Consider the following 144,179-nt stretch of genomic DNA (forward strand, 5'->3'; position numbering starts at 1 on the left):
GGAGGACGTTAGGAGCCCCCTGTGATGGAGGATGTTAGGTCCCTCCCTGTTTCAGTCCGTTTGCTTCCATTCGGTTCCTTTTGAAAACACCCAAAGAAACCAGTCGGTCTAATCTCTCTCACTGATGGCAATGTTAGGATCCCCCTGTGATGGTGGACATTAGGAGCCCCCTGTAATGGTGGATGTTAGGAGCCCCTGTGATGGTGGATGTTAGGAGCTCCCTGTGATAGTGGATGTTAGGAGCTCCCTGTGATGGTGTATGTTAGTAGCTCCCTGTGATGGTGGATGTTAGGAGCCCCCTGTGATGGTGGATGTTAGGAGCTCCCTGTGATGGTATATGTTAGGAGCTCCCTCTGATGGTGGATGTTAGGAGCACCCTGTAATGGTGGAGCCCCCTGTGATGGTGGATGTTAGGAGCCCCCTGTGATGGTGGATTTTAGGAGCTCCCTGTGATGGTGTATGTTAGGAGCTCCCTGTGATGGTGGATGTTATGAGCACCCTGTAATGGTGGAGCCCCCTGTGATGGTGGATGTTAGGAGCCCCCTGTGATGGTGGACATTAGGAGCCCCCTGTAATGGTGGATGTTAGGAGCCCCCTGTGATGGTGGATGTTAGGAGCTCCCTGTGATGGTGGATGTTAGGAGCTCCCTGTGATGGTGTATGTTAGTAGCTCCCTGTGATGGTGGATGTTAGGAGCCCCCTGTGATGGTGGATGTTAGGAGCTCCCTGTGATGGTATATGTTAGGAGCTCCCTCTGATGGTGGATGTTAGGAGCACCCTGTAATGGTGGAGCCCCCTGTGATGGTGGATGTTAGGAGCCCCCTGTGATGGTGGATTTTAGGAGCTCCCTGTGATGGTGTATGTTAGGAGCTCCCTGTGATGGTGGATGTTATGAGCACCCTGTAATGGTGGAGCCCCTGTGATGTTGGATGTTAGGAGCTCCCTGTGATGGTGGAGCTCCCTCTGATGGTGGATTTTAGGAGCCCCTGCGATGGTGGATGTTAGGAGCCCCCTGTGATGGTGGATGTTAGGAGCTCCCTGTGATGGTGGATGTTAGGAGCTCCCTGTGATGGTGGACGTTAGGAGCCCCCTGTAATGGTGGATGTTAGGAGCCCCCTGTGATGGTGGATGTTAGGAGCCCCTGTGATGATGGATGTTAGGAGCCCCTGTAATGGTGGATGTTAGGAGCCCCCTGCGATGGTGGACGTTAGGAGCTCCCTGTGATGGTGGACGTTAGGAGCCCCCTGTGATGGTGGATGTTAGGAGCTCCCTGTGATGGTGGATGTTAGGAGCCCCCTGTGATGATCGATGTTAGGAGCCCCCTGTAATGGTGGATGTTAGGAGCCCCCTGCGATGGTGGACGTTAGGAGCCCCCTGTGATGGTGGATGTTAGGAGCTCCCTGTGATGGTGGATGTTAGGAGCCCCCTGTGATGATCGATGTTAGGAGCCCCCTGTAATGGTGGATGGTAGGAGCCCCCTGTGATGGTGGATGTTAGGAGCTCCCTGTGATGGTGGATGTTAGGAGGCCCCTGTGATGATCGATGTTAGGAGCCCCCTGTAATGGTGGATGTTAGGAGCCCCCTGCGATGGTGGACGTTAGGAGCCCCCTGTGATGGCAATGTTAGGATCCCCCTGTGATGGTGGACATTAGGTGTCCCCTGTGATGGTGGATGTTAGGAGCCCCCTGTGATGGTGTATGTTAGGAGCTCCCTGTGATGGTGGACGTTAGGAGCCCCCTATGATGTTGGATGTTAGGAGCTCCCTGTGATGGTGGAGCTCCCTGTGATGGTGGACGTTAGGAGCCCCCTGTGGTGGTGGATGTTAGGAGCCCCCTGTGATGGTGGAGGACGTTAGGAGCCCCCTGTGATGGAGGATGTTAGGTCCCTCCCTGTTTCAGTCCGTTTGCTTCCATTCGGTTCCTTTTGAAAACACCCAAAGAAACCAGTCGGTCTAATCTCTCTCACTGATGGCAATGTTAGGATCCCCCTGTGATGGTGGACATTAGGAGCCCCCTGTAATGGTGGATGTTAGGAGCCCCCTGTGATGGTGGATGTTAGGACCTCCCTGTGATAGTGGATGTTAGGAGCTCCCTGTGATGGTGTATGTTAGTAGCTCCCTGTGATGGTGGATGTTAGGAGCCCCCTGTGATGGTGGATGTTAGGAGCTCCCTGTGATGGTATATGTTAGGAGCTCCCTCTGATGGTGGATGTTAGGAGCACCCTGTAATGGTGGAGCCCCCTGTGATGGTGGATGTTAGGAGCCCCCTGTGATGGTGGATTTTAGGAGCTCCCTGTGATGGTGTATGTTAGGAGCTCCCTGTGATGGTGGATGTTATGAGCACCCTGTAATGGTGGAGCCCCCTGTGATGGTGGATGTTAGGAGCCCCCTGTGATGGTGGATGTTAGGAGCCCCCTGTGATGGTGGATGTTAGGAGCTCCTTGTGATGGTGGATGTTAGGAGCCCCCTGTGATGGTGGATGTTAGGAGCACCCTGTAATGGTGGATGTTAGGAGCTCCCTGTGATGGTGGACGTTAGGAGCTCCCTGTGATGGTAGATGTTAGGAGCCCCCTGTAATTGTGGATGTTAGGAGCCCCCTGCGATGGTGGACGTTAGGAGCCCCCTGTGATGGCAATGTTAGGATCCCCCTGTGATGGTGGACATTAGGTGTCCCCTGTGATGGTGGATGTTAGGAGCCCCCTGTGATGGTGGACTTTAGGAGCCCCCTGTGATGGTGGATGTTAGGAGCCCCCTGTGATGGTGGATGTTAGGAGCCCCCTGTGATGGTGGATGTTAGGAGCCCCCGTGATGGTGGACGTTAGGAGCCCCCTGTGATGGTGGATGTTAGGAGCTCCCTGTGATGATGGATATTAGGTGCTCCCTGTGATGGTGGATGTTAGGAGCCCCTTGTGATGGTGTATGTTAGGAGCTCCCTGTGATGGTGGACGTTAGGAGCCCCCTATGATGTTGGATGTTAGGAGCTCCCTGTGATGGTGGAGCTCCCTCTGATGGTGGATTTTAGGAGCCCCCTGCGATGGAGGATGTTAGGAGCCCCCTGTGATGGTGGATGTTAGGAGCTCCCTGTGATGGTGGATGTTAGGAGCTCCCTGTGATGGTGGATGTTAGGAGCCCCCTGTAATGGTGGATGTTAGGAGCCCCCTGTGATGGTGGATGTTAGGAGCCCCCTGTGATGATGGATGTTAGGAGCCCCCTGTAATGGTGGATGTTAGGAGCCCCCTGCGATGGTGGACGTTAGGAGCTCCCTGTGATGGTGGACGTTAGGAGCCCCCTGTGATGGTGGATGTTAGGAGCTCCCTGTGATGGTGGATGTTAGGAGCCCCCTGTGATGATCGATGTTAGGAGCCCCCTGTAATGGTGGATGTTAGGAGCCCCCTGCGATGGTGGACGTTAGGAGCCCCCTGTGATGGTGGATGTTAGGAGCTCCCTGTGATGGTGGATGTTAGGAGCCCCCTGTGATGATCGATGTTAGGAGCCCCCTGTAATGGTGGATGTTAGGAGCCCCCTGTGATGGTGGATGTTAGGAGCTCCCTATGATGGCAATGTTAGGATCCCCCTGTGATGGTGGACATTAGGTGTCCCCTGTGATGGTCGATGTTAGGAGCCCCCTGTAATGGTGGATGTTAGGAGCCCCCTGCGATGGTGGACGTTAGGAGCCCCCTGTGATGGCAATGTTAGGATCCCCCTGTGATGGTGGACATTAGGTGTCCCCTGTGATGGTGGATGTTAGGAGCCCCCTGTGATGGTGTATGTTAGGAGCTCCCTGTGATGGTGGACGTTAGGAGCCCCCTATGATGTTGGATGTTAGGAGCTCCCTGTGATGGTGGAGCTCCCTGTGATGGTGGACGTTAGGAGCCCCCTGTGGTGGTGGATGTTAGGAGCCCCTGTGATGGTGGAGGACGTTAGGAGCCCCCTGTGATGGAGGATGTTAGGTCCCTCCCTGTTTCAGTCCGTTTGCTTCCATTCGGTTCCTTTTGAAAACACCCAAAGAAACCAGTCGGTCTAATCTCTCTCACTGATGGCAATGTTAGGATCCCCCTGTGATGGTGGACATTAGGAGCCCCCTGTAATGGTGGATGTTAGGAGCCCCTGTGATGGTGGATGTTAGGAGCTCCCTGTGATGGTGGATGTTAGGAGCTCCCTGTGATGGTGTATGTTAGTAGCTCCCTGTGATGGTGGATGTTAGGAGCCCCCTGTGATGGTGGATGTTAGGAGCTCCCTGTGATGGTATATGTTAGGAGCTCCCTCTGATGGTGGATGTTAGGAGCACCCTGTAATGGTGGATGTTAGGAGCCCCCTGTAATGGTGGACGTTAGGAGCCCCCTGTAATGGTGGATGTTAGGAGCTCCCTGTGATGGTGGATGTTAGGAGCCCCCTGTAATGGTGGATGTTAGGAGCCCCCTTTAATGATGGACGATAGGAGCACCCTGTAGTGGTGGATGTTAGTAGCTCCCTGTGATGATGGATGTTAGGAGCCCCCTGCGATGGTGGACGTTAGGAGCCCCCTGTGATGGTGGACGTTAGGAGCCCCCTGTGATGGTGGACGTTAGGAGCCCCCTGTGATGGTGGATGTTAGGAGCCCCCTGTAATGGTGGATGTTAGGAGCCCCCTTTAATGATGGACGATAGGAGCACCCTGTAGTGGTGGATGTTAGTAGCTCCCTGTGATGATGGATGTTAGGAGCCCCCTGCGATGGTGGACGTTAGGAGCCCCCTGTGATGGTGGACGTTAGGAGCCCCCTGTGATGGTGGATGTTAGGAGCCCCCTGTGATGGTTTAGCCCCCTGTGATGGTGGATGCTAGGAGCTCACAGTGATGGTGGACGTTAGGAGCTCCCTGTGATGGTGGATGTTAGGAGCCCCCTGTGATGGTGGATGTTAGGAGCCCCCTGTGATGGTGGATGTTAGGAGCCCCCTGTAATGGTTTAGACCCCTGTGATGTTGGATGCAAGGAGCCCCCTGTGATGGTGGATGTTAGGAGCCCCCTGTGATGGTGGATGTTAGGAGCCCCCTGTGATGGTGGATGTTAGGAGCCCCCTGTAATGGTTTAGACCCCTGTGATGTTGGATGCAAGGAGCCCCCTGTGATGGTGGATGTTAGCAGCCCCCTGTGATGGTGGATGTTAGGAGACCCTGTGATGGTGGACGTTAGGAGCCCCCTGTAATGGTGGATGTTAGGAGCCCCCTGTAATGGTGGACGTTAGGAGCCCCCTGTAATGGTGGATGTTAGGAGCTCCCTGTGATGGTGGATGTTAGGAGCCCCCTGTAATGGTGGATGTTAGGAGCCCCCTTTAATGATGGACGATAGGAGCACCCTGTAGTGGTGGATGTTAGTAGCTCCCTGTGATGATGGATGTTAGGAGCCCCCTGCGATGGTGGACGTTAGGAGCCCCCTGTGATGGTGGACGTTAGGAGCCCCCTGTGATGGTGGACGTTAGGAGCCCCCTGTGATGGTGGATGTTAGGAGCCCCCTGTGATGGTTTAGCCCCCTGTGATGGTGGATGCTAGGAGCTCACAGTGATGGTGGACGTTAGGAGCTCCCTGTGATGGTGGATGTTAGGAGCCCCCTGTGATGGTGGATGTTAGGAGCCCCTGTGATGGTGGATGTTAGGAGCCCCTGTAATGGTTTAGACCCCTGTGATGTTGGATGCAAGGAGCCCCCTGTGATGGTGGATGTTAGGAGCCCCCTGTGATGGTGGATGTTAGGAGCCCCCTGTGATGGTGGATGTTAGGAGCCCCCTGTAATGGTTTAGACCCCTGTGATGTTGGATGCAAGGAGCCCCCTGTGATGGTGGATGTTAGCAGCCCCCTGTGATGGGGGATGTTAGGAGCCCCCTGTGATGTTGGATGCAAGGAGCCCCCTGTGATGTTGGATGCTAGGAGCTCCCTGTGATGGTGGACGTTAGGAGCCCCATGTGATGGTGGACGTTAGGAGCCCCCTGTGATGATGGACATTAGGAGCCCCCAAATGGTGGACGTTAGGAGCCCCCGTGATGGTGGACGTTAGGGGCCCCCGTGATGGTGGACGTTAGGAGCCCCATGTTATGGTGGACGTTAGGAGCCCCCTGTGATGATGGACGTTAGGAGCCCCCTGTGATGGTGGATGTTAGGAGGCCCCTGTGATGATGGACATTAGTAGCCCCATGTGATGGTGGACGTTAGGAGCCCCCTGTGATGGTGGACATTAGGAGCCCCCTATGATGGTGGACGTTAGGAGCCCCATGTGATGATGGATGTTAGGAGCCCCCGTGATGGTGGACGTTAGGAGCCCCATGTTATGGTGGACGTTAGGAGCCCCCTGTGATGGTGGATGTTAGGAGGCCCCTGTGATGATGGACATTAGTAGCCCCATGTGATGGTGGACGTTAGGAGCCCCCTGTGATGGTGGACATTAGGAGCCCCCTATGATGGTGGACATTAGGAGCCCCATGTGATGATGGATGTTAGGAGCCCCATGTGATGGTGGACGTTAGGAGCCCCCTGTGATGTTGGACGTTAGGGGCCCCCGTGATGGTGGACGTTAGGAGCCCCATGTGATTGTGGACGTTAGGAGGCCCCTGTGATGGTGGATGTTAGGAGGCCCCTGTGATGATGGACATTAGGAGCCCCATGTGATGGTGGACGTTAGGAGTCCCCTGTGATGGTGGACATTAGGAGCCCCCTATGATGGTGGACGTTAGGAGCCCCATGTGATGATGGATGTTAGGAGCCCCATGTGATGGTGGACATTAGGAGCCCCCTGTGATGGTGGACGTTAGGAGCCCCCTGTGATGGTGGACGTTAGGAGCCCCCTGTGATGGTGGATGTTAGGAGCCCCCTGTGATGGTGTTTGTTAGTAGCTCCCTGTGATGGTGGACGTTAGGAGCCCCCTGTGATGGTGGACTTTAGGAGCCCCCTGTGATGATGGACGTTAGGAGCCCCCTGTGATGGTGGACGTTAGAGCCCCCTGTGATGGTGGACATTAGGAGCCCCATGTGATGGTGGACGTTAGGAACCCCTGTGATGGTGGACGTTAGGAGCCCCCTGTGATGATGGACGTTAGGAGCCCCATGTGATGGTGGACGTTAGGAGCCCCCTGTGATGGTGTATGTTAGTAGCTCCCTGTGATGGTGGATGTTAGGAGCCCCCTGTGATGCTGGACATTAGGAGCCCCCTGTGATGGTGGACATTAGGAGCCCCCTCTGATGGTGGACGTTAGGAGCCCCCTGTGATGGTGGACGTTAGGAGCCCCCTGTGATGGTGGACATTAGGAGCCCCATGTGATGGTGGACGTTAGGAGCCCCCTGTGACGGTGGACATTAGGAGCCCCCTGTGATGGTGGACGTTAGGAGCCCCCTGCGATGATGGACGTTAGGAGCCCCATGTGATGGTGTACGTTAGGAGCCCCCTGTGATGATTGACGTTAGGAGCCCCATGTGATGGTGGACGTTAGGAGCCCACTGTGATGGTGGATGTTAGGAGCCCCCTGTGATGGTGTATGTTAGTAGCTCCCTGTGATGGTGGACGTTAGGAGCCCCCTGCGATTGTGGACGTTAGGACCCCCCTGTGATGGTGGATGTTAGGAGCCCCCTGTGATGCTGGACGTTAGGAGCCCCCTTGTGATGGTGGAAGTTAGGAGCCCCCGTGATGGTGGATGTTAGGAGCTCCCTGTGATGGTGGATGTTAGGAGCCCCCTGTGATGGTGGATGTTTGGAGCCCCATGTGATGGTGGACATTAGGTGTACCCTGTGATGGTGGATGTTAGTAGCTCCCTGTGATGGTGGACGTTAGGAGCCCCCTGCGTTGGTGGACGTTAGAAGCCCCCTGTGATGGTGGATGTTAGGAGCCCCCTTTGATGGTGGACATTAGGTGTCCCCTGTGATGGTGGATGTTAGGAGCCCTCTGTGATTGTGGATGTTAGGAGCTCCCTGTGATGGTGGATTTTAGGAGCTCCCTGTGATGGTGGATGTTAGGAGCCCCCTTTAATGGTGGACGTTAGGAGCCCCCTGTAATGGTGGATGTTAGGAGCTCCCTGTGATGGTGGATTTTAGGAGCTCCCTGTGATGGTGGATGTTAGGAGCTCCCTGTGATGTTGGAGCCCCCTGTGATGGTGGATGTTAGGAGCCCCCTGTGATGGTGGACGTTAGGAGCCCCCTGTGATGGTGGACGTTAGGAGCCCCCTGTGATGGTGGACGTTAGGAGCTCCCTGTGATGGTGGAGCTCCCTGTGATGGTGGACGTTAGGAGCCCCCTGTGATGGTGGATGTTAGGAGCCCCCTGTGATGGTGGATGTTAGGAGCCCCCTGTGATGGTGGATGTTAGGAGCTCCCTGTGATGTTAGGAGCCCCCTGTGATGGTGGACGTTAGGAGCCCCCTGTGATGGTGGACGTTAGGAGCTCCCTGTGATGTTAGGAGCCCCCTGTGATGGTGGACGTTAGGAGCCCCCTGTGATGGTGGACGTTAGGAGCTCCCTGTGATGTTAGGAGCCCCCTGTGATGGTGGACGTTAGGAGCCCCCTGTGATGGTGGACGTTAGGAGCTCCCTGTGATGTTAGGAGCCCCCTGTGATGGTGGACGTTAGGAGCCCCCTGTGGTGGTGGATGTTAGGAGCCCCCTGTGATGGTGGAGGACGTTAGGAGCCCCCTGTGATGGTGGATGTTAGGTCCCTGCCTGTTTCAGTCCGTTTGCTTCCATTCGGTTCCTTTTGAAAACACCCAAAGAAACCAGTCTGTCTAATCTCTCTCACTACTATTTAGTTGAACACATCACCCTCTGTCAGCTTTCTTTGACATCCCCACGTCCACATCTAACACCCTTAACCCACACACAGCAGAGAGAAACCAGCTCTTCAGGTGAGATCAACACGTTACTTAGCAACACCCCGCCCATAACAAAGTAGTCCACCAGCAGCAGCATCAGGTATCAGTGTAACAATAATATCCTGGTGACGAAACAGGATCTAGAGACATATTAGTAATGATTAAAGTGAAACCTCCAGCATTGCTAGAAGTGTCCTCGTTCCTATCATCCTGTTACAGTAGTTTCAGAGGATATTCAGACCCTCTCCAATATACTGTACATGTGTACGTACACATACCGCTCTCTCTCTGTCTCTCTGTCTCTCTCTCTGTCTCTCTCTCTCTCTCTCTCTCTGTCTCTCTCTCTCGCTCTCTCTCTGTCTCTCTATCTCGCTCTCTCTCTCTCTGTCTCTCTCTCTCGCTCTCTCTCGCTGTCTCTCTCTCTCGCTCTCTCTCTCTCTTTCTCTCTCTGTCTCTCTCTCTCTGTCTCTCTCTCTCTCTCTCTCTCTCTCTTTCTCTCTCTCTCTCTCTCTTTTTCAACCATTCCACACAATTCTTGTGCACAAACTATAATTTTGGAGTTAGGAATTCTCTCTCTCTCTCTCTGTCTCTCTGTCTCTCTCTACTTTGTGCATGACATAAGTCATTTTTCCAACAATTGTTTACATACAAATTATTTCACTTATAATTCATTGTGTCACAAATCCAGTGGGTCAGAAGTTTTATACACTAAGTTGACTGTGCATTTAAACAGCTTGGAAACTTCCAGAAAATTATGTCAATTGACTCAATTGGAGGTGGAGGTGTACCTGTGGATGTATTTCAAGGCCTACCTTCAAACTCAGTGCCTCTTTACTTGACATCATGGGAATATCAAAAGAAATCAGCAAAGACCTCAGAAAAAAATGTAGACCTCCAAACGTCTGGTTCATCCTTGGTAGCAATTTCCAAATGCCTGAATGTACCATGTTCAACTGTACAAACAATAGTACGCAAGTATAAACACCATGGGACCACGCAGCCGTCATATTGCTCAGGAAGGAGACGTGTTCAGTCTCCTAGAGATGAACGTACTTTGGTGCAAAAAGTGCAAATCAATCCCAGAACAACAGCAAAGGACATTGTGAAGATGCTAGAGGAAACAGGTATATAACCTGAAAGGCAGCTCAGCAAGGAAGAAGCTACTGCTCCAAAACCACCATAAAAAGCCAGCCTACGGTTTGCAACTGCACATGGGGACAAAGATTGTACTTTTTGGAGAAATGTCCTCTGGTCTGATGAAACAAAAATAGAACTGTTTGGCCATAATGACCACCATTATGTTTGGAGGAAAAAGGGGGAGGCTTGCAAGCCGAAGAACACCATCCCAACCGTGAAGCACGGGAGTGACAGCATCATGTTGTGGGGGGGATTTGCTGCAGGAGGGACTGGCGAAATTCACAAAATAGATGACATCTTGAGGGAGGGAAAATTGTGTGTCCAGTTCAGTCTCAATCTCAAGAGAGTTTACCTCTGATGCACAGCTCTGCTCTCAGGAGTAGTTCAGGTATTGAGTCTCTTTTCTCTACCCTACTCGACCCCACCCTACTCTACCCTACTCTACTGTACCCCACACTACTGTACTCAACTCTACTGTACCCTATGCTACTCTACTCCACTGTACCCTACTCTACCCTACTGTACCCTACTGTACTCTACTGTACTCTGCCCTACTCTATCCTACTCTACTCCACTGTACTTTACCAAACTTTACTCTACCCTACTTTACTGTACTCAACCCTACCCTACTCTACTGCACCCTACTCTACCTTACTCTACTCTATCCTACTGTACCCAACTCTACTCTACTCTACCCTACTCTACCCTACCCCACTCGACTTCACCCAACTCTACCCTACTCGTTTCAACCCTACCTTACTCAGTTTCTACCCTACCCTACTCTACCTTACCCTACTCGGTTTCAACCCTACCCTACTCTACTCTACTCTACTCTACGCTACTCTACTCTACTCTACTCGGTTTCTACCCTACTCTACTTTTTGCCTTCTCCCATTTGTGTTCTCTTTCAGTTTTAGTTTTAGTGATTGGTATTGATTTAGTATTTAAAAAATGTCTGGGTTTGGACCTGAACACGTAAAGGACATTTCTCCATCAGTTTGCTGCATGGTTGTGAATCTTGTCATTTTCATGTGCTCCTTCCCTGGTCTCGTTTCTTTCCCAGGTGTGGTTGCCTTCCAGGTAAAGCCAGTTGGATTACTTTGTTTTATACACACTCACAAACATACTCCTTCTCTCTCTCTTTCTGTCTCTCTCTTCCTCCTTCTCCCCCCCCCCTCTTTCCCCCCTCTCTCTCTTCATTCATTTCCCTCTATCGCTCTCGCTCTCTCCCTCTCTCCTTCTCTCTGTCTATAGGGGAGTCAAGCAGGGAGCTGGGCCCTCCTCCTTCGGTGGATGAGGCAGCCAACACATTGATGATGCGCCTGGGCTTCCTGTTGGGAGACAAAACTAGTGAGGGGCCAGACAGAGAACATTACAGCATGGACGAACCAGACGACAGACAGGTGTGTGTGTGTTTGGCCATCCCACAATGCTAGCCCCTCTATACTACTGCTATCACTGAGGAAATGGTGCTGGGGAGGAAAAATGTCTCTCCATATTCGTGATATCTTGAGATTCCGTTCAGTGTTCCTCTATTTATGATCCCATTTGGGAAACACACATTTTACATTTGTGTATTTAACCTTTATTTAACTAGGTAAGTTAATTAAGAACAAATTCTTATTTACAATGACAGCCTACCACGGCAAAACTCTTTGTGCACCACCCTATGGAACTCCCAATCACAGCCGGATGTGATCCTGCCTGGATTTGAACCAGGGACTGTAGTGTTCCCTCTTGCACAAAGCTGCAGTGCCTTAGACCATTGCACCACTCAAGAGCCCAGACAAACCTGGGATGTGATGACTTCCCTTTACCTGACAGCTTGATGAGCTTCTTGTTTACAGCCTGTTGCTATACATCTCTGTAAGCCAGGTCCACAAATATAAAGAAACTCACAATTTGTCAGTTTCTCCAAGTATAAACCTTCCTGCCCTAATTAGGCCATTATATAACACAGTTTCTAGATGATTTATTAACAAGTCTATAACACAGTAGAAAAAAAGAGAGTCTATATATACATTGTGTGCAAAAGGCATGAGGAGGTTGGCGAATAACTACAATTTTGCAGATTAACACTGGAGTGATAAATGATCAGATGGTCATGTACAGGTAGAGATACTGGTGTGCAAAAAAGCAGAAAAGTAAATAAATAAAAACAGTATGGGGATGAGGTAGGTAAAATTGGGTGGGCCATTTACCGATAGACTCTGTATCCCCTCATACTGCCACCCTTGAGGGGCTCAATGTCTTTTCATGGATACAAAAACCAACATTAGCTGTTAATATATATATATATATATTATAATATATATATATATATATATATATATTTGGTATGGGAATATGTGACTTTACAGAGGGAACACACATGGCAGGGGTCAATGATGAGTCACAGAATGCATCCAGCATGGCACCCTATTCCCTACATTCCTTAATGAACCTCTCTAACATATCTCTCTATACACCCCACCACTAGAGCATAACACCACTACAGCATACCACCACAACCGCATACCACCACTACAGCATACCACCACGACAGCATAACACCACTACAGCATACCAACACTACAGTATAACACCACTACAGCATACCACCACTACAACATAACACCACTACAGCATAACACCACTACGGCATAACACCACTACAGCATACCACCACTAGAGCATAACACCACTACAGTATAACACCACTACAACATAACACCACTACAGCATAACACCACTACAGCATAACACCACTACAGCATAACAACACTACAGGATAACACCACTACAGCATACCACCACAACAGTTTCACACCACTAAAGCATAACTCCACTACAGTATAACACCACTACAGGAAAACACGACTACAGTATAACACCACTACACTATAAAACCACTACAGTATAACACCACAACAGTATAACACCACTACACTATAACACCACTACAGTATAACACCACTACAGGAAAACACGACTACAGTATAACACCACTTCACTATAACACCACTACACTATAACACATTTAAAGCAAAACAACCCAATAACATAACACCACTTCAGCATAAAACCACTACAGCATAACACCACAACAGCATAACACCACTACAGCATAACACCACGACAGAAAAACACCACAACGGCATGATACCACTACACTATAACACCACTACAGTATAACACCACTACAGGAAAACACCACTACAGTATAACACTAGACTATAACACCACAACAGCATAACACCACAACAGCATAACACCACTACAGCGTAACACAACTACAGCGTAACACAACTACAGGAAAACACGACTACAGTATAACACCACTTCACTATAACACCACTACACTATAACACATCTAAAGCAAAACACCCCAATACCATAACACCACTTCAGCATAAAACCACTACAGCATAACACCACAACAGCATAACACCGCTACAGCATAACACCACGACAGAAAAACACCACAACGGCATGATACCACTACACTATAACACCACTACAGTATAACACCACTACAGGAAAACACCACTACAGTATAACACTAGGCTATAACACCACAACAGCATAACACCACAACAGCATAACACCACTACAGCGTAACACAACTACAGCGTAACACAACTACAGCGTAACAAATCAAATCAAATTTATTTGTCACATACACATGGTTAGCAGATGTTAATGCAAGTGTAGCGAAATGCTTGTGCTTCTAGTTCCGACAATGCAGTAATAACCAACAAGTAATCTAACTAACAATTCCTAAACTACTGTCTTATACACAGTGTAAGGGGATAAAGAATATGTACATAAGGATATATGAATGAGTGATGGTACAGAGCAGCATAGGCAAGATACAGTAGATGGTATCGAGTACAGTATATACATATGAGATGAGTATGTAAACAAAGTGGCATAGTTAAAGTGGCTAGTGATACATGTATTACATAAGGATGCAGTCGATGATATAGAGTACAGTATATACGTATGTATATGAGATGAATAATGTAGGGTAAGTAACATTATATAAGGTAGCATTGTTTAAAGTGGCTAGTGATATATTTACATCATTTCCCATCAATTCCCATTATTAAAGTGGCTGGAGTTGAGTCAGTGTCAGTGTGTTGGCAGCAGCCACTCAATGTTAGTGTTGGCTGTTTAACAGTCTGATGGCCTTGAGATAGAAGCTGTTTTTCAGTCTCTCGGTCCCAGCTTTGATGCACCTGTACTGACCTCGCCTTCTAGATGATAGCGGGGTGAACAGGCAGTGGCCCGCGTGGTTGATATCCTTGATGATCTTTATGGCCTTCCTGTAACATCGGGTGGTGTAGGTGTCCTGGAGGGCAGGTAGTTTGCCCCCGGTGATGCGTTGTGCAGACCTCACTACCCTCTGGAGAGCCTTACGGTTGAGGGCGGAGCAGTTGCCGTACCAGGCGGTTATACAGCCCGCCAGGATGCTCTCGATTGTGCATCTGTAGAAGTTTGTGAGTGCTTTTGGTGACAAGCCGAATTTTATACAGTATAGCACAACTACAGTATAACACCACAACAGCACAACACCACTACTGCATCACACCACTACAGCATAACACCACTAAAGCATAACACCACTACAGCATAATACCACTACAGCACAACACCAAAACTGCATAACACCACTACAGCATAAAACCAAAACAGCATAACACCACTACAGCATAACACCACTACAACATAACACCATTACAACATAACACCACTACATCATAACACCACAACAGCATAACACCAATACAACATACCACCACTACAGCATACCACCACTACAGCATAACACCACTACAGCAAAATACCACTACATCATAACACCACAACAGCATAACACCAATACAACATACCACCACTACAGCATATCACCACTACAGCATAACACCACTACAGCAAAATACAGCAACAGCATAACACCATCACAACATACCACCACAACAGCATAACACCACGACAGCATACCAACACTACAGTATAACACCACTACAGAATACCACCACTACAGCTCACCACCACTACAGTATAACACCACTACAGTATAATACCACTACAGTGTAACACCACTACAGCATAACATCACTACAGCATACCACCACTACAGTATAATATCACTACATTATAACACTGCTACAGCATAACACTACTACAGTGTAACACCACTACAGTAAAACACTACAACAGTTTAACACCACTAAAGCATAACTCCACTACAGTATAACACCACTACAGGAAAACACGACTACAGTATAACACCACTACACTATAACACCACTACAGTATAACACCACAACAGTATAACACCACTGCACTATAACACCACTACAGTATAACACGACTACAGTATAACACCACTTCACTATAACACCACTACACTATAACACATCTAAAGCAAAACACCCAAATAACATAACACCACTTCAGCATAAAACCACTACAGCACAACACCACTACAGCATAACACCACTACAGCATAACACCAAAACAGCATAACACCACTACAGAAAAACACCACAACGGCATGATACCACTACACTATAACACCACAACAGCATAACACCACAACAGCATAACACCACTACAGCGTAACACAACTACAGCGTAACACAACTACAGTATAGCACAACTACAGTATAACACCACAACAGCACAACACCACTACTGCGTAACACCACTACAGCATGACACCACTACAGGGTAACACCACTACAGCATAACACCACAACACTATAACACCACTACACTATAACACCACTACAGCATAACACCACTACAGCATAACACCACTACACTATAACACCACTACAGCATAACACCACTACAGCATAACACAACAACAACCTAACACCACTACAGCATAACACAACAACAACATAACACCACTACAGCATAACACCACTACAGCATAAAACCCTTACAGCATAACACCACTACTGCATAACACCACTACAGCATAACACCACTACAGCATAATACCACTACAGCACAACACCAAAACTGCATAACACCACTACAGCATAAAACCAAAACAGCATAACACCACTAGAGCATAACACTATAACACCACTACAGTATTACACCACAACAACATAACACCACTACAGCATAACACCACTAGAACATAACACCACTACAGCATAACACCACTACAGCATAACACCACTACAGCATAACACCGCTACAGCATAACACCACCACAACATAACACCACTACAACATAACACTAAAACAACATAGCACCACTAGAGCATAACACCACAACAACATAACACCACTACAGCATAACACCACTACAACATAACACCATTACAACATAACACCACTACAGCATAACACAAAACAGCATAACACACCGAGAGCATAACACTATAACACCACAACAGTATTACACCACAACAACATAACACCACTACAGCATAACACCACTAGAACATAACACCACTACAGCATAACACCACTACAGCATAACACCGCTACAACATAACACCACTACAGCATAACACCGCTACAGCATAACACCACCACAACATAACACCACTACAACATAACACCACTACAACATAACACTAAAACAACATTGCACCACTAGAGCATAACACCACTACAACATAACACCACTACAGCATACCACCACTACAACATACCACCACAACAGCATACCACCACAACAGCATACCACCACAACAGCATAACACCACTACAGCATACCACCACAACAGCATAACAACCCTACAACATACCACCACTACAGGATACCACCAATACATCATAACACCACTACAGCAAAACACCGCAACAGCATAACACCACAACAGCATAACACCGCAACAGCATAACACCACTACAACATACCACCACAACAGCATACCACCACAACAGCATACCACCACAACAGCATACCACCACAACAGCATAACACCACAACAGCATAACACCACTACAACATACCACCGCTACAGCATAACACCACTACAGCATAACACCGCAACAGCATAACACCACTACAACATACCAACACAACAGCATAACACCCCTACAGCATAACACCACTACAACATACCACCAGTACAGCATACCACCACTACATCATAACACCACTACAGAATAATACCACTACAGCTGTCACGCCTTGGTCTTAGTATTGTGTGTTTTAGTTTATTAGTTAGTCAGACCAGGGTGTGACATGGGGTTATTATGTATTGTATTTCCGTATTGGGGTTTGTAGTGTTTGGGTTGGTAGTTGATTAGGGGTGTGTGTGTGTGTTAATTAGGTTGGCTGCCTGAGGCGGTTCTCAATCAGAGTCAGGTGCTTCTCGTTGTCGCTGATTGGGAACCGTATTTAGGTAGCCTGTTTTTCACTTTGTATTTCGTGGGTGATTGTTCCTGTCTCTGTGTAGGTAGCACCAGTCAGGCTGTATTAGGTTTCGTTCTGTTTGTTGTTTTTTGTATTTATTCAAGTTATTCGTGTTAGTCCGTTCGTTTTGTCTTCTCTAATAAACATGAGTAACATACACGCTGCATTTCGGTCCGACTCTCCTTCAACAACAAAAGAACGCCGTTACAACAGCACAACACCACTACAGCACAACACCACTACAGCACAACACCACTACAGCATAACACCACTAAACCAAAACATCAAAACAGCATAACACCACTCGAGCATAACACGAAAACACCACTACAGTATAACACCACAACAACATAACACTACTACATCATAACACCACTACAACATAACACCATTACAACATAACACCACTACAGCATAACACAAAAACAGCATAACACACCGAGAGCATAACACTATAACACCACAACAGTATTACACCACAACAACATAACACCACTACAACATACCACCACAACAGCATACCACCACAACAGCATACCACCACAACAGCATAACACCACTACATCATAACACCACTACATCATAACACCACTACAGCATAACACCACTACAGCATAACACCACTACACTATAACACCACTACAGCATAACACCACTACAGCATAACACAACAACAACCTAACACCACTACAGCATAACACCACTACAGCATAACACCACTACAGCATAACACCACTACACTATTACACCACTACAGCATAACACAACAACAACATAACACCACTACATCATAACACCACTACTGCATAACAACACTACAGCATAACACCACTACAGCATAACACCACTACAGCATAATACCACTACAGCACAACACCAAAACTGCATAACACCACTACAGCATAAAACCAAAACAGCATAACACCACTAGAGCATAACACTATAACACCACTACAGTATTACACCACAACAACATAACACCACTACAGCATAACACCACTACAACATAACACCATTACAACATAACACCACCACAGCATAACACAAAAACGCATAACACACCGAGAGCATAACACTATAACACCACAACAGTATTACACCACAACAACATAACACCACTACAACATACCACCACTACAACATACCACCACAACAGCATACCACCACAACAGCATACCACCACAACAGCATAACACCACTACATCATAACACCATTACAACATAACACCACTGCAGCACAACACCATTACAACATAACACCACTACAGCATAACACAAAAAAAACATAGCACCACTACAGCATAACACTACTACAACATAACACCACTACAGCATAACACCACTACAACATAACACCACTACAACATAACACCACTACAACATACCACCACAACAGCATACCACCACAACAGCATACCACCACAACAGCATACCACCACAACAGCATAACACCACTACAGCATACCACCACAACAGCATAACACCACTACAACATACCACCACTACAGCATACCACCAATACAGCATAACACAACAACAGCATACCACCACAACAGCATAACACCACTACAACATACCACCGCTACAGCATAACACCACTACAGCATAACACCGCAACAGCATAACACCACTACAACATACCACCACAACAGCATAACACCCCTACAGCATAAAACCACGATAACATACCACCAGTACAGCATACCACCACTACATCATAACACCACTACAGAATAATACCACTACAGCACAACACCACTACAGCACAACACCACTACAGCACAACACCACTACAGCATAACACCACTAAAGCAAAACATCAAAACAGCATAACACCACTCGAGCATAACACGAAAACACCACTACAGTATTACACCACAACAACATAACACCACTACAGCTTAACACCACTACAACATAACACCACTACAGCATAACACCACTAAAGCATAACACCATTACAGAAAAACACCACAACAGAAAAACACCACTACAGCATAACACCACTAGAGCATAACACCACTACAGCATAACATCACGACAGCATAACACCACTACAGCATAACATCGCGACAGTATAACACCACTACAGCATAACACCACTACAGCATAACACCATTATAGTGTAACATGTTTACTTCCGGCGCCGACAGATGGCCGCCTCGCTTCGCGTTCCTAGGAAACTATGCAGTTTTTATTTTTTTTTACGTGTTATTTCTTACATTAGTACCCCAGGTCATCTTAGGTTTCATTACATACAGTCGAGAAGAACTACTGTATATAAGATCAGCGTCAACTCACCATCAGTACGACCAAGAATATGTTTTTCGCGACGCGGATCCTGTGTTCTGCCTTACAAACAGCACAATGGAATGGATCGCATGCAGCAACCCAAAAAAACGACTCCGAAAAAGAGGGAAACGAGGCGGTCTTCTGGTGAGACTACGGAGATGGGCACATCGTGCCCCACTTCCTAGCATTCTTCTTGCCAATGTCCAGTCTCTTGACAACAAGGTTGATGAAATCCGAGCAAGGGTAGCATTCCAGAGGGACATCAGAGACTGTAACGTTCTGTGCTTCACGGAAACATGGCTCACTGGAGAGACGCTATCCGAAGCGGTGCAGCCAACGGGTTTCTCCACGCATCGCGCCGACAGAAACAAACACCTTTCTGGTAAGAAAAGGGGTGGGGGTGTATGCCTTATGGCTAACGAGGCATGGTGCAATGAAAGAAACATACAGGAACTCAAATCCTTCTGTTCACCTGATTTAGAATTCCTCACAATCAAATGTAGACCGCATTATCTACCAAGAGAATTCTCTTCGATTATAATCACAGCCGTATATATCCCCCCCAAGCAGACACATCGATGGCTCTGAACGAACTTTATTTAACTCTTTGCAAACTGGAAACCATTTATCCGGAGGCTGCATTCATTGTTGCTGGGGATTTTAACAAGGCTAATCTGAAAACAAGACTCCCTAAATTTTATCAGCATATTGATTGCGCAACCAGGGGTGGAAAAACCTTGGATCAATGTTACTCTAACTTCCGCGACGCATATAAGGCCCTGCCCCGCCCCCCTTTCGGAAAAGCTGACCACGACTCCATTTTGCTGATACCTGCCTACAGACAAAAACAAAAAAAAGAAGCTCCCACGCTGAGGTCTGTCCAACGCTGGTCCGACCAAGCTGACTCCACACTCCAAGACTGCTTCCATCACGTGGACTGGGACATGTTTCGTATTGCGTCAGATAACAACATTGACGAATACGCTGATTCGGTGTGCGAGTTCATTAGAACGTGCGTTGAAGATGTTGTTCCCATAGCAACGATTAAAACATTCCCTAACCAGAAACCGTGGATTGATGGCAGCATTCGCGTGAAACTGAAAGCGCGAACCACTGCTTTCAATCAGGGCAAGGTGTCTGGTAACATGACTGAATACAAACAGTGCAACTATTCCCTCCGTAAGGCTGTCAAACAAGCTAATCGTCAGTACAGAGACAAAGTAGAATCTCAATTCAACGGCTCAGACACAAGAGGCATGTGGCAGGGTCTACAGTCAATCATGGACTACAGGAAGAAATCCAGCCCAGTCACGGACCAGGATGTCTTGCTCCCAGGCAGACTAAATAACTTTTTTGCCCGCTTTGAGGACTGCCACTGACACGGCCTGCAATGGAAACATGCGGTCTCTCCTTCACTGCAGCCGAGGTGAGTAAAACATTTAAACGTGTTAACCCTCGCAAGGCTGCAGGCCCAGACGGCATCCCCAGCCGCGCCCTCAGAGCATGCGCAGACCAGCTGGCTGGTGTGTTTACGGACATATTCAATCAATCCCTATACCAGTCTGCTGTTCCCACATGCTTCAAGAGGGCCACCATTGTTCCTGTTCCCAAGAAAGCTAAGGTAACTGAGCTAAACGACTACCGCCCCGTAGCACTCACTTCCGTCATCATGAAGTGCTTTGAGAGACTAGTCAAGGACCATATCACCTCCACCCTACCTGACACCCTAGACCCACTCCCATTTGCTTACCGCCCAAATAGGTCCACAGACGATGCAATCTCAACCACACTGCACACTGCCCTAACCCATCTGGACAAGAGGAATACCTATGTGAGAATGCTGTTCATCGACAACAGCTCGGCATTCAACACCATAGTACCCTCCAAGCTCGTCATCAAGCTCGAGACCCTGGGTCTCGACCCCACCCTGTGCAACTGGGTACTGGACTTCCTGACGGGCCGCCCCCAGGTGGTGAGGGTAGGTAACAACATCTCCTCCCCACTGATCCTCAACACTGGGGCCCCACAAGGGTGCGTTCTGAGCCCTCTCCTGTACTCCCTGTTCACCCACGACTGCGTGGCCACGCACGCCTCCAACTCAATCATCAAGTTTGCGGACGACACAACAGTGGTAGGCTTGATTACCAACAACGACGAGACGGCCTACAGGGAGGAGGTGAGGGCCCTCGGAGTGTGGTGTCAGGAAAATAACCTCACACTCAACGTCAACAAAACTAAGGAGATGATTGTGGACTTCAGGAAACAGCAGAGGGAACACCCCCTATCCACATCGATGGAACAGTAGTGGAGAGAGTAGCAAGTTTTAAGTTCCTCGGCATACACATCACAGACAAACTGAATTGTTCCACTCACACAGACAGCATCGTGAAGAAGGCGCAGCAGCGCCTCTTCAACCTCAGGAGGCTGAAGAAATTCGGCTTGTCACCAAAAGCACTCACAAACTTCTACAGATGCACAATCGAGAGCATTCTGGCGGGCTGTATCACCGCCTGGTACGGCAACTGCTCCGCCCTCAACCGTAAGGCTCTCCAGAGGGTAGTGAGGTCTGCACAACGCATAACCGGGGGCAAACTACCTGCCCTCCAGGACACCTACACCACCCGATGTTACAGGAAGGCCATAAAGATCATCAAGGACATCAACCACCCGAGCCACTGCCTGTTCACCCCGCTATCATCCAGAAGGCGAGGTCAGTACAGGTGCATCAAAGCTGGGACCGAGAGACTGAAAAACAGCTTCTATCTCAAGGCCATCAGACTGTTAAACAGCCACCACTAACATTGAGTGGCTGCTGCCAACACACTGGCACTGACTCAACTCCAGCCACTTTAATAATGGGAATTGATGGGAAATGATGTAAATATATCACTATCCACTTTAAACAATGCTACCTTATATAATGTTACTTACCCTACATTATTCATCTCATATACATATGTATATACTGTACTCTATATCATCGACTGCATCCTTATGTAATACATGTATCACTAGCCACTTTAACTATGCCACTTTGTTTACATACTCATCTCATATGTATATACTGTACTCGATACCATCTACTGTATCTTGCCTATGCTGCTCTGTACCATCACTCATTCATATATCCTTATGTACATATTCTTTATCCCCTTACACTGTGTATAAGACAGTAGTTTAGGAATTGTTAGTTAGATTACTTGTTGGTTATTACTGCATTGTCGGAACTAGAAGCACAAGCATTTCGCTACACTCGCATTAACATCTGCTAACCATGTGTATGTGACAAATAAAATTTGATTTGATTTGATTAACACCACTACAACATAACATTACTACAGTATAACACCACTACAGCATAACACCACCACAGTATAACACCACTACAACATAACATTACTACAGTATAACACCACTACAGCATAACACCACTACAGTATAACATCACTACAACATAACATTACTACAGTATAACACCACTACAGCATAACACCACTAAAGTATAACACCACTACAGTATAACACCACTACAACATAACATTACTACAGCATAACACAACAACAATCTAACACCACTACAGCATAACACAACAACAGCATAACACCACTAAAGTATAACACCACTACAGTATAACACCACTACAACATAACATTACTACAGTATAACACCACTAACAGCTAGCATGCCACACCAGTCTAATTGGTTAGCCACACTGCATCAGTCCATACCTATAAAGTCCATAACATATCTTGCTAAAGCAACATGTAACACCACAACTCTCCACCATTCAGTCCAGGGGGGTCATTTCATCATGATGAAACTCTCTCAATTCAATTCAAATTAAGGGCTTTATTGGCATGGGAAACATATGTTTACATTAACAAAGCAAGTGAAATAGATAATAAACTAAAGTAAAATAAAAAAATATAAAATTAAACAGTAAACATTAAACTCAAACGTTCCAAAAAGAATGAAGACATTTTAAATGTCATATTATGGCTATATACAGTGTTGTAACAATGTGCAAATAGTTCAAGGACAAAAGGGAAAATAAATAAACATAAATATGGATTGTATTTATAATGGTGTTTGTTCAATGGTTTCTCCTCCAGGGCCTGGCTGGTAACCAGAGGATCAGTCCATGCTCCACCCTGACCAGCAGCACAGCCTCCCCCCCGGCCGGCTCCCCCTGCTCCGCCATGCCCAGGGGTAACCAGGATAACAAGGACCACGCCTACGGATCTGTCTCCAGCCCCACCTCCACCCTGGAGAGCCGGGACAGCGGCATCATCGGTGAGGGGGGTGGACTATATACAAACACACATATGCACATCGTAAGAGACGCAGACAAGCATACACACTCAAAACACACACACACACTCAGAACACACGCGCATACACACTCAAAACACACACACACACGCACACGCTCAGAACACAGAACCCTGTTTATTCCTTAGAGAAAACAGGACAGAGAACAGTATATCAGTCTTATAGCCCTTCATGTGTAGTATACTACAGACATTCACATGACTGGTTGTGTCGTTGGGTCATCGAGAATGGTCGTAGCAAAGGCAACCCTAGCTCTTCTTGTGTAGTATACTACAGACATTCACATGACTGGTTGTGTCGTTGGGTCATCGAGAATGGTCGTAGCAAAGGCAACCCTAGCTCTTCATGTGTAGTATACTACAGACATTCACATGACTGGTTGTGTCGTTGGGTCATCGAGAATGGTCGTAGCAAAGGCAACCCTAGCTCTTCATGTGTAGTATACTACAGACATTCACATGACTGGTTGTGTCGTTGGGTCATCGAGAATGGTCGTAGCAAAGGCAACCCTAGCTCTTCATGTGTAGTATACTACAGACATTCACATGACTGGTTGTGTCGTTGGGTCATCGAGAATGGTCGTAGCAAAGGCAACCCTAGCTCTTCATGTGTAGTATACTACAGACATTCACATGACTGGTTGTGTCGTTGGGTCATCGAGAATGGTCGTAGCAAAGGCAACCCTAGCTCTTCATGTGTAGTATACTACAGACATTCACATGACTGGTTGTGTCGTTGGGTCATCGAGAATGGTCGTAGCAAAGGCAACCCTAGCTCTTCATGTGTAGTATACTACAGACATTCACATGACTGGTTGTGTCGTTGGGTCATCGAGAATGGTCGTAGCAAAGGCAACCCTAGCTCTTCTTGTGTAGTATACTACAGACATTCACATGACTGGTTGTGTCGTTGGGTCATCGAGAATGGTCGTAGCAAAGGCAACCCTAGCTCTTCATGTGTAGTATACTACAGACATTCACATGACTGGTTGTGTCGTTGGGTCATCGAGAATGGTCGTAGCAAAGGCAACCCTAGCTCTTCATGTGTAGTATACTACAGACATTCACATGACTGGTTGTGTCGTTGGGTCATCGAGAATGGTCGTAGCAAAGGCAACCCTAGCCCTTGATCATGACTCTTAGTTCCATTACATTACACATAAGAGTCATTTGATGAAGGGGTCTTATGTATGTTTTGTTTTGTAAATAGCCCTGACTCTTGGTCTGAACATTAACATGCAACACTTGTGTTACGGTTTTGGAAGCATAAGGACCTTATCTTTCATGTTCGCGAGTATTACTTTTCTAGAAAACAAAATGTTAAAACACACCTTTAACATACCTTTATGTTACAGTGCATGTTTACTGAAGACAGATGTGAGACAAAGGGACAACCTGTATTAATTAGCCATCTACAGTAGCATGTTCCAAACATCTTTGTGTAATGGAAGAAAGCTGCCAGAAACGTGTTGTCACTGATATATACTATCAGCTAAAATTGTGATAAACCGGTTAAAACGTAGTACAGTAAGTGTGTATTTTGAATTTGTGAAATTATTTGGATGTAATATGAAAGTTAAGGGCTTTATGTTACAGACCTATATCCATCCTACCCTGCCTTTCTAAAGTCTTCAAAAGCCAAGTGAACAAACAGATCACAGACCATCTTGAATCCCACCATACCTTCTCCGCTATGCAATCCAATTTCCGAGCTGGTCACGGGTGCACCTCAGCCACGCTCAAGGTCCTAAACGACATCATAACCACTATCGATAGAAAAGAGTACCCTGCAGCTGTCTTCATCGACCTGGCCAAGGCTTTCCACTCTGACTTACAATATGTGGACAACTGTAAATCGCTAGGTGTCTGGCAAGACTGTAAACTCTCCTTCCAGACTCACATTAAGCATCTTCAATCCAAAATTAAATCTGGAATTGACTTCCTATTTCGCAACAAAGCCTTCTTCACTCATGCTGCCAAACATACCCTCGTAAAACTGACTATCCTGCCGATCCTTGAATTTGGTGATGTCATTTACAAAATAGCCTCCAACACTCTACTCAGCAAATTGGATGCAGTCTATCACAGTGCCATCCATTGTGTCACCAAAGACCCATATACTACTCACTATTGCGACCTGTATGCTCTCGTTGGCTTGTCCTCGCTACATATTCATCTCCAAATCCACTGGCTCCAGGTCATCTAGAAGTCTTTGCTAGGTAAAGCTCCGCCTTTTCTCAGCTCACTGGTCACCATAGCAACACCACCCGTAGCACTCGCTCCAGCAGGTATATTTCACTGGTCATCCCCAAAGCCAACACCTCCTTTGGCCGCCTTTCCTTCCAGTTCTCTGTTGCCAATGACTGGAACAAATTTCAAACATCACTGAAGCTGGAAACGTATATCTCCCTTACTAACTTCAAGCATCGGCTGTTAGAGCAGCTCACCGATCGCTGTAGCTGTACACAGCCCATCTGTTGTTTATTCCATGTGTAACTCTGTGTTGTTGTTTTTGTCATTCTGCTTTGCTTATCTTGGCCAGGTCACAGTTGTAAATGAGAACTTGTTCTCCACTGGTCTACCTGGTTAAATAAAGGTGAAATAAAAAATAAATAAAAAATGTTTCTGGAACCCGAATCGCAATTGAGAATCGATTCACGTTTAGATGGAGTATGTGTCTGTTTGTCTTCCAGAGACAGTCTATGTTAGGCCCCTTAAGAGTACATCTTGGGCTAAGGCAACCCTTCCTTCACTCTTATCCCTGACCCCTCTCCTCTACTCCGGTTGTTCCTTCCTTCCTTCCAGCCACCCTGACTACCTACCCTGAGAACGCTGAGCGTGGGGGTAAATACAGTGAGGGGGGTTTCTCGCGGGGCAGCAACCTGAAGCTGTGGCAGAGCCAGAAGTCTGGTATGGATTCTTTCCTGTACCGTGTGGACGAGAACATGGCTGCCTCCACCTACAGCCTCAACAAGATCCCAGAGAGACACCTGGACAGCATGTCTGCTCACTCCATCCCTCTGTGCCTCATGCCTCGCCCTAACTCTGTCGCAGGTGAGTCAAATTCAAATCAAATCAAACTGTCACAATGAACTTGTCACATGCATCCGAATAAAACTGGTGAAATGCTTACTTGCAACCCCTTGCAACAATGCAGCTTAAAGACAAAAAAGTGTTAAGAAAGTATTTATTAAAATAAACTGAAGTGGACAAAAAAAAGATTTAAAAAAAAGAAAGTGACAATGCATGGATAATAAATAGAGTAGCAGCAGTAAGTGTTGAGTAAAATATAGAACAAATAATTGAACAGCAGCAGTAAAATAACAATAGTGTGGCTATATACAGGGGGTACCAGTACAGAGTCAATGTGCGGGGGCACCGGTTAGTCAAGGTAATATGTACATGTAGGTAGAGTTCATTTGACTATGCATAGATAAAGAACAGAGAGTAGCAGGAGCGTAAAAGAGGGATCTGGGTATCCCTTTGATTAGCTGTTCAGGAGTCTTATGGCTTGGGATTAGAAGCTGTTAAGAAGCCTTCTGGACCTCAACTTGGTGCTCCGGTACAGCTTGCTGTGCGGTAGTAGAGAGAACAGTCTATGTCTAGGGTGGCTAGAGTTTGACCATTTTTAGGGCCTTCCTCTGATACCGCCTGATATAGAGGTCCTGGATTGCAGGAAGCTTGGCCCCAGTGATGTACTGGGCCATATGCACTACCCTCTGTAGTGCCTTGCGGTCGGAGGCCGAGCAGTTGCCATGCCAGGCAGTGATGCAACCAGTCAGGATGCTCTCTATGGTGCAGCTGTAAAACCTTTTGAGAATCTGACGACACATGCCAAATCTTTTCAGTCTCCTGATGTGGAATAGGCATTGTCGTGCCCTCTTTACGACTGTCTTAGTGTGTTTGGACCATGATAGTTTGTTGGTGATATGGACACCAAGGAACTTGATGCTCTCAAACTGCTCCACTGTAGCCCCATCGATGAGAATGCCTTGATCACACGACCAGGTCTCTGACCTCCTCCCTATAGCCTGTCTCATCGTTGTCTGTGATCAGACCTACCACTGTTGTGTCATCGGCAAACTTGATGATGGTGTTGGAGTCGGGCCTGGCCTGGCCGTGCCGTCATGAGTGAACAGGGAGTACAGGAGGGGACTGAGCATGCACCCCTGAGGGGCCCCCTTGTTGAGGATCAGTTTGGTGGATGTGTTGTTACCTACCCTTATCACCTGGGGTCGGCCCGTCAGGAAGTCCAGGATCCAGTTGCGGAGAGAGGTGTTTAGTCCCAGGGTCCTTAGCTTAGTGATGAGCTTTGAGGGCACTATGGTGTTGAATGCTGAGCTGTAGTCAATGAATATTATTCTTACATAGGTGTTCTTTTTGTCCAGCCATAGCCAGCCTTTGAAAGCACTTTGTGGCTACAGACGTAAGTGCTAGGGGTCAGTAATCATTCAGACAGGTTACCTTAGTGTTCTTGTGCACAGGGACTATGGTGGTCTGCTTGAAACATGTTGGTATTACAGACTTGGTCAGGGACAGGTTGAAACTGTCAGCTCATGCTCATGTACATGTCCTAGTAATCCATCTGGCCCTGTGGCCTTGTGAATGTTGCCCTGTTAAAAGGTCAGCTACAGATAGCATTATTACACATTCATCCGGAACAGCTAATGCTCTCATGCATGCTTCGGTGTTGCTTGCCTCGGAGCGAGCATAGAAGGTATTTCAGCTCATCTGCGTAGTTGTTGATGAAGTTCGCTGCACTCACCACAAGTCCTCATGCTTCAGGTGTAACCTGTGCTTGCTTGCTTTCTTTTTGATGGGAGGTATTAGACCATTCTACTTGTATGACTGGTGGAGGTCAGGTGAGTTTTACTGATGCTGAAAGACAAATTCCATATACAAATATTTTGGCATTATTATACAATAGATTGCCATAACCACAGTCAGACAGACCTGGCTAACTTGATGGGTAATGTAATCACCTGGTGAAGTGGAGTCTTTTGTTTAGACATGCTGTCTTAACAATGAGCCATAATCCTAATCCATAGAGTACAGCAAAATACAACAGATTGAATAGGTTCGATGTTTGCTAGTTAGCTATCTAACATTAGGCTTTAACTAGCAATGCAAAATGGCATTCTGAGATAACGTTACGACAGACAGATTATAAACGAAATGTTAACTAGCAAGCCAGCCATCTAACGTCAGCTAGCCGGAATCTGGCACAGTCAGACGAGAGTGCTCTTAAATGAATACTTGCATTGTTGAATCTACACAATACTTTTTTTAAAGCCACGTTAGATAGGATTACCTACACAAACTGACCAGCTGAAATAGATAGAAGTGTGCTATATGGCAGACACATCTCTGCATGTCCAACCCACTGTCACACTGTTATAAATGATTCGGGAAACTGACGCTGGAATGCGTAATGTACAGTGCCTTGCGAAAGTATTCGGCCCCCTTGAACTTTGCGACCTTTTGCCACATTTCAGGCTTCAAACATAAAGATATAAAACTGTATTTTTTGTGAAGAATCAACAACAAGTGGGACACAATCATGAAGTGGAACGACATTTATTGGATATTTCAAACTTTTTTAACAAATCAAAAACGGAAAAATTGGGCATGCAAAATTATTCAGCCCCCTTAAGTTAATACTTTGTAGCGCCACCTTTTACTGCGATTACAGCTGTAAGTCGCTTGGGGTATGTCTCTATCAGATTTGCACATCGAGAGACTGAAATGTTTTCCCATTCCTCCTTCCAAAACAGCTTGAGCTCAGTGAGGTTGGATGGAGAGCATTTGTGAACAGCAGTTTTCAGTTCTTTCCACAGATTCTCGATTGTATTCAGGTCTGGACTTTGACTTGGCCATTCTAACACCTGGATATGTTTATTTTTGAACCATTCCATTGTAGATTTTGCTTTATGTTTTGGATCATTGTCTTGTTGGAAGACAAATCTCTGTCCCAGTCTCAGGTCTTTTGCAGACTCCATCAGGTTTTCTTCCAGAATGGTCCTGTATTTGGCTCCATCCATCTTCCCATCAATTTTAACCATCTTCCCTGTCCCTGCTGAAGAAAAGCAGGCCCAAACCATGATGCTGCCACCACCATGTTTGACAGTGGGGATGGTGTGGTCAGGGTGATGAGCTGTGTTGCTTTTACGCCAAACATAATGTTTTGCATTGTTGCCAAAAAGTTCAATTTTGGTTTCATCTGACCAGAGCACCTTCTACCACATGTTTGGTGTGTCTCCCAGGTGGCTTGTGGCAAACTTTAAACAACACTTTTTATGGATATCTTTAAGAAATGGCTTTCTTCTTGCCACTCTTCCATAAAGGCCAGATTTGTGCAATATACGACTGATTGTTGTCCTATGGACAGAGTCTCCCACCTCAGCTGTAGATCTCTGCAGTTCATCCAGAGTGATCATGGGCCTCTTGGCTGCATCTCTGATCAGCCTTCTCCTTGTATGAGCTGAAAGTTTAGAGGGACGGCCAGGTCTTGGTAGATTTGCAGTGGTCTGATACTCCTTCCATTTCAATATTATCTCTTGCACAGTGCTCCTTGGGATGTTTAAAGCTTGGGAAATCTTTTTGTATCCAAATCCGGCTTTAAACTTCTTCACAACAGTATCTCGGACCTGCCTGGTGTGTTCCTTGTTCTTCATGATGTTCTCTGCGCTTTTAACGGACCTCTGAGACTATCACAGTGCAGGTGCATTTATACGGAGACTTGATTACACACAGGTGGATTGTATTTATCATCATTAGTCATTTAGGTCAACATTGGATCATTCAGAGATCCTCACTGAACTTCTGGAGAGAGTTTGCTGCACTGAAAGTAAAGGGGCTGAATAATTTTGCACGCCCAATTTTTCAGTTTTTGATTTGTTAAAAAAGTTTGAAATATCCAATAAATGTCGTTCCACTTCATGATTGTGTCCCACTTGTTGTTGATTCTTCACAAAAAAATACAGTTTTATATCTTTATGTTTGAAGCCTGAAATGTGGCAAAAGGTCGCAAAGTTCAAGGGGGCCGAATACGTTCGCAAGGCACTGTATGTTTTTTATTGTACCCAAATTACGGCGTGTTGTGTAAAGGCACGGAGACAAAGACCCAACAAACACTATACAAAAACACAGCGTTGAAACCATTACAAAATAGTGAGGAGTACCTCGAATAAATAACACAAGCGCCCAATGATTAGCACACTGGACAACCCCCGTAATCACCTGCGCAATCCACAAGGGCACGAAAGCCCAATACACACAGCACAGGTACTCACACACGCCAACAGGTGCCAGGTCGCAGTTGGCCAGGTCGCAGTTCTAAATGAGAACTTGTTGTCAACTAGCCTACCTGGTTAAATAAAGGGGAAATAAAAATAAAATAAAAAACAGACATTGTAACAATAATCGACACCCCAATGGAAACCGAAGGGCACACTTATACAAGTACTAGTCAATGGGAATAGGGTACAGGTGTGCGAATGAAAGTTCCGGAGGGATGCGTGACACCCACCCATTATCTCAGCCAATCATATGTAGCGGGAAGGTTGCTGGCTTTTCCTGTGGCTTCACCAACTATGCTGGTTATTTAACAATTTTATTCGTATTTACAGATGCCAAAAAAAGGATTTAGATTTTTTTAAACGTTTACGTTCAAACAGCTCTCCTGTAAAGTAGTGACCCGCGACATACGCCTAGCTTCCTGAAACAAGTCACATATAACCTACACATATATCCTAACCTTTGACCTTTGACCTACAGGTTAACCTTGACTGTGACCTTATGAAGTGTCCCTCCTCCCCCTGTTTCTCTAAACAGAGCAAGAGAATGATGACAGTCATTTGTTTGATTCCAGGGAAAACATGTTTATTTTGCACATTCTGTTCTCTTATCTCCATGTTGAGGCTGCAAGTCTAAAATCAAGTGTTCTGAAAAGTCCCTGGCATGTGTGTGTAAATGACAGAGTGCAGAGTTATTTTCTTCAAAGGCTTTTTGCCAAAACACATTGAGAAGAAGGGAACATTACGGAGAAAATGTATATGCGTATCGAATTGTGACAATTATGGCATGCCTCAAATAGCTTATTCTCCAAAATATGGCTAAATGCATCTTAAAAATGTCAGTTACATAACAGGCTGCCATTCCTGACTGATCTTACTGTATCATTGTCTTGCTATTCAGAGCAGAGGCATTCATGGGAGATGAGCTGTATTAACAAGCCTTCCCTTCAGGTTGTCATAACGCTCCTGTGTAGGATCATGTTGGTTCCGGTCCAGATCAGTGGGTGCGCTCTACAGAGTGTTCTCTCTCGTAGAGTTGGAGAGCTGGCTGTTTTATGGGCGGTCATAAAATACGCTGCCTCTATGCTCTGTAGTGTTCCAGTTGGATTGTAAACTGTGGAACACAGAGAGATTCTTGGACTTCAAAAGTTTGAATAATTAAACAATATTTCTATTTTTGAGAATGTAGTAATGGTCCGTGGACACTTAACCTGTTGCGACGAGCAATCCTGTATCCGGGAGCGTAATTATAGCCTCAAGCTCATTACCATAACGCAACGTTAACTATTCATGAAAATCGCAAATGAAATTAAATAAATATATTGGCTCACAAGCTTAGCCTTTTGTTAACAACACTGTAATCTCAGATTTTCAAAATATGCTTTTCAACCATAGCTACACAAGCATTTGTGTAAGAGTATTGATAGCTAGCATAGCATTAAGCCTAGCATTCAGCAGGCAACATTTTCACAAAAACAAGAAAAGCATTCAAATAAAATAATTTACCTTTGAAGAACTTCGGATGTTTTCAATGAGGAGACTCTTAGTTAGATAGCAAATGTACAGTTTTTCCAAAAAGATTATTTGTGTAGGAGAAATCGCTCGCTTTGTTCATCACGTTTGAAAAAAAAACGAAAATTCAGTCATTACAACGCAAACTTTTTTCCAAATTAACTCCATAATATCGACAGAAACATGGCAAACGTTGTTTAGAATCAATCCTCAAGGTGTTTTTCACATATCTATTCGATGATAAATCACTCGTTGCAGTTTGGTTTCTCCTGTCTTCAAAATGGAAAAATGCACGCACCTGGAGATTACGCAATAGTTTCGACGGAGGACACCGAGCTGACACCTGGTAAATGTAGTCTCTTATGGTCAATTTTCCAATGATATGCCTACAAATACGTCACAATGCTGCAAACACCTTGGGGAAACGACAGAAAGTGCAGGCTCATTCCTTGCGCATTCATAGCCATATTAGGAGACATTGGAACACAGCGCCTCCAAAATCTGGCTCACTTCCTGTATGAAATTTCATCTTGGTTGCGCCTGTAGCATTAGTTCTGTGGCACTCACAGGCAATATCTTTGCAGTTTTGGAAACGTGTGTTTTCTTTCCAAAGCTGTCAATTATATGCATAGCCGAGCATCTTTTCGTGACAAAATATCTTTTTTAAAACGGGAACGTTTTTCATCCAAAAATGAAATACTGCCCCCAGAGGTTCAAGAGGTTAAGGGACAGTCATGTCGAGTGTGTTTACGTTGGTGAACTCATGAAGGAACACACATAACTGTATCTCTTTCCCAGCTGTCAGGTTTGCATCTAAATATTGTGAAACGTACACTACCTTTCAAAAGTTTGGGGTCACTTAGACATTTTTAAAGAAAAGCACATGTATTTTTTGTCCATTAAAATAACATAAAATGAACAGAAATACAGTGTAGACATTGTTAATGTTGTAAAAAATATATATATTTAATTTTACCTTCATTTAACTAGGCAAGTCAGTTAAGAACAAATTCTTATTTTCAGTGACGGCGTAGGAGCAGTGGGTTAACTGCCTTGTTCAGGGGCAGAACAGCAGATGTTTTCCTCATCAGCTCGGTATTTGATCTTGCAACCTTTCGGTTACTAGTCCAACGCTCTAACCACTAGGCTACCTGCCTCCCCATGACTGTTGTAGCTGGAAATGGTTGTTTTTTTATGGAATATCTACAGAGGCCCATTATCAGCAACCATCACTCCTGTGTTCCAATGGCACATTGTGTTAGCTACTTTTATCATTTTAAAACGCTAATTGATCATTAGAAAACCCTTTTGAAATTATGTTAGCACAACTGAAAACTGTTGTCCTGAATAAAGAAGCAATAAAACTGGCCTTCTTTAGACTAGTTGAGTATCTGGAGCATCAGCATTTGTGGGTTCGTTTTCAGGCTCAAAACATCCAGAAACAAAGACCTTTCTGCTGAAACTCGTCTGTCTATTCTTGTTCTGAGAAATGAAGGCTATTCCACACAAGAAATTGCCAAGAAAATAAAGATCTCATACAACTCTATGTACTACTCCCTTCACAGAACAGCGCAAACTGTCTCTAACCAGAATAGAAAGAGGAATGGGAGGCCCCGGTGCACAACTGAACAAGAGGACAAGTACATTATAGTGTTCAGTTTGAGAAACAGACGCCTCACAAGTCCTCAAAACACCCGTCTCAACGTCAACAGTGAAGAGGCGACTCCGGGATGCTGGCCTTCTTAGCAGAGTTGCAAAGAAAAAGCCATATCTCAGACTGGCCAATAAAAATAAAATATTAAGATGGGCAAAATAACATAGACTCTGGACAGAGGAACTTTGCCAGGAATGAGAGAAAGGTGAGAGAAGAGGAGGCCATGGATTGGCTGGTCTACCACGGCAGACAAACATCAAAGCTCCAGGCTTTAACAGTTTCTATCGGAGAGAAAAAGAGAAAGAGAGAGAGATAGAAAGGGAGCATGAGAGAGAGATGTGAAGTGCAGGAGGAGAGAACTGTCTGAGAAGATGAAGGGAGAAGAAAGAAAGGAGGAGGTGGAAAAAGAGGAGAGAGGGAGGGGGATACTTTACCTAATGAGAGAGAAGCCTGTTGGGATAGTGTGAGCAGGATGGAGAGAGAGAGACAGAGAGAGAGAGGATGGAGTGAGGGATGGGTGGAGGGAGGGAGGAGAGAGAGTGGGATGGATGGAGGGAGGAGAGAGAGAGAGGGGTGGAGGGAGGGAGGAGAGAAAGAGGGGTGGAGGGAGGAGAGAGAGGAGAGAGAGAGGGATGGAGGGAGAGGAGAGAGAGGGATAGAGGGAGAGGAGAGAGAGAGAGGGATGGAGGGAGAGGAGAGAGAGAGAGGGATGGAGGGAGAGGAGAGAGAGAGAGGGAGGAAATAAAACATCTTAAAGGAGGATACCTCTGTCTATAGTACCTCTGTCTATAGTACCTCTGTCTATAATACCTCTGTCTATAGTACCTCTGTCTATAATACCTCTGTCTATAGTACCTCTGTCTATAGTACCTCTGTCTATAATACCTCTGTCTATAATACCTCTGTCTATAGTACCTCTGTCTATAATACCTCTGTCTATAATACCTCTGTCTATAATACCTCTGTCTATAGTACCTCTGTCTATAGTACCTCTGTCTATAATACCTCTGTCTATAATACCTCTGTCTATAATACCTCTGTCTATAGTACCTCTGTCTATAATACCTCTGTCTATAGTACCTCTGTCTATAGTACCTCTGTCTATAGTACCTCTGTCTATAGTATACTATAATCTGTCTATAGTACCTCTGTCTATAATACCTCTGTCTATAGTACCTCTGTCTATAATACCTCTGTCTATAATACCTCTGTCTATAATACCTCTGTCTATAGTACCTCTGTCTATAATACCTCTGTCTATAATACCTCTGTCTATAATACCTCTGTCTATAGTACCTCTGTCTATAGTACCTCTGTCTATAATACCTCTGTCTATAGTACCTCTGTCTATAATACCTCTGTCTATAATACCTCTGTCTATAGTACCTCTGTCTATAATACCTCTGTCTATAATACCTCTGTCTATAATACCTCTGTCTATAATACCTCTGTCTATAATACCTCTGTCTATAATACCTCTGTCTATAGTACCTCTGTCTATAGTACCTCTGTCTATAGTACCTCTGTCTATAATACCTCTGTCTATAGTACCTCTGTCTATAATACCTCTGTCTATAATACCTCTGTCTATAATACCTCTGTCTATAATACCTCTGTCTATAATACCTCCGTCTATAATACCTCTGTCTATAGTACCTCTGTCTATAATACCTCTGTCTATAGTACCTCTGTCTATAGTACCTCTGTCTATAATACCTCTGTCTATAATTCCTCCGTCTATAATACCTCTGTCTATAATACCTCTGTCTATAATACCTCCGTCTATAATACCTCTGTCTATAATACCTCTGTCTATAATACCTCTGTCTATAATACCTCTGTCTATAATACCTCTGTCTATAATACCTCTGTCAATAATACCTCTGTCTATAATACCTCTGTCTATAATACATCTGTCTATAATACCTCTGTCTATAGTACCTCTGTCTATAATACCTCTGTCTATAATACCTCTGTCTATAGTACCTCTGTCTATAATACCTCTGTCTATAGTACCTCTGTCTATAATACCTCTGTCTATAATACCTCTGTCTATAATACCTCTGTCTATAGTACCTCTGTCTATAGTACCTCTGTCTATAATACCTCTGTCTATAGTACCTCTGTCTATAATACCTCTGTCTATAATACCTCTGTCTATAATACCTCTGTCTATAATACCTCTGTCTATAGTACATGTCTATAATACCTCTGTCTATAATACCTCTGTCTATAATACCTCTGTCTATAATACCTCTGTCTATAGTACCTCTGTCTATAATACCTCTGTCTATAATACCTCTGTCTATAGTACCTCTGTCTATAGTACCTCTGTCTATAGTACCTCTGTCTATAATACCTCTGTCTATAGTACCTGTCTATAAAACCTCTGTCTATAACACCTCTGTCTATAATACCTCTGTCTATAGTACCTCTGTCTGTAATACCTCTGTCTATAATACCTCTGTCTATAGTACCTCTGTCTATAATACCTCTGTCTATAATACCTCTGTCTATAGTACCTCTGTCTATAATACCTCTGTCTATAATACCTCTGTCTATAATACCTCTGTCTATAGTACCTCTGTCTATAATACCTCTGTCTATAGTACCTCTGTCTATAATACCTCTGTCTATAATACCTCTGTCTATAATACCTCTGTCTATAATACCTCTGTCTATAGTACCTCTGTCTATAATACCTCTGTCTATAATACCTCTGTCTATAGTACCTCTGTCTATAGTACCTCTGTCTATAATACCTCTGTCTATAATACCTCTGTCTATAATACCTCTGTCTATAATACCTCTGTCTATAGTACCTCTGTCTATAATACCTCTGTCTATAATACCTCTGTCTATAATACCTCTGTCTATAATACCTCTGTCTATAATACCTCTGTCTATAATACCTCTGTCTATAATACCTCTGTCTATAATACCTCTGTCTATAATACCTCTGTCTATAATACTCCTCATAAAGGGAGCGGGAGATTGGGCGAACATCCCATTTTAGAGGAGACAGTAGCATTCAGTTTATTTCTGAAATGTGTTGTGGGATAGCTGGCTGGACTGTGCATTAGTACATCTACTGTTACCATCACATCCCCGTTGAGGCTGTGGTCTGACGTTGTTGTAGACATCCCTTAAAGTCATGAAGATTTCCTGTTTTGACTGGCTTGGAGGCTGCAGCTCCCACAGCTGGGCCAGAGAAGAAAAACACACGCACACACACACACACACACACACACACACACACACACACACACACACACACACACACACACACACACACACACACACACACACACACACACACACACACACACACACACACACACACACACACACACACACACACACACACACACACACACACACACACACACACACACACACACACACACACACACACACACACACTTCTAATCCCATTGAAGATTGTGGCCGCAGAGCTGTCCTTCAGACACAGCAGTGTCAGTGTGAAGGCTTTCTCTCCTTGAAGAAGATATTTGTCTGCAGAGTTAATTAATCCACAGGGTCTAGGTGGCATCTGGAACACCCCCGCAGAGGGAGGGGAGCAAGTCCATTGAACAGTCATTCAGAGGGGGTTGGAGGACAGTTCCATGGAACAGCCATATTGCATCCCTCCATTCCGCCCTCCTCTCTAACCTTTAGTGTGAACTAACTCACCCTGGCTTGACAGCCAAACCGCCTCAAGATGCTGGCATGAGCTAATATAATGCTGTATGTGATTCAAAGCTAACCGTTTCTTTCTCGCCTCTCCTGCTCTGTCCCCACCTGCCCGCTTCATACACACCCTCAGCCACCAGCTGGGCTCAGCTGGAGGACGTGACCTACCTGGAGGAACAGAGACACACTCCGCTGAGCTTGTCCATGCACATGAACCGACAGAACACACACACTGGGACAGGACGTGCTCAGACCGACCTCAGAGGTAAGACAGCAATGCTATAACCCTTCAGAAGAAAAAAATCATAACCTATACTCTATATACTGTCATGCACACAGGGCTCTGGTCAAAGGGCACAATATAGGGAACTGCCTAATCTGCAGATATAACACACATGGACAGACACCTCTCTCCTCAGTCTAGATATAATACACATGGACAGACACCTCTCTCCTCAGTCTAGATATAATACACATGGACAGACACCTCTCTCCTCAGTCTAGATATAACACACATGGACAGACACCTCTCTCCTCAGTCTAGATATAACACACATGGACAGACACCTCTCTCCTCAATCTAGATATAATACACATGGACAGACACCTCTCTCCTCAGTCTAGATATAATACACATGGACAGACACCTCTCTCCTCAATCTAGATATAATACACATGGACAGACACCTCTCTCCTCAGTCTAGATATAATACACATGGACAGACACCTCTCTCCTCAGTCTAGATATAATACACATGGACAGACACCTCTCTCCTCAGTCTAGATATAATACACATAGACAGACACCTCTCTCCTCAGTCTAGATATAATACACATGGACAGACACCTCTCTCCTCAGTCTAGATATAATACACATGGACAGACACCTCTCTCCTCAGTCTAGATATAATACCCATGGACAGACACCTCTCTCCTCAGTCTAGATATAATACACATGGACAGACACCTCTCTCCTCAGTCTAGATATAATACACATGGACAGACACCTCTCTCCTCAGTCTAGATATAATACACATGGACAGAAACCTCTCTCCTCAGTCTAGATATAATACACATGGACAGACACCTCTCTCCTCAGTCTAGATATAATACACATGGACAGACACCTCTCTCCTCAGTCTAGATATAACACACATGGACAGACACCTCTCTCCTCAGTCTAGATATAATACACATGGACAGACACCTCTCTCCTCAGTCTAGATATAATACACATGGACAGACACCTCTCTCCTCAGTCTAGATATAATACACATGCACAGACACCTCTCTCCTCAGTGAGTCCTCTGTTATCATGACGTGGTCTGCATCCCAAATGTTACCCTACTCCCTATATACCTGGATCAGGTAGCTTGCGCTCCTTACTTCTCACAGAGAGGGAGAGAGACAGAGGGAGAGAGTGGAGGGACAGAGAGAGAGAGTGTGGGGGAGGAGGGCGAGAGAGTATTGGAGAGAGAACAAATTGTCTGCCACAAAAGTAGGAATGGTCACGACTTAACATTTCTTACAGTGGGGAGAACAAGTATTTGATTCACTGCCGATTTTGCAGGTTTTCCTACTGACTTTTTATCATAGGTAGACTTCAACTGTGAGAGACGGGATCTAAAACAAAAATCCAGAAAATCACATTGTATGATTTTCAAGTAATTAATTTGCATTTTATTGCATGACATAAGTATTTGATACATCAGAAAAGCCGAACTTAATATTTGGTACAGAAACCTTTGTTTGCAATGACAGAGATCATACGTTTCCTGTAGTTCTTGACCAGGTTTGTACCCACTGCAGCAGGGGTTTTGGCCCACTCCTCCATACAGACCTTCTCCAGATCCTCCAGGTTTCGGGGCTGTCGCTGGGCAATACGGACTTTCAGCTCCCTCCAAAGAGTTTCTATTGGGTTCAGGTCTGGAGACTGGCGAGGCCACTCCAGGACCTTGAGATGCTTCTTACGGAGCCACTCCTTAGTTGCCCTGGCTGTGTGTTTCGGGTCGTTGTCATGCTGGGAGACCCAGACACGACCCATCTTCAATGCTCTTACTGAGGGGAGGAGGTTGTTGGCCAAGATCTCGCGATACATGGCCCCATCCTCCCTCCCCTCAATACAGTGCAGTCGTCCTGCCCCTTTGCAGAAAAGCTTCCCCAAATAATGATGTTTCCACCTCCATGCTTCACGATTGGGATGTTGTTCTTGGGGCTGTACTCATCCTTCTTCTTCCTCCAAACACGGCGAGTGGAGTTTAGACCAAAAAGCTATATTTTTTTGTCTCATCAGACCACATGACCTTCTCCCATTCCACCTCTGGATCATCCAGATGGTCATTGGCAAACTTCAGACGGACCTGGACATGCGCTGGCTTGAGCAGGGGGACCTTGCGTGCGCTGCAGGATTTTAATCCATGACGGCGTAGTGTGTTACTAATGGTTTTCTTTGAGACTGTGGTCCCAGCTCTCTTCAGGTCATTGACCAGGTCCTGCCTTGTAGTTCTGGGCTGATCCCTTACCTTCCTCATGATCATTGATGCCCCACAAGGTGAGATCTTGCATGGAGCCCCAGACCGAGGGTGATTGACTGTCATTTTGAACTTCTTCCATTTTCTAATAATGGCGCCAACAGTTGTTGCCTTCTCACCAAGCTGCTTGCCTATTGTCCTGTGGCCCATCCCAGCCTTGTGCAGGTCTACAATTTTATCCCTGATGTCCTTACACAGCTCTCTGGTCTTGGCCATTGTGGAGAGGTTGGAGTCTGTTTGATTGAGTGTGTGGACAGCTGTCTTTTATACAGGTAATGAGTTCAAACAGGTGCAGTTAATACAGGTAATGAGTGGAGAACAGGAGGGATTCTTAAAGATAAACTAACAGGTCTGTGAAAGACAGAATTCTTACTGGTTGGTAGGTGATCAAATACTTATGTCATGCAATAAAATGCAAATGAATTACTTAAAAATCATAGAATGTGATTTTCTGGATTTTTGTTTTAGATTCCATCTCTCACAGTTGAAGTGTACCTATGATAAAAAATTACAGACCTCTATGCTTTGTAAGTAGGAAAACCTGCAAAATCGGCAGTGTATCAAATACTTGTTCTCCCCACTGTATATACTATAGAGGGTTGTTGTGCTAGTCAGATGGTAACCAGATGCTGAAGTGTCCTCCTGCACTATAGTATAGAGGGTTGTGTCCTCCTGCACTATAGTATAGAGGGTTGTTGTGTTAGTCAGATGGTAACCAGATGCTGAAGTGTCCTCCTGCACTATAGTATAGAGGGTTGTTGTGTTACTCAGATGGTAACCAGATGCTGAAGTGTCCTCCTGCACTATAGTATAGAGGGTTGTGTCCTCCTGCACTATAGTATAGAGGGATGTTGTGTTACTCAGATGGTAACCAGATGCTGAAGTGTCCTCCTGCACTATAGTATAGAGGGTTGTTGTGTTACTCAGATGGTAACCAGATGCTGAAGTGTCCTCCTGCACTATAGTATAGAGGGTTGTTGTGTTAGTCAGATGGTAACCAGATGCTGAAGAGTTCTCCTGCACTATAGTATAGAGGGTTGTGTCCTCCTGCACTATAGTATAGAGGGATGTTGTGTTACTCAGATGGTAACCAGATGCTGAAGTGTCCTCCTGAAACCCCACCTCTTCAAGGAATACCTAGGATAGGATAAGTAATCCTTCTCACCCCCCCCCCCTTAATGATTTAGATGCACTATTGTAAAGTGGCTGTTCCACTGGATGTCAGAAGGTGAATTCACCAATTTGTAAGTCGCTCTGGATAAGAGCGTCTGCTAAATGACTTAAATGTAAAATGTAAATGTAGTATAGAGGGTTGTTGTGTTAGTCAGATGATAACCAGATGCTGAAAAGTCCTCCTGCAATATACTAGAGGGTTGTTGTTTTAGTCAGATGGTAGCCAGATGCTGAAGTGTCCTCCTGCACTATAGTATAGAGGGTTGTGCCCTCCTGCACTATAGTATAGAGGGTTGTGTCCTCCTGCACTATAGTATAGAGGGATGTTGTGTTACTCAGATGGTAACCAGATGCTGAAGTGTCCTCCTGCACTATAGTATAGAGGGTTGTTGTGTTAGTCAGATGATAACCAGATGCTGAAGAGTCCTCTTGCACTATATTATAGAGGGTTGTTGTGTTAGTCAGATGATAACCAGATGCTGAAGTGTCCTCCTGCAATATACTAGAGGGTTGTTGTTTTAGTCAGATGGTAGCCAGATGCTGAAGTGTCCTCCTGCACTATAGTATAGAGGGTTGTTGTGCTAGTCAAATGGTAACCAGATGCTGAAGTGTCCTCCTGCAATATACTAGAGGGTTGTTGTTTTAGTCAGATGGTAGCCAGATGCTGAAGTGTCCTCCTGCACTATAGTATAGAGGGTTGTTGTGTTAGTCAGATGATAACCAGATGCTGAAGTGTCCTCCTGCACTATAGTATAGAGGGTTGTGTCCTCCTGCACTATAGTATAGAGGGATGTTGTGTTACTCAGATGGTAACCAGATGCTGAAGTGTCCTCCTGCACTATAGTATAGAGGGTTGTTGTGTTAGTCAGATGATAACCAGATGCTGAAGTGTCCTCCTGCACTATAGTATAGAGGGTTGTTGTGTTAGTCAGATGATAACCAGATGCTGAAGTGTCCTCCTGCAATATACTAGAGGGTTGTTGTTTTAGTCAGATGGTAGCCAGATGCTGAAGTGTCCTCCTGCACTATAGTATAGAGGGTTGTTGTGCTAGTCAGATGGTAGCCAGATGCTGAAGTGTCCTCCTGCACTATACCAGAGGGTTGTTGTGCTCGTCAGTTGGTAACCAGATGCTGAAGTGTCCTCCTGCACTATAGTATAGAGGGTTGTTGTGTTAGTCAGATGATAACCAGATGCTGAAGTGTCCTCCTGCAATATACTAGAGGGTTGTTGTTTTAGTCAGATGGTAGCCAGATGCTGAAGTGTCCTCCTGCACTATAGTATAGAGGGTTGTTGTGCTAGTCAGATGGTAACCAGATGCTGAAGTGTCCTCCTGCATTATACCAGAGGGTTGTTGTGCACGTCAGATGATAACCAGATGCTGAAGTGTCCTCCTGCATTATACCAGAGGGTTGTTGTGCTCGTCAGATGGTAGCAGATGCTGAAGTGTCCTCCTGCATTATACCAGAGGGTTGTTGTGCATGTCAGATGATAACCAGATGCTGAAGTGTCCTCCTGCATTATACCAGAGGGTTGTTGTGCTAGTCAGATGATAACCAGATGCTGAAGTGTCCTCCTGGATTATACCAGAGGGTTGTTTTGCTTGTCAGATGATAACCAGATGCTGAAGTGTCCTCCTGCATTATACCAGAGGGTTGTTGTGCTCGTCAGATGATAACCAGATGCTTCACTTCTTTAGTTTAATGTTGTTTGATGCTGTCAGGGAAATCAAGGGACTATCTCACTGATCCCAAATGGCACCCTATTTAGTGCACTATTTTTTGACCAGGGCCCAAGATAGGTAATAGTGTCATTTGGGAATCAACTGAGGTAGCTTAGCTAGAGGTGTTGATAAACCTTGTGGTCCAGGCAGGTTCACTTTCTTAGATTGACACCCACTCATTTCAGACACACACATGCACACAAACACACACTCACACTCACACATAACACTCACACAGACTGGCACACAAACTCACACTCATTCAACATTCACACAAGCATGCACACAAACACACACTCACACATAACACTCACACACACACTGGCACTCAAAAACAGACTCACTCAACATTCACATACACTAACACACACACACAGGCAGACACACACTCACACACGCACACGATGTGGAGTAGAGAGTAGATCCCCTGGTACTTCATATGGAGCAGACTGAAGTACCACTCGTCCTCTCCTCCACTCCCTCCATCCTTTCATCCTCCCCTGCTCTGAGTCATCCTCACCTGGTGAATAATTCAACTGTCTGAGTGAGCCTCTCCTTCTGACTAGCCAGGGGGGAGGAGAGGAAACAGAGTGATACCTCTCCTTCTGACTTGCCAGGGGGGAGGAGAGGAAACAGAGTGATACCTCTCTGTATGACTAGCCAGGGGGGAGGAGAGGATAGCCTGCAAAGTAATGTCATACTTTCCAGGTCCATACCCAAACAGTTCGAACTACTAATTTTGAAAATGACACTCTCCAGAAATAAGTCTCTCACTGTTGCCGCCTGCTACCGACCCCCCTCAGCTCCCAGCTGTGCCCTAGACACCATTTGTGAATTGATCGCCCCCCATCTAGCTTCAGAGTTGTTCTGTTAGGTGACCTAAACTGGGATATGCTTAACACCCCGGCAGTCCTACAATCTAAGCTAGATGCCCTCAATCTCACACAAATCATCAAGGAACCCACCAGGTACAACCCTAAATCTGTAAACAAGGGCACCCTCATAGACGTCATCCTGACCAACTGGCCCTCCAAATACACCTCCGCTGTCTTCAACCAGGATCTCAGCGATCACTGCCTCATTGCCTGTATCCGCCACGGAGCCGCAGTCAAACGACCACCCCTCATCACTGTCAAACGCTCCCTAAAACACTTCTGTGAGCAGGCCTTTCTAATCGACCTGGCCCGGGGAACCTGGATGGACATTGACCTCATCCCGTCAGTTGAGGATGCCTGGTCATTCTTTAAAAGTAACTTCCTCACCATTTTAGATAAGCATGCTCCGTTCAAAAAAAGCAGAACGAAGAACAGATATAGCCCTTGGTTCACTCCAGACCTGACTGCCCTCGACCAGCACAAAAACATCCTGTGGCGGACTGCAATAGCTTCGAATAGTCCCCGCAATATGCAACTGTTCAGGGAAGTCAGGAACCAATTCACGCAGTCAGGAAAGCTAAGGCCAGCTTCTTCAGGCAGAAATTTGCATCCTGTAGCTCCAACTCCAAAAAGTTCTGGGACACTGTGAAGTCCATGGAGAACAAGAGCACCTCCTCCCAGCTGCCCACTGCATTGAGGCTAGGTAACACGGTCACCACCGATAAATCCATGATTATCGAAAACTTCAACAAGCAGTTCTCAACGGCTGGCCATGCCTTCCGCCTGGCTACTCCAACCTCGGCCAACAGCTCCCCCCCCCCCGCAGCTACTCACCCAAGCCCCTCCAGGTTCTCCTTTACCCAAATCCAGATAGCAGATGTTCTGAAAGAGCTGCAAAACCTGGACCCGTACAAATCAGCTGGGCTTGACAATCTGGACCCTCTATTTCTGAAACTATCTGCCGCCATTGTCGCAACCCCTATTACCAGCCTGTTCAACCTCTCTTTCATATCATCTGAGATCCCCAAGGATTGGAAAGCTGCCGCAGTCATCCCCCTCTTCAAAGGGGGAGACACCCTGGACCCAAACTGCTACAGACCGATATCCATCCTGCCCTGCCTATCTAAGGTATTTGAAAGCCAAGTCAACAAACAGGTCACTGACCATCTCGAATCCCACCGTACCTTCTCCGCTGTGCAATCTGGTTTCCGAGCCGGTCACGGGTGCACCTCAGCCACGCTCACGGTACTAAACGATATCATAACCGCCATCGATAAAAGACAGTACTGTGCAGCCGTCTTCATCGACCTTGCCAAGGCTTTCGACTTCGTCAATCACCATATTCTTATCGGCAGACTCAGTAGCCTCGGTTTTTCTGATGATTGCCTTGCCTGGTTCACCAACTACTGTGCAGACAGAGTTTAGTGTGTCAAATCGGAGGGCATGCTGTCCGGTCCTCTGGCAGTCTCTATGGGGGTGCCACAGGGTTCAATTCTCGGGCCGACTCTTTTCTCTGTATATATCAATGATGTTGCTCTTCCTGCGGGCGATTCCCTGATCCACCTCTATGCAGACGACACCATTCTATATACTTCCAGCCCGTCCTTGGACACTGTGCTATCTAACCTCCAAACAAGCTTCAATGCCATACAACACTCCTTCCGTGGCCTCCAACTGCTCTTAAACGCTAGTAAAACTAAATGCATGGTTTTCAACCGTTCGCTGCCTGCACCCGCACGCCTGACGAGCATCACCACCCTGGATGGTTCCGACTTTGAATATGTGGACATCTATAAGTACCTAGGTGTCTGGCTAGACTGTAAACTCTCCTTCCAGACTCATATCAAACATCTCCAATCGAAAATCAAATCTAGAGTTGGCTTTCTATTCCGCAACAAAGCCTCCTTCACTCACGCCGCCAAACTTACCCTAGTAAAACTGACTATCCTACCAATCCTCGACTTCGGCGATGTCATCTACAAAATTGCTTCCAACACTCTACTCAGCAAACTGGATGCAGTTTATCACAGTGCCATCCGTTTTGTCACTAAAGCACCTTATACCACCCACCACTGTGACTTGTATGCTCTAGTCGGCTGGCCCTCGCTACATATTCGTCGCCAGAACAACTGGCTCCAGGTCATCTTCAAGTCCATGCTAGGTTAAGCTCCACCTTATCTCAGTTCATTGGTCATGATGGCAACACCCACCCGTAGCACGCGCTCCAGCAGGTGTATCTCACTGATCATCCCTAAAGCCAACACCTCATTTGGCCGCCTTTCGTTCCAGTTCTCTGCTGCCTGTGACTGGAACGAATTGCAAAGATCGCTGAAGTTGGAGACTTTTATCTCCCTCACCAACTTCAAACATCTGCTATCTGAGCAGCTAACCGATCGCTGCAGCTGTACATAGCCTATCGGTAAATAGCCCACCAAATTTTACCTACCTCATCCCCATACTGTTTTTATTTATTTACTTTTCTGCTTTTTTGCACACCAATATCTCTACCTGTACATGACCATCTGATCATTTATCACTCCAGTGTTAATCTGCTAAATTGTAATTATTCACCTACCTCCTCATGTCTTTTGCACACAATGTATATAGACTCCCTTTTTTTCTTTTTTTTCTACTGTGTTATTGACTTGTTTATTGTTTACTCCGTGTGTAACTCTGTGTTGTCTGTTCACACTGCTATACTTTATCTTGGCCAGGTCGCAGTTGCAAATGAGAACCTTTTCTCAACTCGCCTAGCTGGTTAAATAAAGGTGAAAAAATAAAAAATAAATAAAAATCCTCTGTAATTATTATTATGCAATTAAACTGATTGATCATGTAACTGTAATTAACTAGGATGGCGGAGCACCAAGGAAAATATTCAGATTACAAAGTTATAATTTTCCTAATATAACTTTTCAGATATTTTCATATCTGATCAATAGTCTTCTGATTAATTAATTCTTCTTTACCCCACGTTAGTCTCATTCCAAACGTTGTAAATTGTTAGTTATCTGCACAAACCCAGTCTTCACTATGAGTCATCCATACATCAATTGTCTTAAATCATTTATTTATTAACTAACTAAACAATCACAGGAGTGCACACACAAACAAACAAAGTAAATATGATTTAATGTGCCCTCGTGGGCTAAACCGGCATCGCGGCTTGGTGTACAAAAGGGAAGTAGGGGTCGATTGAGATAAAACAACACACAGTTGATAATTATAACAATTGAAATGCTAATCCTTTGCACATGAATGCTCACTCATTCGGGAACAACTGCAATCAATATATATATTTACGCTGTGTGTCGTCGGGGTCTCTGTTGAAAAGTTTGTTTCTGATGGAGAGTTTGTCCGCCCTCTCTGTCGTGGTTAGAATGGATAGTTCAGAGGGACATTCATTCATGTCGTTATGGATAGATGTTTCGGCGGTTTTCGGTTTAAAGATTCAGCAGTCTGGTCTCAAACCTTGGCCCTCTCATTATCGAGGTAAGCTGATCTACAACCTTTGTCTTCTCGTAATTGAGAGCAACATGGTCTGTTGAGAAATTCTCAAAGTGGGGGTTTTATTCGGGAGAGCAGAAAAAGGCTGTCTCATGACGCCAGGTCCTAACTGGGCTCATGGGCGGTCCTCTGATGTAGTTAAACTCAAAAGGGAATTAGAGTTTCCTTCATTAAACAGTCCAAAATCACATTACACAATTTTACAAACAGTATCATCTTCACTCATTCATCTTATACAACAATCATATCTGAGGCTAATATATAAACAGCGTTATGGTAATGTGGCTGTATTGTCTCCCATGAGTTTCACAAAATTGTACCAAATGGACCAGTTCGTAGCTGGATTCTTCAACAATCTTTTATACCTTCTCCAGAACATAAATGTTGTTTGGACCTCAAGTTCTGTGAGGTGGAAGAAATTCCTTTGTTCTCTCTATGAAACTTTACGCTCTCTCTCTCTATACTGTGGCCATGAAGAGATAATCTCCTCCAAGAATTTACGACTTCTCTCTGACCACAGCAGCCTGGTTGTAGGAGACAGGGAGAGGGGTATGGGGCTTGCTGTACCCAAAGAGGGCAACTTCATGACACAGGAGAATGTAAGGCTATCTGTCCACCAATTGAAGCTCAACAGAAGTTGAGTGATGCAACAGGACAACGACCCAAAACACAGAAGTAAATCAACAACAGCATGGCTTCAAGAGAAGAAAATACACCTTCGGGAGTGTCCTGACCTCATCCCGATTGAGATGCTGTGGCATGACATCAAGATAGCGGTTCACACCAGACATCCCAAGAAGGCATAAACTGAAACAGTTTTGTAAAGAGGAATGGTCCAAAATTCCTCCTGACCATTGTGCATGTCTGATTCGCAACTACAGAAAACATTTGGTTGAGGTTATTGCTGCCAAAGGAGGGTCAACTAGTTATTAAATCCAAGAGTTCACATACTTTTTCAACCCTATACTGTGAATGTTTATACAGTGTGTTCAATAAAGTCATGAAAACGTATAATTGTTTGTGTGTTATTAGTTTAAGCAGACTGTGTTTGTCTATTGTTGCGACTCAGATGAAGATCAGATCAAATTCTACGACAAATTTATGCAGAAATCCAGGTAATTCCAAAGGGGTTCACATACTTTTTCTTGCCACTGTCGCTCCCTATAGTTCCAAATATTTCCATATAGCTCCACCCATTGACTTATTCCACATTTTGTTGTGTTACAGCCTGAATTCAAAATGGATTAATAAAAAACATCTCACCCAGCTACACACAATACCCCGTAATGACAGTGAAACTGCAAATGTCTTAGTGGGAAAGTAATCAGATTACGTTACTGAGTTTGGGTAATCCAAAAGTTACGTTACTGATTACAATTTTGGACAGGTAACTAGTAACTGTAACAGATTACATTTAGAAAGTAGTCTACCGGGCCTCCTGAGTGGCGCAGTGGTCCAAGGCACTGCATCGCAGTGATAGAGGTGTCACTACAGACCCTGGTTCGATCCTGGGCTATATCACAAACGGACGTGAGCGGGAGTCCCATAGGGTGCCGCACAATTGGCCCAGCATTGTGCGGGTTATGGGAGGATTTGGCTACATGGCTCATCGTGCTCTAGCGACTCCTTGTGGCGGGCCAGGCACCTGCAGGCTGATCTCAGTCGGCAGGTGAACAGTGTTTCCTCAGACACAATGGAGCGGCCGGCTTCCTGGTTAAGCGGGTGGGTTGAGGAGACAAGATCAAAATAAAGTAACCTACCTAACCCTGAGGCAGTCCCATGACAGTCAGGACTCACCGTAGGTCATGCACACTCATGTATCTCAATGTAATGGTAGCAACCGTTTAACTGTCATCCTCCTGCACTCCCTCTCCAGTGCGGTTCGCCCCGTACCGGCCACCTGTCATCTCCCTGAAGCCCCTCCTCTTCGAGGTGCCCAGCATCACCATGGACTCCATCTTCACTGGCCGTGATTGGCTGTTCCAGGAGGTCGACGCCCATCTCAACAGTGGCAAAAACAGCACCAACCGCGGTGTGGTTGTCGTGGGCAACATCGGCTACGGCAAGACGGCCATCATCTCTCGTCTGGTGGCGCTGAGCTGCCACGGAACACGCATGAGACAGATGGCCTCTGACTCTCCGCAGGCCTCACCCAAACGTAGGCTCAGATACCTACTATTAGAGAGTGTTGTTAAAATGACCACACCCAACAACTCATCTTTCAATTAAATTTCTTAAAAACATTTCTGTTTTCCAAAACAGAGGCGGCGTATCCGATTTGTTAATGTTTGAAACGCAGATATCCCCTTTAAAGTAACACAATAATGGTTTGACAACCATGCTATTGGTAAAACCCTCTTCCTTCTATGCGTTTCCTCAGATGGAGAGCTCCCCCTTACCCAGCCGTCCCACAGCACAGGTACCCTGGGAGGGGGCAGCTGTCCCGGGACCCCCGAGATGAGACCACGCCAGGAGGAGACCATGAGGAGATTGGCATCTCAGGTAAAAAATTATATAAATCTCCAAAAAAGATTATACCCTCATTGTCTAGCTAGCATACCACTTAAAATGGATTTCCAACTTCATATTAAGTAGCACGCTAGTGTGGATATTGGAACAGTTTCAAGTTTCACATTTGAGACATCAGTACGCATGGCTCTTTAGATTACAGATGTCCATTTTGGCCTATAAACATTCTTACAACCTTTTATCTGGAGTAAACTTGTTAACATTTATGAACATGTGTAGACTGTTAAATAAGGTATGACTGATGTATGAGGCGGTGCTTAGTGGCGTCCCTAAATCCCCACAACACTCACATCATCACACTAGAGCCCCAGTCTCCCATTCCCTAAACCCTAAACATGGGTGACAGATGCCATTTGTAGCCCCACATCAAGCCCTGCCTCCAGGCCCGCCTCCGCCTCCACACCCAGCCCCATCCCTCCCCCCAGCCCCATCCACATCCCTCTCCCAAGTCCCATTCCCAGCCCCATCCCCCTCCCCATCCCCCTCCCCAGCCCCATCCCCCTCCCCATCCCCCTCCCCAGCCCCATCCCCCTCCCCATCCCCCTCCCCAGACCCATCCCTCTCCCCAGACCCATCCCTCTCCCCAGACCCATCCCCCTCCCCAGACCCATCCCTCTCCCCAGACCCATCCCTCTCCCCATCCCCCTCCCCATCCCCCTCCCCATCCCCCTCCCCAGACCCATCCCTCTCCCCAGACCCATCCCTCTCCCCAGACCCATCCCCCTCCCCAGACCCATCCCTCTCCCCAGACCCATCCCTCTCCCCAGACCCATCCCTCTCCCCAGACCCATCCCTCTCCCCAGACCCATCCCTCTCCCCAGACCCATCCCCCTCCCCAGACCCATCCCTCTCCCCAGACCCATCCCTCTCCCCAGACCCATCCCTCTCCCCAGACCCATCCCCCTCCCCAGACCCATCCCCCTCCCCAGACCCATCCCTCTCCCCCTCCCCATCCCTCTCCCCAGACCCATCCCTCTCCCCAGCCCCATCCCTCTCCCCAGACCCATCCCTCTCCCCAGACCCATCCCTCTCCCCAGCCCCATCCCTCTCCCCAGCTCCATCCCTCTCCCCAGACCCATCCCTCTCCCCAGACCCATCCCTCTCCCCAGACCCATCCCTCTCCCCAGACCCATCCCTCTCCCCAGCCCCATCCCTCTCCCCAGCTCCATCCCTCTCCCCAGACCCATCCCTCTCCCCAGACCCATCCCTCTCCCCAGACCCATCCCTCTCCCCAGACCCATCCCTCTCCCCAGACCCATCCCTCTCCCCAGCCCCATCCCTCTCCCCAGACCCATCCCTCTCCCCCTCCCATCCCTCTCCCCAGACCCATCCCTCTCCCCAGACCCATCCCTCTCCCCCCTCCCATCCCTCTCCCCAGACCCATCCCTCTCCCCAGACCCATCCCTCTCCCCAGACCCATCCCTCTCCCCCTCCCATCCCTCTCCCCAGCTCCATCCCTCTCCCCAGACCCATCCCCCTCCCCAGCCCCATCCCTCTCCCCAGACCCATCCCTCTCCCCAGACCCATCCCTCTCCCCAGCCCCATCCCCCTCCCCAGCCCCATCCCCCTCCCCAGCCCCATCCCTCTCCCCAGACCCATCCCTCTCCCCAGACCCATCCCTCTCCCCCTCCCATCCCTCTCCCCAGCTCCATCCCCCTCCCCAGACCCATCCCTCTCCCCAGCTCCATCCCTCTCCCCAGACCCATCCCTCTCCCCAGCTCCATCCCCCTCCCCAGACCCATCCCTCTCCCCAGTCCCATCCCCCTCCCCATCCCCCTCCCCAGCCCCATCCCCCTCCCCAGCCCCATCCCCCTCCCCATCCCCCTCCCCATCCCTCTCCCCAGACCCATCCCTCTCCCCAGCTCCATCCCCCTCCCCAGCCCCATCCCTCTCCCGAGTCCCATCCCCCTCCCCAGCCCCATCCCCATCCCTCTCCCCAGACCCATCCCTCTCCCCAGCCTCATCCCTCTCCCCAGCCTCATCCCTCTCCCCAGACCCATCCCTCTCCCCAGCCTCATCCCTCTCCCCAGACCCATCCCTCTCCCCAGCCCCATCCCTCTCCCCAGACCCATCCCTCTCCCCAGCTCCATCCCCCTCCCCAGACCCATCCCTCTCCCCAGCCCCATCCCCCTCCCCATCCCCCTCCCCAGCCCCATCCCCCTCCCCAGCCCCATCCCCCTCCCCATCCCTCTCCCCAGACCCATCCCTCTCCCCAGCCTCATCCCTCTCCCCAGCCTCATCCCTCTCCCCAGCCCCATCCCTCTCCCCAGCCCCATCCCTCTCCCCAGACCCATCCCTCTCCCCAGCCTCATCCCTCTCCCCAGCTCCATCCCTCTCCCCAGCTCCATCCCCATCCCTCTCCCCAGCCCCATCCCTCTCCCCAACCCCATCCCCCTCCCCAGCCCCATCCCCCTCCCCATCCCCCTCCCCAGCCCCATCCCTCTCCCCAGCCCCATCCCCCTCCCCATCCCCTCCCCATCCCTCTCCCCAGACCCATCCCTCTCCCCAGCCTCATCCCTCTCCCCAGCCTCATCCCTCTCCCCAGCCCCATCCCTCTCCCCAGCCCCATCCCTCTCCCCAGCCCCATCCCTCTCCCCAGCCCTCATCCCTCTCCCCAGCTCCATCCCTCTCCCCAGCTCCATCCCCATCCCTCTCCCCAGCCCCATCCCTCTCCCCAACCCCCTCCCAGCACCATTCACAACCCTCTCCCCAGCACCACTCCCAGCACCATTCCCAGCCCCATCACACATCCCTCCGCCCACCACCATTCCCAGCCCCATTATACATCCTTCTTCTCAGCACCATGCCCAGCACCATTCCCAGCCCCATCACACATCCCTACCCCAGCACCATTTCCCCACACCATTCCCAGCCCCATCACACATCCCTACCCCAGCACCATTTCCCCACACCATTCCCAGCCCCATTATACATCCTTCTTCTCAGCACCATGCCCAGCACCATTATACATCCTTCTTCTCAGCACCATGCCCAGCACCATTATACATCCTTCTTCTCAGCACCATTCCCAGCCCCATCACACATCCCTTCCCCAGCACCATTTCCCCACACCATTCCCAGCTCCATCACACATCCCTTCCCCAGCACCATTTCCCCACACCATTCCCAGCCCCATCACACATCCCTCCCCAGCACCATTTCCCCACACCATTCCCAGCCCCATCACACATCCCTCCCCAGCACCATTTCCCCACACCATTCCCAGCTCCATCACACATCCCTTCCCCAGCACCATTTCCCCACACCATTCCCAGCTCCATCACACATCCCTTCCCCAGCACCATTTCCCCACACCATTCCCAGCCCCATCACACATCCCTCCCCAGCACCATTTCCCCACACCATTCCCAGCCCCATCACACATCCCTCCCCAGCACCATTTCCCCACACCATTCCCAGCCCCATCACACATCCCTCCCCAGCACCATTTCCCCACACCATTCCCAGCTCCATCACACATCCCTTCCCCAGCACCATTTCCCCACACCATTCCCAGCCCCATCACACATCCCTCTCCCCAGCACCATTTCCCCACACCATTCCCAGCCCCATCACACATCCCTCCCCAGCACCATTTCCCCACACCATTCCCAGCCCCATCACACATCCCTCTCCCCAGCACCATGCCCAGCAATATTCAGCCCCATCACACATCTCTCTCTCTCAACACAATATTGTATTTTCCATCCCATTTTACTGAACAGACCTGACTATCACGTATCCCCCTCTCTATCGCCCCCAGGTGGTGGCGTACCACTACTGCCAGGCGGACAACGCCTACACGTGCCTGGTGCCGGAGTTTGTCCACAACGTGGCAGCGTTGCTGTGTCGCTCGCCGCAGCTCATGGCCTACAGAGAGCTGCTGCTCAGGGAGCCACACCTACAGGGTATTCTCAGTCTGCGCTCCTGTGTTAAGGATCCCCTGGCCTCCTTCAGAAGAGGAGTCCTAGAACCCCTGGATGTCCTCTACAAAGGTGATACAACTCTCTGCTGCTTTTATCTGCTGCTATTTTACACCCTTAGATAACTATCATATTTAACTCTACTTGGAGTTCTAGGATCCCTGGATGCTCTCTACAGTGGTGAGTTCTGGTCTACTGGTCTCTTCTGGGAAGGCTTTCCACTAGATGTTGTTGGCTTCCTATTTTGCAACAAAACCTCCTTCACTAATGCGGTCAAACTTCCCCTCGTAAACTCACTATCCTACTGATCCTTGACTTCGGCAATGTGATTTACAAAATAGCCTCCAACACTCTACTCAGCAAACTGGTTGTAGTCTATCACAGTGCCATCCATTTTGTCACCAAAGCCCCATATACTACCCACCACTGCGACCTGTATGCTCTCGTTGGCTGGCCCTCGCTTCATATTCGTCGCCAAACCCACTGGCTCCAGGTCATCTATAAGTCTTTGCTAGGTAAAGCCCCGCCTTATCTCAGTTCACTGCTCACCACCATAGCATGTGCTCCAGATAGTATATTTCACTGGTCATCCCCAAAGCCAAAACTTCCTTTGGTTGTCTTTCCTTACAGTTCTCTGCTGCCAATGACTGGAACGAATTGCAAAAATCTCTGAAGCTGGAGTCTTATATCTCCCTCTCTAACTTTAAGCATCAGCTGTCAGAGCAGCTCACTGACCACTGTACCTGTACACAGCCAATTTGTAAATAGCACCCAACTACCTCATCCCCATATTATTACTTACACTCTTGCTCTTTTGAAACCCAGTATATTTACTTGCATCTGCACATCTATCACTCCAGTATTCATGCTCAATTTTAATTATTTAATTATTTATTACTATTTTTTTGCCTACCTCCCTACTCTTCTACATTTGCACACACTGTACATAGATGTGTCTATTTTTCTTTACTTTTGTGTTATTGACTGTACGTTTGTTTATGTGTAACATTGTTGTTGTGTTTGTCGCACTGCTTTGCTTTATCTTGGCCAGGTCGCAGTTGTAAATGAGAACTTGTTCTCAACTGGCCTACCTGGTTAAATAAAGCCACAAGACCATTCAGCCACAAGAGCATTAGTGAGGTCGGGCACTGATGTTGTTCAATTAGGCCTGGATCACAGTCGGCGTTCCAATTCATCCCAAAGTTGTTCGATGGGGTTGAGGTTAGGGCTTTGTGCAGGCCAGTCAAGTTCTTCCACATGATCTCGACAAACCATTCCTGTATGGACCACACTTTGTACACAGGGGCATTGTTATGCTGAAACAGGAAAGGGCCTTCCCCAAACTGTTGACACAAAGTTGGAAGCATAAAATTGTCTTCAATGTCATTGTATGCTGTAGCGTTAAGATTTGCCTCCACTGGAACTTTGGGGCCTAGCCTAAACTATGAAAAACATCCCCAGACCATTATTCCTCCTCCACCAAACCTTACAGTTGGCACTATGCATTGAGCCAGGTACTGTAGCGACCTCCTGGCATCCGCCAAACCCAGATTTGTCCACTGGACTGCCAGATGGTGAAGCGTGATTCATCATTCCAAAGAACGCATTTCTACTGCTCCAGCGGCAAGCATTACACCACTCCAGCCGGCGCTTGGTATTGCACATGGTGATCTTGGTGTGTGTTGCTGCTTGGCCATGGAAACCCATTGAAGCTCCCGACAAACAGTTATTGTGCTGGCGTTGCTTCCAGAGCCAGTTTGGAACTCGGTAGTAAGTGTTGCAACTGAGGACAGACAATTTTTTACGTGCTATGCACTTCAGCACTCGGTGGTCCCATTCTGTGAGCTTGTGTGGCCTACCACTTGTTACTCCTAGATATTTCCACTTCACAATAACAGCACATACAGTTGACCGGGGTAGCTCTAGCAGGGCATAAATTTGACGAACTGGCTTGTTGAAAAGGTGGCATCCTATGACGGTGCCACATTGAAAGTCACTAATTTGAAGTGCTCTCCACATACTTTTGTATATATATGTATGTTTTCTTGATTTTAGCAATAAAGGTCAGAGTACATTAGGCAGAACATTTGCAGTCAGATTTTTTTGGTCAATATTGACTATTTCCTCTGTGTGTTTTTCCAGAGAGGAAGATCGCCTCTGAAGAAGACCTGGTTATCCTGATAGATGGACTAAATGAAGCAGAGTTCCACAAGCCTGACTACGGAGACACCATCGTCTCCTTCCTCAGCAAAACCATCAGCTTGTTTCCCCACTGGCTCAAACTGGTGGTCACGGTCAGGACCACATTGCAGGTAGACTCATTAGATACAGACCTCTACCTGTCTAATAAGAAGCCATTTAAAAAAACAACCAGTAACACTAGCTACGTTTCTATCCAATTGGCGGAAGGTTTTCATGCAGTGGTTAGAGCATTGGACTAGTAACCAAAAGGTTGCAAGTTCAAATCCCCGAGCTGGGGATCTGTCGTTCTGCCCCTGAACAGGCAGTTAACCCACTGTTCCTAGGCCGTCATTGAAAATAAGAATTTGTTCTTAACTGACTTGCCTAGTAAAATAAAGGTTAAAAAAATATTTTAGAATCCGCATTAAGAAAATATGCACATTTTCATACCAGTGGTGTGTTTCCACTTAATTCACTTGTTGATGAAAAAAATCAGTGTGTGATGACTTAGTGACACAAAATGTACTTCTTCGCTTAAGATTTCATGTAGTGAATAAAAATCTATAACATTTTCAATTCTACCGGTAATTCTGTTACAAAAAACTGTTGGGTTAAATAACAAATGTGCCTGCTCTGGTCTTGGCACATGCTGACAAGGTACAAATCTGTCGTTCTGCCCCTGAACAGGCAGTTAACCCACTGTTCCTAGGCCGTCATTGTAAATAAGAATTTGTTCTTAACTGACTTGCCTAGTTAAATAAAGGTCAAATAAAAATAAAAAATAAAATGTGCTCTATCTAGCCAACAGCTCACAGATACGGTGTGTTGGTCAGAAGTTTACATACACTCAATTAGTATTTGGTAGTATTGCATTTAAATAGTTTAACTTGTGTCAAACATTTTTGGGTAGCCTTCCACAAGCTTCCCACAATAGGTTGGGTGAATTTTGGCCCATTCCTCCTGACAGAGCTGGTGTAACTGAGTCAAGTTTGTAGGCCTCCTTGCTCTAACAAGCTTTTTCAGTTCTGCCCACACATTTTCTATAGAATTGAGGTCAGGGCTTTGCGATGGCCACTGCAATACCTTGCCTTTGTTGTTCTTAAGCCATTTTGCCACAACTTTGGAAGAATGTGACCAAGCTTTAACTTCCTGACTGATGTCTTGAGATGTTGCTTTAATTTATTCACATAATTTCCCTCCCTCATATTGCCATCTATTTTGTGAAGTGCACCAGTCCCTCCTGCAGCAAAGCACCCCCACAACATGATGCTGCCACCCCCATGCTTCACGGTTGGGATGATGTTCTTCGACTTGCAAGACTCCCCCTTTTTCCTCAAAACATAACAATGGTCATTATGGCCAAACAATTCTATTTTTGTTTCATCAGACCAGAGGACATTTCTACAAAAGTACGATATTTGTCCCCATATGCAGTTAAAAACCGTAGTCTGGCTTTTTTATGGCTGTTTTTGAGCAGTGGCTTCTTCCTTGCTGAGCGGCCTTTCAGGTTATGTCGATATAGGACTCGTTTTACTGTGGATATAGATACTTTTGTACCTGTTTCCTCCAGCGTCTTCACAAGGTCCTTTGATGTTGTTCTGGGATTGATTTGCACGTTTCACACCAAAGTACGTTCATCTCTAAGAGACAGAACGCATCTCCTTCCTGAGCGGTATTTATACTTGCGTACTATTGTTTGTACAGATGAACATGGTACCTTCAGGCATTTGGACATTTCTCCCAAGGATGAACCAGGCTTGTGGAGGTCTACAATTTTTTTTCTGAGGTCTTAACTAATTTCTTTTGATTTTCCCATGATGACAAGCAAAGAGGCACTGAGTTTGGATGTTGGCCTTGATATACATCCACGGGTACACCTACAATTGACTCAAATGATGTCAATTAGCCTATCAGAAACTTCTAAACCCATGACATCATTTTCTGGAACGTTCCAAGCTGTTTAAAGGCACAGTCAACTTAGTTTATGTAAGCTTTTGACCCACTGGAATTTTGACACAGTGAATTATAAGTGAAATAATTTGTCTGTAAACAATTGTTAGAAAAATAAACTTGTGTCATGCACAAAGTAGATGTTCTAACCGACTTGCCAAAACTATAGTTTGTTAACAAGAAATTAGTGGAGTGGTTGAAAAACGAGTTTTAATGACTCCAACCTAAGTGTATGTAAACTTCTGACTTCAACTGTAAATATTTGAGCATAAAGGCGTTTCCACCGCAATTTTACCGACACAAAAAGATCACACCATAACGAATAAACAAATTATCTGTGAGCATTTATAACATTTTAGCGAAACTTCCTGTTTCCGTCAGAGCTGTCGTAAAAATGTTTTATAGGGTGTGACTTTATTTGCATTAAAAACTGGATGGAAACATGGTTACTGTTGTCCAAAAAAGTATCATTTTCTTTTGATAGAGATTGTCAATAGATTGTGGAAGATCCTTCCTCAGTGGAAGATCCTCGATGGCTTCTATATCTTGTTCTACCTCTTTTTCCCTCCCAACTATTTTTCTTCTTTAACCCTCCTTCATTCTCCTCTCTCCCATCTCATTTCTCCATTTATCCCTTCTTCCCACATTCCTTTTCCATTCATCTTCATCCTCCTCTCTCCTCCTCATCCTCCTCTCATTCCTCCACCATTCCCCTCCTCTTCCTCCTCCTCCTTCTCCCCTCCCTTACTTCCCTCCTATAGGAGATCACCAAGCTTCTCCCATTCCACCATATCTCTGTGGATGGTCTGGAGGAGAATGATGCAATAGACCAGGACTTACAGGGTTACATCCTGCACCGCATCCACAGCAGTCCTGAGATACAGAATAACATCTCTCTCAACGGCAAGATGGACAACACCACCTTCGGCAAACTCTCAGCCCACCTCAAGGCCCTCAGCCAGGGCTCCTATCTGTACCTAAAACTCACCTTTGACCTTATAGAGAAGGGGTACCTGGTCCTCAAGAGCTCCAGCTACAAGGTTAGCCTGCCATTTACACTACGTTGAATTGCCTAAGTTTTTTTTTCTTGTCTTGTTCATTTTAGTCCTAATTTTAATTATATGTGCCATTTTATTGCACTCCCTATCTAAGAAATGTGTAAAATAATGACCAATTGATTGACTGACTGACTGATCAATTAACCGATTGATTCATTGATCCCAGGTGGTGCCTGTCAATCTGGTTGAGGTATACCTGTTGCAGTGCAACATGCGTTTCCCTACCCAGTCGTCCTTCGAACGGGCCCTCCCCCTACTCAACGTGGCCGTGGCAACCCTCCACCCCCTCACTGACGAACAGATCTACCAGGCTATCAATGCCGGCTCCCTGCAGGCAAATACACGTATTACTCAGACAGGAAACTGTTAGCATTTCCCACAGGAAACCATGTCCCACTTTTATTGATTATTTTATTGAAACTTTATTTAACTAGACAAGTCACTTAAGGACAAAATCTCATTTACAATGACTGCCTCCTGCGGGAACGTGGGCTGGGATTAAAAATACACAATAAATGAAATAACAATATAGAACAAAACACACATCACAACACTTACAGTGGGCTCCAAAATGACTGGCACCCCTGACTGGCAATGCACAAACAATACTTAACAATATAAATATAAACAATATAATTATAGAGATAAACTCAAAATACCAACATGTGAGAAATACTGTACTTTATTAATGTTTCAATGGGAGAAAAAAAATCATACAATTATTTAATACAAAATAAATGTGACCAAAATCAATGTTTCATAATAATTATTATTGGCACTCCTCATTTAGTACTTAGTGCCAACACATCTGGCAAGGATAACAGCATGGAGTCTTATCATGTAATGTTAGACAAGGTTAAGGAACACATTTGGAGGGATTTTGGACCATTCCTCTATGCAGATCCTTTCAAGATCCTTCATATTCTTGGGTTTGCGCTTATCAACTGCCCTCTTCAACTCAGCCCACAGGTATACGATTGGATTGAGGTCCGGCGAATGAGATGGCCATGGCAGAACATTGATTTTGTAGTCACAGAACCATTTCTGTGTGGTATGTTTTGGTCTTGTTGAAAAGTCCACCTATGGTCAAGTCCCATCTTTCTGGCACAGGCAACCAGATTGTCAGCCAAAATTGCCTGATACTTGGTCGAATTTATTATGCCGTCAATCTTAACCAGTGCCCCTGGACCTCTGAAATTAAAACAGCCCCAAAACATCACCCCCCCCCCCTCCATATTCCACCGTGGGTATGAGGTGCCTCTCCTTGTATGCAGCTCTGTTTCAATGCCAAAGTTGCCGATTCTGTATCTGACCAAAACTTTACATTTTGCTCTCATCTGACCAGAGCACCTTCTTCCAGTCATAATTGAAATGACGTTTGGCAAACTCCAAGAGCTTGAGTCTGTGTCTTGGGGTCAGAAAGGGCTTTCTTCTGGCAACCCTTCCAAAGAGCCTGTGGTTGTGGAGGTGGCTTCTGATGGTGGTTTTGAAACCTAGTGACCCCAAGACGCCACCAAGGAGTGCAATTCTTTCACAGTGATTCTTGGGGATTTTGTTGCTTCTCACCATTTTCCTCCCTACCCTGGGGGGCAAAATGCATTTGCGTCCTCTACCCGTGAGGTTTTCAACTGTTCCATATCTTTTGAACTTTTTTGTAATTGCTCTGTTACCCACTACCAGATAAAAAAATGTAATTAATGTAACGGCTTTCTTCTGTTGAAGGAGGAGCGGACCAAAATGCAGCGTGGTATTTATGAAACATGTTTAATGAAGAACGAAAACACACGAACAATACTAAAACAACAAACGGAACGTGAAAACCTAAACAGTCCTATCTGGTGAAGACACAGAGACAGGAACAATCACCCACAAACACTCAAAGAATATGGCTGCCTAAATATGGTTCCCAATCAGAGACAACGATAATCACCTGACTCTGATTGAGAACCGCCTCAGGCAGCCATAGACTAAACTATACGCCCCACAAAAACCCCAAGACAAAAACACACCACAATAACCCATGTCACACCCTGGCCTGACCAAATAAATGAAGATAAATATAATATATTTCGACCAGGGCGTGACAATTAACGCCGACAGAGATGGCCGCCTCGCTTCGCGTTCCTAGGAAACTATGCAGTTTTTTGTTTTTTTTACGTGTTATTTCTTACATTAGTACCCCAGGTCATCTTAGGTTTCATTACATACAGTCGAGAAGAACTGCTGAATATAAGATCAGCGTCAACTCACCATCAGTACGACCAAGAATGTGTTTTTCGCGACGCGGATCCTGTGTTCTGCCTTACAAACAGGACAACGGAATGGATCGCATGCAGTGACCCAAATAAAACGACTCCGAAAAAGAGGGAAACGAGGCGGTCTTCTGGTCAGACTACGGAGACGGGCACATCGTGCACCACTCCCTAGCATTCTTCTTGCCAATGTCCAGTCTCTTGACAACAAGGTTGATGAAATCCGAGCAAGGGTAGCATTCCAGAGGGACATCAGAGAGTGTAACGTTCTGTGCTTCACGGAAACATGGCTCACTGGAGAGACGCGGTGCAGCCAACGGGTTTCTCCACGCATCGCGCCGACAGAAACAAACACCTTTCTGGTAAGAAGAGGGGTGGGGGCGTATGCCTTATGGCTAACGAGACATGGTGTGATGAAAGAAACATGCAGGAACTCAAATCCTTCTGTTCACCTGATTTAGCATTCCTCACAATCAAATGTAGACCGCATTATCTACCAAGAGAATTCTCTTCGATTATAATCACAGCCGTATATATCCCCCCCCAAGCAGACACATCGATGGCTCTGAACGAACTTTATTTAACTCTTTGCAAACTGGAAACCATTTATCCGGAGGCTGCATTCATTGTTGCTGGGGATTTTAACAAGGCTAATCTGAAAACAAGACTCCCTAAATTTTATCAGCATATAGATTGCGCAACCAGGGGTGGAAAAAACATGGATCACTGTTACTCTAACTTCCGCGAAGCATATAAGGCCCTGCCCCGCCCCCCTTTCGGAAAAGCTGACCACGACTCCATTTTGCTGATACCTGCCTACAGACAAAAACTAAAAAAAGAAGCTCCCACGCTGAGGTCTGTCCAACGCTGGTCCGACCAAGCTGACTCCACACTCCAAGACTGCTTCCATCACGTGGACTGGGACATGTTTCGTATTGCGTCAGATAACAACATTGACAAATACGCTGATTCGGTGTGCGAGTTCATTAGAACGTGTGTTGAAGATGTCGTTCCCATAGCAACGATTAAAACATTCCCTAACCAGAAACCGTGGATTGATGGCAGCATTCGCGTGAAACTGAAAGCGCGAAACACTGCTTTTAATCAGGGCAAGGTGTCTGGTAACATGACCGAGTACAAACAGTGCAGCTATTCCCTCCGCAAGGCTATCAAACAAGCTAAGTGTCAGTACAGAGACAAAATAGAATCTCAATTCAACGGCTCAGACACAAGAGGCATGTGGCAGGGTCTACAGTCAATCACGGACTACAGGAAGAAATCCAGCCCAGTCACTGACCAGGATGTCTTGCTCCAAGGCAGACTAAATAACTTTTTTGCCCTCTTTGAGGACAATACAGTGCCACTGACATGGCCTGCAACTGAAACATGCGGTCTCTCCTTCACTGCAGCCGAGGTGAGTAAAACATTTAAACGTGTTAACCCTCGCAAGGCTGCAGGCCCAGACGGCATCCCCAGCCGCGCCCTCAGATTATGCGCAGACCAGCTGGCTGGTGTGTTTACGGACATATTCAATCAATCCCTATACCAGTCTGCTGTTCCCACATGCTTCAAGAGGGCCACCATTGTTCCTGTTCCCAAGAAAGCTAAGGTAACTGAGCTAAACGACTACCGCCCCGTAGCACTCACTTCCGTCATCATGAAGTGCTTTGAGAGACTAGTCAAGGACCATATCACCTCCACCCTACCTGACACCCTAGACCCACTCCAATTTGCTTACCGCCCAAATAGGTCCACAGACGATGCAATCTCAACCACACTGCACACTGCCCTAACCCATCTGGACAAGAGGAATACCTATGTGAGAATGCTGTTCATCGACTACAGCTCGGCATTCAACACCATAGTACCCTCCAAGCTCGTCATCAAGCTCGAGACCCTGGGTCTCGACCCCGCCCTCTGCAACTGGGTACTGGACTTCCTGACGGGCCACCCCCAGGTGGTGAGGGTAGGTAACAACATCTCCTCCCCGCTGATCCTCAACACTGGGGCCCCAGGGAACACCCCCCTATCCACATCGATGGAACAGTAGTGGAGAGAGTAGCAAGTTTTAAGTTCCTCGGCATACACATCACAGACAAACTGAATTGGTCCACTCACACAGACAGCATCGTGAAGAAGGCGCAGCAGCGCCTCTTCAACCTCAGGAGGCTGAAGAAATTCGGCTTGTCACCAAAAGCACTCACAAACTTCTACAGATGCACAATCGAGAGCATCTTGGCGGGCTGTATCACCGCCTGGTACGGCAACTGCTCCGCCCTCAACAGTAAGGCTCTCCAGAGGGTAGTGAGGTCTGCACAACGCATCACCGGGGGCAAACTACCTGCCCTCCAGGACACCTACACCACCCGATGTTACAGGAAGGCCATAAAGATCATCAAGGACATCAACCACCCGAGCCACTGCCTGTTCACCCCGCTATCATCCAGAAGGTGAGGTCAGTACAGGTGCATCAAAGTTGGGACCGAGAGACTGAAAAACAGCTTCTATCTCAAGGCCATCAGACTGTTAAACAGCCACCACTAACATTGAGTGGCTGCTGCCAACACACTGACACTGACTCAACTCCAGCCACTTTAATAATGGGAATTGATGGGAAATTATGTAAATATATCACTAGCCACTTTAAACAATGCTACCTTATATAATGTTACTTACCCTACATTATTCATCGCATATGCATACGTATATACTGTACTCTATATCATCGACTGCATCCTTATGTAATACATGTATCACTAGCCACTTTAACTATGCCACTTTGTTTACATACTCATCTCATATGTATATACTGTACTCGATACCATCTACTGTATCTTGCCTATGCTGCTCTGTACCATCACTCATTCATATATCCTTATGTACATATTCTTTATCCCCTTACACTGTGTATAAGACAGTAGTTTAGGAATTGTTAGTTAGATTACTTGTTGGTTATTACTGCACTGTCGGAACTAGAAGCACAAGCATTTCGCTACACTCGTATTAACATCTGCTAACCATGTGTATGTGACAAATAAAATTTGATTTGATTTGATTTGATTTGAGGTATTTATTTAACTAACCTTTATTATGAAGGTCTATGACCATCTGTCTCTTTTGAACTGCCAGTTATATTATATTGCATGCGTGTTACCTCATTTTTATACCCTAGTAAAACAGGAAGTGATGTAATGGCTCAATATAGTTCCTTAATATATTTTTTTAATTTTGGTAGATGTTATGTACAATAAACTTTAAGGGTGCCATTAATTGTGAAACTTTGATTTGGAGGACATTTATTTTTAATTAAATCAATAAATTGTTTTGGTGGATTCCACTGAAACGTTAATAAAATACATTATTTCTCACATGTTGATATTTTGAGTTTTTCTCTAATTATATTGTTTATATTTTTTAAGTATTGTTTGTGCATTGCCAGTCAGGGGTGCCAGTCATTTTGGAGCCCATCATGCTAACACTAGCTGTATAACAGATAGCAACAATAGGGCCTGTGAAGAAGAACAGCCTTATCAAAGCAAAGCATCTGGCCATGTGAACAGCTAACAAGCTAACTCTCTTGGTTCCACTCTCTTTGCTGCAGGGCACGCTGGACTGGGAGGACTTCACACAGCGCGTAGACAACCTAGCTATGTTCCTGGTCAAGAGAAGGGATGGGACCAGGATGTTTGTTCACCCATCATTCAGAGAGTGGCTGATCTGGAGGGAGGAGGGGGAGAAGACGAAGTTCCTCTGTGACCCCAGGTCAGGGGGTGGATGGGTCTGCCGGGGTGTGTGTGTGGGGAGGAGGGGTACTGTCCAAGAGACTGATATAGTCTTGGATAGGGTAACACAATTCTGGGAAGTTTTCCCAAATTCCTAGGTTTCCATAAATCCCGGTTAGAAGATTCCTGGAATCAGGAGGAAAAATCCTTAAACCAGGATTTCTGGAAAACCTGAGAACCCGGGGAAAGCTACTGGAACCAGAGTCTTTGGAACCCTATTCTTGGCGTTACCATATCTTGGAAACTGTTCTCTCAAAGGCTAATGGCTAGTGACAATGTAGCTAATGTGTGTGTGGTGTGTAAAAGTCATTAAATTGGTGTTTGCAGCTGTTCAAATGGTCTGACCTACAGTATGTAAAGCCCTTTACACTCGTAACCGTACACAGGTTTGATTTGGACACTGATAAATGCCTAAATTAAATAGCTGTACAGTAACATGCTATAATGACGTCAGTCAATGGCTTTACAGTAACATGCTATAATGTCGTCAGAGCTCAGTGGCTGTACAGTAACATGCTATAATGACTTCAGAGCTCAGTGGCTGTACAGTAACATGCTATAATGACTTCAGAGCTCAGTGGCTGTACAGTAACATGCTATAATGTTGTCAGAGCTCAGTGGCTGTACAGTAACATGCTATAATGACTTCAGAGCTCAGTGGCTGTACAGTAACATGCTATAATGACGTCAGTCAATGGCTTTACAGTAACATGCTATAATGTCGTCAGAGCTCAGTGGCTGTACAGTAACATGCTATAATGTCGTCAGAGCTCAGTGGCTGTACAGTAACATGCTATAATGACTTCAGAGCTCAGTGTTTTTTTTTAATTGTATCTTTATTTAACTAGGCAAGTCAGGTTAACCTGACTTAAGAACAAATTCTTATTTTCAATGACGGCCTAGGAACAGTGGGTTAACTGCCTGTTCAGGGGCAGAATGACCTTGTCAGCTCGGGAATTTGAACTTGCAACCTTCCGGTTACTAGTCCAGAGCTCTAACCACTAGGTTACCCTGCCACCCCAGCAACGTTCTATAATGAGGTCAGAGCTCAGTTGCTATAGAGTAACATTCTATAATGAGGTCAGAGCTCAGTGGCTGTACAGTAACATGCTATAATGACATCAGAGCTCAGTGGCTGTACAGTAACATGCTATACATGATGTCAGAGCTCAGTGGCTGTACAGTAACATGCTATACATGATGTCAGAGCTCAGTGGCTGTACAGTAACATGCTATACATGATGTCAGAGCTCAGTGGCTGTACAGTAACATGCTATACATGATGTCAGAGCTCAGTGGCTGTACAGTAACATGCTTATCCGTATAGGCCATTTCCCACCTGTTTAAAATGTTCATGACATTAAGTGTATTTTGACATTGAAGCTAGCCAATAGTGTGGTACCACTTTATTAGGAGTGTCCTAAATAGATGCTTTGTAGATGTTCAACTAACTGTCAACAACATTTTAACTAACTAACTACTAACCCTAACCCATAACTCTGAGTCTAACTCTAACTCTAACCCTAACTCTAAAACTCTAACCCTAACTCTAAAACTCTAACCCTAACCCTATCTCTAAAACTCTAACCCTAACTCTAAAACTTTACCCCTAACTCTAACTCTAAAACTCTAACTCCAACTCCAAATCTAAAACCCTAAGCCTAACTCTAACCCTAGCTATAAAACTCTAACCCTAACTCTAACCCTAACCTTAACTCTAACTCTAACCTTAACTCTAACCCTAACCCTAACTCTAACTCTAAAACTCTAACTCTAAACCTAACTCTAAAACCCTAACTCTAACCTTAACCCTAACTCTAACTCTAACCTTAACTCTAACCTTAACCCTAACTCTAAAACTCTAACTCTAAACCTAACTCTAAAACCCTAACTCTAACCTTAACCCTAACTCTAACTCTAACCTTAACTCTAACCTTAACCCTAACTCTAAAACTCTAACTCTAAACCTAACTCTAAAACCCTAACTCTAACCTTAACCCTAACTCTAACTCTAACCTTAACTCTAACCTTAACCCTAACTCTAAAACTCTAACTCTAAACCTAACTCTAAAACCCTAACTCTAACCTTAACCCTAACCCTAACTCTAACCTTAACTCTAACCCTAACTCGAACCTTAACCCTAACTCTAACCTTAACTCTAACTCTAACCTTAACTCTAACCCTAACTCCAACTCTAACTCTAAAACCCTAACTCTAACCTTAACCCTAACTCTAACTCTAACCTTAACTCTAACCTTAACTCTAACCCTAACCCCAACTCTAACTCTAAAACCCTAACTCTAACCTTATCCCTAACTCTAACTATAACCTTAACTCTAACCCTAACCCCAACTCTAACTCTAACCTTAACTCTAACCCTAACCCCAACTCTAACTCTAAAACCCTAACTCTAACTCTAACCTTAACTCTAACCCTAGCTCTGACTCTAACTCTAAAAGCCTAACTCTAACCTTAACTCTAACCCTAACCCCAACTCTAACTCTAAAACCCTAACTCTAACCTTAACCCTAACTCTAACTCTAACCTTAACTCTAACCCTAGCTCTGACTCTAACTCTAAAACCCTAACTCTAACTCTAACCTTAACTCTAACCCTAACCCCAACTCTAACTCTAAAACCCTAACTCTAACTCTAACCTTAACTTTAACCCTAGCTCTGACTCTAACTCTAAAAGCCTAACTCTAACCTTAACTCTAACCTTAACCCTAACTCTAACTCTAACCTTAACTCTAACCCTAGCTCTGACTCTAACTCTAAAAGCCTAACTCTAACCTTAACTCTAACCCTAACCCCAACTCTAACTCTAAAACCCTAACTCTAACCTTAACCCTAACTCTAACTCTAACCTTAACTCTAAAACCCTAACTCTAACTCTAACCTTAACTCTAACCCTAACCCCAACTCTAACTCTAAAACCCTAACTCTAACTCTAACCTTAACTCTAACCCTAACTCTAACTCTAACTCTAACTCTAACCTTAACTCTAACCCTAACCCCAACTCTAACTCTAAAACCCTAACTCTAACTCTAACCTTAACTCTAACCCTAACTCTAACTCTAACTCTAACCTTAACCCTAACTCTAACTCTAACCTTAACTCTAACCCTAACCCCAACTCTAACTCTAAAAGCCTAACTCTAACTCTAACCTTAACTCTAACTCTAACCTTAACCCTAACTCTAACTCTAACCTTAACTCTAACCCTAGCTTTGACTCTAACTCTAAAAGCCTAACTCTAACTCTAACCTTAACTCTAACTCTAACCTTAACCCTAACTCTAACTCTAACCTTAACTCTAACCCTAGCTTTGACTCTAACTCTAAAAGCCTAACCTGAACCCTAACCTTATCTCGAACCTTCACCCTAATCTTTTTTTGTTCAGTAGCTTATAATGTTCCTCCTGTCTCTCTGTAGGAGTGGCCACACCCTGCTAGCCTTCTGGTTGTCTCGCCAGGAGACCAAGCTGAACCGGCAGCAGACCGTCGAACTGGGACACCACATCCTCAAAGCACACATCTTCAAGGTTCGCCTAACCAAACTCTACCTGCCGACACACACGCACGCACGCACGCATGCACACACACACACACACACACACACAAACACACACACACACACACACACACACACACCTTTGAATGCACACAGCACAACGCAAAACAGTGACAGCTAAAATTATGTCTTTATATTTCAGGGCCTAAGCAAGAAGGTTGGGGTTTCCTCGTCTATCCTCCAGGGGATGTGGGTTTCCTACAGCACAGATGGCCTGTCCACTGCCCTGTCCTCACTCAGAAACCTCTACACTCCTAACATCAAGGTAACTTACTGCTTAACCTCTACACTCCTAACATGAAGATAACTTACTGCTTTGCACCTGCACTCCTAACATCAAGGTAACTTACTGCTTTACCCTCTACACTCCTAACATCAAGATAACTTACTGCTTTACCCTCTACACTCCTAACATCAAGGTAACTTACTGCTTTACCCTCTACACTCCTAACATCAAGGTAACTTACTGCTTAACCTCTACACTCCTAACATCAAGATAACTTACTGCTTTACACCTACACTTCTAACATCAAGATAACTTACTGCTTTACCCTCTACACTCCTAACATCAAGGTAACGTACTGCTTTACACCAAAACTCCTAACATCAAGATAACTTACTGCTTTACCCTCTACACTCCCAATATTAAGATAACTTACTGCTTTACCCTCTACACTCCCAATATCAAGGTAACTTACTGCTTTGCACCTGCACTCCTAACATCAAGATAGCTTACTGCTTTACCTTCTACACTCCTAACATCAAGGTAACTTACTGCTTTACCCTCTACACTCCTAACATCAAGGTAACTTACTGCTTTACCCTCTACACTCCTAACATCAAGGTAACTTACTGCTTAACCTCTACACTCCTAACATCAAGATAACTTACTGCTTTACACCTACACTTCTAACATCAAGATAACTTACTGCTTTACCCTCTACACTCTTAACATCAAGGTTACTGCTTTACCCTCTACACTCCTAACATCAAGATAACTTACTGCTTTACACCTACACCCCTAACATCAAGATAACTTACTGCTTCACCCTCTACACTCCTAACATCAAGGTCACTGATTTACCCTCTACACTCCTAACATCAAGATAACTTACTGCTTTACCCTCTACACTTCTAACATCAAGGTCACTGCTTTACCCTCTACACTCCTAACATCAAGATAACTTACTGCTTTACACCTACACTCCTAACATCAAGGTAACTTACTGCTTTACCCTCTACACTCCTAACATCAAGGTTACTGCTTTACCCTCTACACTCCTAACATCAAGGTTACTGCTTTACACCTACACTCCTAACATCAAGTTTACTGCTTTGCCCTCTACACTTCTAACATCAAGATAACTTACTGCTTTACACCTACACTCCTAACATCAAGATAACTTACTGCTTTACCCTCTACACTCCTAACATCAAGTTTACTGCTTTACCCTCTACACTCCTAACATCAAGTTTACTGCTTTACCCTCTACACTCCTAACATCAAGATAACTTACTGCTTTACACCTACACTCCTAACATCAAGATAACTTACTGCTTTACCCTCTACACTCCTAACATCAAGATAACTTACTGCTTTACCCTCTACACTCCTAACATGAAGTTTACTGCTTTACCCTCTACACTCCTAACATCAAGTTTACTGCTTTGCCCTCTACACTTCTAACATCAAGATAACTTACTGCTTTACACCTACACTCCTAACATCAAGATAACTTACTGCTTTACCCTCTACACTCCTAACATCAAGATAACTTACTGCTTTACCCTCTACACTCCTAACATGAAGTTTACTGCTTTACCCTCTACACTCCTAACATCAAGATAACTTACTGCTTTACCCTCTACACTCCTAACATCAAGGTTACTGCTTTACCCTCTACACTCTTAACATCAAGGTTACTGCTTTACCCTCTACACTCCTAACATCAAGATATCTTACTGCTTTACCCTCTACACTCCTAACATCAAGTTTACTGCTTTACCCTCTACACTCCTAACATCAAGTTTACTGCTTTACCCTCTACACTTCTAACATCAAGATAACTTACTGCTTTACACCTACACTCCTAACATCAAGATAACTTACTGCTTTACCCTCTACACTCCTAACATCAAGGTAACTTACTGCTTTACCCTCTACACTCCTAACATCAAGATAACTTACTGCTTTACCCTCTACACTCCTAACATGAAGTTTACTGCTTTACCCTCTACACTCCTAACATCAAGGTTACTGCTTTACCCTCTACACTAATAACATCAAGATAACTTACATTTACATTTTACATTTAGGTCATTTAGCAGACGCTCTTATCCAGAGCAACTTACAAATTGGTGAATTCACCTTCTGACATCAGTGGAACAGCCACTTTACAATAGTGCATCTAAATCATTTAAGGGGGGGGTGAGAAGGATTACTTTATCCTATCCTAGGTATTCCTTGAAGAGGTGGGGTTTCAGGTGTCTCCGGAAGGTGGTGATTGACTCCGCTGTCCTGGCGTCGTGAGGGAGTTTGTTCCACCATTGGGGGCCAGAGCAGCGAACAGTTTTGACTGGGCTGAGCGTGAACTGTACTTCCTCAGTGGTAGGGAGGCGAGCAGGCCAGAGGTGGATGAACGCAGTGCCCTTGTTTGGGTGTAGGGCCTGATCAGAGCCTGGAGGTACTGCGGTGCCGTTCCCCTCACAGCTCCTTAGGCAAGCACCATGGTCTTGTAGCGGATGCGAGCTTCAACTGGAAGCCAGTGGAGAGAGCGGAGGAGCGGGGTGACGTGAGAGAACTTGGGAAGGTTGAACACCAGACGGGCTGTGGCGTTCTGGATGAGTGGTAGGGGTTTAATGGCACAGGCAGGGAGCCCAGCCAACAGCGAGTTGCAGTAATCCAGACGGGAGATGACAAGTGCCTGGATTAGGACCTGCGCCGCTTCCTGTGTGAGGCAGGGTCGTACTCTGCGGATGTTGTAGAGCATGAACCTACAGGAACGGGCCACCGCCTTGATGTTAGTTGAGAACGACAGGGTGTTGTCCAGGATCACGCCAAGGTTCTTAGCGCTCTGGGAGGAGGACACAATGGAGTTGTCAACCGTGATGGCGAGATCATGGAACGGGCAGTCCTTCCCCGGGAGGAAGAGCAGCTCCGTCTTGCCGAGGTTCAGCTTGAGGTGGTGATCCGTCATCCACACTGATATGTCTGCCAGACATGCAGAGATGCGATTCGCCACCTGGTCATCAGAAGGGGGAAAGGAGAAGATTAATTGTGTGTCGTCTGCATAGCAATGATAGGAGAGACCATGTGAGGTTATGACAGAGCCAAGTGACTTGGTGTATAGCGAGAATAGGAGAGGGCCTAGAACAGAGCCCTGGGGGACACCAGTGGTGAGAGCGCGTGGCGAGGAGACAGATTCTCGCCACGCCACCTGGTAGGAGCGACCTGTCAGGTAGGACGCAATCCAAGCGTGGGCCGCACCGGAGATGCCCAACTCGGAGAGGGTGGAGAGGAGGATCTGATGGTTCACAGTGTCGAAGGCAGCCGATAGGTCTAGAAGGATGAGAGCAGAGGAGAGAGAGTTAGCTTTAGCAGTGCGGAGCGCCTCCGTGATACAGAGAAGAGCAGTCTCAGTTGAATGACTAGTCTTGAAACCTGACTGATTTGGATCAAGAAGGTCATTCTGAGAGAGATAGCTTGAGAGCTGGCCAAGGACGGCACTTACTGCTTTACCCTCTACACTCTTAACATCAAGGTTACTGCTTTACCCTCTACACTCCTAACATCAAGATAACTTACTGCTTTACCCTCTACACTCCTAACATCAAGTTTACTGCTTTACCCTCTACACTCCTAACATCAAGTTTACTGCTTTACCCTCTACACTTCTAACATCAAGATAACTTACTGCTTTACACCTACACTCCTAACATCAAGATAACTTACTGCTTTACCCTCTACACTCCTAACATCAAGGTTACTGCTTTACCCTCTACACTCCTAACATCAAGATAACTTACTGCTTTACCCTCTACACTCCTAACATCAAGGTTACTGCTTTACACCTTCACTTCTAACATCAAGATAACTTACTGCTTTACCCTCTACACTTCTAACATCAAGATAACTTACTGCTTTACCCTCTACACTCCTAACATCAAGGTAAATTAATGCTTTACCCTCTACACTCCTAACATCAAGATAACTTACTGCTTTAAACCTACAATCCTAACATCAAGACAACTTACTGCGTTACCCTTTACACTCCCAACATCAAGATAACTTACTGCTTAACCTCTACACTCCCAACATCAAGATAACTTACTGCTTTAAACCTACAATCCTAACATCAAGATAACTTACTGCGTTACTCTCTACACTCCCAACATCAAAATAACTTCCTGCTTTAAACCTACAATCCTAACATCAAGATAACTTACTGCTTAACCTCTACACTCCCAACATCAAGATAACTTACTGCTTAACCTCTACACTCCTAACATCAAGATAACTTACTGCTTTACCCTCTACACTCCTGTCATCAAGATAACTTACTGCTTTACCCTCTACACTCCTAACATCAAGGTAACTTACTGCTTTACACCTACACTCCTAACATCAAGGTAACTTACTGCTTTCCCCTTTAAAAAGGAAAGCCTTTCCCTCTCATGGCTCCGTATATATCAACATTTGCTGCTTTCATCAGGGTTTCACCCCTCCCTCTGACATGTGGCCAACCAACTCCAGTGTATTCCAAACCAGGTGAATAGCCTAAAGGGCTGTTCCTACTGACAAATTAAATGTATTTTCTATACAGTTTGTCTGTCTATAACACAGTGTAAAATCTGTCTGTGCCTAGGTGAGCCGGTTGCTGATGCTCGGCGGTGCCAACGTGAACTACCGGACGGAGGTGTTGAACAATGCCCCAGTGCTGTGTGTGCAAGCCTTCCTGGGTTACATAGACATGGTGGGGCTCCTGTTGGAGTATGGGGCCTCTGTAGACCAGCCTTCAGAGAGCGGTGTCACCCCACTGGGCTATGCTGCCTCCGGGGGACACATGGCTATAGTCACTACACTGTGTCTAAGGAGAGCCAAGGTGAGATGGGAAGAGGAGGGAGAGAGGGGAAAGGGAAGAGCGAGAGAGAGAGGGGGGGAAGAGAGAGGGGAGAGGAGGTAGAGAGAGGAGGGAGAGAGGGGCAGGGAAGAGAGAGGGTATAAGGAGAGAGGTGAAGGGGTAGGGGAGAGTGAGAGGGGAGTTGATGAAAGGGGGGAAGAGAGAGGAGAGGGAGGGATAGAGGATGGGGAGAGAGAGGAGTGGAGGGAGACGGGGGGAAGAGAGAGAGGTGGGGAGGGAAAAGAGAGAGGGAGAGAGGGAGGGTGAAGAGAAGGAAGAGAGAGAGTGGAGTGGAAGGAGGGGTAGGGAAGTGGGAGAGAGGAAGGGGAGGAAAGAGAGAGAGTAGGGAGAGGGGGAGGGAAGAAAGAGAGGGGAGAGAGAGGGGCAGGGAAGAGAGAGAGGGGGTGTAGGGAGGAGAGAGGGGTAGGGAAGAGAGGAGGGAGAGAGGGGGAGAGAGAGGGTAGAGGAACGAGAGGGAAGGGAAGAGGTGGAAGTGGAGGGAGACAGATGTGAGGGAAGAGAAAGAGGAGAGGAGGGAGAGGGGGAGGAAACAAAGAGAGAGGAGAGAGGAGGAAGAGGGGGAAGGGAAGATGGAAGGAGGAGAGAGGGGGAGAGGGGGAGGGGAGAGGGGGGGAAATGGAGGAAGGAGAGAGGAGAGGGAGGGGAGATGGGGAGGGGAGAGGAGGGGGAGAGAAGAGAGAGAGGGTAGAGGGAAGAGAGAGTGGAGAGGGAAGTGAAGGGAGAGGGGGAAGAGAGAGAGGGGAGAGGAGAGAGAGAGGGGGTGTAATAGAGAGAGGGGGAGTGGAGGAAGAGAGGGGAAGAGAGCAAGAGATGAGATGGAGGAGAGAGGGGGAGAGGAGGGAGAGAGGGAGAGAGGAGGGAGAGAGGGGGAGGGAAGAGCGAGAGGAGTGAAGAGAGAGAGGGGGAGTGAAGAGAGAGAGGGAAGAGAGTGAGAGAGGAGTGGAGGGAGAGATGGGGGAGGGAAGAGAGAGAGGGGGGAAGAGGAGGGGGAGAGGGGAAGGGAAGAGAGATAGTGAAGAGGAGGGAGGGAAGAGAGAGAGGAGAGGAGGGAGAGGGGGAGGAAACAAAGAGAGAGGAGAGAGGAGGAAGAGGGGGAAGGGAAGATGGAAGGAGGAGAGAGGGGGAGAGGGGGAGGGGAGAGGGGGGAAAATGGAGGAAGGAGAGAGGAGAGGGAGGGGAGATGGGGAGGGGAGAGGAGGGGGAGAGAAGAGAGAGGGTAGAGGGAAGAGAGAGTGGAGAGGGAAGTGAAGGGAGAGGGGGAAGAGAGAGAGGGGAGAGGAGAGAGAGAGAGGGGGAGTAATAGAGAGAGGGGGAGTGGAGGAAGAGAGGGGAAGAGAGCAAGAGATGAGATGGAGGAGAGAGGGGGAGAGGAGGGAGAGAGGGAGAGAGGAGGGAGAGAGGGGGAGGGAAGAGCGAGAGGAGGGAAGAGCGAGAGGAGTGAAGAGAGAGAGGGGGAGTGAAGAGAGAGAGGGAAGAGAGTGAGAGAGGAGTGGAGGGAGAGATGGGGGAGGGAAGAGAGAGAGGGGGGAAGAGGAGGGGGAGAGGGGAAGGGAAGAGAGATAGTGAAGAGGAGGGAGGGAAGAGAGAGAGAGGAGGGGGAGAGAGGGAGAGAAGAGAGAGATAGGGGAGAGGAGGGAAGGAAGAGAGAGAGGGAGAGAAGAGGACAGAGTATGTTTGTAGATTAATCTATCTTAATCTTCATCTATCATTTGAGGACGAATGGGGATATACCAACTCTATGTGCGTTCCTGTCCGTCAACAGGTGGACCACCTGGATAATAATGGTCAGTGTGCCGTGGTGCATGCAGCTCTCAGGGGCCACATGGATGTGGTCAAGTTCCTCATCCAGTGGGACTGGGCCATGGGACAACCACAACAACAAGGAGCCTTCAGCAAGAGCAAAGCTGTCCAGCAAGCCCTCATCGCTGCAGCCACCATGGGATACACAGAGGTAGGCCTTTCCTCGCTGAGAATCTCCTGACCTGGGGATGCTGTACCTTCATCATTTCTCCTCTGCTCATCTGCTGCTATTAGCATAATGCTTGGCACCAACCTTACTTACTCAGCTGACAGTTTTCTACAGCTAGGATTGACATTTTTTCCGTAATTTCCCTGCAGTGTGTGGACTGTTTATCCCTCTGCGATCCTACCAGTATTGTGTGGACTGTTTATCCCTCTGCGATCCTACCAGTATTGTGTGGACGGTTTATCCCTCTGCGATCCTACCAGTATTGTGTGGACTGTTTATCCCTCTGCGATCCTACCATTATTGTGTGGACTGTTTATCCCTCTGCGATCCTACCATTATTGTGTGGACTGTTTATCCCTCTGCGATCCTACCAGTATTGTGTGGACTGTTTATCCCTCTGCGATCCTACCAGTATTGTGTGGACGGTTTATCCCTCTGCGATCCTACCATTATTGTGTGGACTGTTTATCCCTCTGCGATCCTACCAGTATTGTGTGGACTGTTTATCCCTCTGCGATCCTACCAGTATTGTGTGGACGGTTTATCCCTCTGCGATCCTACCATTATTGTGTGGACTGTTTATCCCTCTGCGATCCTACCAGTATTATGTGGACTGTTTATCCCTCTGCGATCCTACCAGTATTGTGTGGACTGTTTATCCCTCTGCGATCCTACCAGTATTGTGTGGACTGTTTATCCCTCTGCGATCCTACTAGTATTGTGTGGACTGTTTATCCCTCTGCGATCCTACCATTATTGTGTGGACTGTTTATCCCTCTGCGATCCTACCATTATTGTGTGGACTGTTTATCCCTCTGCGATCCTACCATTATTGTGTGGACTGTTTATCCCTCTGCGATCCTACCAGTATTGTGTGGACTGTTTATCCCTCTGTGATCCTACCAATATTGTGTGGATGGTTTATCCCTCTGCGATCCTACCATTATTGTGTGGACTGTTTATCCCTCTGCGATCCTACCAGTATTGTGTGGACTGTTTATCCCTCTGCGATCCTACCATTATTGTGTGGACTGTTTATCCCTCTGCGATCCTACCAGTATTGTGTGGACTGTTTATCCCTCTGCGATCCTACCAGTATTGTGTGGACGGTTTATCCCTCTGCGATCCTACCATTATTGTGTGGACTGTTTATCCCTCTGCGATCCTACCAGTATTGTGTGGACTGTTTATCCCTCTGCGATCCTACCATTATTGTGTGGACTGTTTACCCCTCTGCGATCCTACCATTATTGTGTGGACTGTTTATCCCTCTGCGATCCTACCAGTATTGTGTGGACTGTTTATCCCTCTGCGATCCTAACAGTATTGTGTGGATGGATTATCCCTCTGCGATCCTACCAGTATTGTGTGGACTGTTTATCCCTCTGCAATCCTACCAGTATTGTGTGGACTGTTTATCCCTCTGCGATCCTACCATTATTGTGTGGACGGTTTATCCCTCTGCGATCCTACCAGTATTGTGTGGACTGTTTATCCCTCTGCGATCCTACCAGTATTGTGTGCACTGTTTATCCCTCTGCGATCCTACCAGTATTGTGTGGACTGTTTATCACTCTGCGATCCTACCAGTATTGTGTGGATGGTTTATCCCTCTGCGATCCTACCATTATTGTGTGGACTGTTTATCCCTCTGCGATCCTACCAGTATTTTGTGGACTGTTTATCCCTCTGCGATCCTACCATTATTGTGTGGACTGTTTATCACTCTGCGATCCTACCAGTATTGTGTGGACTGTTTATCACTCTGCGATCCTACCAGTATTGTGTGGATGGTTTATCCCTCTGCGATCCTACCATTATTGTGTGGACTGTTTATCCCTCTGCGATCCTACCATTATTGTGTGGGCTGTTTATCCTTCTGCGATCCTACCAGTATTGTGTGGACTGTTTATCCCTCTGCGATCCTACCAGTATTGTGTGGACTGTTTATCCCTCTGCGATCCTACCAGTATTGTGTGGACGGTTTATCCCTCTGCGATCCTACCATTATTGTGTGGACTGTTTATCCCTCTGCGATCCTACCAGTATTGTGTGGACTGTTTATCCCTCTGCGATCCTACCATTATTGTGTGGACTGTTTATCCCTCTGCGATCCTACCATTATTGTGTGGACTGTTTATCCCTCTGCGATCCTACCAGTATTGTGTGGACTGTTTATCCCTCTGCGATCCTACCAGTATTGTGTGGACTGTTTATCCCTCTGCGATCCTACCAGTATTGTGTGGATGGTTTATCCCTCTGCGATCCTACCAGTATTGTGTGGACTGTTTATCCCTCTGCGATCCTACCAGTATTGTGTGGACTGTTTATCCCTCTGCGATCCTACCATTATTGTGTGGACTGTTTATCCCTCTGCGATCCTACCAGTATTGTGTGGACTGTTTATCCCTCTGCGATCCTACCAGTATTGTGTGGACTGTTTATCCCTCTGCGATCCTACCAGTATTGTGTGGATGGTTTATCCCTCTGCGATCCTACCAGTATTGTGTGGACTGTTTATCCCTCTGCGATCCTACCAGTATTGTGTGGACTGTTTATCCCTCTGCGATCCTACCAGTATTGTGTGGACTGTTTATCGCTCTGCGATCCTATCAGTATTGTGTGGACTGTTTATCCCTCTGCGATCCTACCAGTATTGTGTGGACTGTTTATCCCTCTGCGATCCTACCAGTATTGTGTGGACTGTTTATCCCTCTGCGATCCTACCAGTATTGTGTGGACTGTTTATCCCTCTGCGATCCTACCATTATTGTGTGGACTGTTTATCCCTCTGCGATCCTACCAGTATTGTGTGGACTGTTTATCCCTCTGCGATCCTACCATTATTGTGTGGACTGTTTATCCCTCTGCGATCCTACCAGTATTGTGTGGACTGTTCATCCCTCTGCGATCCTACCATTATTGTGTGGACTGTTTATCCCTCTGCGATCCTACCAGTATTGTGTGGACTGTTTATCCCTCTGCGATCCTACCAGTATTGTGTGGACGGTTTATCCCTCTGCGATCCTACCATTATTGTGTGGACGGTTTATCCCTCTGCGATCCTACCATTATTGTGTGGACTGTTTATCCCTCTGCGATCCTACCAGTATTGTGTGGACTGTTTATCCCTCTGCGAAACTACCAGTATTGTGTGGACTGTTTATCCCTCTGCGATCCTACCAGTATTGTGTGGACGGTTTATCCCTCTGCGATCCTACCATTATTGTGTGGACGGTTTATCCCTCTGCGATCCTACCAGTATTGTGTGGACGGTTTATCCCTCTGCGATCCTACCATTATTGTGTGGATGGTTTTCCCTCTGCGATCCTACCAGTATTGTGTGGACTGTTTATCCCTCTGCGATCCTACCAGTATTGTGTGGACTGTTTATCCCTCTGCGATCCTACCAGTATTGTGTGGACTGTTTATCCCTCTGCGATCCTACCAGTATTGTGTGGACTGTTTATCCCTCTGAAATCCTACCAGTATTGTGTGGACTGTTTATCCCTCTGCGATCCTACCAGTATTGTGTGGACTGTTTATCCCTCTGCGATCCTACCAGTATTGTGTGGACTGTTTATCCCTCTGCGATCCTACCATTATTGTGTGGACTGTTTATCCCTCTGCGATCCTACCAGTATTGTGTGGACTGTTTATCCCTCTGCGATCCTACCAGTATTGTGTGGACTGTTTATCCCTCTGCGATCCTACCAGTATTGTGTGGACTGTTTATCCCTCTGCGATCCTACCAGTATTGTGTGGACTGTTTATCCCTCTGCGATCCTACCATTATTGTGTGGACTGTTTATCCCTCTGCGATCCTACCAGTATTGTGTGGACTGTTTATCCCTCTGCGATCCTACCATTATTGTGTGGACTGTTTATCCCTCTGCGATCCTACCAGTATTGTGTGGACTGTTTATCCCTCTGCGATCCTACCAGTATTGTGTGGACGGTTTATCCCTCTGCGATCCTACCATTATTGTGTGGACGGTTTATCCCTCTGCGATCCTACCATTATTGTGTGGACTGTTTATCCCTCTGCGATCCTACCAGTATTGTGTGGACTGTTTATCCCTCTGCGAAACTACCAGTATTGTGTGGACTGTTTATCCCTCTGCGATCCTACCAGTATTGTGTGGACGGTTTATCCCTCTGCGATCCTACCATTATTGTGTGGACGGTTTATCCCTCTGCGATCCTACCAGTATTGTGTGGACGGTTTATCCCTCTGCGATCCTACCATTATTGTGTGGACGGTTTATCCCTCTGCGATCCTACCAGTATTGTGTGGACTGTTTATCCCTCTGCGATCCTACCAGTATTGTGTGGACTGTTTATCCCTCTGCGATCCTACCAGTATTGTGTGGACTGTTTATCCCTCTGCGAACCTACCAGTATTGTGTGGACTGTTTATCCCTCTGCGATCCTACCAGTATTGTGTGGACTGTTTATCCCTCTGCGATCCTACCAGTATTGTGTGGACTGTTTATCCCTCTGCGATCCTACCAGTATTGTGTGGACTGTTTATCCCTCTGCGATCCTACCAGTATTGTGTGGACTGTTTATCCCTCTGCGATCCTATCAGTATTGTGTGGACGGTTTATCCCTCTGCGATCCTACCATTATTGTGTGGACTGTTTATCCCTCTGCGATCCTACCATTATTGTGTGGACTGTTTATCCCTCTGCGATCCTACCAGTATTGTGTGGACTGTTTATCCCTCTGCGATCCTACCAGTATTGTGTGGACTGTTTATCCCTCTGCGATCCTACCAGTATTGTGTGGACTGTTTATCCCTCTGCGATCCTACCAGTATTGTGTGGACTGTTTATCCCTCTGCGATCCTACCAGTATTGTGTGGACTGTTTATCCCTCTGCGATCCTATCAGTATTGTGTGGACTGTTTATCCCTCTGCGATCCTACCATTATTGTGTGGACTGTTTATCCCTCTGCGATCCTACCATTATTGTGTGGACTGTTTATCCCTCTGCGATCCTACCATTATTGTGTGGACTGTTTATCCCTCTGCGATCCTACCATTATTGTGTGGACTGTTTATCCCTCTGCGATCCTACCATTATTGTGTGGACTGTTTATCCCTCTGCGATCCTACCATTATTGTGTGGACTGTTTATCCCTCTGCGATCCTACCAGTATTGTGTGGACTGTTTATCCCTCTGCGATCCTACCAGTATTGTGTGGACTGTTTATCCCTCTGCGATCCTACCATTATTGCATGCCGCTCACAATAACAAGTGATTTTTCAGTTGTTTGGGTTTTTTGGAAGTGTAAAATGTATCATTATTTCAACCAGATTGTTTCCTACCTGCTGGACCTGCCAGAGAAGGTTGAGAAGGACGAGGAGAAGGTGGAACGAGCTCAGATTAACAATGTTGACACCCTGTGGGGAGAGACAGGTAAGCTACAGCTTCTCATCGTGTTAAAAAGGTCTCCAGATATAGTCCGCAGCCCTGTGGAGATTTGGGCCTAGGTTAAACGTTAACCGGCGATAGCCAAGACCCGCATAAATTATGTTTTGTTGCTGTCAGAGGTGGAACTGTCAAATCGGTGAGCAGCTGCTCTTTTGATCATTGTCATGAAGCCACATTCGTCTCACTCGCGTTAGAAGTTCAGGAAGAGAAAGTGTAGGCTATATAGAAATAATAACTCACATTGAAAATCATTAAACAAAATAATGAGGGTTTTTATCAGCCTAATCGAGGTGTAGATTACATCTCACATTCCAGTGTTCAAACAAGGCTGCATGGGATTTCTGTTAATGTGACTCGTGTAGCCAATGTCCGCTTTCGGTATAATGCTAGGAGCCGCTGGTGGATTTGACGGCTCTAATGTAGTTCCTCCTCCGACACCGTCAAAACAACTGCTATGCCGATGTCAGCTAAAGTAGATCTCATTGAATCTGACAGTGCTGCTTCCTTAGGGGGAATCATTATGCCTCAGTGGCTTTAGGTTTGACACCTGAATTGTAAGCCAATGCTTAGTCTAGGCTTAAACTGAGATGTGGATGGATGTCATGATTGCTTAGACATACTGTAGGAAGGGATGCTTGCTGTACTTGTTTACCATAGGAGTTTAGATCACTACAGAGAAAGAGAGATTTAGAATATAATAATAGTATATATATACATATACTGTATATATATATATATATATATATATATATATATATATATATATATATATATATATATATATATATACAGCAGTATGTGGACACCCCTTCAAATTAGTGGATTTGACTATTTCAACCACACGTGTTGCTGACAGGTGTATAGAATTGGGCACACAGTCGTGCAATCTCCATAGACAGACATTGGCAGTAGAATGGCCTTACTGAAGAACTCAGTGACTTTCAACATGGCACCATCATAGGATGACACCTTTCCAACAAGTCAGTTTGTCAAATTCCTGCCCTGCTGTAGCTGCCCCGTCAATTGTAAGTGCTGTTATTGTGAAGTGAAAACGCTTAGGAGCAACAACGGATCAGCCGTGAAGTGGTAAGCCACAGAAGCTCACAGAACTGGCCCGTCGAGTGCTGAAGCCCGTCGAGTGCTGAAGCCCGTCGAGTGCTGAAGCCCGTCGAGTGCTGAAGCCCGCCGAGTGCTGAAGCCCGCCAGGTGCTGAAGCCCGTCGAGTGGTGAAGCTCGTCGAGTGCTGAAGCCCGTCGAGTGCTGAAGCCCGTCGAGTGCTGAAGCACGCCGAGTGCTGAAGACCGTCGAGTGCTGAAGCCCGTCTGTCCTTGGGTTGGAACAGTCACTACCGAGTTCCAAACTGCCTCTGGAAGCAACGTCAGTGCAAGAACTGTTCGTCAGGAGCGTCATGAAATGGGTTTCTATGGCCGAGCAGCCGCACATAAGCCTAAGATCGCCATGCGCGAATGCTAAGCGGTGGCTGGAGTGGTGTAAAGATCGCAACCATTGGACTCCATTGGAGCAGTGGAAACATATTCTGGAAAGATGAGATCCCATTTCACCAACTGGCAGTCTGACAGACAAATCTGGGTTTGGCGGATGCCAGGAGAACGCTACCTGCCAAAATGCATAGTGCCAACTGTCAAGTTTGGTGGAGGAGGAATAATGGTCGGGGGCTGTTTTTCATGGTTTGGGCTTGGCCCCTTAGTTATAGACGATTCTGAAAGCCCTTTCCTGTTTCAGCATGACAATGCCCCCTTGCACAAAGCGAGGTCCATACAGAAATATTAATGCCCATGGTTTTGGAATGAGATGTTCGACGAGTTTGATACTTTTGGTCATGTAGTGTTATCTTCCAAGCTGAACTCAAATGCAGTGAGGTCATAGTTACAAAGAGAGAGGGACAGACACACACACACAGATATTTGCTCTGCTTCTGCGCCAGACAGCGACTGGCTGATGTCAGATAAACAGTGCAGTGGTGTTATTGGAGCACAGACAGACGGAGCAGTGCAGAGCTCAGAACTAGTGTCAGAGCGAGAGGGAGGCCTGCTGTTAGAGACTATTCTCTCTATGTACCGCAAGGCAGAGAGGGAGAGAGAGGCAGGAGGATTGTGAGCAATATTATGACTCAGTCAGTTAAATCCATACACATAACTGTCTGTCTGTCTCTGTCTGTCTGTTGGTCTGTCTGTCTCTGTCTGTCTGTTGGTCTGTCTCTGTCTGTCTGTCTGTCTGTCTCTGTCTGTCTGTCTGTCTGTCTGTCTGTCTGTCTGTCTGTCTGTCTGTCTGTCTGTCTGTTTGTCTGTCTACAGTCTTTCTGTCTGTCTGTCTACAGTCTTTCTGTCTACTACCTGTGGACTGTCTGTCTGTCTACTGTCTGCCTGTCTACTGTCTGTCTGTTTATCTATCTATCTACTGTCTGTCTACAGTCTTTCTGTCTACTGACTGTCTACTGTCTGTCTGTTTATCTACTGTCTGTCTGTTTATCTACTGTCTGTCTACTGTCTGTCTGTTTATCTACTGTCTGTCTACTGACTGTCTACTGTCTGTCTGTCAACTGTCTTTCTGTATACAGTCTGTCTGACTACCATCTGTCTACTGTCTGTCAACTGTCTCTCTTTCTGTCTACTGTATGTCTACTGTTGGTGTACTCAAACTCTCCACTTAGTATCCACTAAGAATGCAATCAGTGTGCATACAAATGACACACATGAAGAAGAAGTATAAAAATGACTGATCCATGTGTGTCCCTCTCTCTGTCCTGTTGGAAACAATGACTAGATCAGTGAATTGCATAGAGGTGACTGTCGACCCCCACATCACTGTTCTCTCCTAACTCTTTCTCTACTGCCACAACGATGTTCTCTCTTTCCTCTTTCTCTACTGCCACATCACTGTTCTCTCCTCCCTCTTTCTATACTGCCACAACACTGTTCTCTCCGTCCTCTTTCCCTACTGCCACACCACTGTTCTCTAATTCCTCTTTCTCTACTGCCACACCACTGTTCTCTCCTCCCTCTTTCTCTACTGCCAAAACTCTGTTCTCTCCTCCCTCTTTCTGTATTGCCACAACACTGTTCTCTCCTTCCTCTTTCTCTAATGCCAAAACACTGTTCGCTCCTTCCTCTTTCTCTACTGCCACACCACTGTTCTATCCTCCCTCTTTCTCTACCGCCACATCACTGTTAACTCCTCCCTCTTTCTCTACTGCCACATAAATGTTCTCTCCTTCCTCTTTCTCTAATGCCAAAACACTGTTCTCTCCTCCCCCTTTCTCTACTGCCACACCACTGTTCTCTCCTTCCTCTTTCTCTACTGCCAAAACACTGTTCTCTCCTTCCTCTTTCTCTACTGCCACAACACTGTTCTCTCCTCCCTCTTTCTCTACCGCCACACCACTGTTCTCTCCTTCCTCTTTCTCTAATGCCAAAACACTGTTCTCTCCTCCCCCTTTCTCTACTGCCACATAAATGTTCTCTCCTTCCTCTTTCTCTAATGCCAAAACACTGTTCTCTCCTCCCCCTTTCTCTACTGCCACACCACTGTTCTCTCCTTCCTCTTTCTCTACTGCCAAAACACTGTTCTCTCCTTCCTCTTTCTCTACTGCCACAACACTGTTCTCTCCTCCCTCTTTCTCTGCTGCCAAACCACTATTCTCGCCTCCCTCTTTCTCTTCTGCCAAAACTCTGTTCTCTCCTCCCTCTTTCTCTACTACCACACCACTGTTCTCTCCTTCCTCTTTCTCTACTGCCAAAAAATGTTCTCTCCTTCCTCTTTCTCTACTGCCACACTACTGTTCTCTCCACCCTCTTTCTCTACTGCCACACCACGGTTCTCTCCTTCCTCTTTCGCTACTACAACATCACTGTTCTCTCTCCCTCTTTCTCTACTGCCACATCAATGTTCTCTCCTTCCTCTTTCTCTAATGCCAAAACACTGTTCTCTCCTCCCTCTTTCTCTAATGCCACAACACTGTTCTCTCCTTCCTCTTTCTCTAATGCCACAACACTGTTCTCTCCTTCCTCTTTCTCTACTGCCACACCACTGTTCTATCTTCACTCTTTCTCTACCGCCACAACACTGTTATCTCCTCCCCCTTTCTCTACTGCCACACCACTGTTCTCTCCTTCCTCTTTCTCTACTGCCAAAACACTGTTCTCTCCTTCCTCTTTCTCTACTGCCACACCACTGTTCTCTCCTTCCTCTTTCTCTAATGTCACTTCAGTTTTATCTCCTCCCTCTTTCTCTACCGCCACACCACTGTTCTCTCCTTCCTCTTTCTCTAATGCCACAACACTGTTCTCTCCTTCCTCTTTCTCTAATGCCACAACACTGTTCTCTCCTTCCTCTTTCTCTACTGCCACACCACTGTTCTCTCCTCCCTCTTTCTCTAATGCCACGCCACTGTTCTCTCCTTCCTCTTTCTCTACTGCCACACCACTGTTCTCTCCTCCCGCTTTCTCTACTGCCACACCACTGTTCTCTCCTTCCTCTTTCTCTACTGCCACACCACTGTTCTCTCCTCCTGCTTTCTCTACTGACACACCACTATTCTCGCCTCCCTCTTTCTCTACTGCCAAAACTCTGTTCTCTCCTCCCTCTTTCTCTACTGCCACACCACTGTTCTCTCCTTCCTCTTTCTCTACAGCCACAACAATGTTCTCTCCTCCCTCTTTCTCTAATGCCACAATACTGTTCTCTCCTCCCCCTTTCGCTACTGCCACACCTCTGTTCTCTCCTCCCTTTTTCTCTAATTACACATCACTGTTCTCTCCTCCCTCTTTCTCTAATGCCACATCACTGTTATCTCCTTCCTCTTTCTCTACTGCCACAATGATGTTCTCTCTTTCCTCTTCCTCTTCTGCCACATCACTGTTCTCTCCTCCCTCTTTCTCTACTCGCACATCACTGTTTTCTCCTCCCTCTTTCTCTACTGCCACACCACTGTTCTCTCCTTCCTCTTTCTCTAATGCCACAACACTGTTCTCTCCTTCCTCTTTCTCTACTGCCACAACAATGTTCTCTCCTTCCTCTTTCTCTAATGCCAAACCACTGTTCTCTCCTCCCCCTTTCGCTACTGCCACACCACTGTTCTCTCCTTCCTCTTTCTCTAATGACACAACACTGTTCTCTACTTCCTCTTTCTCTACTGCCACACCACTGTTCTCTCCTCCCTCTTTCTCTACTGCTACACCACTGTTCTCTCCTTCCTCTTTCTCTAATGACACAACACTGTTCTCTCCTTCCTCTTTCTCTACTGCCACACCACTGTTCTCTCCTCCCTCTTTCTCCAATGCCACACCACTGTTCTCTCCTCCATCTTTCTCTACTGCCACATCACTGTTCTCTCCTCCCTCTTTCTCTACTGCCACATCACTGTTATCTCCTCCCTCTTTCTCTACCGCCACACCACTGTTCTCTCCTTCCTCTTTCTCTAATGCCACAACACTGTTCTCTCCTTCCTCTTTCTCTACTGCCACATCAATGTTCTCTCCTCCCTCTTTCTCTGCTGCCAAACCACTATTCTCGCCTCCCTCTTTCTCTTCTGCCAAAACTCTGTTCTCTCCTCCCTCTTTCTCTACTGCCACACCACTGTTCTCTCCTTCCTCTTTCTCTACTGCCAAAAAATGTTCTCTCCTTCCTCTTTCGCTACTACAACATCATTGTTCTCTCCTCCCTCTTTCTCTAATGCCACAACACTGTTCTCTCCTTCCTCTTTCTCTACTGCCACACCACTGTTCTCTCCTCCCTCTTTCTCCAATGCCACACCACTGTTCTCTCCTCCCTCTTTCTCTACTGCCACATCACTGTTCTCTCCTCCCTCTTTCTCTACTGCCACATCACTGTTATCTCCTCCCTCTTTCTCTACCGCCACACCACTGTTCTCTCCTACCTCTTTCTCTAATGCCACAACACTGTTCTCTCCTTCCTCTTTCTCTACTGCCACATCACTGTTCTCTCCTCCCTCTTTCTCTGCTGCCAAACCACTATTCTCGCCTCCCTCTTTCTCTTCTGCCAAAACTCTGTTCTCTCCTCCCTCTTTCTCTACTGCCACACCACTGTTCTCTCCTTCCTCTTTCTCTACTGCCAAAAAATGTTCTCTCCTTCCGCTTTCTCTACTGCCACACTACTGTTCTCTCCACCCTCTTTCTCTACTGCCACACCACTGTTCTCTCCTTCCTCTTTCACTACTACAACATCACTGTTCTCTCTCCCTCTTTCTCTACTGCCACATCAATGTTCTCTCCTTCCTCTTTTTCTAATGCCAAAACACTGTTCTCTCCTCCCTCTTTCTCTAATGCCACAACACTGTTCTCTCCTTCCTCTTTCTCTAATGCCACAACACTGTTCTCTCCTTCCTCTTTCTCTACTGCCACACCACTGTTCTATCTTCCCTCTTTCTCTACCGCCACAACACTGTTATCTCCTCCCCCTTTCTCTACTGCCACACCACTGTTCTCTCCTTCCTCTTTCTCTACTGCCAAAACACTGTTCTCTCCTTCCTCTTTCTCTACTGCCACACCACTGTTCTCTCCTTCCTCTTTCTCTAATGTCACTTCAGTGTTATCTCCTCCCTCTTTCTCTACCGCCACACCACTGTTCTCTCCTTCCTCTTTCTCTAATGCCACAACACTGTTCTCTCCTTCCTCTTTCTCTAATGCCACAACACTGTTCTCTCCTTCCTCTTTCTCTACTGCCACACCAGTGTTCTCTCCTCCCTCTTTCTCTAATGCCACACCACTGTTCTCTCCTCCCTCTTTCTCTACTGCCACACCACTGTTCTCTCCACCCTCTTTCTCTACTGCCACACCACTGTTCTCTCCTTCCTCTTTCTCTAATGCCACTTCAGTGTTATCTCCTCCCTCTTTCTCTACCGCCACACCAATGTTCTCTCCTTCCTCTTTTTCTAATGCCAAAACACTGTTCTCTCCTCCCTCTTTCGCTACTACAACATCACTGTTCTCTCCTCCCTCTTTCTCTACTGCCACATCAATGTTCTCTCCTTCCTCTTTTTCTAATGCCAAAACACTGTTCTCTCCTCCCTCTTTCTCTAATGACACAACACTGTTCTCTCCTTCCTCTTTCTCTACTGCCACATCACTGTTCTCTCCCCCCTCTTTCTCTACTGCCACATCACTGTTCTCTCCTCCCTCTTTCTCTACTCGCACATCACTGTTCTCTCCTTCCTCTTTTTCTAATGCCAAAACACTGTTCTCTCCTCCCTCTTTCTCTACTGCCACACCACTGTTCTCTCCTCCCTCTTTCTCTACTGCCACACCACTGTTCTCTCCTTCCTCTTTCTCTACTGCCACACTACTGTTCTCTCCTTCCTCTTTCGCTACTACAACATCATTGTTCTCTCCTCCCTCTTTCTCTACTGCCACACCACTGTTCTCTCCTCCCTCTTTCTCTTATGACACAACACTGTTCTCTCCTTCCTCTTTCTCTACTGCCACATCACTGTTCTCTCCTCCCTCTTTCTCTACTGCCACATCACTGTTCTCTCCTCCCTCTTTCTCTACTCGCACATCACTGTTTCTCTCCTCCCTCTTTCTCTACTGCCACACCACTGTTCTCTCCTTCCTCTTTCTCTACTGCCACACTACTGTTCTCTCCTTCCTCTTTCGCTACTACAACATCACTGTTCTCTCCTCCCTCTTTCTCTACTGCCACACCACTGTTCTCTCCTTCCTCTTTCTCTAATGACACAACACTGTTCTCTACTTCCTCTTTCTCTACTGCCACACCACTGTTCTCTCCTCCCTCTTTCTCTACTGCTACACCATTGTTCTCTCCTTCCTCTTTCTCTAATGACACAACACTGTTCTCTCCTTCCTCTTTCTCTACTGCCACACCACTGTTCTCTCCTCCCTCTTTCTCCAATGCCACACCAGTGTTCTCTCATTCCTCTTTCTCTACTGCCACACCACTGTTCTCTCCTTCCTCTTTCTCTAATGCCACTTCACTGTTGTCTCCTCCCTCTTTCTCTACTGCCACACCACTGTTCTCTCCTTCCTCTTTCTCTAATGCCACAACACTGTTCTCTCCTTCCTCTTTCTCTAATGCCACAACACTGTTCTCTCCTTCCTCTTTCTCTACTGCCACACCACTGTTCTCTCCTTCCTCTTTCTCTACTGCCACACCACTGTTCTCTCCCTCCCGCTTTCTCTACTGCCACGTCACTGTTCTCTCCTTCCTCTTTCTCTACTGCCACACCACTGTTCTCTCCTCCCGCTTTCTCTACTGCCACACCACTATTCTCACCTCCCTCTTTCTCTACTGCCAAAACTCTGTTCTCTCCTCCCTCTTTCTCTACTGTCACACCACTGTTCTCTCCTTCCTCTTTCTCTAATGCCACAACACTGTTCTCTCCTTCCTCTTTCTCTAATGCCACAACACTGTTCTCTCCTTCCTCTTTCTCTACTGCCACACCACTGTTCTCTCCTTCCTCTTTCTCTACTGCCACATCACTGTTCTCTCCTCCCTCTTTCTCTACTGCCACACCACTGTTCTCTCCTTCCTCTTTCTCTACTGCCACACCACTGTTCTCTCCCTCCCGCTTTCTCTACTGCCACGTCACTGTTCTCTCCTTCCTCTTTCTCTACTGCCACACCACTGTTCTCTCCTCCCGCTTTCTCTACTGCCACACCACTATTCTCACCTCCCTCTTTCTCTACTGCCAAAACTCTGTTCTCTCCTCCCTCTTTCTCTACTGTCACACCACTGTTCTCTCCTTCCTCTCTCTACTGCCACAACAATGTTCTCTCCTACCTCTTTCTCTAATGCCACAATACTGTTCTCTCCTCCCCCTTTCACTACTGCCACACCACTGTTCTCTCCTCCCTCTTTCTCTACTCGCACATCACTGTTCTCTCCTTCCTCTTTCTCTTATGCCACATCACGGTTCTCTCCTCCCTCTTTCTCTACTGCCACATCACTGTTCTGTCCTTCCTCTTTCTCTACTGCCACAACACTGTTCTCTCCTCCCTCTTTATCTACTGCCACAACACTGTTCCCTCCTCCCTCTCACTACTTCTCTTGTGTATAAATGCAGTGAAGTCATTGGTTTAAAACACTGTTGTGATATCTAACATGTCTCATCCCTTCATAGAATGCTGTTTAAAACCACTATTAATGCCAAATATTACAATCAATCCACCATCAAACCATTCTATTAATGCCAAATAATACAATCAATCCACCATCAAACCATTCTATTAATGCCAAATATTACAATCAATCCACCATCAAACCATTTTATTAATGCCAAATAATACAATCAATCCTTCATCAAACCATTCTATTAATGCCAAATAATACAATCAATCCACCATCAAACCATTCTATTAATGCCAAATAATACAATCAATCCCACCATCAAACCATTCTATTAATGCCAAATAATACAATCAATCCCACCATCAAACCATTCTATTAATGCCAAAAATTACAATCAATCCCACCATCAAACCATTCTATTAATGCCAAATAATACAATCAATCCCACCATCAAACCATTCTATTAATGCCAAATAATACAATCAATCCCACCATCAAACCATTCTATTAATGCCAAATAATACAATCAATCCCACCATCAAACCATTCTATTAATGCCAAATAATACAATCAATCCACCATCAAACCATTCTATTAATGCCAAAAATTACAATCAATCCCACCATCAAACCATTCTATTAATGCCAAATAATACAATCAATCCACCATCAAACCATTCTATTAATGCCAAATAATACAATCAGTACACCACCAAAACAATAGCTTACTAGGGACTGTTTCATTATGAAGACAATAGAGTCTATTCTACTAGATTATCCTTAGGCTATAGTGGCTTCGGAAAGTATTCAGACCCCTTGACCTTTTTCACATTTTGTTACGTTACAGCCTGATTCTGAAAATTACTCATTTGTTTTTTTTCCGTCATCAATCTAAACACAATACCCCATAACGTCAAAGCAAAAACAGGTTTTTAGAAATGTTTTTTATTAAAAATAAAAAACTGAAATATCACATTTACATAAGTATTCAGACCCTTTCCTCAGTACTTTGTTGAAGCACCTTTGGCACCGATGACAGCATTGAGTCTTCTTGAGTATGACGCTACAAGCTCTACGAACCTGTTTTAGCTTTTGCATTATGGGATATTGTGCACAGATTGCTGAAAGAAAAAAATGCAATCAATTTTGAATACTTTCCGAATGCACTGTATAGTATTTACTGATAGCCCATTACATTACACATTGGAACTCAGACTCCCCGCTGTTGGGGCTATACGTCTCATCAATCATAGGCTTACAAGTGTTCTCGGAAGGGGTGTCACTCTCATGAGCGCCACTGCGTCTCAGGCAGTCATCAGCTTGGTATTATGGAAGAGGAGGAAGGCCAGTACTCTAAGTAGAGGAACTGTCACTCTTCTGGAGAGGAGGAGGAGGGCCAGCACTCTCACGAGAGGAACTGTCACTTCTGAAGAGGAGGAGGAGGAGGGCCAGCACTCTGACGAGAGGAACTGTCACTATTCTGAAGAGGAGGAGGAGGGCCAGCACTCTCACTAGAGGAACTGTCACTATTCTGAAGAGGTGGAGGAGGGCCAGCACTCTCACTAGAGGAACTGTCACTATTCTGAAGAGGAGGAGGCCCAGCACTCTCACTAGAGGAACTGTCACTCTTCTGGAGAGGAGGAGGAGGAGGGCTAGCACTCTCACTAGAGGAACTGTCACTCTTCTGGAGAGGAGGAGGAGGAGGGCTAGCACTCTCACTAGAGGAACTGTCATTCTTCTGGCGAGGAAGAGGAGGGCCAGCACTCTGACTAGAGGAACTGTCACTATTCTGAAGAGGAGGAGGCCCAGCACTCTTACTAGAGGCACTGTCAGTCTTCTGAAGAGGAGGAGGAGGGCCAGCACTCTCAATAGAAGAACTGTCACTTTTCTGAAGAGGAGGAGGACGGCCAGCACTCTCACTTGAGGAACTGTCACTTTTATGGCGAGGAGGAGGAGGATTGCCAGCACTTTCACTGGAGGACCTGTCACTCTTCTGGAGATGAGGAGGAGGGCCAGCACTCTGACTAGAGGCCCAGTCACTCTTCTGGAGAGGAGGAGGAGGAGGGCCAGCACTCTCACTAGAGGAACTGTACCTTTCTGGGGTGGAGGTGGTGGTCGGCCCGCACTCTCACGAGTTGAACTATCAATCTTCTGGAGAAGAGGAGAAGGGCAAGCACTCTCACTTGAAGAACTGTCATTCTTCTGATGAGGAGGAGAAGGAGGGCCAGCACTCTGACTAGAGGAACTGTACCTTTCTGGGGTGGAGGTGGTGGTCGGCCCGCACTCTCACGAGTTGAACTATCAATCTTCTGGAGAAGAGGAGAACGAGGGCCAGCATTCTTACTAGAAGAACGGTCACTTTTATGGCGAGGAGGAGGAGGAGGTCCAGCACTCGGACTAGAGGAACTGTCACTCTTCTGGAGAGTAGGAGGAGGAGGGCCGGCACTCTCACTAGAGGAACTAACACTCTTCTGAATAGGAGGAGAAGGAGGGCCGGCACTCTCACTAGAGGAACTGTCACTCTTCTGGAGAGAAGGAGAAGGAGGGCCGGCACTCTCACTAGAGGAACTAACACTCTTCTGAATAGGAGGAGAAGGAGGGCCGGCACTCTCACTAGAGGAACTGTCACTCTTCTGTAGAGAAGGAGAAGGAGGGCCGGCACTCTCACTAGAGGCCCTGTCACTCTTCTGGAAAGGAGGAGAAGGAGGGCCAGCACTCTCCCTAGAGGACCTGTCACTCTTCTGGAGAAGAGGAGAAGGAGGGCCAGCACTCTCACTAGAGGAACTGTCACTCGTCTGGAGAGGCTGAGGCGGAGGAGGAGGAGGAGGGCCATCACTCTCATTAGAGGAAATGTCACTCTTCTGGAGAGGAGGAGAAGGGGGGCCAGCACTCTCACGAGAGGAAATGTCACTTTTATGGCAAGGAGGAGGAGGAGATCCTGCACTCTGACTAGAGGCTCTGTCACTCTTCTGGAGTGGAGGAGGAGGGGGGCCAGCACTCTCACTAGAGGACCTGTCACTCTTCTGAAGAGGAGGAGTATTAGGGCCAGCAGTCTCACTAGAGGAACTGTCACTCTTCTGGAGAGGAGGAGAAGAAGGGCCAGCACTCTCACGAGAGGAAATGTCACTTTTATGGCAAGGAGGAGTATTAGGGCCAGCACTCTCACTAGAGGAACTGTCATTCTTCTGGAGAGGAGGAGAAGGAGGGCCAGCACTCTGGCTAGAGGAACTGTCACTCTTCTGGAGAGGAGGAGCATGAAGGCCAGCGCTCTCACTAATAGAACTGCCACTATTCTAAAAGGGGTAGGATGGCCAGCACTCTCACGAGAGGAACTGTCACTTTTCTGGAGAGGAGGAGGAGGAGGGACAGCACTCTCACTAAAGGAACTGTTACTTTCTGAAGAGAAGGAGGAGGGCAAGCACTCTCAGTTGAGGACCTGTCACTCTTCTGGGGAGGAGGAGGAGGTCCAGCACACTTACTAGAGTAACTGTCACTCTACTGAAGAGTTGGAGGAGGGCCAGCACTCTCACTAGAGGAACTGGTACTCTTCTGGAGAGGAGGAGGAGGGCCAGCACACTTACTAGAGTAACTGTCACTCTACTGAAGAGTTGGAGGAGGGCCAGCACTCTCACTAGAGGAACTGGTACTCTTCTGGAGAGGAGGAGGAGGGCCAGCACTCTGACTAGAGGAACTGTATCTCTTCTGAAGAGGAGGAGCATGAAGGCCAGCGCTCTCACGAGAGGAACTGTGACCCTTCTGAAGAGGAGGAGGAGGGCCAGCACTCTCAATAGAGGCACTCTCACTCTTCTGAAGAGGAGGAGGGCCAATACTCTCAATAGAGGAACTGTCACTCTTCTGAAGAGGAGGAGGAGGGCCGATACTCTCAATAGAGGAACTGTATCTCTTCTGGCGAGGAGGAGGAAGGCCAGCACTCTGACTAGAGGAACTGTCACTCTTCTGGAAAGGAGGAGGAGGAGGGCCAGCACTCTGACTACAGGAACTGTCACTCTTCTGGAAAGGAGGAGGAGGAGGGCCAGCACTCTGACTACAGGAACTGTCACTCTTCTGGAAAGGAGGAGGAGGTCCAGCACTCTGACTAGAGGAACTGTTAATCTTCTGGAGAGGAGGAGGAGGTCCAGCACTCTGACTACAGGAACTGTCACTCTTCTGGAAAGGAGGAGGAGGTCCAGCACTCTGACTACAGGAACTGTCACTCTTCTGGAAAGGAGGAGGAGGTCCAGCACTCTGACTACAGGAACTGTCACTCTTCTGGAAAGGAGGAGGAGGTCCAGCACTCTGACTAGAGGAACTGTCACTCTTCTGGAAAGGAGGAGGAGGTCCAGCACTCTGACTAGAGGAACTGTCACTCTTCTGGAAAGGAGGAGGAGGTCCAGCACTCTGACTACAGGAACTGTCACTCTTCTGGAAAGGAGGAGGAGGTCCAGCACTCTGACTAGAGGAACTGTCATTCTTCTGGAAAGGAGGAGGAGGTCCAGCACTCTGACTACAGGAACTGTCACTCTTCTGGAAAGGAGGAGGAGGTCCAGCACTCTCACTAGAGGAACTGTCACTCTTCTGGAAAGGAGGAGGAGGTCCAGCACTCTGACTAGAGGAACTGTCACTCTTCTGGAAAGGAGGAGGAGGTCCAGCACTCTGACTAGAGGAACTGTTAATCTTCTGGAGAGGAGGAGGAGGTCCAGCACTCTCACTAATAGAACTGTCACTCTTCTGGAGAGGAGGAGGAGGTCCAGCACTCTCACTAATAGAACTGTCACTCTTCTGGAGAGGAGGAGGAGGTCCAGCACTCTGACTAGAGGAACTGTTACTATTCTGGAGAGGAGGAGGAGGTCCAGCACTCTGACTATAGGAACTGTCACTCTTCTGGAGAGGAGGAGGAGGAGGCACTCTCACTGGAATAACTGTCACTATTCTGTAGAAGAGGATGAGGCCAGCACTCTGACTAGAGGAACTGTCACTCTTCTGGAAAGGAGGAGGAGGTCCAGCACTCTGACTACAGGAACTGTCACTCTTCTGGAAAGGAGGAGGAGGTCCAGCACTCTGACTAGAGGAACTGTCATTCTTCTGGAAAGGAGGAGGAGGTCCAGCACTCTGACTACAGGAACTGTCACTCTTCTGGAAAGGAGGAGGAGGTCCAGCACTCTCACTAGAGGAACTGTCACTCTTCTGGAAAGGAGGAGGAGGTCCAGCACTCTGACTAGAGGAACTGTCACTCTTCTGGAAAGGAGGAGGAGGTCCAGCACTCTGACTAGAGGAACTGTTAATCTTCTGGAGAGGAGGAGGAGGTCCAGCACTCTCACTAATAGAACTGTCACTCTTCTGGAGAGGAGGAGGAGGTCCAGCACTCTCACTAATAGAACTGTCACTCTTCTGGAGAGGAGGAGGAGGTCCAGCACTCTGACTAGAGGAACTGTTACTATTCTGGAGAGGAGGAGGAGGTCCAGCACTCTGACTATAGGAACTGTCACTCTTCTGGAGAGGAGGAGGAGGAGGCACTCTCACTGGAATAACTGTCACTATTCTGTAGAAGAGGATGAGGCCAGCACTCTCACTAGATGAACTGTCACTATTCTGTAGAAGAGGATGACGCCAGCACTCTCACTAGAGGAACTGTCACTATTCTGTAGAAGAGGATGAGGCCAGCACTCTCACTAGAGGAACTGTCACTATTCTGTAGAAGAGGATGAGGCCAGCACTCTCACTAGAGGAACTGTCACTATTCTGTAGAAGAGGATGAGGCCAGCACTCTCACTAGAGGAACTGTCACTATTCTGTAGAAGAGGAGGAGGTCCAGCACTCTCACTAGAGGAACTGTCACTATTCTGTAGAAGAGGATGAGGCCAGCACTCTGACTAGAGGAACTGTCACTATTCTGTAGAAGAGGATGAGGCCAGCACTCTCACTAGAGGAACTGTCACTATTCTGTAGAAGAGGATGAGGCCAGCACTCTCACTAGAGGAACTGTCACTATTCTGTAGAAGAGGATGAGGCCCAGCACTCTCACTAGAGGAACTGTCACTATTCTGTAGAAGAGGATGAGGCCAGCACTCTCACTAGAGGAACTGTCACTATTCTGTAGAAGAGGATGAGGCCAGCACTCTCACTAGAGGAACTGTCACTATTCTGTAGAAGAGGAGGAGGTCCAGCACTCTCACTAGAGGAACTGTCACTATTCTGTAGAAGAGGATGAGGCCAGCACTCTCACTAGAGGAACTGTCACTATTCTGTAGAAGAGGATGAGGCCAGCACTCTCACTAATAGAACTGTCACTCTTCTGGAGAGGAGGAGGAGGTCCAGCACTCTCACTAGAGGAACTGTCACTATTCTGTAGAAGAGGATGAGGCCAGCACTCTCACTAATAGAACTGTCACTCTTCTGGAGAGGAGGAGGAGGTCCAGCACTCTCACTAGAGGAACTGTCACTATTCTGTAGAAGAGGATGAGGCCCAGCACTCTGACTAGAGGAACTGTCACTATTCTGTAGAAGAGGATGAGGCCAGCACTCTCACTAGAGGAACTGTCACTATTCTGTAGAAGAGGATGAGGCCAGCACTCTCACTAGAGGAACTGTCACTATTCTGTAGAAGAGGATGAGGCCAGCACTCTCACTAGAGGAACTGTCACTATTCTGTAGAAGAGGATGAGGCCCAGCACTCTGACTAGAGGAACTGTCACTATTCTGTAGAAGAGGATGAGGCCCAGCACTCTGACTAGAGGAACTGTCACTATTCTGTAGAAGAGGATGAGGCCCAGCACTCTCACTAGAGGAACTGTCACTATTCTGTAGAAGAGGATGAGGCCAGCACTCTCACTAGAGGAACTGTCACTATTCTGTAGAAGAGGATGAGGCCAGCACTCTCACTAGAGGAACTGTCACTATTCTGTAGAAGAGGAGGAGGTCCAGCACTCTCACTAGAGGAACTGTCACTATTCTGTAGAAGAGGATGAGGCCAGCACTCTCACTAGAGGAACTGTCACTATTCTGTAGAAGAGGATGAGGCCAGCACTCTCACTAGAGGAACTGTCACTAGTCTGTAGAAGAGGATGAGGCCAGCACTCTCACTAATAGAACTGTCACTCTTCTGGAGAGGAGGAGGAGGTCCAGCACTCTCACTAGAGGCACTGTCACTATTCTGTAGAAGAGGATGAGGCCAGCACTCTCACTAATAGAACTGTCACTCTTCTGGAGAGGAGGAGGAGGTCCAGCACTCTCACTAGAGGAACTGTCACTATTCTGTAGAAGAGGATGAGGCCAGCACTCTGACTAGAGGAACTGTCACTATTCTGTAGAAGAGGATGAGGCCAGCACTCTCACTAGAGGAACTGTCACTATTCTGTAGAAGAGGATGAGGCCAGCACTCTGACTAGAGGAACTGTCACTATTCTGTAGAAGAGGATGAGGCCAGCACTCTCACTAGAGGAACTGTCACTATTCTGTAGAAGAGGATGAGGCCAGCACTCTCACTAATAGAACTGTCACTCTTCTGGAGAGGAGGAGGAGGTCCAGCACTCTCACTAGAGGAACTGTCACTATTCTGTAGAAGAGGATGAGGCCAGCACTCTCACTAGAGGAACTGTCACTATTCTGTAGAAGAGGAGGAGGTCCAGCACTCTCACTAATAGAACTGTCACTCTTCTGGAGAGGAGGAGGAGGTCCAGCACTCTCACTAGAGGAACTGTCACTATTCTGTAGAAGAGGATGAGGCCAGCACTCTCACTAGAGGAACTGTCACTATTCTGTAGAAGAGGATGAGGCCAGCACTCTCACTAGAGGAACTGTCACTATTCTGTAGAAGAGGAGGAGGTCCAGCACTCTCACTAGAGGAACTGTCACTATTCTGTAGAAGAGGATGAGGCCAGCACTCTCACTAGAGGAACTGTCACTATTCTGTAGAAGAGGAGGAGGTCCAGCACTCTCACTAGAGGAACTGTCACTATTCTGTAGAAGAGGATGAGGCCAGCACTCTCACTAGAGGAACTGTCACTATTCTGTAGAAGAGGATGAGGCCAGCACTCTCACTAATAGAACTGTCACTCTTCTGGAGAGGAGGAGGAGGTCCAGCACTCTCACTAGAGGAACTGTCACTATTCTGTAGAAGAGGATGAGGCCAGCACTCTCACTAATAGAACTGTCACTCTTCTGGAGAGGAGGAGGAGGTCCAGCACTCTCACTAGAGGAACTGTCACTATTCTGTAGAAGAGGATGAGGCCCAGCACTCTGACTAGAGGAACTGTCACTATTCTGTAGAAGAGGATGAGGCCAGCACTCTCACTAGAGGAACTGTCACTATTCTGTAGAAGAGGATGAGGCCAGCACTCTCACTAGAGGAACTGTCACTATTCTGTAGAAGAGGATGAGGCCAGCACTCTCACTAGAGGAACTGTCACTATTCTGTAGAAGAGGATGAGGCCCAGCACTCTGACTAGAGGAACTGTCACTATTCTGTAGAAGAGGATGAGGCCCAGCACTCTGACTAGAGGAACTGTCACTATTCTGTAGAAGAGGATGAGGCCCAGCACTCTCACTAGAGGAACTGTCACTATTCTGTAGAAGAGGATGAGGCCAGCACTCTCACTAGAGGAACTGTCACTATTCTGTAGAAGAGGATGAGGCCAGCACTCTCACTAGAGGAACTGTCACTATTCTGTAGAAGAGGAGGAGGTCCAGCACTCTCACTAGAGGAACTGTCACTATTCTGTAGAAGAGGATGAGGCCAGCACTCTCACTAGAGGAACTGTCACTATTCTGTAGAAGAGGATGAGGCCAGCACTCTCACTAGAGGAACTGTCACTAGTCTGTAGAAGAGGATGAGGCCAGCACTCTCACTAATAGAACTGTCACTCTTCTGGAGAGGAGGAGGAGGTCCAGCACTCTCACTAGAGGAACTGTCACTATTCTGTAGAAGAGGATGAGGCCAGCACTCTCACTAATAGAACTGTCACTCTTCTGGAGAGGAGGAGGAGGTCCAGCACTCTCACTAGAGGAACTGTCACTATTCTGTAGAAGAGGATGAGGCCAGCACTCTGACTAGAGGAACTGTCACTATTCTGTAGAAGAGGATGAGGCCAGCACTCTCACTAGAGGAACTGTCACTATTCTGTAGAAGAGGATGAGGCCAGCACTCTGACTAGAGGAACTGTCACTATTCTGTAGAAGAGGATGAGGCCAGCACTCTCACTAGAGGAACTGTCACTATTCTGTAGAAGAGGATGAGGCCAGCACTCTCACTAATAGAACTGTCACTCTTCTGGAGAGGAGGAGGAGGTCCAGCACTCTCACTAGAGGAACTGTCACTATTCTGTAGAAGAGGATGAGGCCAGCACTCTCACTAGAGGAACTGTCACTATTCTGTAGAAGAGGAGGAGGTCCAGCACTCTCACTAATAGAACTGTCACTCTTCTGGAGAGGAGGAGGAGGTCCAGCACTCTCACTAGAGGAACTGTCACTATTCTGTAGAAGAGGATGAGGCCAGCACTCTCACTAATAGAACTGTCACTCTTCTGGAGAGGAGGAGGAGGTCCAGCACTCTGACTAGAGGAACTGTTACTATTCTGGAGAGGAGGAGGAGGTCCAGCACTCTGACTATAGGATCTGTCACTCTTCTGGAGAGGAGGAGGCACTCTCACTGGAATAACTGTCACTATTCTGTAGAAGAGGATGAGGCCAGCACTCTCACTAGAGGAACTGTCACTATTCTGTAGAAGAGGATGAGGCCAGCACTCTCACTAATAGAACTGTCACTCTTCTGGAGAGGAGGAGGAGGTCCAGCACTCTGACTAGAGGAACTGTCACTCTTCTGGAGAGGAGGAGGAGGAGGCACTCTCACTGGAATAACTGTCACTATTCTGTAGAAGAGGATGAGGCCAGCACTCTCACTAGAGGAACTGTCACTATTCTGTAGAAGAGGATGAGGCCAGCACTCTCACTAGAGGAACTGTCACTCTTCTGGAGAGGAGGAGGAGGAGGAGGCACTCTCACTAGAGTTCTTAATGTTTTGTCCAATCAGTGTATGTTGCGTTGTTTAATACGTGTTTCCTCCCTGCCCTGCCCTCCCTGCCCTGGGTGTCCTTCCTGGACAATCTGCATACTAACACATGGCACACACAATAACTGTCAATCTTAGAATGATCAAGTGTAAAAAATGGAAAAGACTGTTTTACAACATGGCTGATCCCTGTGTGTCCCTCTCCTCTTCCTGAAGCTCTCACGGCAGCAGGGGGCCGGGGGAAGCTAGACGTCTGCAGACTGCTGCTGGAGCAGGGAGCAGCAGTGGCTCAGCCCAACAGACAAGGCATGGTACCCCTGTTCAGTGCTGTCCGACAGGGAAACTGGCAGGTGAGACTGAGTGCACCCTTTATATTGCACTACTTTTGACCCAAACACTTAATCAGGCAAAGAAAGATCGAGCGGCCATGTTGACAGAAACAGGCTGTTGTGTGCTAGATGGTGACGATAGTGTTGTCCCCTCTCAGATTGTGGACCTTCTCCTGACTCACGGAGCGGAGGTGAACCTTGCAGACAAGCAGAGCCGAACGCCTCTGATGATGGCTGCCTCAGAAGGTCACTTGGCCACTGTGGAGTTCCTACTGGCACAGGGTGAGGGTTCGGAGGAAGACGACATCCACTCATTCCTTGACATTTACTTCATCTATGACCTACTGTCCTTTCATCCTTTGAATTATATACAGCAAACTCTCAAGAAACCTTTGTTAAACACAATCACCAAAGCATTGATGGTACTTTATTTTACCAATTTACCTTTTACTCCCAATGCTGACCTGTAACCCCTGACCCCTCTGATCCACCTGCCAGGTGCGTCCCTGCCTCTGATGGACAAGGAGGGGTTAACAGCTCTGAGCTGGGCGTGTCTGAAGGGACACCTGCATGTGGTGCGCTGTCTGGTGGAGAGGGGTGCTGCTACAGACCATGCTGATAAGAATGGACGCACGCCCCTCGACCTGGCCTCCTTCTACGGGGACTCAGAGATGGTGAGTGGATGTACAACATTAAGAAGAAATGTGTTCAAGTATATAAGTATAGTTATATTTGTGTATATTTTGCTCGCAGTAACTCTCCCAAATGTTAATACCATCCTATGATCCTGCTCTGATGAAACACATTCCTCCCTCCCCCCACTGTCCTCGCTCCTCCCCACTCTCCTCCCTCCTCCCCACTGTCCTCCCCACTGTCCTCCCTGCTCCCCACTGTCCTCGCTCCTCCCCACATTCCTCCCCACTGTCCTCGCTCCTCCCCACTGTCCTCGCTCCTCCCCACATTCCTCCCTCCTCCCCACATTCCTCCCCACTGTCCTCCCTCCTCCCCACTGTCCTCCCTCCTCCCCATTGTCCTTGCCACTGTCCTCCCTCCCCCCCACTGTCCTCGCTCCTTACCCACTGTCCACACCCCTATCCTCGCTCCTCCCCATTGTCCTTGCCACTGTCCTCCCTTCCCCCACTGTCCTCCCTCCCCCCACTGTCCTCGCTCCTTACCCACTATCCACGCCCCTCCCCATTGTCCTTGCCACTGTCCTCCCTCCCCCCCACTGTCCATGCCCCTGTCCTCCCTCCTCCCCACTGTCCTCCTTCCTCCCCACTGTCCTCGCTCCTCCCCACTGTCTTCGCCCCTGTCCTCCCTCCTCCCCACTGTTCTCGCCCCTGTCCTACCTCCTCCCCACTGTCCTCCCTCCTCCCCACTGTCCTCCCTCCTCCCCACTGTCTTCCCCCCTGTCCTCCCTCCTCCACTGTCCTCCCTCTTCTCCCCATTCACTCTCCTTCCCACTGTACTCCCTCCTGCCCCCGTCCTCACTTCTCACCCCGGTCCTCCCTCTTCCCTGTTCTCTCTCCTCCCCATCCTCTCCCCGTTCTCCCCCCCTCCCTTGTCCCCCCTGTTCTCCCTCCTCCCCCCTGTTTTCCCTCTTCTCATTCCTCCCTACTGTCCTCCATCCTCTACCCGTTCTCCCTCCTCCCCCCCTTCTCCCTCCATTCTCCCTCCCCTCATTCTCACATCCTCCGTACTGTCCTCGGTCCTCCACCCGTTCTCCCTCCCTCCTGTTCTCCCTCCACCCTGTTCTCCCCCCACCCCCCGTCTGCTGTCTGTCCTCGCAGGTCCAGTTCTTAGTGGACCAGGGGGTGATGATAGAGCATGTGGACTACAGTGGGATGTGTCCTCTGGACCGGGCTGTGGGCTGCAGGAACACGTCCGTGGTGGTCACCCTGCTCAAGAAGGGAGCCAAGATAGGTATCGAGAATGAACGTAGTGTTAGACTGGAAGACAGGGGCTGCCCAAAATGGGCCCTGGTCAAAACTAGTGCACTTTGGGGTAAAGGGTGCCCTTCTAGATGCAGCCAGGATTTGACACAATTCAAAGACTATCCATGCTGCAGTAGGATGACACAGCAATACAGAACCTGCATCCTAAATGGCAACCTAATTTCTTATATAGTGCACTACTATTGACCAGAGTAGTGGAATAAATACAGAACACAGGGCCATTTGTGATGCAACTTGTTACTGTCTCTTTGGAGCTGAGCGAACAGCTGAACCCCACTGTTTTGTATGTTCCCCCTGCTGCTCCTGGTGCACCGTACTGCTTGTCTTCTCTGTTCTCTCTGGCTAGTCCTTCCTCAGATCTGTAGATGTTTTTGTGTTGTTCTACTGTGTCCTCCTGTAGTATTTCTCTGTTCCCTCTGGCTAGTCCTTCCTCAGATCTGTAGATGTTTTTGTGTTGTTCTACTGTGTCCTCCTGTAGTATTTCTCTGTTCGCTCTGGCTAGTCCTTCCTCAGATCTGTAGATGTTTCTGTGTTGTTCTACTGTTTCCTCCTGTAGTCAAGGCCATGCACCTTGACCTCATGCAAGAAGGCCATGAACCTAGTCCTCATGCAAGAAGGCCACGCACCTTGTCCTCATGCAAGAAGGCCATGCACCTTGTCCTCATGCAAGAAGGCCATGCACCTTGACCTCATGCAAGAAGGCCATGCACCTAGTCCTCATGCAAGAAGGCCACGCACCTTGTCCTCATGCAAGAAGGCCACGCACCTTGTCCTCATGCAAGAAGGCCATGCACCTTGTCCTCACTACCTATGGGTAGTGTATGCCCATGGGCGACTTGTCTTGGTTTCCCCCTTTTCCCACCAGCAACAAAAACGCAAACACCATAACCAAAAACAATACTCACAAGTGATGACAAAGTGCTATGAGGTGCTTAAACAAAAGAGAGGTTAAGACACAAAGCGAGAGAGAAACACAGAGACCTACAGACATGGCATTTACAGAGAGATTGAGCTGAGCTGAGCTCTAGAACAAACAAATGATGGGGTTTTTAAACCATGGGGAAGGAACTGTGATAGGTCAGGAAAATAGGAGGAGGTGTGTCTTCTGATTGATGATTGATTGTTGACTGATTGGGGAGTGATGATTTTCACCTGAGAGGGGAGAAGGAGAGAAAAGAAACACACACACAGGATACACACACACAGGATAACTGTATCCGTAACACTCCCACCCTTAAAAGAGCAACCCTAGGGGTTGCGACTACAGTATTTCTATGAATACTCACAAAGCAACAACCTTGCAAATCATGCAGAAATCATTTTCACACACGAGACAAAGCATCTGCCAACACATTATCAGAACCCTTTTTGTGGCGGATCTCCAAATTATAATTTTGTACAATCAGCGCCCAACGCATAAGGCGCTGGTTCTGGTTGTACATTCGGTGGAGAAAAACTAAGGGGTTATGGTCAGTGTATACAATCACGGGTAGAGCACTGGAACCAACATATACTTCAAAGTATTGCAGAGCCAATAACAAAGCAAGAGCTTCTTGTTCTATTGTCGCATAGTTTGTTTGACACTTATTAAATTTACGTGAAAAATAACAAACGGGATGATCCACTCCACTCTTGTCCTGCTGCAGTAGAACAGCACCAGCACCTTTGGCACTAGCATCTACCTCAAGTTTGAACGGTTGTTCAAAATCTGGAGCAGCAAGTACAGGTGTACTACATAAGAGTGCTTTCGCTGATTCAAAAGCGCTCTTACAATCAGGGGACCACACAAATGATCTAGCCGGACTAAGCAAATCGGTTAATGGAGCAACTACCACAGAGAAATTTTTACAGAAGCTACGGTAGTAGCCAACCATCCCTAAAAAGCGGCGTAGCTCTCGTCTGGTGGTAGGTGCAGGGAATGCAGTTATAGCCAAGACCTTGGCATTAACAAGGCGCACCTGTCCATGCTTCTCAGAGGTATCACACAATCCATCCTCTTGATCAACCTCTTTGAACAGAACAGTGTTCGACAAATCTATCTCATCACCCTCTTGTCGTGCCTGAGCACGAGTGACAGCACAAGCGGGGAACACATGTGGATAACTCTGTGCCAGCTCATTCGAGAGAGAGTGGTCACTTTTATCCAATACTTCCAATACGGGTACTACATTTCCTCCGGCAATATCGTTACCCATTATAAAGGTCACACCTTTCACTGGCAACATAGTGCGTACCCCCACTCTGATTATTCCACTGATTAACTCAGAGTGTACTTTCACAAAGTGCAATGGCACTGGGACAAAACCCATTTCAACACCCTGCACTAACACACTGGAACCCCAGTATGTATCGTCAGAAAAGGGCAACACATCAGACAATATAAACGACTGCGCCGCACCAGTATCTCTAAGGATTTTAACTGGACGCTGAGATGCTTCGTCATTCGTTAGGGACACAAACCCCTCGAAAATGAATGGTTCATAACTGCGGTCGGGGACTGAGACTTTCAAACTACAGTTACCCGGAGGCACCTGTTTTGTTGCAGACCTCACAACCGTACGAATTAGAGCAACACCTGTTGGTGGCTTGGCACGAAGAGGCATCCCTTGTTTGCGTTTAAGCAGGAAGCAATCATTAATCATATGTCCTACTTTATGACAATAGAAACATGGACGCTCATTCTTCTGGCATGCTTGACATACTACTGCTGGACGACTAGGGCTAAAGGTAGGAAACTCAGTGGCTCTACTCTCAGTTTGAGCCGAAAACACACTCTTGTGCGTCAACACAAACTCGTCTGCCAACACAGACGCTTCTGCCAGGGAGGATACTTTCTGTTCGTTTAGGTAAACTACAATGCGTTCGGGTAAGCAATTTTTAAACTCTTCCAACAAGATTAACTCCCGGAGAGAGTTGAAATCAGTTACCTTACTAGCAGCATGCCATTTATCAAACAGATTTCCATTGTCTCTAGCAAATTCCACATAAGTCTTACTAGAAGACTTTCTATGAGACCTAAATCTCTGTCGGTATGCCTCAGGCACAAGCTCATAGGCACGAAGAACAGTAGCTTTGACCACTTCATAATTCAAACTGTCCTCCAGAGGTAGCGCTGACAAAACCTCTTGGGCTTTACCAGTTAATTTACACTGAAGTAATAGGCACCAAACCTCTTCAGGCCATTTCAATGCTACGGCTATACGCTCAAATACACAAAAATAGGAGTCAACCTCTGACTCTCTGAACAAAGGTACTAAGGCAATCTGCCTACTAATGTCAAACGTGTTTGAGGACACAGCAGGTGAGGACGGCTCACAAACAGGCACAGTAGGACCAGAGGCTAGCCTTGCTGTCTCTGCCTCAAGTTCCATCTGGCGCATTTTGAACTCCAACTGCCTTTGTTCTCTGTCTGCCTCAATTTTACACATCTCCAACTGGAGAGTCTCTCGCCTAATTTGGGCTCTCTCTTCCACCTCCATTTGGAACTGTGCTAAACGGACATCCATCCTGGCATCACCATTTGACAGTGGGGAGAGTGGATCAAAACGGGACAATGTGGCTGGTGTTTTAGCCTCTACCTCATTATCAGACACCAATGGGCTTACAGGAGCAGCAACATCCGCTACAGGGGTATTAGGCTCAGGCAGCGGTAACACAAGCACCTGCTCTTCCAACAATACATTTAATACTAGCCGTTTCACCTCCGCCTTAACTAAACTCTGCGGAATCGATACTGAATAATGGTCAGCCAAGGTCATTAAATCAACTCTACGACATTTGTCAAAAACCTCCCACGAAGGGTTATCCAAAAAATATTTCAAATCAAAAGTAGTCATTTTACACTACTTCACAAGTGCCAAAGAAAATAGCAAACACTAATGCTACTTCAGCTATGACGCTCAACACTGAACTATACCACTACAACAATCTACATGAGCGGCATGGGTGTCAGTTATGACAGATCCCGGATGAGCCCCCACTTATGTTACGAATCCCTTTTGGCCCGACAGTCTAGGGGGGATGGTAATGAGATCCGTAACATAACTCATGCAAATTATTATTGTGACAAAGTAAAAGTGTGAACGAAATAACCACGACAACAGAAATCTACCGTCAAACTCTAGGTTTATTTATAAACACACGGTAATGGGGGGAGCAGGAAAAGGGGCTGAGAAGGCCACGCACCTTGTCCTCATGCAAGAAGGCCATGCACCTTGACCTCATGCAAGAAGGCCATGCACCTTGTCCTCATGCAAGAAGGCCACCCACCTTGTCCTCATGCAAGGAGCACACCCACCTTGTCCTCTCCAATCAATGTGTAAATGTGTTTCAAGTGTTGCTATTGCAGAGAGATACTGGATGATAAGTTATCCTAGTTAGAATCATATTTTCTGCGATGATTCCGCCTGTGCTGACTGTCAGTTGAGGGATGAGCGTCGCATAGGAGTGACACCACCTGGCGTAAGGCAATTAGTTAGATTGGGAGTGAATCAGCCTTTACCAGCTGCATAATTTTGTGTTTTGTTATCTCATATTTCTACCCTTTTGGCTTGTTGTTATTGATTGATAAGGCTGGGCTTTTGTCCCAACAGATCCTTTATCTGTGCACAGATCCTTTAATAACAGGATCAATAGATGTTAGAGAGAATAGCATAATTGTCTCTGCAGTGGACAGACGTCTGTCTATCTCTGTCATTCCTGACACTTTGTTTGTTTGTTGTTGTCACTTGTTATTGTTACGTGTTTACTGTGACTCCAAAACAATGTTTTTATCGTTCCCTGCTTTCTCATCCTGTGTTCTTCAGGTCCAGCCACATGGGCCATGGCTACCTCCAAACCCGACATCATGATCATCCTACTGAGTAAGCTGATTGAGGAGGGAGACAGCTTCTATAAGGTGAGATCAGGAGGCCCTACCCTAATCTGAGGAAGGACTGTCACCTGTTGTTGGAAAATATTTATACATATAAGAAAGAAAATATATACAGTTCCAGTCAAAATTTTGGACACTCCTACTCATGCAAGGGTTTTTCTTTATTTGTACTATTTTCTACATTGTAGAATAATAGTGAAGACAGCAACATTATTAAATAACACATATGGAATCATGTAGTAACCAATTAAGTGTTAAACAAATCAAAATATATGTTATATTTGAAATTCTTCAAAGCGGCCAACCTTTGCCTTGATGACAGCTCTGCACACTCTTGGTATTCTGTCAAGCAGCTTCATGAGGTAGTCACATGAAATGCATTTTAATTAACAGGAGTGCCTTGTTAAAAATTATTTTGTGGAATTTCTTTCCTTCTTAATGCATTTGAGCCAATCGGTTGTGTTATGACAAGGTAGGGGTGGTATACAGAAGGACATTAGACCTGTAGAAATGTGTCCTTTAGTCTGAGGAGTCAAAATTTTAGATTTTTTGTTTCAACCGCTGTGTCTTTTTGAGATGTAGAGTTGGTGAATGGATGGTCTCCGCATGTGTGGTTCCTACCGTGAAGCATGGAGGAGGAGGTGTGATGGTGTGGAGGTGCTTTGCTGGTGATGCTGTCTGTGATTTATTTAGAATTCAAGGCACATTTAACCAGCATGGCTACCACAGCATTCTACAGCGATACGCCATCCCATCTGGTTTGTGCTTAGTGGGACTATCATTTGTTTTTCAACAGGACAATGACCCAAAACACACCTCCAGGCTGAAAAGGGCTATTTGTGACTCACCACCTGGATCCGGTCTTATGTAGCAAAATTTGAAATTGTGTTTTTTACATTAGATAAAAGTAGACTCAGAGATACAAAATGGTATATCATACACTGCATTTGAGGAACAATGGGGAAGTAATTCCGCTTTGAAAGTTGATCAACTTGTAAACTCACTTTTGAGAAAATCGCCTTTGAATGTTTTGCTATCTAAGTGAAGAGCTGTTCTTTGTCTACACCCATTCAGCATCGTTCACATCTTCTTAAGCTTTAGCCCCACCCATCTTGTTTCGCTCTCGGAGCGCACACTTGACGCTCTGGCCGATTAATTGTTTACCTCTGGATAACATGAAAACAGCCTAACCAGTCCTGCTGGCAACAATTTCATTATGCTTTTTTGCAGACTGACACCGGCCATATTCAACGGTTGTTGTACACACGTCACATAACGTTTGCTAATGAGCCAGCAGCTAACGTTAGCTAGTTAAACAACAATGAACAGTGCCAACAATGCCACTGTGCTGGGAGCTAACCAACCTTGTTCAATGTTAACTAGCTAACATTAGGCTCTAACTAGAACAGCAAACGGCTCTGGGAAACAAATAATAACGTCAGTTAGGGAGCCAGACAGCTAACGTTAGCTAGCTAGCTAACAGTACACTTTAACTTAAGACATATAGCTAGCTAGCTAGGTAAACAATGTAGCTAGCTAGGTAAACAAAGTGTAAGTTCACGCACGTCACGAAACGTTAGATAACGGGCCAGCCAGCTATTGTTAGCTAGTTAAACAACAATGAACAGTGCCAACAATGCCACAGTGCTGGGAGCTAACCAAGCATGTTCAGTGTTAACTAGCTAACATTAGGCTCTAACTAGAACAGCACACGGCTCTGGGAAACTGATAATAACATCAGCTCGGGAACCAGCCAGATAATGTTAGCTAGCTAGCTAAGAGTATATTTTAGCTTGAAATTAACCATGTTCTGTCAAAATTAGTAAATGTGTAATATCTGAAAATGTAGCTAGCTAACGCTAGACTAACTTACCTGTATACATCATCATGCATGATGGACGTGTCTCCCTGTCAGGAATGCCATGCCATGGTTGCCCTTAGTTTGAAGATGTAATCCGGAGACAGGTGTTTTCTCCATCTCTTCAGTTATCATACTCTAATTCCACTGATTTCAAAACTTGATCCTCCAGAAAGTGGAGAGCAACACTTATGCAGCTCAACTACACAAACGTGTTTGATAGGATTACCAACACAGAAAGATGAGCTCAAATAGACAGAAACCTTCTATGGCAGACCAGTCAGAACTCCTCTCTCGGCATGGCCAGCCCACTCCAGCCAATCATAGGTAGTGGGAGAGCTGCTGGCTTTTTCTGTGGCATAACTAACAAGGCTTGTAATTTAACCTCTAGCGTCGAGCAATTCCGTATCCGGGAGCGTAATCATAGCCTCAAGCTCATTAGCATAACGCAATGTTAACTATTCATGAAAATCGCAAATGAAATGAAAGAAATATATTCACTCACAAGCTTAGCCTTTTGTTAACAACACTGTCATCTCAGATTTTCAAAATATGCTTTTCAACCATCGCTACACAAGCATTTGTGTAAGAGGTATTGATAGCTAGCATAGCATTAGCCTAGCATTCAGCAGGCAACATTTTCACAAAAACAAGAAAAGCATTCAAATAAAATCATTTACCTTTGAAGAACTTCAGATGTCAGTTAGATAGCAATTGTTCAGTTTTTCCAAAGATATTATTTGTGTAGGAGAAATCGCTCCGTTTTGTTCATCACGTTTGGCTAAGACAAACCCCCCGAAAATTCAGTCATTACAACGCCAAACTTTTTTCCAAATTAACTCCATAATATCGACAGAAACATGGCAAACGTTGTTTAGAATCAATTCTCAAGGTGTTTTTCACATATCTATTTGATGATAAATCATTCGTGGCAGTTGCCTTTCTCCTCTGAACCGAATGGAAAAGTGGACGCAGCTAGAGATTGCGCAATAATTTCGACGGAGGACACCAAGCAGACACCTGGTAAATGTAGTCTCTTATGGTCAATCTTCCAATGATATGCCTACAAATACGTCACAATGCTGCAGACACCTTGGGGAAATGACAGAAAGTGTAGGCTCATTCCTGACGCATTCACAGCCATATAAGGAGACATTGGAACACAGCGCCTTCAGAATCTGGGCCATTTCCTGTTTGAAATTTCATCTTGGTTTCGCCTGTAGCATAAGTTCTGTGGCACTCACAGATAATATCTTTGCAGTTTTGGAAACGTCAGAGTGTTTTCTTTCCAAAGCTGTCAATTATATGCATAGTCCGGGAACGTTTTTTTTTATCCAAAAATCAAAAGAGCGCCCCCTATATCGAAGAAGTTAACAGATGGCATCCAAGTTTGTTATTAAGGCACATGAAAGTTCACATGTTCGAGAACGTATTTCTGCCAAAAAAGCAGCGAACAAGTGCCTAGCATATGTGGGAACTCCTTCAAAACTGTTGAAAAATAATTCCTCTGGTTGAGAGAATACCCAGAGTTTGCAAAGCTGTCATCAAGGGTGGCTACTTTGAAGAATATAAAGTTTAAAAAAATTGGTTACGAAATGTCCCTTTTTCAGGACACTGTCTTTCAAAGATAATTTGTAAAAATCCAAATAACTTCACAGATCTTCATTGTAAAGGGTTTAAACACTGTTTCCCATGCGTGTTCAATGAACAATTAATGAACATGCACCTGTGGAACGGTCGTTAAGACACTAACAGCTTACAGACGGTAGGCAATTAAGGGCACAGTTATGATAACTTAGAACAATAAAGAGGCCTTTCTACTGACTCTGAAAAACACCAAAAGAAAGATGCCCAGGGTCCCTGCTCATCTGCGTGAACGTGCCTTAGGCATGCTGCTAGGAGGCATGAGGACTGCAGATGTGGCCAGGGCAATAAATTGCAATGTCCGTACTGTGAGATGCCTAAGACAGCGCTACAGGGAGACAGGACGGACAGCTCATCGTCCTCACAGTGGCAGACCACGTGTAACAACACCTGCATAGGATCGGTACATCCGAACATCACACCTGTGGGACAGGTACAGGATGGCAACAAAAACTGCCCGAGTTACACCAGGAACGCACAATCCCTCCATCAGTGCTCAGACTGTCTGCAATAGGCTGAGAGAGGCTGGACTGAGGGCTTGTAGGCCTGTTGTAAATCAGGTTCTCACCAGACATCATCGGCAACATCGTCACCTATGGGCACAAACCCACCATTGCTGGACCAGACAGGACTGGCAAAAAGTGCTCTTCACTGACACCCCTGTCTCACCAGGGGTGATGGTCGGATTTGCGTTTATCGTCAAAGGAATGAGCATTACACCAAGGCCTGCACTCTGGAGCAGGATCGATTTGGAGGGTCCGTCAGGTTCTGGGGCGGTGTGTCAGCATCATCGGACTGAGCTTGTTTTCATTGCAGGCAATCTCAACGCAGTGCGTTACAGGGAAGACATCCTCCTGCCTCATGTGGTACCTTTCCTGCAGGCTAATCCTGACATGACCCTCCAGCATGACAATGCCACCAGCCATACTGCTCATTCTGTGTGTGATTTCCTGCAAGACAGGAATGTCAGTGTTCTGCCCTGGCCAGTGAAGAGCCCGGATCTCAATCCCATTGAGCATGTCTGGAACCTGTTGGATCGGAGGGTGAGGACTTGGGCCATTTCCCCCTAGAAAAGTCTGGGAACTTGTAGGTGCCTTGGTGGAAGAGTGGGGTAACATTTCACAGCAAGAACTGACAAATCTGGTGCAGTCCATGAGAAGGAGATGCACTGTAGTCCTTAATGCAGTTGGTGGCCACACCAGATACTGACTGTTACTTTTGATTTTGACCTCCCCCCACTTTGTTCAGGGATACATTATTACATCTCTGTTAGTCACATGGCTGTGGAACTTGTTTTGTTTATGTCTCAGTTGTTGAATCTTGTTATGTTCATACAAATATGTACACGTTAAGTTTGCTGAAAATAAACGCATCTGACAGTGAGAGGACGTTTCTTTTTTTGCTGAGTTTACATGATTTCATATGTGTTATTTCATAGTTTTGGTGTCTTCACTATTATTCTACAATGTAGAAAATAGTAAAAATAAAGAAAAACCTTTAAATGAGTAGGTGTGCCCAAACTTTTGACAGGTATTGTATATACAGTTGTAATGGCTCTCGTTGGTGGTAGAAAGAGTAGACCAAGGCGCAGCGTGGTAAATGTTCATGATTTTAATTTAAAAAACACAAAATAACAAAATCGAAAACGAAAATGCACAGTTCTGTCAGGCAATAGTAACTAAACAGAAAACAACATCCCACAACCTAATGGTGGGGAAAAGGGCTGCCTAAGTATGATCCCCAATCAGAGACAACAATAGACAGCTGCCTCTCATTGGGAACCACACTCAGAAAACATAGAATTTCCCACCCGAGTCACACCCTGACCTAACCAAACATAGAGAATAATCAGAACCTCTAAGGTCAGTGTCACGTTCTGACCTTTATTTCCTTTGTTTTGTCTTTATTTAGTATGGTCAATGCGTGAGTTGGGGTGGGCAGTCTATGTGTGTTTTTCCATTTTGGGGTTTTGAGTTCAGCCTCGTATGGTTCTCAATCAGAGGCAGGTGTCGTTAGTTGTCTGATTGAGAATCATACTTAGGTAGCCTGGGTTTCACATTTGAGTGGTGGGTGTTTTTTTCCGTGTGAGTGTTTGTTGCCACATGGTACTGTTTCGGTTTCGTTCGTTTCACGTGTATTGTTTTGTAGTGTTCAGTTTATGTCTGTAAATAAACTTTATGGACACTTACCACGCTGCGCATTGGTCCTCCGATCCTTCTCTTCTCCTCAGAAGAGGAGGAAGAATGCCGTTACAGTCAGGGCGTGACAATAGTATACACATCCAAGAAAGAACATGTGATCTAATCAAACTATTTACAATGCTTTTGTCTACACTTTTGACAGATTTTTTTATCCTCAAGAGTTTACAGATTTGTTTGAATGGTCAATAAAAGCTATATGTTGTCTGTCTTGTATGAATAACATGTTGTGTGTCGGTCTATTCAACAGAAAGGGAAAGTAAAGGAGGCAGCACAGCGCTATCAGTACGCCCTCAAAAAGTTCCCCCGTGAAGGCTTCAGTGAGGACCTCAAGACTTTCAGGGAGCAGAAAGTGTCCATCTTCCTCAATCTGTCCCGATGTCGGAGGAAACTGAACGTGAGTTGGTGGGCTCTGACCATGGATCCATCCCAAATGGCAACCTATTCCCTATATAGTGCACTACTTTTGACCTGGGCCCAGGTACACTATATATGGAATAGGGTGCCATTTGAGACACAACCATGTATATTATCAATACATGCATTCCAGAGTAATACATAGTAGTTACTAATAGTAACAGTACTGGATTGTGCCTCTATTGTCCTCAGTATCTGACTCATGGATGTAACAGTACTGGATAGTACCTCTATTGTCCTCGGTATCTGACTCATGGATCACTTGTCATTACATTCAGGACTTTGGGATGGCTGAGGAGTTTGCTACGAAGGCACTTGAATTGAAACCAAAATCATACGAAGCGTACTATGCCAGAGCCCGCGCCAAGCGTAGTAGCAGGTAACCTTCTACTTACATCCCTGCTTCCCTTCCACTGTAGAAGAGATGACATGTTCTGCTCTGATCTCATATTTTTCAGTCTCTCATCATAAGATTTTCCTCCTTTTTTTTGGAACCAATTGTTTTTTCCTTAGCTTATACATTTTCACAGCAGTGTTTAATAAAATTAATAAAATAATGAAAAAACACTCAATGTAAGAATACAAACCTTACCTCAGTTCCAACCCTGTTGCATTTTCCCACTCCTGCCTGTCTCTGCAGGCAGTTCCCTGAGGCCTTGGAGGACCTGAATGAAGCAATGAAGCAGAGCCCCAACCACCCTGAGATCCAGCGCCTCCTGCAGCGAGTAGAGGAGGAGTGTCGACAGCTCACCCAGGAGGAGGAGGACGCACAGAAGCTGGAGCCTCCCCCATCTCCTCCCCCCTCGCCTCCCCCAGATGAGGGGGAGGAGGAGGAGATGTCCCTGTCCTCCCTCCCACTCCCCCTGGAGCTCCCCCCTCCCCCGGAGCCTCGGCTGGAGGACATGGAGCCGGTTCAGGATCTGTTTGAGGACGAGGACTATCTGGAGCAGGAGGCCATGTCTATGGGGAGTGTGGGTTCTATGGGTCTGGTCCTCGAGAGGGAACTCTGCTCCAACCCCTCCAGCCTGCCTATCATCCAGAGCCCCCTCTTTCTCCGACCATCCACCAGCACCCCTACCACCAGGACCAGGTCTACCTGTCACGGGGCTCCCCCATGGGCCAGGCTTACGTCTACGACCACCCCAGCCCAACCTCCATGTCCTCCCCCGGCATCCAGAACTACCAGCTGCCGTCGCCCCCCTCTCTCTCCCCCACGCACCACAACTCCCACTACCGACACAGCCCACCGCAGACCTCCCCGGTGCACCTGACCACCTACCGCTTCAGCCCCCCGCCCAATGGAGGAGGGGGACAAGGGATGGACCACGGATACCAGAGCCCCCCGCTATCCCCTCTGCGTCGGGGTGGGGTACAGAGCCAGTACAAAGCCAGTCCCCCAGTGGAGAGTGTGTGTCTGTACAGGTCCCAGTCAGGGTCTCCGGTGCGCTACCAGCAGGAGCAGCCTACTCTTTCAAAGATGAGCAGCCAGAGGTCCTTCCAGCAGAGTTCACAGCCCTCCCTGCACCACCAGGCCTCCCTGCACCACCAGGCCTCTCTGCACCACGACACCCTCCAGACCCACCAGCACCACCAAGCCCAACTGAACCACCAGGTCTCCCAACAGCACCACCAGGCCAAACTACACCACCAGGCCTCCCAACACCACCAGGACTCCCTGCATCACCAGGCTCAACAGCACCACCAGGCGCAGGGCCTGCGCCTCCAGCCCTCGATGGCCCAGATTGTTCGCACCAACCAGCCCAGCAACACATACAGCCAGATGGGCCACCCCATGCGTTACCAGGGGGCCTCCATGGACGTGCCGATGGAGAGCCAGAGCCGGTTGATGTACCAGCCCTCCCTGGATGGTCGCTCCATGCCCCAGTCCAGCCTCTCAGCTGGGGCCCTCTGTCAGCACAGTGGCCGAGGAGGGGTCATAGAGGGCCTGATGAAGGACGAGCTACCCCAGCGCCCCTCCTCTGCCTACCGTACCAGCAGTGGGGGAGGACAAGGGGGCCAGCTCCAGGGGGCTGTCCGCTATAGCCAGACCCCCCAGATTAGCCGCAGCCAGTCAGCCGCCTACTACCCTGGTACCAAGCACGAGCTGGAGCGTCAAAACAGTGTCATGCCCCAGTGCCAGCTCGGATCACCAGAGATCGGCCACATGGTGAGGCGGCCCGTCAGTGCCACTACCACAGAGATCAAACCACACATTTCCACTCCCCGGCCCCTCATTCACTCCCAGAGCGTGGGCCTCCGCTTTTCCCCTTCCAGCAACAACATCCCCACAGGGGGCTCTAGCTGTAATCTAGCCCCAGGCTTCAGGTCTTCCTCCTCCATCCAGGGGATGGAGATCCCGCTGCAGGTGGCTTACGAGGGCTACGAAGGCTACGAGGGGTACGAGCGTTCCTGTAACGACGACCTCTCCCCAAACTCGCCCTCCCAGGGGGGTGGTGGGGGGCTGTACCAGGGTGAGAGCACCCGCTCACGGACCACGCCCTTCATGGGCGTCATAGACAAGACGGCACGGACACACCAGACTCAATACCTGCAGCAGCCCTCGTCCCAGCGGCCCTGGGCTATGACCTCCATGGACTCTGGCATCAGCCCCACATCGCCTAGCCAACTGGTCCAGCAGGGCTCGTCCTACAGCCCCCCTACCTCGCTGGGGAACTTCGCATACTACAACAAGACTAACAACGCCCAGAACGGACAACTCCTGGAGGAGGACTACTACCCCCAGCAGCAGCAGTCCTCCCTGGGCAAGCTGGCCAACGGCGCCTCCCGGGGTGGAGGAGGGGACATGCTGGAGAGGGTGAGCCAGGTGCCCACCTATCCAGACGTGAAGGTGGCCAGGACTCTGCCCGTAGCTCAGGCCTACCAGGACAACATGTACCGACAGTTCTCCCGTGATATGTCCCGTGACTCTAGGCAGGGCCCCACCTCCCCCATCAAACCAAAGAGACCTTTCGTGGAGTCGAATGTGTGAATGTACCTTCCATGGCAGGACTGGGCGTGTGAGTGGGAGGGGAGGGAAGGGGAGGAAGGGAGGGGAGGGGAGGGGGTGTTGAGTTAAGGCTGCTGACCTTGTCTGACATTGATGAAGAACACATGATACATAGACGGATTACAACCCAGCTCACACAGAGAGCAGTCTACAACAGGCCCCGCTCGCATAGAGAGCAGTCTACAACAGGCCGCACTCATACAGAGAGCAGTCTACAACAAGCCGCACTCACACAGAGAGCAGTCTACAACAGGCCCCACTCACACAGAGAGCAGTCTACAACAGGCCCCACTCACACAGAGAGCAGTCTACAACAGGCCCCACTCACACAGAGAGCAGTCTACAACAGGTCCCACTCACACAGAGAGCAATCTACAACAGGCCCCACTCACACAGACAGTAGTCTACAACAGAACCCATTCACACAGTGAGCAGTCTACAATAGGCCCCACTCACACAGACAGTAGTCTACAACAGAACCCATTCACACAAGTGAGCCGTCTACAATAGGCCCCACTCACACAGACAGTAGTCTACAACAGAACCCATTCACACAGTGAGCAGTCTACAATAGGCACACACTGGGGGTAGTAGTCTAGTCATACAGTACATAGATACTAACACACTGGGGCTATTCCTGATCAAACACAGGGTCAGAGTCCCTAACACTTCCAGGGGGAGGGAGTGGGAGTGAAATTGAGTGCCCTTACCTTACTGTACCTGTGGATTCTCTATCCATCTACCATATTGCTATCTTTAAAATATGACTTGTGCTCTTATTCAAGGTTGCTAGACTCTCTGTAATACAATATTAATATGTTCACTACTGTAAATGGGTCAGAAATTACAATGTGAGTGTGCATAGGGAAATTATTATATTTATTATGAAGTTATATAATGTAAATACATATAAAAACATGAATGATTTTCTTTGTGTTCTTTCTGTTTTTAATTGTTTTTTAGCTTTCTGTCCTCGTGCTGCCCTTAATAAGTCCTTGCTCCCACCGAGCGCTTTTTCAGCTATACAGCCAGTTGAAACTCGTCCAAAACACTCAATCATCCAAGAACTAGGCCCGGAGCTATCTTTAGTCGATTTAAGGATCAAAAGTGTAAAACTGCAACACAAAAAGTCACAGCATACAAAACATGCACATACTAAGTAGCTAGCATGTTGATAGCAGCTAGCGACGTTCATTTCAATAGGAACGGCTAATCCGGTTTAGGACAGAGACAATAAAAAGTAACACAAACGTATGATATTTAAGTGTAAATAAAACAACCAGGAATGTTACTACTTACAGATGATGCCAACTGAAGGGCTATAAAGGACAGGATGGCGGTGGATAAAACAGTATATCTTGGTTAGACTGAACACTAAACAGCAGTAAACAAAAAAAATCCTTCATTTCATATGAATGGCACTTCTGCAATATAAAGACCATTAGGTGGGAGCAAAGGCAAAACATGCTTAATGTGGTCCATGATGCAACAACATGGTTTCAGAATCAACTAGGACAGGGAATGTGGGACATTTAGAAACTTTTGAATTACTCACATGTCAAAGGATATTTTCCTAGTTTCTAAATATTAGCTTTGTCATGTTATATTTTTGGTATTTTAATTTAACTTTTTATTACGTTTATATTATTCATAAATGTCTGCACTAAATGCCTGTGAAGTTCTTAACTTAAGGTGCACTTTATGTATTTTTGTTACTTTCTCATTATTGAATGTTATTGGTTTTGTAGAAATGGAGGTCAGGTGGGGCTTCTGACCAATGATACTGGATTATTACTGATTACTCATTGTCATAGGAACTCTGATCTACAAAGAAAAGTAATGAATGATAATATAAAGTGCAAACAATGTTTTTAAATGTCTGAAGATATATAGACTTTAAAGCACATTGTAACAGCTGCATATTCTGGCCATCCCCCTCAAGCCAACCCCAGATCCCTTCATAGACATACGGATCTCATACGCAAGTGGCTTGTGTTCTTTTTTTATCCTTCCAATGAGTGAAAATGCTCCTCTTTTGCAGTTTCCTTATAGCTACTATTCAATTCTATCACAGTGTGTGGAACCTATTGACTGACAGTCAATCAGATGGTCCAAAATCCAGTGACAAAGCACTTAACTTCAGAGTCAAAGGAAAGTCCTGGAGAGGGAAATGTAAAGGTTGTATTCATGACTAACATATTTTTATATTTGCCAGGTGAGAGTATAAAAACAATGGGTGTGTGAATGTATTTCAGTCTGATTGAATGCTCAGTCAGTTGCCACTGTTTCATGGACAGCTTCCATTTTGATCTTGTCTGCTATTCAAATGACTGAATAAAATGATTCAAATGGTTCCCTACCCACAAGATAGCTCATTTGGACACCTTTAAAACCATACTGTATGTGTGAGGAATTGTACTATTCTTTCAAAAAGGACTTTAAAAGGACTTGTTGTCCAACTTTCGATGTACATTAGTTGACTGTAAAATGTAAATTAGCTGGCTGTAAATATTCAGATGCATGTTTTATTATTTGTCCCGATCTCAAACAGAAATACATACAGTATACACAGTGTCCATAATCTGGTCTGGGTTCTGTGATAGACATCTGGGATATACATCTGGTCTGGGTTCTGTGATAGACATATGGGATAGACATCTGGGATATACATCTGGTCTGGGTTCTGTGATAGACATCTGGGATATACATCTGGGTTATACATCTGGTCTGGGTTCTGTGATAGACATCTGGGATATACATCTGGTCTGGGTTCTGTGATAGACATCTGGGATATATATCTGGGTTATACATCTGGTCTGGGTTCTGTGATATACATCTGGGATATACATCTGGTCTGGGTTCTGTGATATACATCTGGGATATACATCTGGTCTGGGTTCTGTGATAGACATCTGGGATATACATCTGGGATATACATCTGGTCTGGGTTCTGTGATAGACATCTGGGATATACATCTGGGTTATACATCTGGTCTGGGTTCTGTGATAGACATCTGGGATATACATCTGGTCTGGGTTCTGTGATAGACATCTGGGATATACATCTGGTCTGGGTCCTGTGATAGACATCTGGAATATACATCTGGTCTGGGTTCTGTGATCGACATCTGGGATATACATCTGGTCTGGGTTCTGTGATAGACATCTGGCATATACATCTGGGATATACATCTGGTCTGGGTTCTGTGATAGACATCTGGGATATACATCTGGTCTGGGTTCTGTGATCGACATCTGGGATAGACATCTGGGATATACATCTGGTCTGGGTTCTGTGATAGACATCTGGGATATACATCTGGTTTGGGTTCTGTGATAGACATCTGGGATATACATCTGGTCTGGGTTCTGTGATAGACATCTGGGATATACATCTGGTCTGGGTCCTGTGATAGACATCTGGAATATACATCTGGTCTGGGTTCTGTGATAGACATCTGGGATATACATCTGGTCTGGGTCCTGTGATAGACATCTGGAATATACATCTGGTCTGGGTTCTGTGATTGACATCTGGGATATACATCTGGTCTGGGTTCTGTGATAGACATCTGGGATATACATCTGGGATATACATCTGGGATATACATCTGGGATATACATCTGGTCTGGGTTCTGTGATAGACATCTGGGATATACATCTGGTTTGGGTTCTGTGATAGACATCTGGGATATACATCTGGTTTGGGTTCTGTGATAGACATCTGGGATATACATCTGGGTTATACATCAGGGTTATACATCTGATCTGGGATCTTTGATAGACATCTAGGATATACATCTGGTCTGGGTTCTGTGATAGACATCTGGGATATACATCTGGTCTGGGTTCTGTGATCGACATCTGGGATATACATCTGGTCTGGGTTCTGTGATGGACACACCTACCCATTCAAGGGTTTTTCTTTATTTTTTAAAACTATTTTCTACATTGTAGGATAGTAGTGAAAACATCAAAACTATGAAATAAACAAATCCAAAAATATATACTTTTTCAGATTCTTCAAAGTAGCCACCCTTTGCCTTGATTGACAGCTTTGCACACTCTTGACGTTCTCTCAACCAGCATCACTTGGAATGATTTTCCTACAGTCTTGAAGGAGTTCCCACATATGCTGAGAACTTATTGGCTGCTTTTCATTCACTTTGCGGTCCAACTCATCCCAAACCATCTCAACTGGGTTGAGGTTGGGGGATTGTGGAGGCCAGATCATCTGATGCAGCACTCCATCACTCTCCTTATTGGTCAAATAGCCTTTACACAGCCTGGAGGTGTGTTGGGTCATTGTCCTGTTGAAGAAAAAAATGATAGTCCCACTAAGCGCAAACTAGATGGGACGATGTATCGCTGCAGAATTCTGTGGTAGCCATGCTGGTTAAGTGTGCCTTGAATTCTAAATAAATCACTGACAGTGTCACCAGCAAAGCACCACCACTCCATGACACCTCCTTCTCCATGCTTCATGATGGGAACCATACCTTCGGCGATCATCCATTCACCTACTCTGCGTCTCACAAAGACATGGCGGTTGGAACCAAAAATGAAACTTTGGGCATCAGACCAAAGGACATATTTCCACCGATCTAAAGTCTATTGCTCGTGTTTCTTGGCCCAAGAAAGTATTTTCTTCTTATTGGTGCCCTTTAGTAGTGCCCTTCAGTAGTAGTGGTTTTTTTGCAGTAATTCGACCATGAAGGCCTGATTCACGAAGTCTCTTGTGAACAGTTGAGATGTGTGTGTTACTTGAGCTCTGTAAAGCTTTTATTTGGGCTGCAATTTCTGAGGCTGGTAACTCTAATGAACTTATCCTCTGCAGCAGAGTTAACTCTGGGTCTTCCTTTCCTGTGGTGGTCCTCATGAGAGCCAGTTTCATCATGGCGCTTGATGGTTTTTGCGACTGCACTTTAAAACTTCTTGAAACTCCCCATCCCGGATCCGGGATCGTGACTAAAGCCTCAGGCTCATTAGCATAACGCAACGTTAACGATTTCTGAAAATCGCAAATAAAATGAAAATAATGCGTCTGCTCTCAAGCTTAGCCTTTTCTTAACAACACTGTCATCTCAGATTTTCAAAATATGCTTTTGAACCATAGAAATTGACTAATTTGTGTAAGAGTATGCAAAGCTAGCATAGCATTTTGAGTAGCATTTAGCACGCAACATTTTCACAAAAAACAGATAACCAAATAAATAAAATCATTTACCTTTGAAGAGCTTCTGATGTTTTCAATGAGGAGACTCTCAGTTACATACCAAATGCGCAGTTTTTCCTGAAAGCGTCTGTGTGTAGGAGAAATCGTTCCGTTTTCTACATTGCGTCTGGCTACCGAAACGAACCGAAAATTCAGTCACCTACAACGTAAAACTTTTTCCGGATTAACTACATAATATCGACCGAAACATGGCAAACGTTGTTTGGAATCAATCCTCAAGGTGTTTTTTCACATATCTCTTCATTGATATGCAGTTCGTGGAAGCTTGCTTTCCTCTCTGTATCCCATGGAAAAATACTGGCAGGTGACTTTTGCGCACCAATTTCGGCGCAGGACACCGGGCGGACACCTGGTAAATGTGGTCTCTTATGGTCAATCTTCCAATGATCTGCCTACAAATACGTCACAATGCTGCAGACACCTTGGGGAAACGACAGAAAGGGCAGGCTCATTCCTCTCGCATTCACAGCCATATAAGGAGACAATGGAAAACAGAGCCTCAAAAATCCTGCTCATTTCCTGGATGCCGTCTCATCTTGGTTTTGCCTGAAGCTCACGTTCTAGGGCACGCACAGAAAATATCTTGGTAGTTCTGGACACGTCAGAGTGTTTTCTTTCGAAAGCTATCAATTATATGCATAGTCGAGCATCTTTTTGTGACAAAATATCTTGTTTAAAACGGGAACGTTTTTCATCCAAAAATGAAATAGCGCCCCCAGAGCATCAACAGGTTAAGAAACTTTCAAAGTTCTTGACATTTTCCCGGATTGACTGACATTAATTTGAAATGCATTCCAGGTGACTACCTCATGAAGCTGGTTGAGAGAATTCCAAGAGTGTGCAAAGCTGTAATCAAGGCAAAGGGTGGCTTTGAAGAATCTCAAATATAAAATATATTTTGATTTGTTTAAAACCTTTTTGGTTACTAAATGATTCCATATGTGCTATTTCATAGTTTTGATGTCTTCACTACTATTCTACAATGTAGAAAATTGTACAAATAAAGAAAAACCCTTGAATGAGTAGGTGTGTCCAAAATTTTGACTGGTACTGTACATCTGGGATAGACATCTGGGATATACATCTGATCTGGGATAGACATGTGGGATAGACATGTGGGATAGACATGTGGGATAGACATGTGGGATAGACATGTGGGATATACATCTGGGATATACATGTGGGATATACATGTGGGATAGACATGTGGGATATACATCTGGGATATACATCTGGGATATACATCTGGGATATACATGTGGGATAGACATGTGGGATATACATGTGGGATATACATGTGGGATAGACATGTGGGATATACATGTGGGATAGACATCTGGGATATACATCTGGGATATACATGTGGGATATACATCTGGGATATACATCTGGGATATACATGTGGGATATACATCTGGGATATACATGTGGGATAGACATCTGGGATATACATCTGGGATATACATGTGGGATAGACATGTGGGATATACATGTGGGATATACATCTGGGATATACATGTGGGATATACATCTGGGATATACATCTGGGATATACATGTGGGATATACATCTGGGATATACATGTGGGATATACATGTGGGATATACATGTGGGATAGACATGTGGGATATACATCTGGGATATACATCTGGGATATACATCTGGGATATACATGTGGGATAGACATGTGGGATATTCATGTGGGATATACATGTGGGATATACATCTGGGATATACATCTGGGATAGACATCTGGGATAGACATGTGGGATATACATGTGGGATATACATGTGGGATAGACATGTGGGATAGACATGTGGGATAGACATCTGGGATAGACATGTGGGATATACATGTGGGATATACATCTGGGATATACATGTGGGATAGACATGTGGGATATACATGTGGGATATACATCTGGGATATACATCTGGGATATACATGTGGGATAGACATGTTGGATAGACATGTGGGATATACATGTGGGATAGACATCTGGGATATACATCTGGGATATACATGTGGGATAGACATGTGGGATATACATGTGGGATATACATGTGGGATAGACATGTGGGATATACATCTGGGATATACATGTGGGATATACATCTGGGATATACATGTGGGATATACAGTGCCTTGCGAAAGTATTCGGCCCCCTTGAACTTTGCGACCTTTTGCCACATTTCAGGCTTCAAACATAAAGATATAAAACTGTATTTTTTTGTGAAGAATCAACAACAAGTGGGACACAATCATGAAGTGGAACGACATTTATTGGATATTTCAAACTTTTTTAACAAATCAAAAACTGAAAAATTGGGCATGCAAAATTATTCAGCACCCTTAAGTTAATACTTTGTAGCGCCACCTCTTGCTGCGATTACAGCTGTAAGTCGCTTGGGGTATGTCTCTATCAGTTTTGCACATCGAGAGACTGAACTTTTTTCCCATTCCTCCTTGCAAAACAGCTTGAGCTCAGTGAGGTTGGATGGAGAGCATTTGTGAACAGCAGTTATTTCCACAGATTCTCGATTGGATTCAGATCTGGACTTTGACTTGGCCATTCTAACACCTGGATATGTTTATTTTCAACCATTCCATTGTAGATTTTGCATTATGTTTTGGATCATTGTCTTGTTGGAAGACACTCCGTCCCAGTCTCAGGTCTTTTGCAGACTCCATCAGGTTTTCTTCCAGAATGGTCCTGTATTTGGCTCTATCCATCTTCCCATCAATTTTAACCATCTTCCCTGTCCCTGCTGAAGAAAAGCAGGCCCAAACCATGATGCTGCCACCACCATGTTTGACAGTGGGGATGGTGTGTTGTGGTTGATGAGCTGTGTTGCTTTTACGCCAAACATAACGTTTTGCATTATTGCCAAAAAGTTCAATTTTGGTTTCATCTGACCAGAGCACCTTCTTCCACATGTTTGGTGTGTCTCCCAGGTGGCTTGTGGCAAACTTTAAACAACACTTTTTATGGATATCTTTAAGAAATGGCTTTCTTCTTGCCACTCTTCCATAAAGGCCAGATTTGTGCAATATACGACTGATTGTTGTCCTATGGACAGAGTCTCCCACCTCAGCTGTAGATCTCTGCAGTTCATCCAGAGTGATCATGGGCCTCTTGGCTGCATCTCTGATCAGCCTTCTCCTTGTATGAGCTGAAAGTTTAGAGGGACGGCCAGGTCTTGGTAGATTTGCAGTGGTCTGATATTCCTTCCATTTCAATATTATCGCTAGCACAGTGCTCCTTGGGATGTTTAAAGCTTGGGAAATCTTTTTGTATCCAAATCCGGCTTTAAACTTCTTCACAACAGTATCTCGGACCTGCCTGGTGTGTTCCTTGTTCTTCATGATGCTCTCTGAGCTTTTAACGGACCTCTGAGACTATCACAGTGCAGGTGCATTTATACGGAGACTTGATTACACACAGGTGGATTGTATTTATCATCATTAGTCATTTAGGTCAACATTGGATCAGAGATCCTCACTGAACTTCTGGAGAGAGTTTGCTGCACTGAAAGTAAAGGGGCTGAATAATTTTGCACGCCCAATTTTTCAGTTTTTGATTTGTTAAAAAAGTTTGAAATATCCAATAAATATCGTTCCACTTCATGATTGTGTCCCACTTGTTGTTGATTCTTCACAAAAAAATACATTTTCATATTTTTATGTTTGAAGCCTGAAATGTGGCAAAAGGTCGCAAAGTTCAAGGGGGCCGAATACTTTCGCAAGGCACTGTACATGTGGGATATACATCTGGGATATACATCTGGGATATACATCTGGGATATACATCTGGGATATACATCTGGGATATACATCTGGGATAAAGTAATGAAGGTGTATCCTTTCCACCAGACCTCCAACCAGACAAAATGCAAAACTCTGAAGCGTTCTAGTTTTATTATTTTATTTTATTTAAATGTATTTGCTTGCTGAGCAGAGTACTTTAGTCTGTAAATGTGAGCTTGCAGAGCGCTGTGATGAAATATGAATTAAAAACTAAAAGAATGTGTTTTTATCTCATGATAACTGATTGTAATCTGTGCAGTCAACCCTATGTATTGAAGAATAGCATATTTATAAATGGTTACCAACTGAAAAACATCCTACATGTGATTTATTTGCTTTGGTCTAGCTGCATAGCTGCATACAGTATCCTGACATTTTTATTGTCAGGGCATTTCTTAATTAGTGTTACATGCCTTAACTTGCCAAGCAAGCATAAACTACTAGTCTGTAGCTGGGTACAGCAAACTACTTGAGATGAACAATGACTCATGAATTGATTAGGTTTAACCAGAAGGTGGAACTATTTCCCTATAGTTCAAGTTTTATTGTCACATGCACAAACAGGTACAGTGAAATGCTTAACTTGCAAGCTCTACCCAACTGCAGTAATCAAAATCAAAATAGTATAACTAATTAAAAAGGATATATGAGAAATAAGAGAGAAAGCCATAATAACATATAATTTGTCAATCACTCAATTTTGTAAGGCAGCATTGTCTCATTTACAACTGCGACCTGGCCAAGAATAAAGCAAAGCAGTTCAACACATACAACAACACAGAGTTACACATGGAATAAACAAAACATAGAGTCAATAATAGAGTTGAAGAAAATCTATATACAGTGTGTGCAAATGAGGTAAGAAAAGGGAGGTAAGGCAATAAATAGGCCATGGTGGCGAAGTAATTACAATATACCAATTAGACACTAGAGTGATAGATGTGCAGAAGATGAATGTGCAAGTAGAGATACAGGGGTGCAAAGGAGCAAGATAAATAAATACAGTATGGGGATGAGGTAGTTGGATGGGCTATTTACAGATGGCTATGTACAGGTGCAATGATCTGTGAGCTGCTCAGACAGCTGGTGCTTAAAGCTAGTGAGGGAGGAAATAGTCTCCAGCTTCAGTGATTTTTGCAATAAGAGGAAGAGGAAGTAGAAGAGGAGCTGTGGCTGAATTGGTAGAGGCAGTTGATGGACATGGTAGAGTGAGGAGGGCCACACACAGGGCACGTAAGGCCCAGGGGAGTATACCCACCTGGCTTCCAGTACTGGGCCAGCCCCGGATAGCACCACAGTCCCGTGTGAGGGAGGAAAAGGGGGCTGTTTCCATCCAAATCCACTCTGAATGGGAGCACCACTTCTAAGCCAATGTAATGGACCTTGGAAATGGAAAATGTTAGAAATTATATTAAATACAATTCGATCTACACAGTGGTGTAAAGTACTCAAGTAAAAATAATTTAGGGGGATCGGTACTTTACTTTACTATTTATATGTTTGACAACGTTTTACTTTTACTTCACTACAAAGAAGATAATGTACTTTTTACTCCATACATTTTTCCCTGACACCCACAAGTACACATTACATTTTGAATGGCTAGCAGGACAGGAAAATGGTCAAATTCATGCATTTATCAAGAGAACATCCCTGGTCCTCCCTATTGCCTCTGATCTGGCGGACTCACTAAACACAAATGCTTTGTTTGTAAATTATATCTGAGTGTTGAAGTGTGCCCCTGGCTATACTTAAATAAAAAACAAGAAAATTGTGCCGTCTGGTTTGCTTAATTTAGGGAATTTGAAATGACTTTTAATACTTAAGTATATATGAGCAATTACATTTACTTCTAATACTTAAGTATATTTCAAACCGAATACTTTGAGACTTTTATTCATTCCGTATTTTACTGGGTGACTTTCAATTACTTGAGTAATTTGTTGGACAATTGGGTACTTCCTCCACCACTGGTCAGACAGTTTTCCACAATGTACTGTCTATTTAGAGACAAATAGTTTACTTTTTCTGCCTTTCCAATAGGTGATATATTTTTATTTTTGCTTTGTGATGATTTGGTTGGGACGGATTTTCTGAGTGATGTCTTGAGGCTCTATCGGGTTGGTTTGGGTTAGTTAACTTAGCCTCAGAACCAGCTGGCTGAGGGGACTCTTCTCTTGTTTCATCTCTTGACATTGTAGAGCTGTGTGATGGAATGTTCTGGGGTCGCTTGTTTCTACATGGTTGTAAAATTTGATGGATCTTTTTTTTCTATTCCTTTAAGAAGATGGTATTGGCCCAATTCTGCACTACATGCATTATTTATAGTTTTTTTTCGCACTTGCAATGCAGTCTTGCAAAACTCTGCATGCAGTATTTTGATTAGATGTTTGTCCCATTTGGTAAATTCATTATTAGAGAGCGGACCCCATACTTCGCTGCCATATAGAGAAATTGGTTCTATAACTGATTGGAATATTTTGAGCCAGATTCTAATTGGAATTTCCATTTTAATGTTTCTTTAAATGGCATAGAATTCTCTTCTTGCTTTGTCTCAGCTCATTTACAGCCATGGAAAGCTACCTGCGTTTCTGATATTTAGTCCTAGATATGTGTAGTTTTTGGTGTGTTCTAATAGAACTGTGTCCAAATAGAATTTATATTTGTCATCCTGATTTCCGGACCTTTTTTGGAATATCATTATATACATTTTTTTAGAGGTTAACTGTCAGAGCCCAGGTCTGACAGAACCTGTGCAGATGATCTAGATGCTGCTGTAACCCCTCCTTAGTGGGAGACAGTAGCACCAGGTCATCTGCGTACAGCAGACACTTGATTTCAGTGTTGTGTAGGGTGAGACCAGGTGCTGCAGATTCTTCTAATGTTTTTGTCAATTCATTAAGGGAGGGAGAGGTTGTTGTCCTTGCACCACACAGCCAGGTCTCTGATCTCCTCCCTGTAAGCTGTCTCATCATGGTCGGTGATCAGGCCTACCACTGTTGTGTCATCAGCAAACTCAATGATGGTGTTGGAGTCGTGCCTGGCCACGCAGTCATGGGTGAACAGGGAGCACAGGAGAGGGCTGAGAACGCACCCTTGTGGGGCTCCAGTGTTGCGGATCAGCGGGGTGGAGATGCTGTTTCCTACCCTCGCCACCTGGGGGCGACCCGTCAGAAAGTCCAGGACCCAGTTGCATCACTGTTACATCCTCAGAAAGTATGTGCTCCTGAGTTGGAAAAATCTTGTGCAATACACTGACACATGTCTTGTATTCAAGATCCTAAATGGCCTGGCTCCCCCGCCACTAAGTTATTTTGTTAAGGGAAAGCACCTTTGCTTAATCTGCTTTCTCTGTGAGAGCTTCCCATGTTTGGAATATACTGTCATCAGACACACATAACTGCACCACCTATCACACTTTCACAAAAAACATGAAGACATGGCTAAAAGCCATTCAGATTTGTGAACATAATCTCTAGTTGTGTATTGCTGCTTTCCATGCTGTCTGTAGCTTGTGAGGTGTGGAAACACTTTGTTGCTTTTATGGATTATGTTTTGTTGCTTTTTGTGCTATGTTGCTCTGTCTGCATGCTATGTCTTGCTTGTCCTATGTTGCTATGCATGTACTCACTGCTCAATGATTGTCTATATTGTAATTGTTTTTAATAACCTGCCCAGGGACTGCAGTTGAAAATTAGCCGGCTGGCTAAAACCAGCACTTTTACTGAAACGTTGATTAATGTGCACTGGCCCTATAAAAATAAAAATAAAAATCAAACTCAAATTCCTCGGCAAACCTGTGCCCCCCCCGCACATTGACTCTGTACCGATACCCCATAGATATAGCCTCGCTACTGTTATTTTACTGCTGCTATTAATTATTTGTTATTTTAATTTTTTACTTATCTGTTTTTTACTTAACACTTATTTTTCTTAAAACTGCATAGATGGTTAAAGGCTTGTAAGGAAGCATTTCACTGGAAGGTCTACACCTTTTGCATTTGGCGCATGTGACAAATACAATTGGATTTGTTTTGAAATCATCCCAAAGGTGTTCGATGGGGTTGAGATCAGGGCTCTGTGCAGGCAAGTCAAGTTCTTCCACACCAATCTCGACAAACCATTTCTGTTTGGACGTCGCTTTGTGCACGCATTGTCATACAGGAAATGGCCTTCCCCAAACTGTTGCCAGAAAGTTGGAGGCACAGATTCCTCCTCCGCCAAACTTTCCAGTTGTCACTATGTATTGGGGCAGGTAGCATTGTCCTGGCATCCGCCAAACACAGACTGCTTCAGAGTCCAAAGGCAGTGACATTTACTCCACTCCAGCCAACACATGCCATTGCATATGGTGATCCTACGCTTGTGTGCAGCTGCTCGGCCTTGGAAACCCATTTCATGAATCTCCCGATCTTACAGTTCTTGTGCTCACGTTGCTTCCAAAGGCCGATTGGAACTCGGTAGAGAGTGTTGCAACTGAGGGCAGATGACACTCAGTTTGTCCAGTTCTGTAAGCTTGTGTGGCCTACCACTTCATGGCTGAGCCGTTGTTGCTCCCAGATGTTTCCATTTCACAACAGCACTTACAGTTGACTGAGGGAGCTCTAGCAGGGCATACATTAGACTAATTGACTTGTTGGAAAGGTGGCATCCTATGACATTGTCACATTGAAAGTCACAGAGCTATTCAGTAAGACCATTTTACTGACAATGTTTGTGTGTAGAGATCGCATGACTGTGTGCTCAATTTTATACACCTGTCAGCATCATACCAGGTGTGGCTGAAATAGCCGAATCCACTAATTGGAAGGGGTGTCCACATACTTTTGTATTTATAGTGTAAGTCAAGGGGAACACGAGAATGAAGGCAGCTTTTGTGTCCCCAATGTAAGTGGCAATCAACCAGTGGCGATTTTAGCATTTAAATCTTGGTGGAGGAAAAAAAAAGAAAAGTGGAATGAATGCATGCCAGCAAAACCACTACACAACACAACACTAAACAATACATGAATTACACTATAATGGTGACAAACGGTGACAAAAAACTGTTTGGGCATGCATAAAGCTGTCCCAACAGCAGAGTCCCAACACCTTACCACTGCTATACCTGGTTATCAGCGGAGCCTTGTCTGGCAGCAAAACAGTTAATTCAGCCTCATTTGCTGTCTTTAAAAAAACATAGCTGATATGGCTGACTTGTTTAAACAAATGTGGTTTCTACTGACAACTGAGATGTACAAACTATGGCATAAGGGGACGACAAGCGGATAAGAGGCAATCCGTAATTTTGATTAAGCCATTAAAGAGCGAGCTAGGACGGACATAACATTAGTCAATATAACTAGTTGTTTAGCACTTTTGAAATGCACAGCGACAGAATTCAGAACATGGGCCGTTCTTACAGTGTTCTCCCTGTACACCAAGTCAAATCAAATCTAATTTTATTTGTCACATACACATGGCAGATGTTAATGTGAGTGTAGCGAAATGCTTGTGCTTCTCGTTCCGACCAGGCAGTAATATCTAACAAGTAATCTAACCTAACAATTTCACAACAACTACCTTATGCACACAAGTGTAAAGGAATTAATAAGAATATGTACATAAATATATATGAATGAGTGATGGCCAAACGGCATAGGCAAGATGCAGTAGATGGTATAGAGTACAGTATATGCATATGAGATGAGTAATGTAGGGTATGTAAATGTTATATAAAGTGCCATTGTTTAAAGTGGCTAGTGATACATGTATTACATCAAGATGGCAAGATGCAGTAGATCAAATGTATTTATATAGCCCTTCTTACATCAGCTGATATCTCAAAGTGCTGTACAGAAACCCAGCCTAAAACCCCAAACAGCAAGCAATGCAGGTGTAGAAGCACGGTGGCTAGGAAAAACTCCCTAGAAAGGCCAAAACCTAGGAAGAAACCTAGAGAGGAACCAGGCTATGAGGGGTGGCCAGTCCTCTTCTGGCTGTGCCGGGTGGAGATTATAACAGAATATGGCCAAGATGTTCAAATGTTCATAAATGACCAGCATGGTCAAATAATAATAATCACAGTGGTTGTCGAGGATGCAGCACCTCAGGAGTAAATGTCAGTTGGCTTTTCATAGGCGATCATTAAGAGTATCTCTAACACTCCTGCTGTCTCTAGAGAGTTGAAAACAGCAGGTCTGGGACAGGTAGCACGTCCGGTGAACAGGTCAGGGTCCCATAGCTGCAGGCAGAACAGTTGAAACTGGAGCAGCAGCACGGCTAGGTGGACTGGGGACAGCAAGGAGTCATCATGCCGGGTAGTCCTGAGGCATGGTCCTAGGGCTCAGGTCCTCCGAGAGAGAGAAAGAAAGAGAAAAAGAGAGAATTAGAGAGAGCATACTTAAATTCACATAGGACTCCGGATAAGACAGGAGAAGTACTCCAGATATAACAGACTGACCCTAGCCCCCAGACACATAAACTACTGCAGCATAAATACTGGAGGCTGAGACAGGAGGGGTCAGTATAGAATAGAGTATATACATATGAGATGAGTAATGTAGGGTATGTAAACATTAGTGAATTGTTTAAAGTGGCTAGTGATACATTTATTACATCAATTTTTCCATTATTAAAGTGGCTGGAGTTGAGTCAGTATGTTTGCAGCAGCCACTCAATGTTAGTGATGGATGTTTAACAGTCTGATGGCCTTGAGATAGAAGCTGTTTTTCAGTCTCTCGGTCCCCGCTTTGATGCACCTGTACTGACCTCGCCTTCTGGATGATAGTGGGGTGAACAGGCAGTGGCTCGGATGGTTGTTGTCCTTGATGATCTTTTTGGCCTTCTTGTGACATCGGTTGGTGTAGGTGTCCTGGAGGGCAGGTAGTTTGCCCCCGGTGATGCGTTGTGCAGACCTCACTACCTTCTGGAGAGCCTTACGGTTGTGGGCGGAGCAGTTGCCGTACCAGGCGGTGATACACCCCGACAGGATGCGCTCGATTGTGCATCTGTAAAAGCCGAATTTCTTCAGCCTCCTGAAGAAGAGGCCTTCTTCACCACGCTGTCTGTGTGGGTGGACCATTTCAGTTTGTCCGTGATGTGTACGCAGAGGAACTTAAAACTTTCCACCCTCTCCAGTTCTGTCCCGTCAATGTGGATAGGGGGCTGCTCCCTCTTCTGTTTCCTGAAGTCCATGATCATCTCCTTTGTTTTGTTGACTTTGTGTATGAGGTTATTTTCCTGACACCACACTCCGAGGGCATTCACCTCCTCCCTGTAGGCCGTCTCGTCATTGTTGGTAATCAAGCCTACCACTGTAGTGTCGTCTGCAAACTTGATGAACCATAGGATAAATAAAGGGGGCGTATGAGCAGACAATGAAAGCTCTTACAATATTTGATGATTACATTTCTCTAAAACAGGTTATAGGCTACAGTAGAACAGTCAGAACAGTAGGGGAAATTTAGAGGGGTAAATAGACCAAATTATTAGGGTGAGGCACATGGGCTACTAACATCTTACTACACAACATACACTTAGTATTACTTTCTTAGCTACAGTACACATATCTCCCTGGCATATTACATCATTTATGAAGCAGCATACAATACATTTTTGGACATTGTTCATGCTGTGTTCACTTGAACAAGAAGGTGGCGCTGCGGTCCTCCAAATTAACAGTTGTTTTGAGCGTGGCACAAATCATGCTTATTTGACAGCATGGCCAATGTTAAATGTTTATCAATTTCAATTTAGAAAAAAGCCCCTTAATCCCAGATTTAGGACCACACAGCCACTGTCACTGATTCCTTCCAAACCACTCGCTGAATTTGCGATTTCCAACTTGTTGTGTAATGTTTATGTCCAATGGCCTATGAGCACTGATACGTTTTATCTATAATTTCTCTTCATTATTTCTCTTCATATGACAAGGATTAAAAAGGATTTGCCAGTAGATTGTCAATTTGATTCATGATGATGAATGCTAGCTAAAATTGTGAAAGTATGATGTTGACATGATCAGTCCAATCAAAGCTTCTGTATAACGTGGTTTTCTGTCATTTTCTCTGTGGCCAATGACCTTGAGCCTTCTTGGACGGGCACTTCTATGGCAGCCGAAGGGCTAAAATGATCAAGGTTTCCTCTTACACTTCGCAGTGACGTAAAGTCTCCATTAGTGACAGAACACTGAGCCAATCACGGCGTAACGCTCCATATGTTCTGCTGGCTTGCCCCACCACCACAGAAAGCACTGAGCTGGGCTGAAACACCTGCCTTACTCAAGAAAACAAAAAAAAAAGACCATAGCTGTGTTTGAATACTCATACTAACCACACAATTTGTGACATGAATTGAATATATAGTATGATTATTGGTCATAGTATGGATATAGTTATTATGGCAAAAGTTCCCGGATGCCGTACTTAATTCACCAAAATACTAAGTATACACGCAGAGAACACTATTTCCGTACTTTTAGGGCTGATAATGCAATTCTTAAGTAAATGGGCGGGGCTTCACAACGTTTTCAGATTTGAAGAAAATGGCGTAAAATATGCAGCCGAAGTGCGACGAGAGCAAATACAAATTCATTGAACTAACTAATGGCAAATGTTACGAAAATATTTAGCAATGTAATAAAGTAATGACTTTTTAAATAAGTTACATTACATGTTATGTTGGCTGACAATTTGTTAGCTACGCTACTCTTACGAACCGCATAGCATTACAGTAGTATGTGCCTGTATGTTAGCTAGTTACCTAATGTTTTGAATTTACAATCTGACAACGCTCTGGATTTACGAACGCGCAGAGTACACTCTGTTACTGCAGATTAAATTTACGAACACACCCGAAATCGTACATTTTTTTTGCTAGTCATTTGTTGTGCTAACAAGCTAGCAAGAGGTTGCATAGCAACAGCATCAACTTCTGGTAGACAGGTGAAGCTCTAGTATGCTCAACTGAAACGATACAGTTCATTTACAGTATACTAAAATGAACTAATAGTATATAGTATGTAGTGTATACTCGTTAAGTATGTAGTATACAGTATGTTAGTATGGGTATTCGAAACACAGTCCATGTTGGTATGCAGCTTTATTAATTCAATAATATATATATACTTTTTTATATACATATTTTCATCCAAGGGATCCTACAATATGATATCCTTGGTAAAAAAAATTGTAAAAATATAAATGTAATACTATAATGCCAGCTAGCTAGAGTATGAACTGTGGAATTAATTAAAATCATCATATGCAACGTAGGTAATTTGACATGCCCCGGAGTCGTCCAAGTGACGAGTTCACGTACTAAATGTACGTAATACTGGAGCTCCGCGTTCCTGGCGGAGAAGATGGCGGCTCCTGGACCGGGGGAGTATTTTAGCGTCGGCAGCCATATCTCTTGTCTTACCTGCTTGGGCCAGCGTCTGCAGGGGGAAGTGGTGGCCTTCGACTACCAGTCCAAGATGTTGACTTTGAGTATCCTTTCTCCATTTTAGGGTGCCATTGAATCATTGGCCTGTTTGCCTTCGGTGAGGGCCTATCTGTTACCAACAAACGTCAAATAGTTATCCGCGCAGGCGTAATTGTAGCTAGCCGAATTGCTTAGCCAGCTTTGTCCCACTTTAAATATTTTGATACAATTCATTACTTTTGTATTACATTTTGCAAATAGTGCTGGAGTTTTGCTCTGATCGTGTAGTTATTGCTTTCATGTGTTGTGAGCCAACGTAGAATTGCTGGTCCTAGGATCACTATTTGGCAGATCCCATTATGGCATCATGGCAGTTTCATTAACAGTATACAGTAATTGTTATTGGCTAGCGTGACCGTCTTGCTTACTGACTGACCAGCGCAGATGGTTTTGACATGCGATATATTATCATTCTTATTGCCACCTAACTGATTGCAATGTTAGGCAAATGACAATTCATTTCATTCCCTCAACGCTAACTAGCGACGTTCATTTACTGTTAGTTAGCAGCTAACATTAGCTTGCGTTTAGATAACTTATAATTTGCTGGCTATGCTACCATTTGACGCTGTTAAGAATATCAAGCATAAAGACAGTCTTAGTTATCAATCCGATTAACTAGCACGGCATGATTGACTTGTCAAAGTCAGTGGATGACCCTTGGATACCTAGTTATCGTTAGCTAGCCTAGCTTGTTAGCTAGCTACGGTAGTATGATGAAACATGCCGGTTCTGTCACTGTACAGTAACGCTAGTTAGCTAAAAGCGAATCTCATTGGTCAACTATATGGCTCTTCAATAAACCTTGGCCCAAGTAACTAGCTCAAAAAAACTATGGATTTCTCTCGTCAATCCACACTTTTGAGGGTGGGCATAGGACCACCATACATGTGCTCCAATGACTGGTTGTTAGCCCTTGATCATGACTCTCAGTTCCATTACATTACACTTAAGTGGTTGGATGAAAGCGTCTCCTGTAGTAGTGGGTGGGGGTTGTTAAGATCAACAGTCGGTCTGATCATTAAGATGCATAGCTTGCAGTGCAGTTTTGTATTTCTACCCCGCATTTTCCGTACTTGAGGCACATGTGCTTCTCTTTTCAACTAGCTAAAAGCTTGGTAGTTGGAGTGTGTATTTATGTTTGTATGCATGGTAAAACAACACGAGAAGAAAATATTGAGCTCATGCGGTGCTGACCTGTTGCACCCTCTACAACCACTGTGGTTATTATTTGACCCTGCTGGTCAAATATGAACGTTTGAACATCTATGAACATCTTGAATAACAATCTTGCCTTAATGCCATGTACTCTTATCTCCAGCAGGCACAGCCAGATATGGACAGGCCACCCCTCAGAGACTGGTTACTCTCTAGGTTTCTTCCTATGTTCCTGCCTTGCTGGGGTGTTTTTCCTAGCCACCGTGGTTCTAGCCACCGTGGTTCTACATCTACATCTACATTGTTTGGGGTTTTGTGCTGGGTTTCTGTATAAGCATTGCGTGACATCTGCTGATGTGAAAAGAGCTTTATAAATCCATTTGATTTGGTATACAGAACACCACTGCCTAGTGCTGCACCCCTAACCCACTGCGCCATTGACAATGAATGACTTCCGCTGGAACAGTTTGATGCAGCCGGTGGACATAAAGACCTTAAATTTAATATCAGAGAGAAATCATTTGAATAATACAGGTTAAATTGATACTCACCTTGATTGTGCCGAAGCGTAACTGGGGAAGTGTAACAGAAGTGTAGTTTAGTCTGATGGGGGCTCCATAGCTGTAACTGCTACAGTAAGTGTCTTTATTTGAAGGATTCTTTCTCGCTGATGAAAGACTAGGGCCATATGTTTAGAAAGCCATTTCGCAAGCAATGATTATTGATGTTTCTTAACGTTAAAGATGCACTATGCAGAAATCGTTCCACCATTTCCTGGTTGCGCAAATCGTAGAAGTGCCTCTAATTTCCGTTGGTGACAAAACAAGCAAGTATAGTGTAGAGTTGTACCATCTAAACCGCTGTGAAAAATATTTTCCATAACCAACATTTTGTATTTTCAGCCATTTGAAGCTGGTGTTCCAAACCAAAAGTAATAGACGTAAGAACAAAACTTGCATAGAAAAGGAACACATAGAACAGATCTACCACTTCTTAGACTTGCTTTCAATGAGTGACAGATCTTTAACTTACATTTCTATGTGAATTTGTTCTGGCTGCCAAAAAAGCTACATATTGCAGCTTTAAAACACATCTCCGGGATTGGAGTTCACATAAGTCGTGGCCGAAGCTAATGGCTGAGAACTGTAGGGAGAAGGCAGGATGCTGCCTACAATTTCAGCGCTAGGTTGTCACATGCATGCTGCTATTGCCATTCCACTGTATTTTTTTCCTTCTTGTTATACTAGTCCACTGAGACTGAAGATGTAGTTTAGCACTCGCAGGGCTTCTCAATTTAATTGTAGATTAAATTGTCACTGAATGGCAGTGGCAGACAGAGACCCCACCAGAAACAAAGCATGCAAACATGTAACCACAGTTGCAATTCTTTCTGTGCTGTGGTTAAAGCCATAACTGTAGTTGGATGTTCTGTAGATGAATAAATCACATTTTATTAGTCGCATGCGCCAAATACAACAGGTGTAGATCTTACAGTGAAATGCTTACTTACGAGCCCCTAACCAACAGTGCAGTTAAGAATAAGAGAAAAGTAACAACTAATTAAAGAGGAGCAATAAAAATATCAATCTATACAGGGGGGGTGCCGGTACAGAGTCAATGTGCGGGGGCACTGGTTAGTTGAGGTAGAATGTACATGTAGGTAGAGTTATTAAAGTGACTATGCATAGATGACAACAGAGTGGTGGCGGTGGTGGGGGGAGGAAGGAATGTGAATAGTGTGGGGAGCCATATGACTTGATGTTCAGGAGTCTTATGGCTTGGGGGGGGGGATGTGAATAGTGTGGGGAGCCATATGACTTGATGTTCAGGAGTCTTATGGCTTGGGGGGAGGAATGTGAATAGTGTGGGAAGCCATATGACTTGATGTTCAGGAGTCTTATGGCTTGGGGGGGGAGGAATGTGAATAGTGTGGGGAGCCATATGACTTGATGTTCAGGAGTCTTATGGCTTGGGGGGATGTGAATAGTGTGGGGAGCCATATGACTTGATGTTCAGGAGTCTTATGGCTTGGGGGGGGATGTGAATAGTGTGGGGAGCCATATGACTTGATGTTCAGGAGTCTTATGGCTTGGGGGGGGGAAGGAATGTGAATAGTGTGGGTAGCCAAATTACTTGATGTTCAGGAGTCTTATGGCTTGGGGGGGGATGTGAATAGTGTGGGGAGCCATATGACTTGATGTTCAGGAGTCTTTTGGCTTGGGGGGTGGAGGAATGTGAATAGTGTGGGTGAGCCATATGACTTGATGTTCAGGAGCCTTATGGCCTGGGGGGGGGGGGGGGGAGGAAGGAATGTCAATAGTGTGGGTAGCCATATGACTTGATGTTCAGGAGTCTTATGGCCTGGGGGGGGGAGGAAGGAATGTGAATAGTGTGGGTAGCCATATGACTTGATGTTCAGGAGTCTTATGGCTTGAGGGGGATGTGAATAGTGTGGGTAGCCATATGACTTGATGTTCAGCAGTCTTATGGCTTGGGGGGGGTGTGAATAGTGTGGGTAGCCATATGACTTGATGTTCAGGAGTCTTATGGCTTGGGGGGGGGGGATTGTGAATAGTGTGGGGAGCCATATGACTTGATGTTCAGGAGTCTTATGGCTTGGGGGGGGGGAATGTGAATAGTGTGGGGAGCCATATGACTTGATGTTCAGGAGTCTTATGGCTTGGGGGGGGGAATGTGAATAGTGTGGGGAGACATATGACTTGATGTTCAGGAGTCTTATGGCTTGGGGGGGGAACGTGAATAGTGTGGGGAGCCATATGACTTGTTGTTCAGGAGTCTTATGGCTTGGGGGGGGGAATGTGAATAGTGTGGGGAGCCATATGACTTGATGTTCAGGAGTCTTATGGCTTGGGGGGGGAACGTGAATAGTGTGGGGAGCCATATGACTTGTTGTTCAGGAGTCCTATGGCTTGGGGGGCTTGGGGGGGGACGTGAATAGTGTGGGGAGCCATATGACTTGTTGTTCAGGAGTCTTATGGCTTGGGGGGAATGTGAATAGCGTGGGGAGCCATATGACTTGATGTTGATGTTCAGGAGTCTTATGACTTGGGGGGGGGTGTGAATAGTGTGGGGAGCCATATGACTTGATGTTCAGGAGTCTTATGGCTTGGGGGGGATGTGAATAGTGTGGGGAGCCATATGACTTGATGTTCAGGAGTCTTATGGCTTGGGGGGGAATGTGAATAGTGTGGGGAGCCATATGACTTGATGTTCAGGAGTCTTATGGCTTGGGGGGGATGTGAATAGTGTGGGTAGCCATATGACTTGATGTTCAGGAGTCTTATGGCTTGGGTGGGGGAAGGAATGTGAATAGTGTGGGGAGCCATATGACTTGATGTTCAGGAGTCTTATGGCTTGGGGGAGGGGGGAGGAATGTGAATAGTGTGGGTAGCCATATGACTTGATGTTCAGGAGTCTTATGGCTTGGGGGGGAATGTGAATAGTGTGGGGAGCCATATGACTTGATGTTCAGGAGTCTTATGGCTTGTGGGGGGAATGTGAATAGTGTGGGGAGCCATATGACTTGATGTTCAGGAGTCTTATGGCTTGGGGGGGAGGGGGATGTGAATAGTGTGGGTAGCCATATGACTTGATGTTCAGCAGTCTTATGGCTTGGGGGGGGGGGGGGGTGTGAATAGTGTGGGTAGCCATATGACTTGATGTTCAGGAGTCCTACCTATGGCATGGGGGGGGAGGAATGTGAATAGTGTGGGTAGCCATATGACTTGATGTTCAGGAGTCTTATGGCTTGGGGGGGAGGAAGGAATGTGAATAGTGTGGGTAGCCATATGACTTGATGTTCAGGAGTCTTATGGCTTGGGGGGGGGGAATGTGAATAGTGTGGGGAGCCATATGACTTGATGTTCAGGAGTCTTATGGCTTGGGGGGGAACGTGAATAGTGTGGGGAGCCATATGACTTGTTGTTCAGGAGTCTTATGGCTTGGGGGGGAGGAATGTGAATAGTGTGGGGAGCCATATGACTTGATGTTCAGGAGTCTTATGGCTTGGGGGGAACGTGAATAGTGTGGGGAGCCATATGACTTGTTGTTCAGGAGTCTTATGGCTTGGGGGAATGTGAATAGTGTGCGGAGCCATATGACTTGATGTTGATGTTCAGGAGTCTTATGACTTGGGGGGGGGGGTGTGAATAGTGTGGGGAGCCATATGACTTGATGTTCAGGAGTCTTATGGCTTGGGGGGGGGGGATGTGAATAGTGTGGGGAGCCATATGACTTGATGTTCAGCAGTCTTATGGCTTGGGGGGGGTGTGAATAGTGTGGGGAGCCATATGACTTGATGTTCAGGAGTCCTACCTATGGCTTGGGGGGGGAGGAATGTGAATAGTGTGGGTAGCCATATGACTTGATGTTCAGGAGTCTTATGGCTTGGGGGGGGGGGAATGTGAATAGTGTGGGGAGCCATATGACTTGATGTTCAGGAGTCTTATGGCTTGGGGGGGGGAGGAAGGAATGTGAATAGTGTGGGGAGCCATATGACTTGATGTTGATGTTTAGGAGTCTTATGGCTTGGGGGGAATGTGAATAGTGTGGGGAGCCATATGACTTGATGTTCAGGAGTCTTATGGCTTGGGGGGGAACGTGAATAGTGTGGGGAGCCATTTGACTTGTTGTTCAGGAGTCTTATGGCTTGGGGGGAGGAATGTGAATAGTGTGGGGAGCCGTATGACTTGATGTTCAGGAGTCTTATGGCTTGGGGGAGGGAGGGGGGGAGGGAGGGGGGGAGGAGGAATGTGAATAGTGTGGGTAGCCATATGACTTGATGTTCAGGAGTCTTATGGCTTGGGGGAGGAATGTGAATAGTGTGGGGAGCCATATGACTTGATGTTCAGGAGTCTTATGGCTTGGGGGAGGGGAGGAATGTGAATAGTGTGGGTAGCCATATGACTTGATGTTCAGGAGTCTTATGGCTTGGGGGGGGGAATGTGAATAGTGTGGGGAGCCATATGACTTGATGTTCAGGAGTCTTATGGCGTTGGGGGGGGGAGGAAGGAAAGTGAATAGTGTGGGGAGCCATATGACTTGATGTTCAGGAGTCTTATGGCTTGGGGGGGGGGGAAGGAATGTGAATAGTGTGGGGAGCCGTATGACTTGATGTTCAGGAGTCTTTTGGCTTGGGGGGGTGGAGGAATGTGAATAGTGTGGGGAGCCATATGACTTGATGTTCAGGAGTCTTATGGCTTGGGGGGGGAATGTGAATAGTGTGGGTAGCCATATGACTTGATGTTCAGGAGTCTTATGGCTTGGGTGGGGGAAGGAATGTGAATAGTGTGGAGAGTCTGCTAAATGACTTAAATGTAAATGTTCAGGAGTCTTATGGCTTGGGGGGAGAGAGGAAGGAATGTGAATAGTGTGGGGAGCCATATGACTTGATGTTCAGGAGTCTTATGACTTGGGGGTAGAAGCTGTTTAGAAGCCTCTTGGACCTAGACTTGACCCTCCGGTACCGCTTACCGTGTGTTAGCAGAGAGAACAGTCTATGACTAGGGTGACTGGAGTCTTTGACACTTTTTGGGCCTTCCTCTGACACTGCCTGGCATAGAGATCCTGGATGGCAGATAGCTTGGCCCCAATTATGTACTGGGCTGTTCTGCAGTGCCTTGCGGTCAGAGGCCGAGCAGTTGCCATGCCAGTCAGGATGCTCTCGATGGTGCAGCTGTAGAACCGTTTGAGGATCTGAGGACCCATGCCAAATCTTTTCAATCTCCTGAGGGGGAGTAGGTTTTGTCGTGCCCGCTTCACGGTGTGCTTGGACAAAGTTAGTTTGTTGGTGATGTGGACACCAAGGAACTTGAACTTCTCAACCTTCTCCACTGCAGCCCGTCGATGAGAATGGGGGTGTGCTTGGTCCTCTTTTTCCTGTAGTTCACAATCATGTCCTTTGTCTTGAACACAGGGAGAGGTTGTTGTCCCGGCACCACACTGCCAGGTCTCTGACCTCCTCTCTGTTGGCTGTCTCGTTGTTGTGTCATCGGCAAATTTAATGATGGTCTTGGAGTCGTGCCTGGCCGTGCAGTCATGAGTGAACAGGGAGTACAGGAGGGGGCTGAGCACACACCCCTGAGGGGCCCCTGTGTTGAGGATCAGCGTTGCGGATGTGTTGTTACCTACCCTTACCACCTGGGGTTGGCCTGTCAGGACGTCCAGGATCCAGTTGCAGAGGGAGGTGTTTAGTCCCAGGGTCCTTAGCTTATTGATCAGCTTTGAGGGTGCTATGGTGTTGAATGCTGAGCTGTAGTCTGTATAGCATTCTCACATAGGTGTGTGTTCCTTTTGTCCAGGTGGGAAAGGGCAGTGTGGAGTGAATTAGAGACTGCATCATCTGTGGATCTGTTGGGGTGGTATGCAAATTGGAGTGGGTCTAGGGTTTCTGGGATGATGGTGTTGATGTGAGCCATGACTAGCCTTTCAAAGCACTTCATGGCTACAGACGTGAGTGCTTCGGGTCGGTAGACATTTAGGCAGGTTACCTTAGTGTTCTTGGGCACAGAGACTATAGTGGTCTGCTTAAAACATGTTGGTATTACACTCTCGGACAGGGAGAGGTTGAAAATATCAGTTTAGGTACTTGTTAGTTGATTAGCGCATGCTCACAGTACACGTCCTGGTAATCTGTCTGGCCCTGCGGCCTTGTGACTGTTGACCTGTTTAAAGGTCTTACTCACATTGGCTGCGGAGAGCGTGATCACACAGTCTTCCCGTACAGCTGGTTCTCTCATGCATGTTTCTGTGTTATTTGCATAGAAGTAGTTTAGCTAATCCGGTAGGCTCGTGTCACTGTGCAGCCCTCGGCTGTGCTTCCCTTTGCTAGTCTGTAATGGTTTGCAGGCCCTGCCACATTTGACTAACGTGAATAACATGCATGTTTTGTTCAGATGGCATGATTGAAGTGGGATGTCCATCTTACCAGGTTTCCTGGTAGTTTTTGACAAGCTATCCCAGAGGTGATAGATGTACCTCCAGGTGAATGTGTATTTTCAGTATATAGGCCTAGATGTTTAACACTGTTGTGGAGGGACACACCACCTTTGCGTTTAGTGCCTTATGCATAACATTTTTTGCCTTACATAGATTTATTCTGTTCCATTCATGCCTCTTCTTTCTCCAGGATGCTTTCTGTCATGCATTGCCATAACCTGGTAATGTTCTGTTCCATAAATGTTTGTTTTTATTTAAACTTGATTTAACTAGGCAAGTCCGTATAGAACAAATTCTTATTTACAATGATTGGCTGCCCCGGCCAAACCCGGGGCCAATTGTGCACCGCCCTATGGGACTCCCAATCAAGGCCAGTTGTGATACAGTTCCTGGTCCAATTCCAGGCTGTAGTGACGCCTCTAACGCTGAGATGCAGTGCCTTAGACTGCTCCGCCACTCGGGAGCCCATTCATGTCCCTCTACTTTCTCTAGGATGCTTCCTGTC

At 46.0% G+C, this 144,179-nt stretch overlaps 1 protein-coding gene and 1 pseudogene across 1 annotated transcript in view; both read left to right on the top strand.

Annotated features, from left to right (window-relative positions):
- Positions 1-11,116: 11,116 nt before the first annotated feature.
- On the top strand, positions 11,117-117,061 carry LOC135511912 (protein TANC2-like; annotated as a pseudogene).
- Positions 117,062-135,437: 18,376 nt separating this feature from the next.
- LOC135511914 (protein LSM12 homolog A-like) overlaps positions 135,438-144,179 on the top strand; it is a 19,231-nt gene continuing 10,489 nt past the window's right edge. The window contains exon 1 of the mRNA XM_064933434.1: positions 135,438-135,564. Within this exon, the coding sequence (XP_064789506.1) occupies positions 135,438-135,564 (127 nt within the window). The remainder of the gene's footprint in view (positions 135,565-144,179) is intronic.

Source organism: Oncorhynchus masou, chromosome 24 (assembly GCF_036934945.1).
Source record: "Oncorhynchus masou masou isolate Uvic2021 chromosome 24, UVic_Omas_1.1, whole genome shotgun sequence".
In the NCBI taxonomy this organism is placed as follows: domain Eukaryota; kingdom Metazoa; phylum Chordata; class Actinopteri; order Salmoniformes; family Salmonidae; genus Oncorhynchus; species Oncorhynchus masou.